Source organism: Hirundo rustica, chromosome 9 (genome assembly GCF_015227805.2).
Source record: "Hirundo rustica isolate bHirRus1 chromosome 9, bHirRus1.pri.v3, whole genome shotgun sequence".
Taxonomy (NCBI): domain Eukaryota; kingdom Metazoa; phylum Chordata; class Aves; order Passeriformes; family Hirundinidae; genus Hirundo; species Hirundo rustica.
Window position 1 is genome coordinate 27,137,902 of NC_053458.1, and position 124,853 is coordinate 27,262,754.

A 124,853-nucleotide genomic window follows, 5' to 3' on the forward strand; every position below is an offset into this window, starting at 1 on the left:
AAATTGTAGTCCCAAGGAGTTAATGCAGCAGATAAAGTCTCACAGCTAAAGCAGCTCCTGTGTTCGTGAGGGACGAGGTTTCCTCTCCCAGAACGTCGGCTCCTGCAGGGCACAGGCAGCAAAGGCGCTCCCTGACCTCCTACCAGGGCTGCAGGACCTCCAGGGGAGCCAAAGAGGGACTCTCCATCAGGGTCTCTAGGCATAGGATAAGGAGTAAAGGGCTCAAACTGAACCAGGAAAAATTTAGGTGAAACAGAGGGAAAAAAGTCTTGGCTGTGGGGGTGGTGAGGCACTCGAAAACATTGCCCCGGGAAGCTGTGGATGTCCCATCCCTGGAAGTGTTCAAGGACAGGTTGGACAGGACTTGGAGCAACCTGGGATGGTGAAAGGCGGGTTGGAATGAGATGATCTTTCAGGCCCTATTTCAAGACACTGCCTGGGAGCCGCCCCACAGCCACCCAGGGCACCCAGTGGTAGTTCTGGGGGGAATTAGTCCATATCCAGTTCCTCCTGAGGGTCCTGGCAGGCCAAGAGGGAAGATGAAAGGTGCCCAGTGTTCAGGGTGCAATCCTGCTGCTGGCCCCATATGCAGCCTGCCCCTCTCCCAGTGCAGCCCTGCCGTGCCTTTGGCACAGGGGGCGGTTGCAGTGGTGCTGTGAAAGACGGCGTGTCACTCTCTGCAGCCCATAATCACCTTCCCTCCCTTTTTCTCACGTTCTCACTCAGCAACACCGTACGAGCATCTTTGTCAGCTGCATATTAGCAACCATTCGTCATAAAAAATTAAGGGCTATGAAAACAGAGTGACCTCTCTGAGGGCTTCAATTGCACTGTAAGGTAATTGTGTCTTCCTCAGGCCTCCATCGGGGTGTTTGGGAGTCTTCAGGAACAATTTATGTATTTATTACAGTTTAAGTATCCTTAGCCCTCAGCTCTTCCCAGTAATGAAAATATATAGTGCAGAACCCAGCAAATACAGGCTGAGCCATGTGTAAAATACGTAGGCAATGGCCTTGGCCATGGAGAGAAGTGGCTGGAACCCCCACCACCCCCACAGACCTCACAGCTGCTCCCATAACACCTCCACAGGGCACAAATGGGCACCAGGACAAGAGGAGTCACAGCAAAGTGTCGGGGGCTGAAACCATCCAGTCTGGCACTGGTACCAGGGTAAGGCAGAAAGCCTTTCCCAGGGGAGAAAATACAGATTCCTTATTGTTCTTGGCGCTAAAGGTTGCTTGGAATTGGAACAGAAAGGCAAAGCAGGCTTCATTTTATTGTGGGTTGGTTTGGTTTCTTTCTGCAGAGCCTTTTTTTTTGCAGGGAAGGGGCAGGGAACAGCTCATAGCACACCAGGAGCAGGGCTGGGGCTGGGGCTCTTTCTGCCTGGGGGTTTCTCTGAAGCAGAGTCAGGACAGCGAGAGGCTTCACCTCACCTCTGAGGTGCCACAGATGGGGTGCAGGTGACCCCTGCAGCCGTGCCCCGGTGCTGACCCGATCCCACGGGAGCTGGTGGGTCTGGCACCACGGCTCCCTCCCAGCCTGGGACAGACTCCACCAAAGGAGAGGAGCTGCTGTGAAAAACAAGGTGATTTAGGTCCTCCCCTGCCAATTCCTGGCCTTGAAGGGAGCTGAGCGTATTGGCAGCAGAAGTCATCTGAAGGGCCAAGGCTTTCTCTCCCCTTCAGCTCTGAAGAGCAGGTCTCCCTGGACCTGCACAGCCAAATCTGTGCTGAAGATGCAACAGAAAAACAAAAACAAAAAACAAAAACTCAAAAAAAAAACAAACCCCAAAACCCACAAAAAAACCCCCACAAAAACACACAAACAAACAAACAAAAAAAAACCAAACAAAAACCAAAAACAAACCCAACAACAACAACACAACCAAAAGACCCTTCCAAGATACCGCTGGAAGAAGCAAGACAAAAAGCGAAATTTTCTGGTTTTTTTCTTGTCAGAAAGACACCGAGTCCTACACGTTGGGTGAGGAAGAGGCGATTTAACAAGAAAAAGATGTCACTAAATCCCCAGGCTATAAATCATTCTTCTTACAGTCTTGCAGCAGAAACACTTTAACAGGCCTTCTGTGCAACCCGAGCGCAGGGAGCCATGTGGGGGATTGCCTCTGATCCAGGATAAAGGGGCAAACGGGCCCAGCCACTTGTTTTATGCTTGTAGGAGAATTATGCAGCACCTGGGAAATATTTCCCGCTCCTGCTGAGTTGCAGGGTAATGTCACGAAGACGATGCAGTGGGCAATAGATGTCCCTGGAAGATTCAAGGCCTGCGGACTGGGAGTCGGGTGTTGCAATAAAAACCTTTTGATCACTCATGCAGGTGGCTTCAGCTGGTAATTTGCAGTTCATTTAATTTTTTTTGGCAAGCGAAAAGAGAGGAGGAAAAAAAGTCCGCCGCAGTAAAGCAGGAATTGGTTCCAGCAGCCTCCCACCCGCAGGGTCCGGGTTGGAATGTTGTGGGGGAAACTCCACTGGAGATGTGTGTGACCAGGGTGAGTGGCAGGAGAATTTCCAGGGGGTTTAGATGGACAAATCCTGGTACAGAAACCGTTAAGCCAGATGCAAGAGGATGTTCTACTGCTGCATCGATTTAATTGCTAAAGAAGAGGTAATTGCTTGGGGAGTAGTGCCCGTGATCCGATTATAGTCGGTATGAGCTGAGGGCAGCCCCAGCCAGCAATAGAGCCTCTCACTGCTTCAAAAATGCTGAAATAAATCAGGGGAAATTACCACCAAAACTGACTGGGTGGAAAAAAAAAAACAAAAACCCTAAATGGCTGTGAATGGAAAGTGAAAGAGCTCTTTAAGAAGTGTTGTAGAAACAGGGAAGGGAACAATTTAGCCAGAAGTTAGCCTGAGAGCTGCTGGAAATCAGAAAACAATAGCTGGGAAACGGGAAAGGGAAAGGGGTCATGAGAAGCACAGGGAACTGGGATGAGAAGCAAAATCTTCCCTGTTGGTGTAGATGCCACTGTTCCAAGGAGAAGAATTTAAACAGGGTGAGGAAAGAGACAGAGTATCCTCCTGTGGGCAGGAGAGGCTGGCAGTGTGGAAGAGGCAGGCAGGTGTGATTGAAAGAAGGAGGGCATGCATTTATACCAGCTGAAGGTGATGGATGCTCTCTCTTCTATTTTCACCAAAGAGGCATATTTAAAATTGGCTGACCTACCTAGCTGCCTCTCTGGAGCCTGCAGCACTGTCCAGGTCACTGCTGCCCCAGGTTTAGTTGCTGAACCAGGCTGGAGCTGCTTTCCCCTGCCTGGAGGAGACATGGAAACGGATGGAAACTGTGGGGATGGGGACACCATCAGCGGTGGATGGCAGTGAGTATTGTGCCTGAGCCACGGTGATGCCACCCTCCTCCTGCTCCCCACGTGTCCTTTGCAGGGCTGATGGCCCAAGGTGGTGATGAGGGGCACCAGTGCCCACCGGTGCCCATGAACTGGGTCAGAGAGGGCCAAGAGCAGCTGGGAGCTGAGAAGATCCCACCAGGCTCTTGGGTGCCAGCTCTGGTCCTGGTATGACTCGCTGGAACTGGGCTCTACCTCTGCTTCAAGTCCACATGAAGGCAGCTTTCAGGTCCTGGTGGCAGTGGGCAACATCTCCCTGGGGAAAGCCCAGCTGGTTTGGCTGAGGAGCCACATCCCTGTGGATGGCTGTTTCGGGAGCACCTCTGCTCTCCCACTCTTCTCCCCCCAGTCTTGCTCATTTGAGGGAGCAAATTAGGAACCACTGTTGTGGTAAGTGACTGCTCAGTGTCCCACTGCCCTTTCTGTCTGGCAAGAAAGCACCACAGACCTCTCTGCCCTGATATCCAGGTTCTCATAACCCCCAATCAGCTGCCTATCCCACGTGCATTTGGGGAACTGTTGGCACGGCTGAGGACATCCCCTTGGCTCTCAATCAGCCTGCTCTCCTGTTGGACCAGAACAACTTCATCCTGGTTTTACTTCTGGTTCAAATCTTTCCGCTGTGCTCCCAAGGACAACAGCCATCAGTTTATGAGGGGGTCTTTGTTTTCCTGAACTCTGAATGTGCCACAGCAGTAAAGGTGTAATTATTGAGAGCTGGACATTAACCTCCATATGAGCCTGGTCTCGCTGCCTTTCATCCCTTTGCTTTTATCGATCCTCTTCTCTTAACTTGTTCTTGCTTCCTCTTTTTAAAAGACTTAGACATTAATGGGCAGCTCAGAGGAAGCACTGCTGCTGTAATGAAAACAGATAGCAGTTCAGTGCTCTAACTTTCTGCCTGCTCTCTGGGGCTCTCGTTACGTTTGATTCCATCTCAACACCATTTCCGCACAACGGCTCCAAACAATATTGCGTTAGCCTTAATTCTGACCTGGCTGCAATTTCTACCAGAAAGTCGTTTCAGCTCGGAAATGGGCAGATTTGTTCTTCAGGCCAACGAAAACAAGTCTGCAAGGTTGAAAAGGAAATGTCAAAATCAGGCACTATAGATCACTTAAAATGATAACAGTTGTACTGGAAGCAAAAAAAATTATACACAAAGCTTTCATCCAGCAATTTTCATCCTCAGACAGCAAAGTGCTTTACAACAGGGTTCACTGTCAGCAGCCCTGGTTGTAAAGGTGAGCAGAAGTGTGGCTTTTGCTTTCTTTGCTGTGTTTCTCTACCCCAAACCAGCTTGTTAACCAGACTCAAAGGCTTTCCTGCTCCCCCAGGATGTGTCAGCGCCCACCTTGTTGAGCAAAGACATTCCCAATGATTGCACCACAGCGTCTGGCACCGGGGCCAAGGAAAGGTTTGCCCTTGCCTGATTGTCTGAATCCTCCTTTTTCCTTTTGTCTTCCCACGGAACAGAGCGAGTTGGATTTAATTTGAGAGGGGGTAACACAGCTGCTAGGTTCCTGGGCCCTGTTGGCTCGTCCTTGTTCTGCAGAGGTAGCTGGAGCCACCAAATCATGTCCTGTATCCCCAGGTCCTCAGCTGTGTGGCTATCAGACCCTTTCCCCCTGCTTCTGAGCTGAACTTTGTGCTCATTTTAGTGGAGAAGGTTCCCTGAGCCGCTGGAAGTGGGTGGATTCTTCCCAGGCTGCCCGATGGCACCCTGACACCTGCCCACTGGCTTTCCTCAGACCTCCTTACTTCTGCAGAGTACCTGGTGCACCAGAAACGCTGCTGAAACAGCTGCAGAGGGGTTTTTACTTAACCCTGAGAGCTGGCCAAGTGGTGGGAGGCTGCACCTTTGGCTGGGCTCGTGCTGGGCTGCCCCTCTTCACCTCCTCCGCTGGAGAAATGCTGGCAGCACAGAGTTTGCTGCCGAGTAAAGCTCAGCGAGGAAATCGTTCCTGCAGGAAGTTTAATTGCAGCCATTAAGCCTTTAATCTAACTGCGCTGTGCATCTCTAAATGGTGATGCCACCCCTGAAATACAGCACACAGCCACATTCCTGCTCACCGCTTCCTCAGCGTCATGTCTGCAGCTATTTTTAGTGCCCCAGAAGCAGGTAGCTCCACACTTGGCCAGAAAATTAATTTTTTAAAGAAATAAATAAGACCCACACAGACACATAAGCAAATCCATTTATCCTTGGAAAATATCCTCCCCAGCTGGCAGTGCCAAGGACCCTGAGCGAAGGAAAAGCCCAGGAGATCCCAGCAGAGCCCTTTGGAGGTGTGTGGCTGGAATGGAGCTCGCCCACCAAGAAGAGTGGCTGAGACACCACAGCTTCCAGAGTTCAGGGCTCTCCTCTGCGAGGCACAAAAAGCTTTGATTTTTATCCAGCCACACCGGAATGAGCTGTCCTCACATGAGAAAAGAGACGCTGAGAACTTACAGACAAACATGGACAAAGTGGGATACCCCCCAAAAGGCTGCTTTAAATAGAGATTTCATTTCATCTGGATGTCTTATTGCAGTAAAATCTTATCTGCAAGTTTCAGGGCTGCCTGGGAAATATTGCTGCCTCGCCAGGGAAAAGGATATTTAAAAAGGATTAAATCTGACAGTCTAATACTAAAAGTGAATTTTTAAGACATAAGCGAAGACTCGAGATGGAAAGGTTAGTGGGCTGTTGAAAATGCATCTGCATTTAAGCTAATAAAACCTAATTTCTAGTTGGTTATTAACAGACTGGGTGCGATGAGCCGTGCTGGTTGCTGGGCCCAGGTGCTGATGGAGGCAGGCAGGTGCTGTGGCAGCGATGGGAAGAGAGGGGATCAGAACCCCCCTTTCAGCATAGACTCCCCCCAGGCTCCCCAGATGCTGCTGAGGTCCCAGGTGGGCAGAAGCACATCACAGAGCAGCAACAGCAGGCACTGAGGAAGTGTTGGTTGGTAGATGGAGACCCCACCAGCAAGAGAAGTTTTGACCCAAATCTGAAAGATATGAGACACCAAAGAACCCCCTTCTCCTTCCAGGTAGGAGGTCTCACCCCCCTTCCCCTCATCCCACAGCAGAACCCGTGCTTCGATTAGCGCTTGGCTCGCCCTACAGCTATGAAGTAACTCAAATCCATCAAACATATCCTCTCCTTGGCAATTAAGGCTTGCTCCAATTAGCTCCAGCTTTAAAACAGAGCGAGTAGGATATAAATTCTACTTCACAAAGCTCCCACCTATATTTCTCTCCAAATGTTGAAATTACATTTCTGCCCACTGAAAACAGGACCTTGGAAAAGAGTCTCTGGAAAGTTCATTCGCTGGAAAATAGAATTGACAGCCCAATTAATCTCACAGCCTGTGACTTTTAATCCAGGGCTGTCGGTGTAGGTGCTCTGAGATGAGAACAGGAGAGGCTGGATAAATACCACAGCATGCTGCTGTCCTGGAGATCTCCAGCCTCTCCCTGGTGCCTGGCACCCTGCCTGCTCTGCCCCGTGGGCTGGCCGGAGCTCAGACCTGGATCTGTCCCTTTGTGCATGGCTGACGGGACTGGGACCATAGTCCCCGACCCAAATCAGCACCAAACCTGCTGAGCCAATTGTGCTGCACCATGGAGGCACCACAGAGGCACCAAATCCATCAGCCAAAGATACTGTCTCTCTCAGGGGACCCAGAGCCCGGCACAGAAAGAGCCCCAAAGACAAAATGCTTTGCCTCCCATTTTTCTTTACACTACTGCTCCCCCCGAGCTGCTGACCCAGGGCTCTGTCAGCTGCAGACACAAACACCCTTGGTGAATATTTGGGCACGTGCCTGGGGAAGGGCTCCCACTGCCACATGGCTCAGCCTCACCAAACGTGTCCACCAAGCTGCTGCCCACGGCAGCTCCAGTTCTCCAGGGCCAGGGATCATCCCAGGTCTGCGTCCCAGTGTGGATTTTGGGGCGCAGCTGACACCACTGCCACCACATCAGCAGCACTTTAGGGATGTGGGTACAGGAAGGCAGTGATGGCTTTGAGGCAGCAGGATGTTGCTGGGACCTTCCCTTCAACTCCCACACAAGCTCTGGGAGTCCATTTAGAGCATTAAGTGCCTGTTTCCTTGTGTTGCTTTTGTTATCCTTATTACTATTTATTGTTATTATAATCATCTTCCTCTTCTCTACAGGTATAGGAAGGAACACCTCAGGCCATCAAGTTCTGTTGTGGCTGCAGCTCAAGTCCTCTCTGACTCCTGCATGGAATCCTTTGCCATAATAAAAAAGGCATCTTCGGGTGCCACTTTCCTCAGCTCTATCCCTGTGTGCCGGAGGAAACGGCAGCACTTCCCTGCTCCTTTGTTCTTGCTGCTATCTCCTGATCTGCAGATTGAATACATCACACTGTCCTCTCCCAGCCTCCATCCCGAGGCAAGATCAAATCCCAGCTTTCCTTATAACCTTTCTTCCAAGAGCTGACTGGAATAACACATTGGGATGTCCCTCAGTACCCCCTGCTGCACCCCAGCAGCCACAGCTGTGCCCTTGCATCCCTGCCTGGCAGCAGTTTCCAGGCTGGAAGTTGGCTCAGGAGGACAGGACGGTCCAAAACCCGACAGCACAAATCCAGCTGAGGTACGGCTGTTGTCACCATGGTGCCACTGAGAGCCTGGAAACTACTGGGAGGTGCCTCTTGTCCCCTGTCCCTGCCCCTTTCTAAACTCGCTCATGTCAATGCAGGCTGAAAATTCTCAGTGTGGTCCCCACCCCAAAGGAGCGAGCCCTCTGCTCTGCCCCCAGCACAAGGGAAAACTGCATTTCAGCCCTGCATGAGCAAAGAGCAGCCGTGCATCGCTCACCACTGCTGAGTTCCTCGACAAAAACACGGGTTTGCTCAGCTCTGATTGCTCCAAATGAAGCAGTTGCATTATGCTCCCTCCCAGCCCTTGTACCTGCACCGGCTCACCAGGTCTGCCCCCAGCACAGATTAGACCTGAGTGCTCAGGAGGTGGGAAAGTGTTTGCCCTGTCTGTCACACCCTGCTGGCAAGGATGAGTGCAAAAGGCTCTCCCAGGTTTCCCAAGCTCCTGATGCAGGCTGGAGGGGAGGGCCAGGAGCCAACCAGGCTGGGAAGAGATCCTCACCCAGCCTCACCGAAGGGTGAATTCAGGGAAGAGAGAGTGCTATAGCTCTTAGGGAAAGGAGCAGAATAAGTGTTCGCACAGAGCTGGCATGCTAAAATATGACACCAGTTAGGCCATAACTCACCTGATCATGCATTTCACATAATCTCTAGTGACATTTGTCATTAATAAATACCCTGCCACGTCCCTCTGCTCCAGGGCTGCTGCTCCAGAGCACAGGGTGTCCCTCCTCCAGGCATTTACCCTGGGGAGATGTTCCCTCCTGCCATGGTTTCCCATTCAGCAGCCCTGAATGGGACAAAGGACCAAAGGGACTGGAAGCCCAGCGCTTTGGGATGACTGGGAAAGGTCTGGGCCGTGCCTCGGGGCTGGCTGTTCCCTGCACACCCGTGCCCCAGCCCCCTGCACACACACACACACACACACACACACACACACACACGCTCCTGTCTGCTCGGGAATCTGCCCATTGCCATGGAAACGGTGCTGACATCAAGCGCTGCTAACGTTAATCCAATGACTAATTGCTTTATCAACGGTGAGCCAAATTACTGGAACAATTTCCAGGCCCCAGAGATCTTATTTAACAGCCAGGCACATGCCAAAATGTGTCCCTCACCTGCAGGGATGCTGGGCAGGGCTGTGGGAGGACAGCTAGGGATCCTTGCCCAGGCTTGGATGTGTGGCACAGAAGGGCTGTTAAATCCTAATTTTCTGTGCTTCTTGAGAGCTGTTTTGTACCTATTTAAGCTGCCTGGGTAGTGCCTAGACTCCGGTTCAGGGGGTACTCCTGTTTTCCCAGCTCATGGGGATCTGTGGTACTTGCTGCTGCTGACAGCAGTCTGCCTGGCCTTTTTTCTCTCTTGTTTTTCTCCTTTTTTCCTTCTCTGTGGCCCTCTTGAGTCCAAGGCTCGTAGGATGAGGATCCTATCATCCCAGAAAGCGCAGCTTTCCAGCACACTGCTTCGTGCTGCCCCTGTGGCCATTTCTGTCCCTGGCTACACCATCCGAAGCCGCACACATGGCGAGTGCCTCCTTGTCCCTGTCCTTCACAGGAACTGCTTCTTTGCTCCTACTCCAGAGCCCTTCCCACCTTCCACACTCACTGCTGTGCCCAGAACCCCTTTAGGCAAGGCAGCTGTGGCTGTGCAGCTCAGAAGGGGAACAACAACCCCCCAGAGCACCCCGGGGCTCGCATCCACAATGGCTAACCTCAAAGAGGAAGAAGAAACAGCTCAGTTTCAATGGCAAGATTGAAAGCTGATGCATCCCTTGCCTGCCCACTGCTGATGCTCAAGGATGGTGTGAGAACCACTGCTGCCTCTGACAGGATCAGAGAATGCTGTCAGGGACACCTTTCACTGAACCAGGTTGCTGAAAACCCCACCCAGCCTGGCCTGGAGCACTCCCAGGCATCCAGGGGCATCCACAGCTTCTCTGGGCGACCTGTGCCAGGGCCTCAGCACCCTCATAGGGAAAAATTTCTGCCTAACATCTAATCCAACCCTGCTCTCTTTCAGTGTGAAGCCATTCCTTCCCCAACTGTCCCTCTCCCTCTTTTTTATAAGTACTGGAGAGGTGCTGTAAGTTTCAGGGCCCGGGAAGATGCTATCAGCCCCAACAACCTCCAGTGAAGGCAGCTGGTGTGTGGGGCGCTGCTTATCCCAGCAGCACATCATCTCAGAGCACTCAGCAGGCTTCAGAAGGAGGCTGAACTCCAGGAAGAAAGTGCTCTGCCACCAGAGCTGACGTGAGGGGCACTCAGGGGGGTTGGCCCTTTGCTTTGAAATAACAAACACCGTAAAGAGACCCCAGTCAAAGACAGCTCACAGGACAGGACAGTGAAGCTGCCGCTCTCGGCAGGCTGCTGTGGGGGCAGGGCTCGCAGCCTGTGGGCTGCTTTCCTCTGGATCTCTTGGATCCTGGAGCCAATCTGATTGGGAAAAAAAAAAAAATAAAAGACGAGGCCAGCTCTGTATGTTCATTCACTTAAATATTTTAAATCCCTTCCTTAAGGATATGTGATAGCTTATTGCACCAGCAATTTATAACCCCTGCTTCCCCACAGCATCCTAACTGTTTATTGTTCTCTGTTATTTACTGCCTGACAACGAAATAAGAAACATTATGGACATTTGTTGACTTATTCGGGTACCCCAGAGGCAGGAGGGAGGCGCTGTCACAGCTGTGGTACATGGCAGCTCGGTGCCCAGCCTGCAGCATCCCTGCATCCATCCCTGCATCGTCCTCCGAGCCCTCCGGGACGCCGGAGCAGGCGCTGGCTGAGCATCATCGCCTTCATGAGCGGCAGACGCTGGTTGCACGCCCCGTGCCGCTCCGGGAAGCGTTAATTACGTTAATTACATCAGGCTGAGGCTGAGCCGTTCGTCGCTGTGCCTGAGCCCTGGGCGACACCGAGCAGACAGCGCTGGGGAATTATCCCGGTCCGTCCTCTCGGGACTCCACGGCTGCATTTAGCACAGCAGCCCCGCTCGGAGATGCCCGTACAGCACCAAATCTCTCCTACAGAGATAAGTTAAGAACAGACCGGCGCTTTTATTCTCTCACTGTCAGACAGAAAATAGTAGGGTTTGGTTTTTTAGGTATTTTTTTTGTTGAGGTTTTGGGTTGGGTTTTTTTTTTTCGTTTCTTTCCCTCTAGACACAAAAGTGCACTTTCCCGTGCCGGACAGACACACGGCTTTCCCCGCGGGCTGCCGGGGCTCCGGCGGAGCTCTCGCTCATTAATAGGCTCATTAATAGGCTCATTTAGGCAGCCGTCCCCCGCAGCGCCCATTAACACACACGAGAGAGTGCCCGGAGGTGAGCGCTTCGCTAATCAAATGTGCTATTAAGATCCTAATCCATTTCATTAGCCCATTTCATTTGACACTCAGTGAGGCTCGGAGATGCTCTGTGTACCGGGGCTGAAGGCGCGCGGCCCGTCCTGTGAAAAATAATCCTTTTTATTAGACCCGTAATTCCTTTTTTATCTTGCCTTAGTTTGTTCCTCGAGCTGAAGGGCGCCGGGGATGTGCAGCTCCGGATGTGCAGAGACGCCAGGGATTTTCCCTTCATGTGTGAACGTGTCATCACACAGAGCGTGAGAATCGGAGGGATCAGGGCAGCAGCAAGAGCCAAAAAATAAAATAAAATAAAATAAAATAAAATAAAATAAAATAAAATAAAATAAAATAAAATAAAATCCCCAACAACCAAAAAAAAAAAAAAAAAACCAAACCACCAAAACCCCCCCCCAAAAAAAAAAACACCAACCAAAAAACCCAAGCCAAAACAAAACAAAACAAAAAAAAAAAAAAAAAAAAAAAAAAAAAAAAAAAAAAAAACCAACACCAACCCACAACTGAAAACCAGGCTTACCTGATTATTTGATTACACATTACTGGACTGTATTTTTGGGATGTTGTCTAGATGACCCTCCACTGAACATTGTGGAGACTGAAATGATTTAAAAACTTCAGATTCATCTGAAGTATTTCCTAATTTCTCTCTTGCTTTGAATGCCAGCCACGTCAGGTCTCGGAGAGAGGCGCAGAGAGGCAGGATGAGGAGTGAAATAAATACAGATTGTTAAATACAGATTGTTAAATACAGATTGATAAATACAGATTGATAAATAGAGATTGATAAATACAGATTGATAAATACAGATTGTTCAGGAGGCTGGTGAAGCAGCGAGCTGAACCTGCACTGGTGTGTCAGGCAGAGAGGCTGACCCTGACTAACTCTCTCTTCAAAACAAATGAACATGAACACGATGCTGAGTGATTCTGCCCAGGAGCTCTGCACGACCCTGGGGATTCTGTGTGTCGGGAAAGGTCCTGAGTTATCAGATGAGCAGGTCTTCATTATCAAATAAGCAACTCCAAATGTATGTACTTCCCACACAAAACCACTCTTGAAACTGCATTAAAACTTCGTGCCATTAAAGAAATGTTTTATGAAACAATAGCTTTGTGGATATAATATATAATATTCAGCTTGAGGAGCAGGTTGTGGCAGTTCTTCAGAAACAGGTGAGGAAAATGCCTACATGTCACTGAAATGATCCCACTGAGCAAAGCTGAAATGTTCCAACTGCAGGATAAGGAAGCTCCCACCTGAATGTAGCCCTCTGCCTGAAGTTCCAAGGGTTCCTTGGGAGAAGCCCTGTGTGCCAGCAAGCCTTCCAGGCCATGCACTGGCACCAGAACCTCCCTGAGCTCACCCCAGATCACTGCCTCTGCTCCCTGGCAGGGGAGAGGAAATGCAGATGGCATCCAGGCTGGGTGGCAGCTTCTCCTGGCTGGCTGGGCACGAAGCAGGTTAATGCACCCCTGGAGCACCCTGTGCCACCCTCCCCAGCAGCACACAGCTCAGTTCCCACCCCCAGGAACGTGGGAGAGGACAGGAGGTACAGCCTGGTGACATCCCCTCGCTTTTCCTTGCAGGGGGTGCTCCTGAGGTGGGTGAACAGGGACAGGCGCTGTCCCCACAGCCAGAGGTGGCAATGGAAGGGAGGAGTGGCAGTCACAGCATCTCTCACAGCAGGGCTCTTAGGGGGTCACAGCCCCTTTTGATAATTTATTAGCACACAGAGTCACTGCAGCCAAAACAGCAAAATCCTTGTTCCTTGCTCTGCTCTAACCCACTTTTTCAAGAAAATTTCTGAACATTTGATGGAAAAAAAAAACCCAAAAACCAAAAAAAAAAAAAAAAAAAAAAAAAAAAAAACCACAAAAACCAAACCAAACCAAACCAAACCAAAACTTTAAAAAGCATCTTTACCCTTAGAAATTCAATGCCATCTGCTCCCTCAGCATTGCCCAGGGCATTTGCCTCCCCCTGAGCAGCCAGTGGATGGAAGCTGGCTCCCACCTGTGCCCATCTCCAGGCTACCACAGGCACTGCTCTGCTCTGTAGGGTCCCTGGCAGAAAAAACCAAAGAACTCAGAGCCTGGTGCCACATTCCTGTGCTGGAGAAAATGGTGTTGAGAGAGAGGGAATGTGCCTGGCACTGCTGGTGGGCAGGGCAGGGAGCTGCCAGGGGCTCCAGACCCAGCAGTGCTGCCCTTGGCGGTGCAGCCAGGGCCAAGTGCAGATCCAGTCAGGGCTCCTGTGTGAGAGCAGCAGCAGCAGCACAGGACGTGGGCAGCAGTGGTGGGCTGCAGCTGGCACAGGGGAGAATGTCCTCACAAGCTCTCAGGGCGGGTTCAGTATTTAATGCCTGCATTAAATACAGCTTGACTGTGTCGAGCGCTGCCAGGGGAGCACCGGGAAACTTCCCCGGGTTCTCTCCTGAAGGTGATGGGAAACGGCTGTTTGTGTAAAAAGCACCATCATCTCCGAACAAAACGAAGCACAGGTGAGTGAGAAATCCCTGCTGTGGGGCCATAAATCCCTGCCACCCCTGTCCCCATAGTGGAGGGGTGGAGCACAGCCGTGGCTGGTGGAGAGCAGTGTGTTCTTGCACAAAGTGTGTTCTCCAACCCCTTTGGGGCTGGGATCTCCTCCCCAGCCTGGGGAGCCTGTCCCTGTCCCCATCACGGGCCCCAGGGGAGCAGCAGGGCAGTGCGTCCCCAGCTGGCTGTCCCTTACGGGGATGGCACCTTGGGGTGACACTGTCCATCCCCACTGCCCTCCCCATCCTGCAGTCTCCCTTTCCCCACAGCACTTACAGTCCAAACCGTGGAATTTGCCTTTCCACCGGGACACAAGCCTGTGTTCATCCTGTGCCCAGCCTGGGAGCTGGAGACCCCAAGCATGTCAATGAAACGCTCTTCTTGACTTAGCACTATGAATTACAGATGATATAAAGGCCTATTAAAGGCTGATTTCTAGAACAAATGCTGCCCCCGTGGCTAATCAGCAGAATATTTCCTTCATTGAGAGACAAAATTAATATTGCTGTTTGGCAGACGCAATGATGCCGAGCAAATAACTCGCAGTCGAGCTTTATTGTTATTATGCCTTTGGTTGCTGGCCTTGGCCTCAAGAGGGTAGCAACAAAAATGGGGGAATACAAATGGAAACCTCTACAAGCCTGAAATAAATGCATGCCCTGAAACTGCAGGGAACCAGGGTTTAATAGGAGACATCAGCGTGCGCAGCACAGGCTAGGCACGCTGCCCTGTCCCCTGCAGTGGCACCCAGCAGACAAGAAGACAGGCACACAGCCTTGGCCAGGACATCTGCCCCAGCCTCCAGGCAGCCTGGACCCCTCACTGGGTGCTTTACAGCGTGTTTTCATTTTTAGAGGGGGTTTGGGAAGGGAGAAGGCACTGTGTCAACAGCGCCATGAAAGCTGGCATTAATCAAGGGTGATAGCACAGTCTCCTTGCCAGCGGTTAGCATTAAAAAATACATATTAGCATTTTTAATATTAATCAGTATAAACAAGAAAGACATTTCTATAAAAATTAATTAGAAAGCTCCTTTACTTAGAGGACACTAATACATTCATATCACATCTCAGAGCTGCGAAGCATTCATGCAGAGAGAACCTCCTCAGGCTGGTGGCTTGCCCACACCTCACACCACGAGTCAAGGCTCATTCACTCGGCTCAGGGGCTAATCCTGCCCCAGGAGTCACAGGCCACCTTGTGACAGCCACAGGATGAACTGTGCTTCAGAGCCCAGGGTCAGGCTAAGGCTTCTTCCTGCTCCCTGCTGAGCCCGTGGCAGGAGTGGTCTTTCCATGGCATTAATGGTGCAGCCTGGATAAACCAAGTCATGCCAGGGCCTGAGGCTGCTGAGGGGGCTGACCCAGAGCAAGAGGCAGTGGTTGCTGTGCTTACAGCAAACACTTACAGGCTTCCACCTGCCTTTTATCCCTCCCTGCCGACAGCAGCAGGAGCTTGGGGGCTGGGGACACACCAGCTCCCTCACCACACTCCAGGGCCAATCTGGCTCAACAAGGAGCCTTCATGTAATAGTACCCCAAGAAAACCCCTGCCCCCTGCCTTTCCATGGGCTGTGTCCTCCCGGGACCTGGCTGTCAATACAGCCCTGGCACCCGTTGGCTCATGGCCCAGGAAAGCTGCAAGTGCCACGTGCAGGACAAGAGGTTGGTGGAATTAAACAGAGTCCTCTACTTGGCCCCGCTAAGTGCTGGAGATTTTGCCAGCTGAGCAGTTGGAATGGGGGAAAATACCAGCTTTTTATCTCAGATTTGTGTTTGTAACATAAAGGGTGTTTGGTGCAGGACGAGCCCCAGGGCAGGCACAGCTCAGCTGTGCCAGCTCATCCCCCAGAGCCCACTCCCCGCTGGTGCTCCACTGAGCCATGTGGGCTTTCCAGAGGATTCGCAGCTCCGTTCCCTCCAGAGCAGCTGGGGGCTGCTGCAAGGCAGAGGAGGCCTCTTGTGAAACAATCAGGCTGATTTAATAAGGTCAGATGGGAGAAGAAGAGCCTTAGCAGGGCCTGAGAGCCTGCTTTGACTCTACCCCAGTAAATCCCTTGCTTGCTGGTCTCTGATGCAAGAGATACTTCTTCGCTGTACTTGATGCTAAATGAAAGCAGGAGCCACCAAGAGAGCTTGGCTTCTTCCCAGCCCCAGGCTGGCTGGGGAGCCATGCCTGTCCCCCTCCTCCTGCTGACCCTGCCAGTGCCCAGGGAACCACAGGCGGTGGCTTTTCCCTGCTGCTTGCATTCCCTTCAGTGTCTAGATGGGCCTGCAGGAGGGGTATTCCTGGGCACGTAAAGGGCTCTCCAGCCCTTCAAAAGGAAGCAAACCAGCGGGACCAGATGCAGACCCTAAGATTCATGGGACAGGGACAGGAACAGGGATCTGGCCATGGCCTGGCAGCTGGGACACAGGGTGGGTATGGAGGGGCTGCAAGGACAAGGATCTTCTCAGCGTGGAGGTGAGACACAGACAACTAGGGCTTGGGCTGTGAGCTGAGGAGCAGCAGCACTGTCAAACTGCTCCATATGAGCTGTTGGCTCCAAGAGGCGAAGCGTGAGGGTGAAAGACCTGAGGCTCTCGCTGGAAGAGGCTGAGGGTCAGAGGAGAGAGAGCTGAACCACCCAGGCATGTGTTGATTACTGCTGAGCTGCACCACGCCACACACACACACACACCCACCCACACCACATGCTAGCAGCTCATCCTCCAGCAGGAGCCGGTGGAGGAATCCCACAGGGAGCCCAAAACACTCCAGGCTGGAAATCACTGTTCGCAGCAGCTCTTCTTTTTAAACATAGGTTGCAGCCCTTATTCACCAGCAGGCGCCAGGTTGTCAGGAGCGGCGACTGCGGACGCTTGCCTTTCTCCTGTTTTGACTGCAAGCGAAACGATGCTCAGTTATTTGGGGAGGAACACCTCCAGCTACACATTGTGAGCCAGAGTCGTCAGCTAATTAAGTATTTATGGCCAATTCCATTTTCCTAGCGAGATGCTTGGAAAGCAAGCACCCGTTACATCAGAGCAATGGGTTAAAGGGCGCTCTCCTACAAACACCTCCATGCTGGCCCACCAGAGCCTGCACACACAAACAAGTCCTGTAAAAACTTCTCTTGAAGCTCTGCTGGAAAGCAATCCATCAGCAGAGTGTGGTTTAAACGCTGCAGCAGTATCTCAGCCTGTCTGCAGTGAAGCACCAACAGAGCATGAAACAAAAGGCCAGGAGCTCCCAGCCCCACAAGAAGGGTTCGCTGTGACAGGGGCTTCACATGGACAGGCTTTGCTGTCAGCTGTCACCAGGTGATCATCTGGGACAGCTCTTCCCTGCCTGACTCTCACCAGGGGTATCTGACAATCATGTGCAGCATCTCTGCCAGGTGCTGATTTAACCCTGGTTCCCTGCTTTTCCAGCATAGGCTCCTCTCTTTCCCAGCTGGGTACAAACCCAAACTACAACCTTCAGGATGCACCAGCAAGGAGAACTGCTTCAAACAAAGCAGAAAGCAAACCAAACCCTGCTGCCCACCCAAAATGTTTGGACAGCATCACCACCAGCCTTCCCCCAGCACCTGAGTTCAACGACCACCTGTACACAGTGTGACACTCGTACAGCCTCCCCAGCCAATACCCACCCACTCTTCTCTGCTCAACTCCACCAACACCTTTAGGGCAGATCCCTGCTTTCACAGGGAAATGTACAACCAGCACGGTGGTATGGCAGAGGGCAAACCTCTCAACAGCTTCTGTCTTTGTTTTTAGCCTGTAGTGGGTTGTTCACAACACTCTCCAATTTCTGTGAAGTAATGCTTAACAATTCAGTTAAGCATTACTTGAGTGACCCTCCTCCTGTCACAGCATCTGTCACAGAACAGCCAGGCACATGGATGCTGGTTGTCACACTCCCCCAGGGCAGCCATTCCCCCTTCTGCAGCATCCCCGGCTGCTGACAGAGGCCCCAGTGATCAAAAGGAAAATACCACAAATGCCATGGTAACGGTGTGAGGTGACAAACATCTATTTGTTCCCAGGTTATTCCCCATTAAGTGTAACTGTGGCCACTCAGTTCACTTTCCTGCCCTCACTGCTGCTGGTGTTAATCCAGGGATATTTTCTTAGGCTTTTGAGAGGTGTTTATCCTTCATCATCTCTCAGCAGTAGTGGAGAGACAGCTGATGGCTCACCAAGCTCCTGAGGACTGGAGAGCTGTGTTCCAGATGCACTGATATGCCTCAAAAGTTGTGACCAGTCACCAAAGCATGACAAGAGCTCAGCCCATGTGTGTCCAGTTCCTGGGAAGGTGCTGTGAAATTTAAAAGGAAAAATGATCCTCTAAAACTCAGTATGGGAGAGCACCAAGCCCTTATAGCACCTCCTGCTTCCTGCACTCTATGCTGAGAAGAGAGGCAAAGGAAAGAGGAGGCTGCAATATTTTATTTAAAACCACTGCCAGCTCAGGAGAGACTGCTGACCTTCAGCAGGGCCCACAGAGTAGCTATTCTGGTTTAAGCTCATTGGTACCTGAAACAAAAGGCAGGGCAAGATCAGTTCCAGAGACAAAAATGGCATCGCCCGTGCTCACAGCACAAGGGGTCTGACTCCAGCACAGCACCTGTAATGGGTTTAATTTAATAACACTGGGCAGAAACACCAATTACTGTAGGGGTCTTAGCATTAACTTTTTGTGGGAGGGATAGATTAGGAGAAAAACAAACAAAGCAGGCTTAAGCCTAAAAAAAATGAACAAAAATAGTTTTATTAACATATATTAAAAGAATGAGGAGAAAAAAAAAGATAAAAAGAAAACAAACTAAAACAGAATGATACTTTAAAACACGCTTCTTTCCTCTTACAAACTATTAACTTTCTTATTGAACAACATAGAAAGACATAACTTAGGATTTTCAGTCAGTTTCACTATTTAGACATAACCACTCATTACTTTAGGAGAAGAGTCTTTCTAAGATTTTTTATGAAGACGTTTGCTACAAGACAAAATAGTCCAGTGTTCCCAATGTCACACATCTGCTGCCGCCCGAGGTTTTCACAGACTGTGATGTTCTATCAGCAGAGCTTCTCAGTGTACTGGGGTACTATTTTCGAATACTTCTTCTAGTCTAAAATCATCTTTACCTCAAAGGCTGAGACCTCCCTTTAACCCAGGAGTGGGGGCTTTAAAGTTCCTAAATAAATCTCAATTACATCAGTCCTTAATTTTGATTAGAATAGCATTCTACCCAAATAATACTAAGATGCTGCAAAGAACTGTTCATTTCTTCATAATTTACCTTAGAAAAGTTAAAAATGTCCACTTCTTCAATCCTATTCCAATATTACTAGCTCTTTCACTTCTCATCTAACTGACTTCATGCGGTGTCTGTTCTATGTACCCTGTGTTTTTACTTTCTTCTTTCTCTCAAGGAAGAATTGTGCTTTCAAAGTTCCATGTTGCTAGAAAAAGGGTTAAATCTGTTCAGGCTGGCAAAAACTACACGAGGCTTCAGGAGCTTAAGAAAATGCAAGGCTGTGCTGATGGAGGAAGCTGGTAGATGTCCTTTTTTCCACCCCTCGGTCTCATCCAGGGCGGTCCAGCTCGGAGCTACCACAAAGCTGTAACAGGGCTTCACCCGGGCTGCTCCCATGCGGGCAGCAGCTCTCGGAGGCTCGGCCGGGCCCGGCTCAGCCACCCAGAGGGCAGCGGGGCCTGACCCGGGCTTCTCCCGCTCTGCATGTGGGCAGCAGCTCTCAGAGGCCTGGCTGAGCCTGACCCAGCCGGCAATGGGGGGCCTGACCCGGGCTTCTCCCGCTCTAAATGCGGGCAGCAGCTCTCAGAGACCTGGCTGAGCCTGACCCAGCCTGACCCAGCCAGCAATGGGGGGCCTGACCCGGGTTTCTCCCGCTCTGCATGTGGGCAGCAGCTCTCAGAGGCCTGGCTGAGCCTGACCCAGCCGGCAATGGGGGGGCCTGACCCGGGCTTCTCCTGCTCTAAATGTGGGCAGCAGCTCTCAGAGGCCTGGCTGAGCCTGACCCAGCCGGCAATGGGGGGCCTGACCCGGGCTTCCCCTGCTCTAAATGTGGGCAGCAGCTCTCAGAGGCCTGGCTGAGCCTGACCCAGCCTGACCCAGCCTGACCCAGCCGGCAATGGGGGGCCTGACCCAGGCTTCCCCTGCTCTAAATGTGGGCAGCAGCTCTCAGAGGCCTGACCCAGCCTGACCCAGCCTGACCCAGCCGGCAATGGGGGGCCTGATCCGGGCTTCTCCTGCTCTAAATGTGGGCAGCAGCTCTCAGAGGCCTGGCTGAGCCTGACCCAGCCGGCAATGGGGGGCCTGACCCGGGCTTCTCCCGCTCTGCATGTGGGCAGCAGCTCTCAGAGGCCTGGCTGAGCCTGACCCAGCCGGCAATGGGGGGCCTGACCCAGGCTTCCCCTGCTCTAAATGTGGGCAGCAGCTCTCAGAGGCCTGGCTGAGCCTGACCCAGCCCGACCCAGCCGGCAATGGGGGGCCTGACCCGGGCTTCTCCCGCTCTGCATGCGGGCAGCAGCTCTCAGAGGCCTGACCCAGCCTGACCCAGCCGGCAATGGGGGGCCTGACCCGGGCTTCTCCCACTCTGCATGCGGGCAGCAGCTCTCAGAGGCCTGACCCAGCCTGACCCAGCCGGCAATGGGGGGCCCGACCTGGGTTCCCCCCGCTCTCCATGCAGGCAGCAGCTTCTGAGGGCCTGGCTGGGCCTGGCCCAGCCACCCAGAGGGGCAGCAGAGCCTGAGCCGGGCCCGGCCCAACCACGATGTTACCTCATGGCAGATCTCCGAAGAAAGAGAGAGACTGATCTCCTGCAGTTAGTTTTTAAATGTCCCCTCCAAAGTCGCATCGACATTTCCTATTGGTTAACTTATTGTTAACTTATTGGTTAACTTAGCCAATATCTTGGCTAGCTTTTTGATAGGTCCTTGTTCTCCACCCCAAACCACTCCACGGTTAGGCCAGGGAAAAAATATCTCGCATTTTTCTATGACTAGGGAACAAAGTCGTGCCAACCCATGATAGCACCCCAGGTGGAAAGGTGAATTTTCAGCTGCCGCAGCTGCAGCCCCTCTTGATGGACACTCCAGGATAAGCAGCTCCAGCTCCAGCCCACTGGCTCTGCTAACAGCTCCCGCGGCAGGGTGCTGCCAGTTGCAGTCCCTGCTGAAGGGGGCCCTTGGCTGGACACTGAAGCACGGGTGCTGAGTGTGCGTGGTGACAAAGGGCTGATCCCAGGATTTCAGCCATCCCCCAGGTGACTCCCGTCAGCCTAAGCGCACATCAGGATAATAAATGCTGGCATCCAGCACTAAGCCAACCCTGAGAAGCCACAGCGGGGCATGAGCTGGAGCCGCACTTGAATCTGAGGGCTCTCGCCGTGCTCAAAAATACTTGCCCACTCTTCCCTGCCGAATATCCCAGGAGAAGAAAAGATCTTTTGAGGGCAACATTTTAAACCTAAATGTGATGCAGTATGAAAATTTCCTTGTATAAAAGCTAAAGGAGGATACAAAATACTCAAAAGAGAGAGAGACCGGTGCTGCCGCTCTTGTTAGTACTGGGATATACTGCTTTGCTCCCATTCATGAATAATTTTCTGTGAAACCTGTGTCTGAATGAGTCCTCTCATGCATTAAATGTCAGCAGTCCTGCAGCCAGCACCTGCCCAAAGCTGTACCAGCCTGAAACAGGTACCCTGCACCTCCAGGGATGGTTTGGAAAGCAGAGTGGTGTGGATTGGCTTTTGAAAGTCGTGGAGATTCTTCCAGGAGCAGGAGCTTGGGGCCACCTACCCCAGACATGGATCTTGCCAGTCCCACGGGGATTTTCTGCTCCAGGACTGTGTCACTCCCAGGGCCAGCAGGAACACTGGTTGTGACTGACAGCCTTGCACAACACACACAAACACCCAGCTCCCAGGGGCTGCTTCCTCAGACAAAAGAAATCTCACAGCAATTCACAAATGAAAAGCAGACCAGTTTCTTTAAATATTATTTATTCATCAAAGTGTACAACTAGAACATAAAAATATTCCTTAGTGAAAGCAGACCAGAAAAGGGTAGGAAATTAAGGCCAAAAGAAAAGCATTTCACTGTTCCAAGGAAGGAAGCCTTCAGGGACAGAGCTTGGAGACTCCTCAAGCTTGCAAGTTAAGGTCTTTCTGTATTTCTGTATCACAGAAACTTCCTACAGCAGGCCCATAAGTTATCCATCTCATTGTGACCTGATGGAATGGGTTTCTAGTTTGTTCTCTTTGAGAACCCAATTACTTCAAGTGCATCACACCAGTAAATGAAATCAGTGCAGTGCTTTATTTATTATTAGGCATTTGTTTTTCTTTATTGTGACTGCATTAGAGCAGCCACAAATACTCCAAGCAGCTGAATTAAAACAACACACTTTCTTGAATATTTCCAATCTCTCAAAGCCTTGGTATTCTTCATGTTCTCCAATACCTGGATTTTTCTGACTAATGAACCCTTCCAATTGCTGGAAAATATCGAGTGCAATTAGTACTTCAATGCAGAGCCTCAATGTATGCCGCGCCTAGCAGCTGAGCGCTGTAAAAGAGCCCAGTGCTTGGCAGAAGAACTAGAAATCCAGAAGATAAAAGGGAGATTTATGCACACTCCCACCAAGGCCTAATGCAGAATTTAATTGGCAAGGTTAGCAATAAAGAGGCTGCAGAGAGAGCACCGAGGTTGTGGCCCCAGTACAACTCACAAAGCAGTGACAAGTTATGATTCCCAGGCTGAGGAATTAGAAATTACATTTGGTTCCTCAGCTCACACTCCCCCCTACCAAGCTGCACAACGTGACCAAGCCACCCTATTCCTTTGCTTCTCTCAGCCCAGGTGTCTCTCCTCAATGGGAGATACAAATCACTCCCTCCAAGCCTCCTGCGATTTCATCCAGCCGGTGCCGGCACTCCTGCCGCAGCTGCTCCAGCTCTCTCTGCAGGCTGGCCTCTCTCACCTGCAGCTCTCTGATCACCTCTGCAGCACTGACAGCTGAAACAGCCTCCTTGGACACACACCCACCCAAGCCCATTTTGCTGGCAGGGTGTTTGTTCCTCAGCACCAGCCTGCACAAACCGTGCGTTTCATTTTTCTTTGGAGCGCAAAGGGACGTGAGACTTCTCAGTTTCAGTTCAACACTTTCCTGTATCTTTCTAGCAGTGGCAGAGAACCTCTCCTTCTGTAGTTCTTCTCTTGCTGCCACCTGTAGAGGGAAGAAAAAGAACAGGAAGGGAAGAGCACATTGAATACATTGTTGTGGAAGAAATCCTCCCCCCAGGAAACCACACGAAACGTCACATCTGGACTAGGACGTACCAAAACGAAGAACCAGCTGCAAGTGTAAACTGAAGTGTGTGGCAGTGCACACTGAATTAAGCTAACGTGTGCTTTCAGCCTCAGTGCCCAGACAGCTGCCTGTAGCCATTTGTTTGCAGACACCAGGCCCAGCAGCCCCTCCAGTGATGATTTACACACAAGGCCTCTCAACACTTCCCTCATACTGGGGAGTGGGTGGATTGGCTCCAGAGCAAAGCACACGCAGCAGAAAGGGAGACCCAGCAGAGTGACCTTCATCCCTGTTGTGCTTCAAGCCACCAGGTTGTCGTAACAGATTAATTGCCTCGTGAACGACAGCATTATTTCGGTTTGTAAATGCTTTCTGCACTTGGCACTGCTGAAAAGTAGGGGTGACGACTGTCAGCAAGCGATCCCTTCATTCTCAGCTCTCATTATGGGATAACAATTAGGAAAAGGAGAATAATGGAGCAGAGACAAGTAGAGGCAAAGACCAAAATGAGTACCAGGCAGGACACTTTCACTGAAGACAGGCCCCAGTAAAATAAAAGCTTTTCTTGTGACAGCATCACAGTCTGGATTATAAAAGCAATTGTATATACTGGGATTCTTCCAAAGCATTTGATTTAATGTTCTCTAACAATTTGATCTGAAGAACTTGCAAGCTGGTAATTGCCTTGCCAATTTTACTAGTGGATTAAATATGAATTTGGTGACTCATCCACTTGTCAGTGGGGAAACATCTGTAAAAGAGGCACCCTCCTAAGGCCTTCAGGGAAATGGTTCTTGGCCCAATGGGATTTTCTGTTTCTGCTATGGCAAAAAGCTGCCAAATCAACTCAGTCAAAAAGCAGCAAAGTTTCCCAAAAGCGATGCTGCCTCTGCGACCTGCATGAACCCTAGAGCTCTCCTGAGACTTGTGCGCAGCTCTGGAGTTCGTGCCTCAAAAAACCACAGGGAAACACAGAGCAGGATTCACAGGCAGGTCATCCTGTGACCCACAGCCCAGAAAACAAACCTTAGAATATGAAACTTAGAGAGTTCCAAAATATTCCGTTCATGTAGACGGATACATAATTTGGTTTACTTCCTAAAAGGAAGTGGGGAAAAAGGTGGTAAAGATCAGACTTTACTGACAAAGCCATAAGAAGATCAAATGGATGAAAATTCGAGTTAAGATATTCAGCTTCAGAGTAAGACATTGTTTCCTGCTGTGAGAATAATGAACCGTGAAATGCTTCACTGCAGCTCCAGGATGAATCCTTTGGCCAAAGCTCAGCTTAGGTCAAGCTCAGTGCTAATGATACCCCTTCCAGCCTTGAAATTGCTCTGCAACCCCTCCCTCTCCTGCCCATGGGTGAAGCTGAACGACTCCTTGGGGTTTTAAATCTGCTGATCTGCATTAAGATATAGGTACCTCAGACATCACAGCTTTGACAAGTTCCCTGTAAAGTCAGGGATATTTTGGCAGCTCTCTGAAGCACCAGAGATCAGGCAGAGCCCAAAGCAGCCCCAGCTGCAAGAACAAGAGCCCTAAGGTGGCAAAGCACCTGCAGCATTTCCCACTGTCAAGCTACAGCTGCTCAGGGTCAGACCAGCTGCTGTCTCTGAGGAAAAAAAAAGGATTTTTATCTCCCCAGATCAGGGCAGGAGGTTTTATTGCTGAAACAAGTCCAGAAGGGTATGGCACACAGGGCACCAGCCTGCACTCTCTGACAGTGGAACACTGCAGGTGTGACAGCTGCAGTCAAATTCCTCCACTGACCCAACTTCACCAGGGCTTCACTCACTCATCCCACATCTCCCTTCAGAATTTCTTCATGAGTTTTGCGGCCAAGTAATTAATCCTCTCCATAGTCTTCTGATGAGTTATTCTCACCCCTGAGCCTCCGCTTAAAGAAGATTAAGGAAATCAATCAAATCAGAAAAGGAGTAAATTTCTCTGAATTTTTACTAACACATTAAAGGCTTTATCAATGCAGAACCATCTGTTAAAGGAGACCTCTGTTGATTAAGGCATTTGAACAGAGGATTGGAGCTAAGAGAAGTCTATCTTTGTCCTTGTCCAAGAACCAGGTGTCCCTCTTTATCATAATCCCCAAGGAATCCCAGGGACATCTCTTGCTATCGGCTGTAAGAATAACTGAGGTGCAATTCTCTAACACCACTTCAGAAGGAACAAAACTGAAAAAATAAATTCAGTGTTATCTGGTCTCCCCACAGCCAATGAATAAATGGAAAATGATGTTTGCACAAACTGGATTTAACACTGGAATCCAGGATGGGAAAAATTTCCTGTCAGTTACAAACAACAACATCACTCAGCAAACAGAGCCCACAAGATGTTATTTATTTTTCACATTAAACTCAAGCAGAAGCACAGTAAGGCTGTATAAAAGCATTCTTAATGAAACATAGGTTTTCATGCTCTCCACCAGTCAAAACTGGAAAATTTTATTATCCACTAAGCAAGGCACATGACAGAGGAGCAACATGCTCCTCTCAGCACTGAGTGCATCGAGTTCTAACCCACAGCAACAGCAGGGATGGGAGCTACCACAGGGAAGCACGAGCAGTTGGAAGGACAAGGACAACAGCCCTGCAGCCAGGAAAACAGAAGAGTAACAGAACCTACACCTGAGTATCAGGAGGATGCTGCACATGCTATCTTCTATAAAGAGGACTAGTAGTTCCTGGGATAGCATTAGATAAACTTAAGAGGGGAAATTTTAAAAATCATCTATATTATGTAAGATAACAAGTTCAACAAAGCACTATTTATTTCCTATCAGCACAATCTGGAATTGGAAAGCCAACTCCAGTTCTGTTCTTCTTGGAAGGCTCTGCAAACATATGTATGGCCACAAATACTCTTGTTGCAGTTTATAGACTTCAATTGCTAAAAATCTCCGAGGGTTACCTTCAAGCAATATCCTTTACTCTTCACATCCTTAAAGCTTGTGAAAATACTCAATAATCTCCTCCTGTATGGTTAATTGATGCTCTTTAACAGCTTGCTGTCTCCCATTAGTCAGCACACAACGATTATTCTACTCTGCAAAACAATCTCAATAGACCACTTTGTATTAAACAAACATATTGGAAAAGATTAGGAGTCTCAGCATTTTGTGCCTGCCCGTTTCTATCCCACAGCTCTGCCTTTCAGCCTCAATCTACCAGCTGGAATTTGAATTCCCAATTAGGTGCATAGTGCTGTCTGGAAACTGCTGCACATCCTCTCCAAATAAATACAACAGCACGATAATCATCTTTCCCACTTGTACAGAACCATCCTCATCCCAAAGGGACCCGGTGCACTTTGAGAAATTCCACTCCAAACTGCGGAAAATCAGCTGACAAAGAATCAGCATCTTCAAACTGACACATACCCTGCTCTCTCCCTTCCCAGCTCTTAATTTCACGGCTGCTTTTTGGGACAGGACAGTGGCCAAACTGCTCTGAGTGCGTCCAGATGTTCTCCTTTAGACAACTTCAGTCTTCAAAAGGTATTAGGAGCTAAAAGCTATGGGGGGAAACTCTAATAACTTCAATGTTCTAAGAGGAAGCCAACAAGCCAGTGGAGGTGCAGGGAGCAGTACTGCATCTGGGATCAGACTGAAAAGGGACCGAAGGGACAGCCAGCCTGGGCACGGGGCAAAGGGCTGCAAGTGTGCACGGGCACAGCTCCTGCTGGCATATCCACAGGCAGGAATGTGCAAAGAAACAAGCCCTAGAATAAAACAGACCCCTTCAACACTGGCTGCAGGGTGGGCAGAGACAGGTGGCCTCTGGTCCCTGGCGTGGTGGAACCAAGCCAGGCAGGACATCCATCAGGCATTGAAAGGATTTATCATCTCCCTGGGACATCACTGGGATGCTGCCTTTACAAAACCGTTCAGGCTGGCATCTGACTGAGGACAATGGCCAAGCCAAAGCAGAGGAGGGTAGGCCCAGTACAGAGCTGGAAAAGGGAACATCCAAAGGGGAGGAACATTCAAACGCCAGGCTGAGCAGGCAGCTCGGTTAATCCACCCTGGTGGATTTGAACTCTTGCACCAATGCACAGAAGAGGCTTTGAGCCTGCAAAAACCTACACACACGATTAATTTTCCCAGCACCTCCTCAGCCCAACCTTCTCTGAAATGTCTTCTACCCAAAGGTAGCTGTCTGAATGAAAAGAATACCCAGTACTCTCTCACTGATTTTCAGTCCTGGGAACTCTCTGGCTTGGAATAAATCTTGTAACAATGACTTCAGTGGGTAAATCATGGCAAAGGTAACACTGCATATTTTGAGCAAGCTGCCTTCCAGTTTCTTTGCATGTTCCACAGCTTTCAGGCCAGAACAGTGTTACCCACATTGACCTCCCCTGACCACGTGGCAATTTGCCATGTGCCATGTGCCCCAGTCTCTCTGCTTCCATCAACTGCTTGGATGACCCACACACTCAGCTCCCTTGATCCCTCCTCAAAATGAGACCTTCCAGCCCTTCAGCTCCTTCACATTTGCCTGCACCTTTCTGGAAATGAACTTTCCTCAGAGCTCTGTGTTTCACTCCATAGGGCTTGGAATCATCCCAGAGAGGCTGATCTCTCTCTCCCGTTTTAAATAACTCACTAATAAAACGTGCAGTAAAAATTACACACAAATTAGTTGTTTTTCTGTTGAAAAGCAAGCTGAATGTGAATTTATTTGGAGAGAACATAACCAACACGCAAGACATCCCAAAGAGATGCTAAGAGATGTAGATAACCACATCACGTTACTTAAATAACTTCCAGTAAAGGCCTAGCTAAAGTGACAATCTTCCAAATGCTGGAAGTCAACGTTTCAGCTTGTTAAAACTTCCCATGGCAACCTGAAAGCCTCGCAGCTGCATCCTTGAAGGAAGCCACTAGCCAGGGATGAAGGTTTAAAAAGCAGCAGCAAGGAAAGGTCCAAACATCTGCATCCAGGAAGAGGAGGGGGAATCACAGGACCATTTCTATTTTATGATTGTATTGCTGCCAGCTTCAAAGAGGGAACAGCAAACAAATGGTTGGAATTTCTTTTGAAGTGGATGATAAAGACCAGAATCATGTCATTACTTTTAAATCACAATATCTTCATATTATTCTATGAGTTTTGCAGAGACAGCTACAACAGTATTGTTCTGAAGAACACACTGCACAAGCCTCCTGTCCTATCTGTCCACTCCTCCTCTCATATTTCCCTTATGAACAGGAAGAAGACCCCATATGCATAGAGGATGAAAGACAAATTATCCTTGCCAAACTGTACAGACACTACAAACTGTGATGACTGTCTTTGCCAGAAAACACAATGAGGCTGGGAGCTTCCTCTGTGCTCCCAGACATGAGGAACAAACAGAAAAATCTCAGATCTTGTCTTTTGGGGTTGGGGAGTGAAAGGAAATTAGGAAATATAAACAGACACAATATCCAAGCCACCAAGTCATGCTCCCTTGCCATCAGGGCATAATAACCCAACACATTTCATAAACTCTGAAAACACTAAACAGCATCTGACTTGCAGAATTTTGTATTCCTAAAGGACGCTCATTTCCAAGTTTTATTTTAAATCCATTGTGTCTAAGAAGGCCCCTGTGCCTGGGGAGTTGAAAGAGAAATATTCCATGCTTGGCAATATAAGATTAATGAAGGGTCAGACTGCAGGAACAGAAGAGACCTGCCAGGCCAGTCAGTGCACTCACCGCCCTGACTCCAAACAGCTCCCACAACATCACAACATCTCTACCAGGGGGTTCACCAGCCTGGAGAAGCTGCCCAGAGCTCTCAGCCTCCATGTAAACTGAGCAGACTCTAATTCAACCGACAAGCATCAATTTTAGATAAAGATCTGTAAGTGAAAAATGAGGACGCAGATGTCACTGGGGTGGATACTGTGCAGAAATCCTGACAACTGGGCACTGGAAACCAGGAATGGCGAATTAACACTGCTTTAGGAGCTCTCCATTTCCAGAGTGGAATCCAAATCAGTCCAGGGGCTGAAACTTACAAGCACCTGTCTTTAATCAGTACAAACACTTTATAAAAGATCATTATTTAAACCTTACTGTTAAGTGGTTTTTCCACTACCCACCCCCCCAAGAAACGCCTTGCAGAGCTGCAATCCCAGCTGACAGTCTGTCTGGGATACAGAAAACACGATGCAGAAAAACGGATAAACAAGGATTTGCAGACTTTTAAGAAAGTCCTCCTCATCAGCACTGAAAAAAAACCCAGCACCAAGTACAAAAGAAATGAGCAAAAGGAAATAATAAGCAGAAGTACCAATAACATAGTAGGGGGAAGAGCAGAGTGCACTCTAAATACAGGAGAAATACCTGTAAATATTAAAAGATAGTAGAGTATAACCAAAACAGGCAGAGGGATCCCACGATTCCCAGCCACAAGCCCTTTGTGTTCCTCAGTGCTCCTCAGGATTTCCTCAGTGTTCAACAGGCATTCTGTACCTTGCTGCACATGGAGTAACCATGAAAAGCAGCACCCAAAGAGGATGCCCAAGCAGAGTTTGTCTCAAGTATCATCAGAGATAGCAGGGCCTGAACGTGCCAGCACCGCTTCTCTTTGTGCAGAACAAAAATCAATAACCCAGGAGGCCTGCATGACCCCAAAGGCATAAAAACAAAGCTTTTTTTCACACATAAATAGGGTGAGGGCTTTAACCTTCTTTAACAATAAACAACAATTTGGCTGGGGCACCAGTTTCTTGTAACAAAAATGTTTGCTTTTTATTTCTTTATTAACAATGACGGTTGAGGGTATGACAAATGCTTTGCTTCCTTAGCTGTAGACAGTGACCCATTCTGCCTCAGAGGAGCAGAGAAAGGCACTATTTCAAGGGATGCTGTGAATGCATAATTGACACAAAATCAAATCCTGCAGCTCCTACTGCCAGGAAAAATTGTAGAGCAGAGGGGACAGGACCCTGCAGAGCCCATGAAGTTCAAACATTTCCTGAGAAGGAAAATCAGGCCCCCAACCTTCAGAAAATAATCTAAAGGCATTTGCTGCTTATATACAAAAGTCCACAAGCTAGAGCAAGAGCAATATCTGAAATCAGCTGTTCTGGAAACACTGTAACACTGAGTAAGCAGGTGTTTCACTATGAAAAACACCTTACCCTAATTTCAAATTCATGTCTTATAGTAACTTGCCCAAATGTAATTTCAAGCCTCCAAGAAAGTTACAGAGTTAGTACTGCAGCTCTATAAACCTTGTCTCATTGAATCAAGCTTCTCCACTGTCAGCTTTCAAGGGTTTTAATTTTCTGCTGCAATTTCTACACACTCATGGCTAACCAGTTTAAAAAGCTAGAAACCATCACTTTCTATTTTAATAGCTGAAGACTTCCCACACTGTCCTGCCTAAATGAGGTTTCTTTCTTCTCGTGAGATCATTGATTGTACACAAAGAGACTTGAAATAGCCCACTTAATGCCAGTTTTCATGCATTTGAGGATTAAAGCTGTAATGAACTTTTTGAATAGCCTAATCTATCACAAACCACAGGCTACAGTCTCACACCTGGTAATTTCTGCAATGTTCTGCTACATTTTGGTAACCTAGAAACATATAGTTTTGGGTTTCTAAACACAGACTCCAGCAGATCAAAATACTACCCTATCACTGCACCACCCCAGCAGTGAAATGCAATTATGGTTCAAAACATGCCCCTTTTCAGCAAGCTCCACCTCAGCTGCTGGGTCTGCTCATACCACCTTTCATCCAAAGTCTAACACCCTCAAAATTCCACTTCTGCCTAGGGATTTGCAGATCGTGGTCCAGCTATGAACTCTGCCTTGGTTAAATTACACTTTTCTCGCTTCTCAAAAAGCCGGACCGAATTAATTCCTTTATTACCCTCCCGTTCATCCTTCCCAACCTTTCAACCGTTTCCCACCTGTGATGGTGGTATAAGCGGTGCCAACACATTTCATTAAACTCTGAATTGTGATCTATATCTGATCTGTCCTTCCATGACCAGTGGCAGAGAGCAACATTTAGGTGCCAATAGCCTAACAACCCATTACCCTCCATTTCCAAAGGCCATAAAATGGAAAAGTTTGCATATAACCAAAATCAAACTGACCTGAGCTACAGGAATTGGTACTTCTTACTCAACCCAACCCCAGCAACAGGAAGAAACTTAAAATGATGTCTTTTGGCTTAACAATAATTACAGTACCTAAAGCAAAATGTCACCTTAATACAATCATTAATTTTTAACAGCTGTTATTAGTGCAGCATGAGGAAAAATCTCAGTCCTTTGGAACTGGAGGTGAATAAATGAAAGGGGTGATCCCAAAGTAACATTAACGGGGGCATTATTTGTCCCAGAAACTATGATGATATTTTTGAAGGGCTGTAAAGCTGAGCTTCAGCAGCTGAGAGAAGATGTAATTATACAAGCTGCTGCATTCCAAATTTTGCCGGGATCTGCAATTTCCTGCAATTAGGGAGGAATGTATGCACCTCCAACCTTATGCATTTTAAAGCAAGACATTCACCATCAGAATGCTGGCTCTCTGCACTATTGTCACTCCAAAACAAACTGACAGGGAAGCCAGGGAGAAGCTGTCTTATCTGGGAACAGATCTGATAACTAAAAATACAGTTTTAATACCCGGAATACCCTTAGCTGCATCTGAGGAGAAGAGCTGGCACTGCTGCTCCCCGCTTCAGTTAAATATCAGATACTGCAGAGCACTTCCCAAGCCTTCAGATCAGCATCCACACTGTTCTCTCCAACAGAAAGATGGTGAGGCAGCACAGCAATGGAAAGCTAGATGCTAATTAAAGCTTTTGACTCAGATCATTTCACAACGAGGAGTGACCTGATCTTGTCAGAATGGATAACATATTTTCTTGGGGTTTGCCTGGTTTGTTTTGGGAGCTTTTCACTTTGGTTTTTCTTTAAGATAATCCAATGGCTCTGTACTTAAGACTCATGTCTTTAAATTCATCGATGGGACTCAGAAAAGTCAATTTAGCTCAAGATAAAGGAAAAGGATACAGGATTAAGAAAAGAGAACAACATTAATATTTTCAAGGTCTTTACCAGAAGAATACAAATACCCCTGCAAATATCGATACAAAGGCACACAACTGATAAAAGCACTGCCTGTGTGCTGAGCCTACAAAGAACTAGGACAGAGGCAAAGCCAAGGGGAAATGAATCCCTGTAGGCCTGAGGGCAACTGAACTCTGAGAGCTGCAGAGTGTGACAGAGCTGCTGGGGCAGGACTGCCCCCAGCTCCTCTGCGATGGATCTGCACTACCTCCCACCCCTGACGAGATGCAGAGACAGCTCCTCCAGAGACAGCCCTGGGGATGGATCCCTAAGGGACAGACCTGAGGCAAACAGCAGAACTGAGCTATGCTGAGAGCCTCATGAGATCCATCCCTCCTCCACAGAGCTATAAAAAAAGGTATCCTGGCTCAGGGGAGACCTTACCACTCTCTAAAACTCCCCAAAAGGAGGTTGTAGCCCGGTGGGGATCAGCCAAGAGAAAACGGCCTCAGGCTGTGCTGGGGGTGGTCTAGGTTGGATATCAGGAAAAATTTCTTCGCTAAAAAGGTTGTAAAACACTGGAACAGGCTGCCCAGGGAAGTGGCTGAGTCACCATCCCCAAGGAATTTAAAAGACATGTAGATGTGGCAATAAGTGACATAGTTTAGTGTTGGATTTGTCAGTGCTGGCTTTGACTCCATGATCTCAGCAGTTTTTTTCCCAATCTACATGATTCTATGCTTCCATGATTCTGTTCCACAGTATCTTCTGTACTCTGTTTCAGATTTTTTGGCATTTGTTTCCCAGTGGTTAACTTTTGAGGAGAACAACTGAAACCAAATTAAAAGAAACAAACAAATAGGAGTCAAAAATGCAATTCTACTACTGCAGCAACTCTGCAGATGCAGACAAGGACAGGTCTTAAAATAACAAATGGTTTTCAGAGAAATTTCTGCACCACCTCTGCTCACCTGAAGAGGATACCAGCACAAAAAGAGCAGACACAGAACTTTGGCAAGAGCATCCAAGCTGAGTGGAATCCCTGTGCTCTGGGGGCAGGAGCTCACCTAAACCTCTTCAGCTCCTTCCCAAGATATGCAAGCCTGCCCCTCAGGACAGGCTCTGCCCTGAGAAGTGGGACAGCTCCAAGCAGGATCAGCAAACTTGCAGACTCTTTACCAGCAACTGCAAGGAGACACAGTCCATATGTGTCCCATATGCCACACAATTCTGAATGCACGCCACAGGAAATAAGAGAGCAAAAAACAAAACAAAATTAAACACAAACACACAACCCCTCCCAAAAAAACCCAAAAAACAAAACAAAAAACCAAAAAACAAACAAACAAAAACAAACAAACAAAAAAACCCCCAACCAACCAACCAACCAAAAAACCACCAACCAAAAACCCCCATACCACCTATTTTCTTCTCTGAATTAGAAATCTTGAGCATTTGATAGTAATTTCAAAAGTTCCATTCTACCATTCCAGACTTCCATAATGCATTTCTTTTTAACAAGAGTTTTATCTCTAGGCTTTCCCAAATCCTTGTATTCAATTAGAAGCTCACAGAAATTAAAACAGAATAGGCACACACTGAAAATATACAATATGAAAACCAGAATATGTCAGTGTAACTAATTTAGACACTTGCAAAAAGGCTGCGGTGCTACACTGAAAAAGACCCTGACAACTACAAATTACAAAGGAAGGCAACAGACAAGTATTGCTCTGGATAATAAATTGCTCACTTACTTTTCAATTTGTTCTACCAAACTTTTATCTTGGGCAGCAGAGACAAACACTGATGATAGATCATCTCAGATCTAAGTGGCCTGCAAAGGCTTGGAGGGTCCCACTTTGCTTTCAGAATACTTTTATCACTGCACAACATGAAAGCAGTCACTTCAGAAAGAGTGCTGCTTGTGCCTTGCACTTCTCTGTATCATCTTGCTTCGAGAGAACAGGATGTGAAACCTGAAATTCAAGCAATGGGGTCCTTGTACAGACAGCCAACCAGAACAGTGTTGACAGAACCACTCCTAAGATACAGAGATGAGAGGAAGGTATCACCACCTAGTCATATAAATTTTCAGAAAAGGGTTTTTCTTACCCGAAAATTACAAATAAAAAGAAAGCCCCCCAAAGCACCATGACTCATAGGGAATTTCTTCACCCCCAAACTGGTTTTGTTTCCAGTTAGAAAATACTCCCTTGAACCTTCCATGACCACTGCAGAACCTCCCCTGGGATAGAAAAGGTCATTCCAGCAACACAGCCTATCCGCAGCTGTGGCACAAGGAAAATGAACTTTAACTCCCAGGTGGAGATTTTCTACAGAAAACATTTTCAAAGGTTCAGTGCAGACGTTTTCTAAAGCCACTACTCTCACAATGCATTCAGCAGTGTCTATTATCTCACAGTCTGAGCGTGAGTAGCAGCTGTAGGTGGATATGAGGCTGCTTGGATGGCCCCTGTGACTCTTACAATCCAACAGCTCTCAGGGCTTAGAGAGAGCCAGTAAAAATGAAGAAAATTGGTGAGTTTGGAGCTCAGAAGAGTACCGAGGCTTTATTTAGTTGCATTTCTGGCTGGAGAGAAGATATGTGACAACCCTAAATTACAGATGGACTTTTACATCAGCTCTCCCACGAGCACAAGGGACAAAGACAGAAACAAGGTGGATACTTTGTTCTCTTATGATCAAGCACCCTTGATTTCAGGCAGGCAACTGAGAGAATAAGGCCAAGGTTTCATGAAAACAGGAAATTAAGTAAAGCTTTGAATGCCCTGACGCAAAAAATCCTTCTAAAAGCACCTCTGTCAACTCACCAAAAGCAAAAACAAAAAAACCCAAGCAGTGTTGCAAGGCATTCGGTGACCCCAGCTCCTGCTGGCAGAGGAGGAACCCATCCCTGCACTCTGCCAGGAGCTGCAAAGCCAGCCAGGTACCTCCTGAAAGTTCATGTCCCCAAAACCCACCCTGAAAGGTGCAGCAAAACGCACTAATAGTGTTTCACGTAGAGCTATCTAAAACACAGCCTCTGTCAGCCAGAACCAGCTGTGACCCCAAGGTACTGTCCTTGTGGAGGATGTGTGCTGTTGTGGCTCAGCACCTGCAAAACAAAATCCAGCAACTCTGTGGTTTCTGCTACTTCATATCCCACCCATCAGCCTCGAAGCTTTTCAAAAAATAGTGGTGCTGGGAGCTGTGCTACCACACCTTGTGCATCTGAGCCCTGCAGACATTCCTAGCCTTCATCCTTGTTTTATTGTGTGCTTTAACTGTGAGAGCCTAAGTGCCACACTTATTTCTTAAAAATGCACTAAAACATTTACAGTGCCTACAAAACACATCCTCTCATTGCAATGGGGTTTTTTTACACTTTATCATTAAATAAAGCTCATCTGAAATTTATTGGGGTATAATTCTCCAGCTGCATTTATTACATGTTTCATTGCCTCGGTCAGTATCCAACATCTTTGTAAATAATGCAGGTAAAATATTAACACTGGTTATTTATTGTACTTTAACTGATCCTGTCACCTGAGCAAACATTCTGCACTTTGGCAAAGGAAGGGAAAGCAGCATCTTCTGGGAAGCAAGAAAAACTTTCACCCACGCTCCCTTCAAACCCCAGAGCTCTGCACACAGAACAGGAGACAGCACTCGAGTTTTTAATGTTCCTCTCCTCCCTAAGGAGCTGCAGTCTTTTAGCCTAGATAAGCCCCATGAAAAATGTCAGGCTAGGTAATTTATTTCCAGTTACGGTTTTTGTGTGCGTTTGAAATCAGTTTGCTGATTTAGCCAATGCTACTCAGAGTGCCTCTGTGTCTCACACAGCTCGTCGCTCTTTCGGCAATCTGCACAAAAAGTTGCATCTGCAAACGAAGAATAAACTCTTATCTTTCCAACCCTTTGTATGCTGCAAGTTTAACATTGACTATTCAAGCCTGGCCAGCCTACACAGAGCTCTCAGAAGCAAGCAAGAGTCCTTCAAACAATCTTCCAGCTCTGCTTACGGACAGTAACTTTTCACACGCACACCAGCCCTAAACCAGGCTGGCCTGGGACTTCAGGTCTAAAGGGGATTTTAGATCCTGCTGCTGTCAAAAGGAAAGCCGGGTGCACAGACGTTGATTCCTTTCCTCCTTCCACCACAAGAGAGAGCATACTGCCTTCCCTCAACAATCACCTGGATCTCTACAGGCACTTACCAGAAACAATCTCCTGCTAGGAATGCTGACAAGTGAGAAATAAACCAATGCAAGAAAATCCAAGAGCAAAGAGTGAATATAAAGATCAGCATTTACTTTCTACTGTTTACAGCAGCTTTGTGTTTTCTAACAGCCTAAACCTACTAGAGCAGATTTAGCAGCAATTCCACCAGCAGCAAATTTAATCCCACATTTAACAATTAAGTTCTTACTTAAATTAGGTAAGGACCACACATTAGAGCCAGTAGACTTGTCCCTCCTTGCCATCCTGTCTGTGTCCTCCACCGCTCCCTTTGATGGATGTTTTTGTTCACCTCTGTGGGTTTCTCCCCTCTACCCAGGCATCTGGGCCCAGCCAACCATGCACTTCCAAAAGCTGCTCTTGTGGTCTTGCTAGTTCTTCAATTTCTTTTCGCATGAGGAGCTCCACTGACAGCTGCTCAGTGCTCCAGATGGAGGTTTGCAAATACAAAGGGGAACACAGAAGCGTTCTGGGACCAGGAAAGGGAACGTGCTGACTGAGGAAATACACCAGCACTGAACCATTCCCCACCACTCCTCCACCCCAGACAGCACGGGTAATTAACTGCTCGCTACACTAACATCCTCATATTAGCAAAAAACCCAGGGAACCAGAATGAACAGCAGCAACAGCAAAGATGAAATGGGAGCAGTGCGCTCACAAAAAAAAAAAAAAGAAAACAGAGAAAAAAAAAAAAAAAAGGTGTTTTTGACAAGTCTCAGAGAGTTCTTCAGTGAGAGCTCAGCTGCAGCTTTGCCACAAATCCCGGGTTTAAGGCATAGGAAACACAGCCCAGCCCTGCACCGGTGCAGAAGGAGCTCAGACCACCGGGAGCCAGTCCAGCCCCGTCCGTGCCCCTCACCATTCCCAGGCTGCAGAACGCAACAAGACCTAATCTTTTCCTAGCAGTGGCTACTGGGGACCCACAGGTCCTCACCCCCCTCTCCAATCATAACGAGGCACAAAGAAAAACTTGGGAAGTGCATTTTTCTGAGAAGATAAAATTCAACTCAAGTTTTGGTAAGAGAAACAAAAAAACCCGACCACAAACAGAATGATGTAGGACCATGTTCCAGCATCAGCTTCTGGAGCTGCTTCCCTACTCCAAATATTGAAGCCTTAAATCAAAATGAATCAAAAACCATTTAGTCTTTTATAAATGTAAGAATCTTAGAAGAAAGTTCTCTCTTTGTGGACTCTACGAGGTCTCTGGTAGTGTGCTGTGATGAGCCGGCAACGGCAAAATGTTTATGTGAACCAGAGAACTCTTGGGGTGGAGTGAAAGCGCCTCTGTTGTTTCAGACCCCACCACCTTCACCTGACTGGGTGCCCCAGGCTGTTCCTACCACCCCTGCATCCCACCCTGTCCCCAGGAAGAGAAAACAAAACATCCCTGTCCTTCACAGCCCCTCCCCAGTTCAAAGGGCCCTGCATCCTTCCATCCCTGTCCAGGAGATAGTTTAAAAGGTTTGGGAAGGTTGGAGATTACTGAATGGAGGAGAGGAGATGGATCAGGAGAAAGATACAGAAACAAAGACGAAGTGCAGGTTTCAGTGGTCTCCCACTGTGATTATGGAGTTCTGGTGCGGGTCGAGGACTGCAGTCCCACCTGGGTACTCAGACACACCAGCAGCCAAGCACACACAGCCACCAGAATTCCTGGGTGGAAAGAGCCTGTCCTAGCTCAGATTAACGGCTCTAAGCCTGCCTGGTCTGTGCATGAGCAAGCTCCATCCCAACCACACCACCCTCTCTAAGGAGTCTGGCTTCCATCTAAATGCAAAGAGATCACCCAAGGTCCCAGGATACAACATCCCAAGTTTCAACAGAAGCTGGGAATGTTACAAGCATTTACAGGATGAAAGCTGAAACAATTATCCTTTGGAGTCAAACATTCTGCATTCCAGCTTGAGGATGCCAAAAGTGTTAACACAGACTGAAGTCAAATACTTCCCTCTAATAGAGGAGCAGGTAACAGAATATTCAGAAAGGAAAAAAGCAAACAAACAAGTTCTCTTTTGGGATTAGGAGATTTCATCTTTTACAGTTAAGTTTGTTTCTGAGAGGAGAAAGGTTCTTAAAGCTTAACCATTTCCCTCTCCTTTTTGATCATTTCCAGATCCCCAAAATGTCACCAAAGAAATGATTATTTGCCCAGTACTGCACAGAAAAGAGCAAAGCTAACAGAAAGAAAGCCCCATCTTCAGATCACACCTCTGTCAAATGCCTTCTCTCTTCCAAGATACTGAACATATTCCTGCCTAGAGATGGGTATCAGTTAAAATGTCCTGTTAATCAGGGTTTCACAGATCACCCAAATCCCATGGCAGCATTCAAATGTCTTCTGGTGAATGTCCCTGAAAGGTTAAACCATTTCAGAGCCATTCCAAGCACATAACCAAAGAAACAGCTGGGGGTAGGCAGAAACAAACAAAAGAAAACATGGAAATGAAAAATGAAACAAAAGAAAATAAGTAAAATATTTTCCTTAATTTTAAAAGAATTAAGACTGATTGTTTTAACTACCAGAATCACAGTGTGCAAATGATCAAACTTGCAACAAGTAGATTCATTGCCCTTGAAACCACATTCTGAATAGTAAGAAATTATGTTCAGTGGTGCAAACCAGGCATTGTGGCATAGCAATGACTTTAACACATATGAAATGTCCCCAACACAGTGCAAAATAAATAGATCAATCAACTGCAGGCTTTCCTAAATGAAAGACACTTTAACAGGTTTTCAAGCCCAATCCACAGTCTTAGAGCAGGTTCAGTAATTTCCTCTAGGTTAACCCATCATGAAAACCAAGGAGCATCAGAAGAACGTAAAAAAATGCTTCCTCCTGCTCCACTGTGATTCCCCTCTCCATTCTCTCATCTTCTTATGCAAGGAGCCCAGTAAGTTTCCTCAGAGAAACCCTTTCACAGCTTGGGTCATCACTGCATCCCCACCCTGCTCTTTTCCAGCTCAAACATCTCTTTTTTTTTTTTTTTTTTTTTTTTTTTTTTTTTTTTAATTTAGGAATGGGACTAGCAGTGCACATCCCATTCCAGAAACAGATGGGAATATTTTAAGTTTTGCTTTTTTTCACTTCCCTGACAGTTTTAGAATCCAGATTACTGTTTCTGACTGCCGACCTTTCCACAGAGCTCACTCACATGCCATGACAATCCGAAGAAACACGTGTAAAATTACGATGCTCCCGCCAGATGTGCTAGCCTGGGTTTATCCCCATGCAGTTTTTCTCATATTTCACCACTTCCCTGCTCGGCACAAGGACCCTCAATAATTCTCTGCTGTTGTTTTTAGGGATCCAGTGTCCTCTCTCCACGCGGCCACCTCACCATGCTGCCCTGTATTGGTTTGGCCTGGCCTGGTTTTTGGCTCCACCAGGGACCACCTCCACAAACCCATCCCAGCCACCTCCTCGCAGCTTCCTGCTGCTGTTTGCTCAAGGGGGAGAGGGAAGACAGCCAGGTGGGCGGTTTATTTTTGCTCACAATCTTCTCAGGGCCGTCATCGAGTGCCATTTGCAAACGCGATCAGGCGGCACCAACGCGGCCCCGCACGCTCGCTGGTCCCTGCAGGGAGCTCCAGCAGATTCCAGTCAGGGCTCCTCTCTGCAGGAACTGTGCTCTCTCTCCCCCAGTGCATCATGTCTAACCCTCAATTCTGCTGCTCAGAACAGTTTCTACCCGGTTGCCTGGCACAGACACCAGGCCTTACTGGCAACAACAGGCACAACCACTCTGCGGACTATCAGGGTCTTTGTCAAGCACAAGGCGGTGGACGTAAGAGCTGTAATAAACTGTGCTGTCCCTCAGCTGGGCATGCCTGCAAGAGCCAAGATCATTTCCAGATGTCTGAGTACTGCAAGATACAAAGTTAGCGATAATGGCTTCAGCTACCGCTGCATCTTCTCTTTGTTTGATTAAAAAAATAATATAGAAGGAAAGATTTGATAAGCTTTTTCCTCCAGGGAAAAGAAGGGGTCAGAAACATACAACTGATAGAGGAGCCTGCATTCAGCAAGCAATCCTGGCTGTGGGAAAAAAGGACAGACCACAGGAAGAAAGCATCACGCAAGCAGCAACGCTATGCAAAGCAAGGTTTGATATAAAGAGGATTGATGGAGAGTCATCTGACCCCAAGCATTCCAAAAAGTGCTGTCATGTAGCATTACGAAACAATTCTGTTTCAGGGCATATGTAGAAGGGAAGGCATTTGTGGTAAACCAGCCTTTTAACAACACACTTTAGATGCACTCCATTTATCACAGTCACAAACTCATATGATGTCCAGAGAATCCTGGAAACACTGGAACATGACCAACCATATTCAAATCCAATCAGTGCATCTATTTCAAAGAAGAAATCATCAGTTCAATCTTTCTGGTGTTAAACCCTGAATTTAAGTATTAAAAAGGAAAAAAAAAAAAAAATCAGTGTGATATTATGTAATACCTAACATCATATTTAACAGCATATATATTGTTACGTATAAGAGAAGTCAGAGCGTATCTTGCTTTAGAAATCACGCACTGAAAACTTTATTTTTAGAATTCGAGGTCTGAGTTGTCCCACAACAGTCATGTCCATTTTGCCCAGGAACAACCAAATGTGATGATTCTAGAGATCTGCCTAGTCCAGTACCCCACCACTGACAGTGAGTGACAGTAAGTGCCCAGAGAAGGCTCGAAGACAAATGTAAATACATGGATAGACTTCCTCAGAATATTCCCCCAGCCTGCAATGATTTGCTCTCCCACTAATTCATAAGGTTGCAATTTTTATCTGTGTATTTCACAGTCTTTGATGGATTTCAGCTTCCGAGAATGTGTACAGAACATTTTAAATCCATGTACACTGCTTATACCCACAGTGCCCTGTGGGAAGAAGTTTTGTACCCTGTGTGAAGCAGCGGCTCCTTCTGCCTTCCTTATCCAACTGATCCTAATTAGTGCGTTATGCTTAAGGTGGAAGAGAGCAATTAGCTCTCCACACACTTTTTCCATACCAGATGCTTTTTGAACTCTTGGGCAAATACCTTTTGATCTGACAACCTGCCCTTTTCCATTCGGTCAGCTGATCTGCAATTCTGTGTACCAACATCCCAATTAAAACCACACACTCCCCTCCATCCTGAAAAGAAAAAAAAAATCAAATACTCTGGGCTTAAAAAAACCCTCTCCTGAATTAAGACACAAAGTGGTGATACAGCAATTTCATTACTGCTCTGTCTGTCCCAACTGTTTCTTTCACTTTTCTCCATCCACAGGTACTGTAGATTCCCTGGTAGCCTTCTCTCCACTTGCTGCCTGGAAAGAATCGCTATTTTTTTTATGCCTGCATCTTCACTGTTCTCCTTGTGCCAGTATGCTGATACTCAGATTCACCTTCCACATCTACATTCCCTAAATCTCCTTTATTTATGCCCCATCAGCTGCTCCAGGTGCTTCCCAGTGTCTCCCCATCCTTACACGGCGAATCCCATGAGCACTTCCTTCATCTCACCTGCTTTCCTCCACAGCCAGCCTCCCACTGCCAGTCTGTTCTGCCATCAAATCCTGTGCTCAGTCTCTTCCCTCACTTCACAGGTTTCAAAGTCCTCTTATTCCTTCCCCCATCAGACATTTCAAAGACTCCTGATTCAATGAAAGATGACAAGCTCTGGCCTCTTCCCCTGTAAATGCTTTATTTTCTCACAGTAACCATTACCGCTGCTTTCAGCCTGCTGCATCCAGCCCCTCTGGGGGATGCTGCCATGATTTCCTCCTCTTCTCTTTCTCTTCTCTCCTCTGCAGTGTCTTTGAAGCCTTTCCTTCCAAGGGAACACTTGTTTCAGCACTGCTTTGTGTTTGAAAGAGCACTGGGCGTGCTGTGGGCACAAACACCCAAGGAGCTGAAGCTCTGACACCGTGACTGCAGCAAGGGTGGCACGGAGCAGCCACAGGGACCCGCCCTAGGCTGGGCCATGGGCAGAGAGCTGACAAATGCAGGATGCTAAAAACCTCCAGGGGTCACAAACAGCACCAAAGCCTTACCTTCTCCCACCACAGAGCCTTCCGCTGAGCTACGAGCTGATGCAGCTGCTCTTGGAGAGCCATTAGGTCTCTGGATAATCTGTCCATTTGCCCAGTCAGCTTGTCAGCCCAGGGGCAGCAGGAGTTCACCTCTGGCAGCCTCTTTTTCTCCACATGAGCACCCTGGGACTCACACATATTTCCTTCCTCAGCCATATTATCCAACACCGTTTCCTAAAACAAAAAAACATAAAAGTTACTTTTCAGCAGGAGCTAAAATGGCTCTCCCCATCCTCCTGGTAATTCACTGCTAGGAATTCACTGCTGCCATCTCAATATACAGTTGCTCCACAATTTCAGAGTTATTTTAAGAGAGAACCCCCTCAGTTCACTGTAACATATTTCCAAGTTAACAGAAAACTTATGTTGCTAACCTAGCTTATTTTAGAAAGCACTGCACAGTCAGCTACTCTCCACTGCACTAAAGCATAAAGTATCACTCCTGAGATGGAGGTGATCAGCACTGCAGCAGCTCTAGATATGCCCTTCCTCTCAAATTCTGAGTTTGGATGCACTTCTTGGGCTTTTTGTAACAAAGTGATGACCAGGGAGGTACATGCTTACACTGTTCAGGAGAGCCCCACCTGCTCCAACCTCAGGATCACTTGAGCCCATGGAAAACTCCACAAGATGAGAAACACGCAGAGACCCCCGCTCCAGAGTGGTCAGGAGCTGGCAGCTCTGCTTGACCATGACCATCTAGCTGGTTTGATGATTAACTGTGCAGCTGCCCTCCAAGGTAGCAACTGCTATTTCAAATACTCAAGAAAAGAAACAAAAAACAAAACCAAAAGCATTTAAACAAAACATTCAAAGCCCATCTATACAAAGCCCTGATGCACAGGCTGTGCAGAAACACACATTTTTCAAGCCATAATAGCACAGTATAACGAAGGGACACAGGCCCCACTCATGGAGTATTAAATATTTATTTCCATACTGTTATCAAGAAGACATTCAAGAGGAGAGGTCATAATCTCTTTTAAGGACAAAATTTGTATTCAAAATTATCTTTAGCAATTGAAGAAGCAATTTAGAAACATTGGCAAGAAGTTCAGCAGTTGAGCAGCGTGGCCTATACATGAGCAAGGAAGAACCAAGTGCATAATTACTGGCACAGCAGCAGCACTGCTGGAGGAGACGTCAGAAGTCACCAATGTCACACTGCTAAAGTCAAAGCACTGTGTCACAAAGTATAAACACAAGTCTCAGTGACAGAAGAGAGCTGACTGCAAGGCTGACATACAGGTGAGGCGCTTGAAGTTAAACACAGACAAAAGGGGGGGCAAAGTCCCAGATGAAAGCAGGAACAAACATCAAAAGCTTGAATGAATGGCCTACAAGCACACATAAAGACATCAAAACTACTTTTGCTCAGCCTAGAAACAGGGGCTGGGAAGGCAGTGACATGCTAACAGCCTTCACTTATATAAAGATTGCTATAAAGAGGATGGGAAATTTTATTTTTTCTCCTCTTTCTCTCTTTTCTCAGAAGGTAGGTTAAAAACTCTGGCTTAATTCACAGCAAGAGATTCTTAGACTCATGCAAGAAAAAGCCTCATAAGACAGCTAAGAATGGCACAGGACACCCTGCAAAAGCTCCATTCTAGGCAAGCACTGGTGCTGGGAATCGGCACCGATTGGAACAAGCAGCGTGGCAGGGACATGGACAGGATAACGAACTGCAGGGAAATAAAGCAAAAGGCTTTGCTGTTTGGGGGTTTGGGAGTCCTTCCATTTATGCCTTATTTTGAAATTGATTAAATGACAGAATTGTGAAGTAACATGAACATTTAGACAATGTTCTCAGACACGTGGTGGGATTTTTGGGCTGTCTTGTGCAGGGCCAGGAGCTGGACTCAATGATCCTTGTGGATCCCTTCCAGCTGAGGGTATTCTGTGATTACTGCAGTCATTCCAGTTCCTGCAGTGATGTCATGCTCTGTTGTCTTCCTGCCCACCACCAGCAGGAAGAGCTGGCAGCAGCTATGCCAGAACCACCCCATCCATCAGATCAGCAATGCAAAACACAAGTCTGGTAGAAAGAGAAAACTACTGTCCTTTCAAAGCACATCTCGTTCCCATGCATCCTACTGCATCCAGGAACAACCACCATCATCAGTGAAACAAAAGAAAAAGGCAAATTCACCATCCAGCATACTGAATAGTTTAAAACGATGCTGCCAGTCAGTTTTCAAGTATTTATTTAGAACTTAACTCCAGAAAGCAGGCTAACACTCTTCAGTGTGTCAAAGGCAAATGTTTTGGCGGATACACAGAAATGATTGCAGTTATATTTTATCTGTTGGGAGCCAGTCCTGCACAAATGTTGATGCTTTCCAAAAAACCGTAAGATGGTAAACATGTAAAGCAAAAACCATTAGAGAACTAATGGAAATTGGAAGCACCCTTCAAGACAGGTGAGATGATTTCACACTGCCCTTTGCCTTGCTTTTAGTGTAGAAAAAGGCACGTGGGCAATTAGCAGTCAGCTCACTGATTCTCAAAATTCTGTAAGCTCATACAGCTAATGTGGTGTGCTAAAGAATTATTTCAGCAACACTGAATGGGCAAAAGTCATAGAGAGAAGTGAGATGGATGGCATCGTTTACACTCACTTGAGAAATCCTAAGATGCACAGAGAAAGGGTTATTGATTTTCTTATGATCATTCAACACAGTTCAAGGGGAAATCAGCAATGTCAACACACTATTTGGCTGGGAAAAAATGAAGTTGTTTTCAATATCAGCTGCCTACAAATTTAGTTGTTCTCAAGACTGCAATAAAGCTTAGAGGCCCTCTTCTGAAAAGCCATTCAATTTTACAAAAATGTGCAACTACTATGTTTAATAACTATTAAAAAAGATGAAGATCAGACCTTTTCATTTGTGTTAACTGTAGGATATTCTGTCATTCTGCCCTGCAATTCCTCAGCTTAGCTGGGTGAGTCCTACTGAAGAAAACAGGAATTGAAAGAGAACTATGAACACATTCCTTACTTTACCGAGCCTTTTTTTTTTTTCCTTCTTCTCAAGTGCTGTTGAACAGATGGTTTGCAACATTTAATTTTGTGGGACTTAAAGGCCTTTGGAAGTAGCCAGCTACGTTAAAGCTAAGAAAGATGCACCCCTCAAAATCAGTTTGAATCATTACCATCCACTGCCAGTAAATTGGCTCCAGTTGCTTCCATTCCAGAAAGGCTTCCAGCTGCATGGTCTCAGACTCCAGGAGCTGTAACAGCTGCAGGAAAGGAGACAAAGGAAAGGCAATCAGGTAACGTTGGTCACTTGAGAACTACGTGAAATGCATGCTTGGCCTGAGGTATAAAAATAGTGTGGGTGGTACATGGGACAATACCAGGTGGCTTTACAAGAACACTGTAAAAACAGATGGGAAAACGTGACGTAAAACACTTTTCCCATTATCACTGACTTATCCCTCATCCCAAATGTACCAACTTCATCAGCTTTTCCACCCATAAATGTGAGTTCCTATATTGTTTTGAGGGGAAAAAAGAGACACAGTTCTGATATACATGCTTAGTGAATGACCAGCTACAAATCTTCTGTGCCTCTGGACTACCAAAATAAGCCGTTTCTCCAAGAGAATTTATCCCCTTCCATCTCTTCACTCTGAAACAGCATGGAAGAACTGCCTCTAAAATGTTATATATTTTATAAACTGCATGATCTGCTGCATGAGGAATCCCTCCCTTTCCCTTTGAGAGCACTCAAAGGAGAGATGCTGCATTATAGCAATGCAAATGATAATTTTTTCACAATTACTGCATTATACACATGTATGCACACACATACATGGTGAAGGAGACATTCCAAGACTAAATATTTATATATCAGTAAAAAAAAAAAAAAAAAGGCTCTTGTAAAGAAAGATAAGATGAACAGATTTGCTATAAATCAGAGCTGACCAGCTTTAACAATTTTGTTTCCGACCACACCTTTGAAATGAACAATTTTAACACCAATCTGACACTAAAGGCAACTTCTGACCACCAAGAGTGTAGGGCCTTGAGGAGAATGATAAGGACCAGACCAGTGCCAGCCAAATCCATTTTATACAGACAACTATCTTCTGCTAGCTTTGTTTGCTTTAGTTACTTAGCACATAACATAATTTAAGTAAGCGCAAAGCATGAGTTGACTTTGCAATTTTATTACGCAGGTATTACTTGAAGATAAAGGAACCAAAGAAAGGAAACCACTTTGCAAGAGTAACTGCCGGAAATTATACGCAGTTTGCTCTAAAACACTGCTGGATCCAAAATACAATTATTACACATTTGCTCACAGGCCAGACACTTGGCATTACGCTTAATGACTCTGCTAGTTTCAAGCTCAGCTGGGATACAAAAAGTAGAAGAACGCCTTTCTGTGTCCCTTTTTATTTTCTCCTTTTTTTTTTTCTCCATAGGTACACCTACAGCACAAATGGCTTACATTATGGAATCTGAGGCCTGCAATAAAACCCAGCCAAAAAGTTGATTAAATATTCAGGCAACAGCAAAGTTACTTGACTTTAAAGTAGCTTTGTAATGTGGTCACGAGCTGTGTGTGATTGCAGTATGAATATCTTATTACAGCTAAAGAGGGCTGAAGGTTGGGATGGGGTTTTTTCATTCTTAGCCTTCAAAAACAGAGTGATCTTACTAAAAACACAGTCATCATCTTTATTCTCTCTAGGATATTAGAAATGCCATATGCCGCTTGCTTTCAGAGCACAACTAAAAGGATATGGCTCTGAAACTTCACCAAACCTCTACAGGATCTGCTGCAGTTAACTCACCTTAACAACCATCTAGGCTTCCTGAGTAGTCTCCTAATCTCAAACCCTTTGGGATGTTTTGCATTTGGGTGCTTCTGTTCCCTTTTTTTTTAAAAAAAAAAACTCCTTCATTAGTTATACAAAACTCGAACAGCTTGTGTGAAAGTATTTGTCTGACACCTACTCACAGCATCCTCACCTTTCACTAAGTTATTAACACCCTCAGAAACAGCAGGACTGGACTGCTTCAGCCATGAATCAGTAATGGGATGACTCCAACCGTCGTAGGAGGACAGTTTCCAGCAGAGCTGGAATATACCATGGCAGCCTCAGGCAGGCCTGCAATAGCCAACATTTGAGTTTCCACCATGAGGGACTTTAGGCACTGCTCCTGAATGCCAATATCCTCTGCCATCCTTTTTTTACAGGTCTTGCAAGGCTTTGATGTTATTGCAGCATGGAGAATAAAGCAGAACGCAATAAAAAAATAATGTGCTACAAATATCCTTGAGATACCTTAGCAAAAATCATAAAAACAAATAAATGTTCAAGGTTGGGAAGGGACAATGGATTGTATGTCCGTGTGCCCTGAATTTGGTTGCAAGGACAGTGTCTACATGCCCCAGGGGTGACAGATTTTCACCAAGACAAGCCTACACTTAGGAATGAACATTTCTGTCAGGCAGCTTCCTTCCTCCAGCCTCATCCTTTGCACGAGCTTCTCACAAGCATTTCGTACTCCTTAGCAAACTCTGCTTTTTGTCACTTTGAAGCCGCAATGGTGTACATTTTCTTAGGTCACACATCACAGAGCTGGTATTTCAGAAACCAAAGGTCAAACTGGACCTCTGCTTTCCCCCCCAAACACAGCACCACTTCTTGTTCACTTACTACCAACAAGAGTTCATGCACGTGCCACGAGCAGTTCCACCTCTGATGCCACATGAACCTCTCAAAATGTAAAATGAATTCCCAAGCCGTAACTAAAGCTGCCTGCCCATTTGCAGTGAACTAAGGACCCGATGTCACACCTCCTCGTGGAATTTAAAGACTGAAGTCCGTAGAAGAGCATCAATTTTGTTTCGTGAAAAAAGCGAAGCGGCAGTCAGAAAAGTGCCTCACATGGGTATCTAAGTGATGCTTAAGGATAATGCGTGAAAATTGTGTTTCCCTCTACACAAAATTAAGGCAACCAAATCCATTTCCTTCATTCTTCTGGAGGAAGTTACTGCTCTAAAATATTTACACTGACTGAAAAAGTAACAACAAATTCAAATTGCTAATCTCTGTGGAGAGGCAATTCCATAATGAATGCTGAGAGCAGATGCTTTGCAGGAACGACTTCTTCAAGCCATTGTAAAGAAACCACCCCTGGTGCAAGCAGCAGCTTTGCTACCGAGGGTGAACTTTGCCTAGCTGGGCTTCCTCAGAGCAGGCTGCCAGGGAACCCCAGTGTGATACAGAAGGATTGCAGCTCTGTCAAGAGCACGACTTGCTCCCTCCAACGCGCGGTTGTGACCTCCAAAGCCAAACGTGCAGCACCCAGTGCACATCACAGACTTCAGGAAACAGTGGGAGCTTCAGCAGCAGAAGTCCAAGGTAACAAGATGACCTAGGTGGTTTTGGACACTTTTCCTGGAGATATTCAAAAGCCACCTGGACACAGCCCTGAGTAACGTGCTTCCTGCTCGAGCGGGGAGGTTGGACCAGGTGGCCTCCAGTGGTCCTTTCCAACCCTGCCCAACCACTGATACTCAATAAGAGGCCAAAGTTGAATCTTCCTCAGCATCCACAAGTGTGACTAGTATGTTGTTTAAACATATTTGCAATTACTTTTTTCTATAGAGATATTAATCTCTTTCATATTATTTACCACCACATTAGAAAAATCATTAGTGCCTGTAGACTGTTGCAGAGATCAATATTTAATAAATTTGCAGCATAATGCACCCTTTTCACAGGCTCAGTTCCAGAGAGCTCCCTGCAACAAGTATTTAATCTCCGATGCCCACAGCTCATAATTCAACTACCGTAGCACTGGCAAAACTATTTTTAATCAAAACCTGCTCAGCCTAAATGTTCAGAAAACCATTTTATTGTTAGACAGAAAAAAAAAATGGTCTTTCAGCAATAAATTCTGTTTCTTGGCCCAGAGACAAAACACTGCTAATTCATCACAGTTCATATATGTCTGTAGACAGAAAACTTGCACTGGACTCCTGCGCCCTGCAAACCTCACCCAAATGACAACGTCTCTGGAGAATTACTCAAGGCTTGAGACAGGCTTGGCTTAGTAGGAAACCTAATATGGAGAATCTAGACTATTCAATTATTATTTAATAGGGAATGGCTTTAGTCAATGTGCATTTGTGTAATCTAAATTCTAGTTCTGAACATCACACAAGCACAGGAGAGAACCTAAGTGGAGAAGGTCATTCCAAAAACAATGCAAAGAAAAAGGGTAAACATTCATGAAAGTTTTATCATTTACGGTACCAGAAGTAAACCATAACTGGGATTAAGGCTTTAGAGACCTAACCAAGCATCAGATGAAACAAAAAGAATTCAACACATCTTTTCTTCTCCCAATACTAAACACCCTTAACTGAAAAAACCTGCAAACTTCAACGAATGAGAACCTCTCAGCAGGCAGGCTTTTTAGGTATAAATTTGCCTTAAAATGGGACACACAACCCAAACTGAACTTCGGCACAGCTACGTTTTGAAACCCCCTTCACCAAAAAAACCTGAGAAAAATCTCATATCACAGCCATCTCAGGCTGGGACAAACAAACAACACTGCAGGTGGACACACTCAGTGCTCCAAGTTTCAGTTCCACATTGTGATTTTTCCAGAAGCAAAGCTGGTTTAAGACATTGCCACATATCCCTTGAATGCTGAAACAAAAATAAATAGGCCTGAGAACTAGAACGTCACGCTAGAGTAGTGTGAAATACAGGCAGCTGAAGAGCAAAAAAACCTACAGAACAATAAGCAGCCTCTAGGCACAAGGCAAATAAAGACCTTCTCTAATTTCTCTGTGAAATATCACTGAGAGCTAAGACAGAGCAGGAGAGCACTGCAGCCCAACCATCATGAGGCAGTGGATCTGAAAGGCTCTTGGAGGACAGAAGGGATGAGAATTTCCTCCAGCTGTAGTTGTTGGCGGGGTTGTGCTGTAAGGGAAAGCAGGACTTGAATCTTTTGCAGGAGACACAATACATAAAATACAAAACACAGCAGTTTTGGGTGCAGGAATATCATTCCAGATGCCTGGAATGTGCAAAATCTCCAACACCTAAACCAAAATATGTGACTTTTCCACGTACCAATACCAGTTTTTTCGCCATCACAGCTCAAACTTCAATTGAGCTGTCTCAGTTTTACACTGCTGAGAGCAGGAAATCAAACCACTCGTTAAAAACTTAAATGACAAAGATCATCATTATAAAATGTAATTGCTATTCATGGAAGGATTCAGAAAACAACTGTTTAAAATGCAACTGAAAGAAAACGGTATTTAAAACAAACAGAATGAGGCATTTGGCAGATAAAAATTGTATTACAGCTTTCCCATTGATAAGGAGTGAACTGGGATGTATTAATGGCATTCATTTGCAGAGGAACGGGTCAATGAAGGGACGGCTTGGCATTTTCCCCACAGAAACATGGAAAAAATACCAGGAAAAAGAAGCCTGAAGTTTTATATTTCAACAGCCAAGATAAATATATGTAAGAATGAAAAAGGTACACATTTTCTTCCCCTAAAGGTACCGATGATTTTGGGTGTCTAACCTGGCATCCCTGAAGAGCCACATTTCAGGCAGTACCAAGTACCTTTAGCTCAGTTAAAGTACATCAAGTAGATACCAAAAATCACAATTTACTTTAGAGAAATCTCAGCTAGAGGATTTCAAAGAAAAGCATCAAATTGTATCACAGTAGTGCCTGACAGCTGTTATTATTGTACTGCCAACCAAAACCCTCATGCAGCTGATGTCAAAAAAAAGACCATTATTCTTCTGTTTTTATTCAGACTGTTTCTGTACACAGAACAAAGTATGATCCATGCTAATTCTCTTCCTTTCCTCTCCCCCATACACTTGCCCATTTCCCTGTATTTTTAACAGGCCACAGACAATTAATTTAAAAACATATTCAATATGTGGATTAGTCTAAGACTGCGACTTGATAAGAGTACCGTTTCTCCCAGCCTAGCTCTTTGACAAGTCATCACAGACTATTTGTGCATGCAGGTATTTTCACACATTTCAAAATGTGTTACTGACTGGAGAAACTACTAATTTAAAGTCTGCTATAGTTCCTCATGTCAATTAATTTTTCTTGCTAGTCTTTTTCACACTCCTTTAAATTAAGTAACAAAACTTTAAAAAGAACCACAAATCCAAAATCTCTTGCAAAACATGAGTAACAGCTGATTTTATAACTCTATTTCCTTGACTATTTAACAAAAAAAAAAAAAATACCTGCCAGTAGAGCTGAGTTAACATCATGGGCCAACTGCACACAAAGTTTAATTTTACAAGGCTATAAAAACAGCTCCGCCAGTCTCCTCACAATCTGAGCTGCATTCTCACATCCAGAAAAGCAGTACAGTTCAGTTCAGCTTTCCAGCAGCAGCTTAGTTGTGGCCAAAGCTATTGCAATATTATGAATTTAACGGTGGTCTGCTTCTTTAACGAGCAGTGAGGCTGAAGAACGCAGTGGTCCTGTCTGCTTGACTTCCTGGATGGGTTAAGCGTGTTTTTGATTCAGAGGTGGACGCAGGACAACACAAGGCCCCCAGTTAGGGATCACAAGATCATCATAGTTCTGGGGCACGTCAGGATCAGCCTTCATCAATAGCTTTGCTTTGGCACAAAAGAAGAGTGAGAAGCCTCTTTTCGGACAGAAGCTGATAACTCATTTCTCTTTGGCATGAAAACGACAACAGTGTAGACTCCACAAGCAGCTCTGCACTTTCTAGTGGCTATTGTTAGCGTCAAGGTACAATTTAAGAGATGAGTCAGGAGTTTTAAAGCTCCTCACCCAAACCCTTTTTTCCCTGATATTTAATTTGTTCCTTCAGGGTCCAATACCCAAATAAGATCCACTAGGCTGCACCAGCAAGACCCTTTCTGACTCCATCCCCAAAAACTATCAGCAAGTAAGGCACTCTCACTCTGAAATCTCCTCTGACAGAAAGTTAAGAGGCAGCACAGCATGACCAGGGGATTTGGGTGTGGATATAAGACACATCTCTCACCACACCGGCCTCAGCTGGTCAGTGGCAATTCCATCTTCAGCTTACAGGCATCAGATACGATGCTGGTGCAACTTCTGCTGCAGCACTGGACGGCACCTCAGTGCCTGCCTGTCCTCCCTGCACTAACCCAAAGTATCACCTGAGCTGGGCAGCTTGCTCCCCTCACTGGCTTTGCTAGCATTCCCACCAGGGAAAAAAAAAAAAAAAAATCGAGCGCCAACTGATGACAAAATACCTCAGCCTTGTCTCTCCATCTTATTAATTCCAGCTGCATTGTCTCAGGTGGAATTATATTCTAGTATATCACTGTCACAGCATTCAAATTATGTTAAGTATGGCATAAAACAAGCAAAAGCGCAAAAGCAGCAGCGAAGCTCAGTATCATTCCATCAGCTCTGCTGCTGGCAATCACAACCACGTGCTCCCATCAGCACAGCGTGTATATTCCGTGTTTCAGAGACACCTTCCTTTCTCGTGGTGGAGGAGTCTAACATATTGCTGCTATATAGTCCAACAATTTATGGAGTCCATGATAAACCACTGCATCATTTTTCAAGGTCCAAGAACTCTATAAGCTTGGTCAGTAAAATGTACTTAAGCAATAACTCATCCCCAAAAAAATGGTGATGGCAACTACAGAACTGCAGCTCTGTTAAGTCCTTTTTTTTTTTTTTTTTTTTTTTTTGTATGGATAAGTTTAGCTGAAAGCAATATTAGTGACAAATTGCAGCCAGGGGAAATTTTCAGATCAAGGTAAAAATGCTATGAGGTAGAATGATTTGCTTTAGCGTTGCTATATAATGCTGCCAGTTCCCTCCAACTGGACGCTAACTGCAGCCAGAGGCCACCTTGCTTAAAAAAATATCTAAAGAAATATTTTAGCACTAAACCTGTCTGAAGTAATAAAAAAAACCCAAACAAACAAACAAAAAAAAAACCCCAGAGCATCCTTCCCAAGAAAGGGCACTGGGAAAGTGAAATTGGGTAAAAAGTTCAACAGCTAAATGATTCATGGCTGATGACAAGCCAGCGCCTGCGAGCTGAAGGAGCTGGTCTCCTGCTAACACTGCTGAACCACATAGGTGGGAAGGAACCTCTGGAGGTGTCTAATCCAATCTCCTGCTCAAAGCAGGGTGCTCAGGGCTCTGCCCAGCAAATCCTGAACACCAACACCACAGACGTCCCCTTCTCCAGGATCTGGTTCCAGAGTCTGATCAATTCATGGCGATTTTTTCCTGTTTTACCCAGCCAGAATTTCTCATGTTCCAACTAGTGCCTGCTGTCCCTTCTCCTGTCCCGGGGCACCTCTGAGAAGGGCTTGGTCCATGCTGCAGCTCTGACCAGCACAGTGGTGTCACTGGGTTTGCCCCCGGTCCTTGTGCTGGGTCAGGGACACCGAGCGCTCCGGCTCGATTCCTGCAGGATTCCTGCCCTCGCCCTCACAGCATTCCAGCTGATTCCCTTGCTGCCTGGGCACACTGCTGACTCCTGGGCAACCCTGTGCCCACCCGAGCCCCCAGCTATTGTTAAAGGGAACTGCACCACCAGCTGACCCCAGAGGGACACTGCTAACAGCCGGACACCAGTTTGAGCTCCGTAGCCCAAACCATTTCCCAGTGGTGCCACCGCTCCCTTCTGCAACCCACCGGTAACCACTCTGGCCGCGAGGCCGTCAGGATTTTCCTTCAGTGACACACAAACAGGCACATCCTCTGCGCCTACCTGCCTTTCTCAAAGCTCCTTAATGACATGTCTCTGCCTCCTCCTGGGAAGGGATACTCCACACTGCTTTGAAAGAGAACCAGCAGCAGGATCTGAGGGGACTGCAGAGGTGGAAAGTGCCTGTCCCAGAGCGGGTGGAACTGAACCAGCTGGGAACAGCAGGCATCAGAGGAGCAGAAACCATCTGATGCCACAGCCAGTTGCAGGGAAAGAGAATTGTTTTGATCGTATTCACCTTTTGAGATTTAAAGCAGTTCAGCTCCTGCAGAAGCTTCTTTCTCTCTACAGCACGAGGAAGAGTCATTCACACATTTCTAGCCTCTCCATACTGCCTCAATTAACTCTCCTTTCTCCTGTCTAGCCTAAACTTCCACTCTGACCTGGAAGGTGCTTGTCAATCTTCCAGACAGGATCTGGAAGCCAAGCCCCCCTGCTTCTGGAGGGTGAGTGAAACCACCAGCAGCACCAGCAGCACAGGGATGAACAGGGAAGTTTAGGAGAGGAATTCCTCACCCAAGACAACACAAAGTATTCAAAAGCAAGTCATTTATATTAAACTTTTTTTTCAGCCTTCCCTTCTAAAATCGACTTGAGTCTGCCTTAGAAACTCACAATGCACATTATCTCACACAAGCTGACTGCTCTTGCTTCTGCAAGTGCACAGCAGGCAGAGATTTCCAAGATTTTCCTTTCTTAAGAAGCATCATGAACTTGTCTAAAAGCAGCTTTGATGCCATTTGACCTCTGTAATTCTTTCTGATTTTACACGGATGACAAGGGTTGAATCTGTTCTGCCTCATTTTTGCAGATGAGTACCTGGATCCACTGTTTCCAAGAGGTTTTAATAACCTCTACAGCAAACCACGTTTTATGTGAAAAAATGTCAAGAAACAAACTGAAAACCATTTGCCTACAGCATTTTGGAAGGAAAATGACATGGCAGCCTACCCTCTCCTGTAAGTGAATCATTAAAAAAAGCAGGAATAATATTCTTTGTTCCTGCCATGTAGCACAGGGTGGGCAGCACATGCTGTCACTGACAGCTCCTTGGCTTTCTTAGCACTTACTCTTGCCGTGCAATGAAATGTGAGGAAGAAAATTTATATCCAAATCACCCAGCGTTCTTTGGATTTCTGTTTTAAATTGTTTTCTCAGTAGCCACTCTCCTATTCTACAGGAAATACAAAATAATCACTAAATCACCCCGTTTGTACGATGTTTGCTGCTCCAGGAGGTTTGGGGAGGGGTTCCCATGCACACAGGCAGAAGGAACAAAATCCACCAGAGCTTTTTCCAGTCCTAAGAACCCTCAGTGTACCAAGCTTCAAACCAACAGAGCCTTCTCACAGGAAAGCAAAGAGTAATAACTATTCCAAATTTTAAAGGTGATCAAGACAGTCCCACTAAGAAAACACAACACTTAAAGGGATTCTGGTGAGCATCTTCACACATATGTAAATGTGGATTTCCAACAGAGCTTATCCTCCCTGGGGACTCTGAAACTCCACCCATCCCAGCACCACAGCAGCCACTCTGCTCCTGACATTACACCACCAAAACACCAGAGACAGCTAGAGAAAGAATAAACCTTTCAACCAACATAATCCATGGAGGTTTAAAGGTGGTTCTTGCTCCACCATTCATCTGGAGTGATGCCAGGGCACCAAGGAGAAAGCAGCAGTCCAGGAGTCTCTGCCAGGGTCAGAAGGTGAGCTCAGAAAAGGGCTGCCTACACTCCTGACTCTGCTCATCACAGAGCAGCATCAAGGGTGTATTTCATTTTAACCTGCAGGTGACCTTCATATTAAACCCATCATTGCAACCTCCTTTGAACAACCACCATCACAATTCCAGCGCTCTAGATCATTCAGTGCCCTCAAGATTTCTTGTGTGAGCCTCCAGGCCTCCAGCATTTAGGTGCTGGAGCCCCATATATAATGCAATACATCATCAGATCTGCTCTCCCCTGCAATATTAATGCCAGCTCCCATGTTATTTCTCACCAATGTGACTACCGTGCATGTAAAATGTCTAAAGTAACTGTGGTTGGAAGAGCAACACAAAACATTTAGTCATTTAACAGGGGGGGAAAAAGCCTTGCCTTTCACTGGCAGCGCTGTTCAGAGCACATGGCAGTAAGCGTGTTTTACACCTCTAATGCACAACCCAGCAGGATAAATGCTAAAGTTGGAACTGCAGCATTCAAAGTTAAAAAGTGCCAGAATTCAAGCTGCTTGAACAACACTAATTTGACCCTCCCACGTGTATAAGGTCTAGAATTATGCAACCAAAATGTTTCCCTTCATAATCTGTCTCACCAAGGGCACAGATTGGCTGGTGCTCACTCCACATGCTCTCCCTTTTCCTTTCAAATGGCATATTATTGTTTGCTCTTCAGAGGGAAGCCATAGCCCTATTTGTCACACATCATTCAAATCCCATTCTAAAGGCAGAATTTTTATCTTGAAGATAAACAAGTTATCTTCCCTAATGACCCATGTGAGACAAGATAATAGCACTGCTGCTGTGCTGCAAATGGGAAATGAAAACAAGGAGATGTAAGTAAAATGCTTCCATTGCTTTTGGATGTCTTAACTGAGACTTCCAAGACAGGATTTTCAGGAAATTTAGGAGTTACTATAAAGCACATCATGGATACATCTACCCAGCACAGCTCAACAACTTGCAACTCTGTGCACAGCCCACCACGGGAAGTTTCGTTTAAGCAATTTACTGAGGGTAACTCGAGAATCCCAAGGCACGGAAGTCTCCAGGACAAAGGACAACTGCCTCAGCTGCTAAGGCTTCCTTCCTCTCCCAATGCTTCTCCCACCCTTCTTCACCCTCCTCAGCCACTTTCTTCAGCACAGCTGTGATCCACAAACAAGGCACCCTGCCCTCTGAATGACACCATGGCTCCTAAGAAACACACCTTACACTCCAAAACCGTGCTCCCCTTCAGATCAAACTGTGCTCCCCTTCAGATCACGGGTAACTTGGATGTTCTTAGAAAGACACTTTTGAAAACTCCTCCTGCAGCATCAGGAGGTTGTCCACTCAGATTATCATTGGAGAAGGATGACATTTCCTGCGAGAGGGTGACTTCTCAGACTCTCACAAGGACAACGATTCAAGTCTTTAGACAGACCTTCCCCACTCACAGCTCTGTCCTAATTTTCCTCTCCAATCTTGGTCTTCCTGTTCATGTTCAACCCCTTATGCCTCACTTGGTTTCTTTTCACCCCTGTAATCTGAATTCTTTCACATCAGAACTACCCTGCTTCCACAATGCCCTCATCATTCAGGCTTCTTGTCCATGTGCCTCTCCCAGCTCCTGACTTCACTGGACAAGAGCCAGAGCAAAAAGGTTCTTCACTATCCATCCTCTCCCTTCCCAGAGTCCTGCTTCAGCTCTCAACACAGTCCACATTCCCTGTGCTCTTCATTGAATGATGTTGGAATGGCTTAGTAAAAGCAAGTTAATGACAGGAAGAGAGGAAAATACTTCAAAAGGACAAAGCATTTGCTATTTTTATTCCAAGTGCCGTGGTGAGCATAATTATGCAAATTCAAAAAACTTGTCATAACTGACCTTTTCAAAACATGTGTGTCCATGGGCCTAACATACAATTCTTTGGTGAACCTTGAAATTTATTAAAGGTCAGCAGCTCTAAAACTTAATCTCATTTAATCATTGAAGAACTTTTTTAACATGCAGCCATCACCAATCATCAAGGAAAAACAAACTTGCTTAAAAACCGGTGAAAACTTTGATGCATTGGACCACAGCAAAACCTGTTGCTTTAAAAAGCTGTAAAAGAAAACAATAAAATAAAATGTTCTTGCTACAGAACCTAGCAGTTTAGTTGTTGTTCTAAAGATTTAACAATGCCAAAATCCAAGGGTTCAGGTCCATCTGAAGCCCTGGAAGCAGATCTGGTCAAAGGGTCAGAAGTCACCGCTGATTCAAACTAAATTAATTCCAGTAGTGTGTAGAGTAAGTCTAAAATATCATTGTGTTTACATTCTCCAGGGCTTGGCTGTCTCCTCTGAGCTACTGCTCCCAGAACTTTGTGCTCCTTTGGGGAAAATTGTTCTCCACTTTTAATCTCATTTGCAGCAACACAGTCTGCCCACCTTGAAAACTTAGTTCTTTCTATGAAAAGCTCACACAGACCCTGGCACGACTCCTAGTAAAATGCAACTTCATGAACATTTCTCTGACAGCAGGACTGGCCAAGGAAGGATTTTGGACAGAACAGGCGCAAAAAGAAAACCAAAATAGGAAAACCCTACATTTTCACAAACACTCACAAGCCCCAGTGCAGCTACTCTTATGCTATATTATTTTTTATGCAGGAACCATTTGAGAAATTTCAAGTTGTTTTTTTTTTCCTTCCAGAAAAGTAAAACATGATGACAAATAGGCAAAGCTGCCTCAGTTAGAACAAGAGCTACAACAAAAAACACTGATCCCATCCCAGGACAGAAATGACAGAACTGTGGCTTTTACCAAGGGAATGAAACAATAAACACAAACAGCTGAGGGCCAGGCCAAACAGAATTAACTGCCAGAGCACCACAGAAGATCATGAATCTATGACAATTTATACCAATGAAGGCAGTTTGTCCTTGAAGCTCAAGGTCATTTTTTCACTTAACACCAAATCGTTTTTCTGGGATTCATATGCAGTACAAGCCTTCGTTTCCTGACTTAAATCTTCTCCCCACCCCCAGCAGCATCACGGTCTATAGGATGAACGTCATTTTTTTCCATTGCTATCTACACTCTGAGAAATGTGTTGCTTGAACTGCTTCTTGTACAACAGATGGAAGGACATTATAAAATATCAGATGGCTCCCTAACAGGCTCTTTGAAATTCAAATAAGGTTACATATCCTTCACCTCACCATACAAGACCACAACAGCGTTGATTACAGAAATACTGGCACAGGTCTGTGTCAAATCAATAATGTGACATGGTGTCAAGCTTATCAGAGGGGGTTAACTGTTTATTTTCATTCAGCGCCTGTCACCGCCGGGAACATTCCAGGAAGTCCCAAACAGCCAACACAAGGACACCAAATATAGCCTGGGACACAGCATCTAGAACTGTCCTGCCACACTCATTCCATTTTCATCCACCCAACAGGGTGAACGACCTGGGATCCATTTCTGGGGATAGTGCAACAGCACAGTAATTATTCGGCGGCCAGACAAATAACTTGTGTTAGCTGACAGACCTTACTTTTGCAGCTCTGCTCGCACACACGTTCCAGGAGTGGTGCTGTCCCTTGGATGCACTGAAATCGTTGGTTTCTCTTTAAGATAAAAGTTTTCTCTAGAAGATAAAAACTTCAGCAGATACAGGGCGCTTTATGCAAGTGCATGAGCCCATGACACCAGCTGAAGACTCAACTTTCCTGAAAAAGTAACTGTTAAATGCACATTCAACATTTCTGAGAATTCCAAGACTATCAGCTCCTAATGCATCCAATCTGAATGCACTTGTTCTGGAAAGAACAGCAGCTCTTTAATGCTTTGCATGAATTCAAACCACGGGCTGTTACTCAGAGAATAAACCTGTCGTGTCACCCATCTGTAACAGCCATCTGGGACAGATGTTTTAAATGGAAACTGCCACAAGATTTAGGGTTCACTACCAACCTACCTCACATCTTGATCAGTTACCCCTCAAATGACCCAGTAAGAAATTATGGATCCCACCTGAGTAAAGGAAGCCATGCAGATATTTCACACTGGTGTCCCTTCCTGATAAATCAACAGTCCAGAAAGCAGATCAGTGCTACACCTGTACCATCCCATCCCACCCAATCCCTGCTGCTTGGAGAGCTAAAGCTCACTTGAATCTTTTATGGGCATGGAACTGACCATATATTATGCATGCAAAGTCAGACAGACAATTTGCTCCCATGTACTTGCTACCAAGAACCTTAGTTTCTTAAGCCAAATAAATCACCTTTAAAACATGTTAATGATCAACAAACATAAACATTCTTCATAAAATTCTGAAACAAAATTATTAGCTATTCACATCCAAGTCCTATAAATTTCACTGCATGTCCATCTGGCAGACAGCTGCATTATTTATTTGCTGTCACACTCAGTAAATTGATTTACTGGCATTTAAAGGTGCCATCTTCACTCATTACAATTTCAGTGCTCACTCCAGCACTGCCAACATTGCACCGATGACCTGAGTTTCAACTTTTAATCTCTCCTAAGATTGAATTCCACATACAAAGCAGTATATGAAGAGACAGAAGAAACTGAAGGACTAAGGTGCTTTGATTTAAAGTTCAGCGATCTCTATACAGTAACAACTCAGTGAGAAAGTTAATTTAATAACTTAAGTACAACATACACTTTTTGAGCCCAAGGTAAACTTCAGAACTGGCAACGCTGCTTTACAGAATTCAGATGAGTGGACTTAATAGACAAGAAAGAGGAATGAGGCCACATCCTTGGAAATGATTACTGCCCTGGGAAGTTTGGGGCAGATGTGGTTGACCCTGAATGCTCTCCCAGGTGTGCTTCCCAGCTGTATTAGCTGCAGTGCCAGAGACAGAACTCCAGTCCTGCCCTGAGATATTTCAGGCTGGCAAACAGCAGCAGCCTCCCACCTTACCCCAGCTGCTTTTAAAAACAAGCAGTACCCATCAGCTTGGAAAATGCATCAGAACACAAGAGACTCGAGGTACTCTGGACTATATTTCAGGACACTAAGTGTTAAGTGCAAGAGATTTTCAAGAAAAGATGCAGTGAGCCCCCCAAAGCTCCTCAATTTGCGTGCTCCAGCAAACAGCTTTAGAACCATCCCCACCGATCGAGGCACTTCTGTGCCTCCACTGGAAACTGCAGTGCAGCTGAAATAACAGCACCTCCCCTGCACCGAGAGCCCCAGGCAGCACAGGAACCAAGCAAAGCAGTGGCCTGCAGTTCACAGCCACACACATACACACAACCACAGCCAAACCACAGCAAAAGCTGGAGCTCTGATGATGCCTCGCTAGAGAAAAACGTAATTAAAACCATTAGGTTTGGAAAACTTCCAGCCTTATGAATCTGACAAAGACATTTATGATGATAGAGGAATAATAATGTCCAGTAAAATCCCTGGACATGAAAGCACTAAAAGTGTTTTACAGTCAAAAATTCGAGGAAAGAACATTTTAAGTAAGTTAATATGCGTCTTCTGTAGAAAAGGAGCAGCGTGACTTTTACACTTCATAAAGTGAAGCTTGACTTCACAGCTATCTGTATCCTATCACACTTTTCCTGTCAGACTAAACATCTCTTGTTTTGATGCAAACAGAGCAACTCCTCTCGCAGGGCATTTTTGATGAAAATGAACTCGAGGCTTAAAAAAGAAAAGCCCGAGTACCTTCTGTTATGGCGAATTTCTGACGCTTCGATCCACTTTGCATTGCTAGGCTTTGAAGGATGCCCAAGATGAGAAGGAATTCATGACACCATCCACCAAGAGGGGTGCATTACAGTGAAGCATATTGACATGCTCGCTCTTTTTATTGATCCATGCAGCAGGTTCTTACTTGAGGCAACATTAAGAGAAATGCTTCATTTACTTGAAAAGAAAAAAAATAAATTCACAGTTTTTGGAAAAAAACATTTGGCAGAGTGCTGCCATCTGCACCAATATTTGAAAACCAAGCCATTCAAATACTCATAATTTACTTAATCTTAGCAAGATATTTGAAAATTAGAGGCTTTTTATTAAATTTTCCAAAGCAGCATTACTTTGCATACTGAGTATCAGATCCATCTGGAAAAGTGACACTCAAAACAACAATGCCTTTTTCCAGCCCATACCACTTCACTGTACCAGGCTCTTCATACACACTGAGCATATTACTTCCAGAAGCTGCTTTTGGGAAATAAACGTAAGGGGAGACAAAATCTACAAAGAATGTTCAAATGGTGACCATAACAATTATAAGGCTCTCAAAAACATCTATACTCAAGTGTTGTGATGACTTCCTGCAATTTCTCCTGTTTGTTTTAGAATTAGGCACAAGAGAGCAGCTTAGAACTCCTTTCTTGAATAGGTTTGAGAGCTTTAAGAGGTTAAGAAGTTTCACAGCTGATTATACTGACAAATAATTCCAATTATAATCAGTTTCACAGCTGGTTATACTGACAAATAATTCCAATTTTGGACCAGTCCAAGCAGTAAGTGACACAAGAAAGGAATTTGCAACACACATGCACTGGAGCTGGAGCCTGTTTGGGATTGCACCTGACAGAGCCCAGAAACTGGAGATAGACTGTGGCCACTTGTAGTTTATTTAAAGAAAACATCTTCTGTCACCCTGCCCCTCAGTCATCACCCTGGTTTTTTTTCATCCATTCGCTGTTTAAGCCTGGGAAAGGTGGAATGAAGAGTTTAGTTGATTTTAACTAAACAACAACAGCTGCCCACTAAACCTCCTTGACTCTACCTACCCACAATGCTCACAATACAGAAAAACTCCTTCCATTTTATCCTGAGCCTCCCCTGAACAGAACACCTGGAGCAGGCACCCAGGAAAGGGAGCAGAACGCAAGAAAAAAACTCCCGGAATGATTCATTACCAAAGCAGTCAAAACCAAATACCAAGAGTATCATTAAGCTTTACTGCAACAGATCAGTGACATACTTAAAGTAAGGCTTTGGGAAAAAAAGGTCGCTGCAAAGTCCCTCTACACAGCCTGGAAGTTTCTAATAGCAGCCTGCCACACCTCTGCAGGCATTTGCTAAGGTCTGGAAGACCACAGAATCCAGAGCAAGGTGCTGCTGTGTGTTCTGAGCTGCTGAGCCAACCACCACAGGAGGGGCACTGCAAAGCACCAGTGAAAAAGAAATCTCAAGTTGACTGAAGGCCATTTGCTCCAGAAAAACAATAGTTTTCCAGGAAAAATGGTCTAAATAGATGGATCTTACCAAGAGACTGGATATGAACTGTTCATCCAAGAAATTCTCGGCAATGAAAGAATAATGTGCACTTTACTTTAGGGGCTTTGAACATAAAACTATCCTCTCACCTTCAAATCTACTTTCCTGAATTTCTTTGTGCAGAATATTTACAATGCCCACTTTCATTCTTAAGCAAACAGCAGAAAGAATATCTTCTTTGAGCAAACAGGTCTGGACAGACTGCAGAAATTTGCCAAATATTGATTTTGTTAGGAATGAGCTTGAAATTTCCATCTTGTTTCAGTTTCACACTGAATGAACTTTTAGAAAGTGATTTTTTAAAACAAATGTATTATACTGCATTAAAAGATGTGAATTAAACTATTTCAGATAATGAACTGAAACACCTACGATAACTAAGCAATTGAGAGCAGTAGGAATTTATCCTTCAGGGTAAAACAGTACACTGGGAAAAATTATGTTGTCCTTAGAGTTTCTGTCTTGCTCAGGCAGGGCCACAGGCAGACACTGTGCCTGACTGGCCCAGATGTGGTTACTGGCAGGATACAACAGCAAGTCTTATCTAGAGTGTTTTATTCTACAAGCCTTTTCTCCAGTGGCACTTTCAGTCAGGTCTCTTCCCACTCCTTGTCTCCCAGTTTTATAAAACTTACCCTGATACCTTTGGGCATATGTTCCATCAAACCAGATTTGGTGAATACAAATAAGTGAAGAAACTGAAAATTCAATATATAAGCCCTTATTTCTGCAGCAAACTAAGTTTAAAAAAAAAATGTTACAAGGAATGCAGTCTTCACAATGTTTGTGTAAAGCATACTGAGCATCCAAGAATTACCAAGGAGAAGCATTACCTGCTTGTAGTTCTCTGGTTGTCTAATGAGATCTGTTTCTGTGACAGAAAAATGTCCGAGGTTCTGGTCCATGTGGGAGCCACTTGTGAATAAGTGGATCTGGAACAGATCAATTTAAAAGATACTTGTCAGAGCAAGGAGCAGATCATTAACATCATTAACTACCACCCAACAGCTGCGTGGGTTGGCAGGGTGATGTGATCAGTGCTTACAAACCTTTTCCCAACGGATACAACCAAGTGTGAGTACTACCACCAATGCAACAGCCAGAATGGAAAGGATGAACGTGCACCACAACCACACAAAATGGTTCATCTGGCAGCACTGCCACAGCCACGTGCAGGAATCGCAACCACTGCCGCCACAGTAAAACTGAAGGCTTCTCTCTTCATCCTGTCTTCAAGTCTTTTTCCTTACACATGGTCTGGTGCATGGCATGAAAGAAGAAACCACTTACAGACAGCGGCAGTCTTAACTGAGCTAATGTATACTCTCAGAATAATTTTTACTTCTTTCTTTCAAGAAGAAAATGCTACCTAGTTACAGTAAAGTTCTCTTTTGCTGCTCTACGCTATTGGCTTTTGCTTACCAAGACCTTGTCCCAGCTGCACTGGTGATAGTATCATCAATTACTCGATGAAGAAGCTTCCCAAGTTAGTCAAGGGAACAATAAAAAGCAATTCCTCCTATTCAGAGCTGATCCCCTTGTTACTGTAATAACTGCAGCTGCCAAACAAGATAGCAGCGCACATTTGTCAGACAATCACTCATATTTCATTAATATTTCTGCCAGAAGACAGAGAATGTTTCCTGCTTCCCTTCCTTTATTCTAATACGAACTTTATCGCACACTTGGGTATTGACAACTATTTTAAAGTTGACAGGCACTGGGTAATTATCAACCCTTCTGTGAAACTTCAGAATATTTTAGCGTTCCTCTCCCCAAACTCACTGCTGGTGACAACCATCTGTCACATGTGCAGAGCTAGGCGAGTTTAAAAATAAAAGAGCGCCTCCCCACACAATGTTCTTGCCTTCCACTTGCCACTCCTCTCCCTGCTGCATTCTTGTGTAACTCTGCCTGCCAAACCTTTGGGCCCCCGGCACTAGCAGTGGATTTCAGCCCCTGCTCCAAGGGAGGTGGCAGCAGCGTCCCTGGGTAAAGCCCAAAACAAATCAAGCTGTAACAACAGAGGAGTAAGGTGTTCCCCTGAGACCAGACTAGATGGATACTGAAACAAGCCAGTATTTGTGGTTTTGCTATCTCTTCCTGATAACTAACAGAAGATAAACAAAGCTTAAAGAGGGAAAGAGCACCACAGCAGGAGTGGCAGGTGAGAGGGTGAGAGGCAGAACACACACAGCTGCTGCTCCTTGGTACTGCAATATCCAAGGTGGAGGCAGGTCTGATTTAATCTCACGCTAACCTGTGCAAGAGAGCACAGGCACAGCCCCCCACACCCAGCACCACTTCTAGGGAGCTTCCAGCACCAATTCCTAAATGCCCTTGAGGCCAGACAAGCTGCTCTTCCTGCAGGGTGCCTAATTCACCTAGAGAAGATGAAAAGGGGGATTGCTCGTGGTTCACACACATTTGCATGAGGGGAAAACATTCTACTGCATTAAAGAATGTGTTCCTGAGCTCTAATGGCAAATTCACCTCAGGGGAAATAAGCGAAGATTTTCAAACCAAATAGACAAAAAATATATAAATAAAGTAGCGAGCCCCAGAGTAACATGGTAGATTTTTCACGTCAAGATACAGATGCATCTAACAATTGCAGTTTAGCTCACTCATAAATTACTGCCAATGAGGTAATTACCCAGCACCAGTCCCTGCCCTCTGTTATTCAGAGATCAAGACTTTGCCCTTGTCCCTTTACTCTTACTACCTCAGAAATACAGATACAACCCATCCAATCCACTGCACTACAACACACTGCTACATCTTATTTTATATTGTTGATCTTAGAGGGGGCACAAGAAACCACTCCATTCATAGGTGGTAATTCCCAGTGCTGCTCTGCATTCTTACTGACAATACAACCCTTGCTCTTCGTTTCCAAGCATATTAAAACCATTATTGTTGCTTTACCATGATCTGATAATTCCGATTATGTTAAACTCTTCTTCTATCACTGAGAATTCCATTTAATATTGTTTTATTCTTACTAATCCATAAGTACAGCTCATAATCAGAGTTTCACCTGCTTAAAAAAAAGAAAAAAAAATAATTCATCTCCGAACCTGATGTAACCCTCCACTACTTCAGGATGGAAGATAGCTGAAAATACCCCCAGGAAATCCATCAGTTTTGCAGAAACTCACCTGTTCCTCTGTTTTTACAACAGGCTGATTGTGGCACAGTGCATTTAACACAGCCCCCAAAAATGAAAGTCTTAAACTACATAGGTTCCCGTTTTGCTGAAGCCATGCAAGGCTTCTCACTCATGGTTTTTAAGGTGAAGCGGTTACTCAAAGACTAAATAAAAACAATTGCTCTCTCCTATGAATTCAAGAGGGATCAAAACCTGGGCAGATGGATATTCTTCTGGCATTTGACAGAAAGAAAAAGAAAGAGAATAGAAAGAAGCAAGAGACGTGCCTTAGCACAGTAATTTATTCTCCACATTCCCATGTATGTGAAGGCATACCAGGTAAATATGCACCACTGAGAATTTCGGGGGAATTAGAATGCTATTACTACATCGTACTTTCAAAGCCAGCCAACCTGCCCATGTCAAGAAGTCATTAAAATGTTACTCAACAGCTCATAGCCTCAGGCTGCAAAATTCCTCACAAACAGAGAGGTTAAAGATTTCCCTCAGGAAGTCTTCCTCCTACAGCAGGACATGTGTGCTTCTGTAGCTTCAACACGCCTTCGGGGAGCTGAAGACACTGCAAAGACGCTCATCAGATCAGCCAGCAAAGAGGAACAGCCAGGCAGGCCCCCTAACGAGCAATTCCCAGCACAGGACCTGCTGCAGCTCCAGGGAGGCTTCCCTCTCTTGGGGACTGCAGAAATTCATCCCATCAACCTCAGGTGGCTGCAGGCAGGACAGAGTAGATAGAGGACACAGCAATATTCATACAAAAAACACAGAGTGGAAGGAAGAGCAGTCATCTTCTGAGTAAGAACGTATTTTCCAACTGCGTTGGGTTCTTCTCAGAAAGGCCCAAATAGAGAAAATGGCATTTCAGGGCTTGTGTGAGTCACAGAATGAAATCTACAGAAGTGTCACCACTAGCTGACAAAAATTATAGCTCCTGGTCAGTAGTAAATAATATTGTTCCACAGCTGAGGCACATAACCTGGTACATTATCAAACAGACTGAGTAAAAGCCGTAATTATCATTCAGTAGAGAAAGCCCTCTGCAAATCTGTCAGCATAATTAAAAAACATAACACTCATTAGCCTTTTGCATACAGTGTTTGTGGTTTATTAGAGGAAAGCAGCAACTCATATAGAGGTCATACTGGATCAGTTCAGCCTTTTAACACACAGAATAGTTTAAAAGTTTTGAAATTAATGCGGTAGTAAAAGCAATTTCTCTAGAAAGAGCCAGGAAATATCAATTATTGTTTATGCAGCTGTTAAAATTGTGTAAGTATGTTATATTTTGTGTTACCATAAATGCTAACATTAACATTGCACTGTAATGAAGTCCTTCCAAAGTCCCATTCACCTTTCTATACTCCTGCTTTTAATTCACACTGAAACTTAAATCAGAGCACTGCACTTCATTACAGCTCAGAACAGAACTCCCACAGCTGCACACATAATATCCGTGTGGGTTCACATGTGGAGGAGTTGGGCTCAGTTCCATCCTCCTTTGTGCACCCCCACGGTGGCAGCCCTGACAGTGACAATCATCACCATGCCTTCAGTTCAGGCCAGCAAAGGCTGCTGGAGAAGGCAGTAATGACAGCTCTGGGAAACTGGATGAACAGAAACACAATTCTCCCTCCTGCTTATTCCTCCAGATTCTGCAAATCCTGGTCCAGGGACCTGCAGCATAACAACCTGTCTCTCGCAGTTGTCTGACTGCCCTAACTTTAGCACACATTTTGCCTTAGTTAGCCACAAAGGGGTAAAGGAAAGTCCAGGTTTATCTCAAAGTACGACTTCCACGGGAGGGTCATCATTCTCTCATCTCCCCTGACAACGAGTTTAGCATGTTGCCCCATCAGCACATCTCTTCATTACCTCAGTGCCTCATCTGGACCGTTGAGAATCTCTCTGTTTGTACTTGAGCTCCCAGGTTTGACCTGCTTTTAATTCTTCCTCGGCCTCATTAACTGCAAGCTGAGGCACTGGAGCTGACTAATGATTTGTTACTGTCAAGTCTCACATAAATCAGAGCGCTGATGATGAGTTATGGAGGCATCTGCCTCACCTACTAGAAAAACCAGCATACTTTAAACAGAGGCAGTTTATCAGGGGGAGAAGATGCCAATCATTTCATTTGAGATTCATCCCTCCCAACCCCTTCACCATCTTGTGATCACAGTGCAAAAAGTCAAGGACTGCACGGGCACTTAGAGGGAATTGCCACCTTTGTTCCCAGGTCAGGGAAGCACATCAGCAGTGGTCACTGAGAAACAAAAGGTTATTTTAGATGCTGCACACACAGCACCTGATCCCTCTTCCCTAGGGCTGTCAATCAGACATCTGCCCTAGCAATCAGTGCACGGAAAGAACAAAATGTAACCTCATTACGGTTTTTAGCACTGCTCTGTCAGACACAGGATTTAAAACCAGGAAGGCATCTTCATTCAAAGGCGAAGATGATTCTGACAACTTTTTGATGTGTACTTTGGGAAGAAATTTCCCCAAACCATTTTTTGTCTCAAAAAAAGGTTTTCTGTGAAGGTTTTGAGTACAGTAATAGCTGGCTCCATTTAAGTCATCTAAAGAAATATAAATGGAGAAAGGGAACCTAGGGAAAGCAATACTTAATGACTTTTAGGACTATCTTAAGAACCGTATTTTTTAATTTGCTCCAGAAGTCACCATCACTGTCGACTTTGGGACTGAAGGGTGGTTCCATCCTAAACAGACATAATGCTCCCAGATGCCTGTGATTAGACAGGCATCTAAACATTCAAATGGGAAGAGAACTGGAACCTCAGCAGTGTAGAGACTATTACTGATCCCTAATTTAAAAGCAGGTAAATTTTGGGTTCTGCTGAGATGTGCCCTAGTTCTTTGGAAAGAGATTTTGCATTTCTTTTGCTATTATTTTCAATACTTATGCTTAACATTTCGAATCCATATTTCCAGTGAACTTAGAGTTCTGCATCGCTACTTCTTGTCTGGGGAACCAGAATGCTCTGTCTTGCTTCTACCGGGCATTTTCTGTGAAAAACAGCAGCCTGTGGGTGCAGAAGTGACTAATGTGCCAACCTGCAAAAGAGACTTTTATACAACTACAACCTTACAAACACTGAACATACTACATTTTCTCATGGTTCTGCCACATTGGGCAAAGACAGAGGTGTTAATATTCAGAGTAATTCGCTCTTATCTACAGAAAATGCAGAACTAGCAGACAAGAATAATTTGTACGTTTAGCTCCAGCTGACAAGGCTTTTAAATAATAAACTGTGCCATAGTGAGTTAGAAGAATCATTTACCTTGTGCAAAAGTTTGCATTGCTCTTGGTGCTGAGCGTGCAAACTGCACCACTGCAACCTCAGCCTCCCGTTTAACCATTGCAGGTATCGAACATCCACTCTGTCTTCAGGCCCTGCTTCAGCTGTATCTTCCTGGATGCTGGGCAGCTCATCTTCACACTGAAAGCAGGAAAGAACACCAGACTGGTTTCAACATTTTCAAGTCATTCCGTAGTGAACATACTAAATATGTAGGCCAGGGAGGAAGAAAATCGCCCTAAAATGAAGTCAGCTCCAGCAGTACAGAGAAATTAGAATACAGGACTGGGAACAGCCTAAACAAGTAGAGAAGTGTGGAATAAATACCAGCTTCTCAGCTGTGATGTGGTGAGCTGTTTCCCCTCCCATCTTTCATTTTTCCGTACCCAGGAAGACACAGTGTTCCTGAGACAGCAAGCATGTTCTTTACCCAGATGGGAAGAAATGTATTTTGACTAGATTCTAATATGTCAAAGAACACAAAAACCAGATTTAGCTCGTGCAGCGTCTTCCTGAGAACCTGTTTTGTAAATCAATAACTTACATAGGGACAAAAACCGTGGGGCTGTGCTTGCCCAGCTATTTTCTTTTCTCCATCCAGCATTTCCCATCTGGCAGGACTGAGGAAAAGAAAAAATCATGCAGCTGGCAGAGGCCAGGACTCCACAGAAGCACTCCCAGCTACAGTTGTATCATCAGTCTCGCTTGTTTTGCCTTTTTCTAGAGTAATTTGGAAGGGAGAGAAGCAAAGAGTTTCCATTTGTTCATCTTGTCCCACTTTCCTCCTGCTGCAGAATAAAAAACTAACAACAACCAACACCTTCCTCTTCTGCACGAAATTTCTGCAGCACGTTTCTGTGGTATCTCTTTCCCAAGGAACACGGGGGAATTCCACCTCCCCCGGCCCCTTGCACAAAGAGATCATTCACATGTAGAAACAGATCTCTCTGTTTTCAGCTAAGATTCCTGCAGACTGCAAATTAAAAGGGGAAGAAGACATGGGTAGCTTTACCTCTGATGCCAGTAACACCATTTAAAGTGAAGCTGTCCGTTTCCTGCATTCTATAGGAATCACACACAACAAACACAACCCATCATTCCAAACACTTTCACTACAACATGTTATAAGAAGTAGGAATAACACAGAACTGCAAAGACCTGGTTATTCAGAACAGATGTTTGCCATTCTGAAAGGAAGTGTCCCCCAGTTCTTAGACTCTCAAGACATTGCTTTTAAGTGGAAATTCAAAAAGCCTACTTGAAACATGGCTGTTTTCAAGAAAACGCTAAGGCAGATATTTGGACCCATAGATCTTGATAGTATTTAAACATATGTGCTTCCCTGCTTCACAGATTTCCACGTTCAGTAAAATCTTGAAAAGATCCAGTTGGCAGGCAAAGCTCGAATACAGTTCCAATTTGGATCCTAAACTAACAATGCAAACTGCAAAAAGGAAGAGATTTTATCTTGCCTTAAATGCAGATTTCAGCAGAAGTGTGTCTAGAACCATGATCAAATAACCCCCTAACACTTGTTTTAACCTAAACATCTCCAGCTGACAGGGCCTCTATTACAAATGAGTGTTCCTATTTACAAGCACATACCAAACTGGTTTGTTCCCTTTTGCTCTGTGGCTCAGATAAACACATGTTATAAATCGAAGAGGAGCTGGACTGGTAGAGGGCTTCTCCCTTAAAGGCACAGATTCATCTTTTTCAAAAAAAAAAATTAAGAAAAAAAAAGTTTTAAAAAACATAGAAAGGAGTTTGTGCCAACTCCAATGTCCCTCTTTTTCCTCTGTTCCTTTGTCTCCAGGCTGCTAAAAAGGCACTGTGTCCTAGGACACTGCAGTCCGAGCCAAGTCCAGTTTTTTGGGGAAAACCCTATTTTGCCCCAAACAGGATGGTTTCTGGACCAGGAAACCATACAGATATATTTAACAAGGTATCCATTAGCATGATAAGCCAAGCAGCTGGATATTAGTCACAGCAGCAGAGAAAACCCATGTGTAAAGAACGTTAAAACGCCTCACATAAGCAGCTAGAAAGCCACAAGGCTAAACTTGGGAATCCCAGATTAAAATCTGCATTGTCCATAATTTACAGTTCTCCTCCCATTTCCCTGGTTAGAGGTTTCAGAACAGCACAAATACTGCTCTCCTGGGGATTTATTTCAGGGAGGAATGGCATTAGACTCGATTGCTTTGGCAGTACAGTGACAAACACCATGCAGAGCTAATTTTATTGTAGCAACCTGCCTTATTAATATTAAAATAAAGAAGCCAGCCAATGCATTTTTAACAGGACTTCTCCATTATTTATTTCACAAACTGCACAAAAAAAATTACTTTTGCTATGAAATACTTAGCCCGGCATAAAGTAAACAAGGTAGGAAAAAAAAAGGTCTTCATATTATACTGTGACCTCAATTTCCAGTGCCATCTTTACAATCTAAGACTAATTACTGCTCTCCCAGTGGGTGAAAAATCCCTAAAACGGCAGCCCAAGCTACAGGCTTTGCTTCGAGTATCACTGGGAATTTATCTAATCTATGCAGCAATCCAGGGACACACTACATTCACTCCGAGATAAAGAAGTGCACATTTTTTAGTCCAGTTCATAAAGAGAGCAGGTAAGGCAACTACCCCAGAGACCTCAATGGCCTTCCCACACCTGGAATGCTCCACACCACTTTTGGAAGAGATCATTCCAAAGCCACTTCCCAGAGAAGCATTTTGCTCGCAAACTGTTTGCTGCAATTAATGCTTCTCTTTGGTTCCATTTCAGAGGAGGGATGTGCTTGGATCAGCTACAGGAATTGGTGCCACGGTCTTGCAGTACAAAAGTCACATGAACAAATATCAATGCCCTCATGACCATGTTGAGGTGGTTTTTTTCCCCCATTACTGGTGATACCTGAGTTGTTCTGGTCAAACTGGGTGATGTGGACCTGCCAGAGCCCCCCTGATCAGTGTAACTTAGGAAAATTAATCAAGCAGAAGATAGAATGAAACTCATCCTTTCCACTCCCACCACAACTCACCCCGAAGGAGCTTTCTATCCTAAGAGTTCCAAGTGCTGCTGTTAAAACTTTTCAGTATCCATTCAGCAAGACCTCAGAAAAGCAAGCACAAGCCTGATCAAAGTGACAAGCACACTGACACGAGCTCTCTCCAAGCCAGTTTCTGAACTGTCACCCTGCCCACACTTCAGCTCTCCTGTGGTAAAAGATCCAGGAGAAATAAACAGCTAAGCCCCAGAACAAACACACATTCCAAGACACCACCCATCACCATCCCAGTTAAGGTAGCTCACAAACTACAAAACCCGCCCCAGGCTCACAAATACACCTCTGGCTTAGTCAGACCTAAACATGGTTTATTGTCCCAAAAGCATATATTTAACAATTTTTGTAAGGCAGCCTAGAATTCAGACTTTAACACACAAGTTTTGCCCCTAACATTCCATCCCAAGCTATTCCAAGTCAAATCATTAAAAAAAAAGGTGTCAGATCATTCCCAAATGTATGAATAGGCTTATGGTTAGACAGTGCAGCAAGTGCATAAAAAAACCCCCAACACTGCCAAAGTCCTCCTGGCAGAATTGTTCTGAGCAGACAAGTCAGAGTCATGAAATACAGTGAACTGAAAAAAGCCATCAGATATGAAAGTACTCAGAGGAAAAGAATAAGGGGCGGGAGAAAGGAGGGTGTGAAAAAGACATGGTGCTATATCAATTTTCAGCCACATTCCATATATCTGAAGAACCAACTTGCATGCAATGTGCTTAGAGAAAAATTAAAGATCAAGAAGTTTCAACTCAAATAGCAGAAATGAAGCTGTTCCTTTTGGTTTGAAATACAAAGCAATCCCAAGTTATTAGAAATCAGAGAGCAACAATCAGAGAGCGTACCAACAGTGGATGGAGATAAATTAAACGAGTACTTCATCATATAAATCCTTTATCAAAGAACAACACAGGCACCAGTGTGTTTGCAGACATGTGAGAAGGGAGCATTTTTTCGACTACTTGCTCTATTTGCGGATTTTAATGACTTGGTACAGAGCAGATCTTGCTCTGTTCATACCCTTTGAATTACACAAACTCCAGAAACTGATCTAATGCAAAATTCCTTGCAGATCCAGCGATATGCCATAAGCAGGACTGCAGAGGAAACACTGCTGTGCAAGTTCATCTAGACTTCCTATACTATTCCTACTGATAGAGGAATATTTAGGGGCTATAAATCCTTACCTTAATAAATTCACTGTGCCCTGTTGCAGGCAATGGAAAAGAAAAGGCCGTGCTGCCTGCACTGCTGTAAAACACAGCGATGGCAGGGCTGCCTCTCCAGAGATGCTCTTTTCTGACTGTGAGCTGCCACCTGTCGGCCCAGGACGGACCCCAGCTCACCCCCACCAAGCTGTGGCTTTCCCAGGCATCTTCCAAATCCCTCCAGCTCTCTGCCTCCACATCTGGAAAACCAGCAAACAATGTGCTGCTCATGGAGAGACAAGCCTGCTGGAACACGGATAAGGTGTTTAACCCGTGGATAGATGCACTAGGTCAACTCCCTGACGCTAATCCTTGAGCAGAGCAACACAAAGCCAGCTGAGCCCTCCAATGCACATTCCCAGCCCGCTGCTCACCTGCACTGGGCTTACTCTGAAAATATTGACTCAGTTACCACTCAGATCTTAACTGCACTAAGCACACAGCCTGGTATCACAGAGGTGGGTAGAAGCCTGTTTCGATCCTCACTGCGGGGCTCAGAAAAGGCAAGGCAATCACATAAATCAAGCCAATAAAGCGCTTCTGCAGCTTTTACTGAGCGCTCGTTCCGAACCGCTCGTAATTCAGACAACGGTTTTGATGTGACATAACATATGTTAACTTCTGTAATTACACATCTTTAAACAGAACATAATTTATTTTTCTTTAATTAAACACCATAGCCAGAAATAACAGTATCAGACATGCTTTTCAGACATGCTTTCTTAATTAATATAGCCATATATCTATCTGCAGGAGGGGAAAATGTAAAAAGGAACAATCTGAACAGATGAATGCGAAACGGACAGCACTCTTTTCATTAACAGCATCATAAACAACACCAATTGGATTTCCTCCTAGACAAGGCAGGATCCAGATTAGATTTATGCAGGGGAAGATAGATGGTGTAAAAACCCATTCCCACACGGTGCACATACCAATTAAATCTCCAGGTATTTGCACAGAAGAGTAAGTTTGCCACAAGCGTAAGTGCTCACAACATCGAAGTTGTGTTCATATTGCATTCAGCAATTAAAATAAAAAAAGTGAAGTCCTGTTTCCGCAAGGCCTTTTAGCTTTTAAATTTCTCTGCCTTTTGTAAGAATTACTACTCACAACAGCACTCCCAAGAGCTCACTCTTGGCAAAGAGTGAAAAAGAGAAGGTGCTGAGGGAAGACACAAAATGTGAACACAGCTCTTACCCAAGCCTGCCTTGTTCAAACAAGCCTCTCTGGCAGTAGCCACAGGCCTGAGGCACTAGAGCACGTCAGTCCTTTATCCCATCCCTCCCCACTCATTTGGGAGGTTATTTAAGAGCTCTGCAATACAGCAAAAGCACCATGCCTTTAAAAGAGCTCAGGAGCACTGCCTAATCTTTGGAGCCGCAAGGTTTTAAAAGAACATCAAATCCCAATGCTCACTGCATTACATATTCAGACAAAACACGGAAACTAAATATCCTAAGACCAACACTTGGCAGGGTAGACCTTAACTGGGAGAGCGCTCTGCAGGGCTCATGAAATGCAACACACAGACAATGCCTTGCACTGTTTTTTCTCCCCTGCCTGCAGCTGTAGTCCCCCTTGCCCATGGGCATTTGCTCCACTGGGGCAAGAGGGGCAGCCCCTGGAGACAGAAAGATGCAGCTCCCTGCAGCAACAGCACACCTGGAGCTGGAGGAACACAGGGGAACAACCCCTGCTCTGCAGGAGAGAGGAGGCAGAGCTCTGCTGTGGGTAGGAGCCTACCATGCCCCGCTCCACAGCTTCCTTAAGGAAAAGTCCTCCTCAGGGAAAAGGGCTTTATTTCAAAGGATCCTCTCAAGTGAGTTAAACCCAGGTTGCTCACAGAGAGACACCAAAAACAGATGTTCATATTTAACTCAAAAGGCTGCAAAGATCAGAAGGTACAAAAGGTACTGGCTGCTCCCTGGCACTGGAGGGCAGGAGAGGCACTGAAACATCTCCAAATCCCTCTTGTTTCCCCAGCCATCAAGCAAGGAGCTCCCCGTGCTGGATTTCAGCAGAGCACCAGTATGACCATGGTAAACCTTCCTGCTAGCATGCCAGTCCTCATCATCTTCTCCTCACACAGCTCAAGTGCCTGTTGCTGAACCCCATCCAGAACACATCAGCTGTAATGTCGAGGTCAAGAAATTCTGCAATTCAGACATTACCACAGATACAGCAGATTCAATAAATTATAAGCCTTTGTGATCAGTTCAGACTTGTCTTTTACAGTGTTTTACTTTGACATGCTCTCTGTAAGAAAAAAAAAAAAAACAACAACCCAAAACTTCTTAATTGCGCATTCACTGTGTCAAGAAAATACAAACGTTGGGAACTGCACATCTTCCAGTGTAGCACAGGAAGAAGGTACCATGACAAGTTCAAAGCATGCCACAACAGACTTGTCAGCCACCTTGAGGTGAGGAAAATTCTGCAGGAGATCCTGCAGAATTCAGGGATCCTGAGCCCTCTGCTCGTGTTTCACAGATGGCTTTTAAAAAAAGAATGTTCCTTAGCAGCTACTGAATCCAGCAACAGTAACAGCAGGAAAAGGGCAAAAACATAAATGGTGAGAGTTACTAGGAAGACAGGAGGACAAAGAGAACAGAAGTGTAAGCTGAGGGAACAAGGGAGGAAAACCAAAAAATGAAAGCTGACAGACTAATATAGCCCATAAAGATCTGGAAAGTAATTACGCTTCTGAGTCAGAATCAATAAGGTTAATAAAATTCCCTCCTCTATCCTCACTGGAATTGATGAAGATGCGGAAAAAAAATGCAGAAAACTACTTTTCACTGAAACCAGTGCCTGAGGTTTCCTGGTTTTCTGCTGGGGGGAACATCGAGATTGGCTGCTTCTTTAACACTTTCTCTAACAACATGGTTTATGGAACAGCAGTGACTGTCAAGTTTTCTGTAAAAGAAAGGCATTTCAACCAGATTAGAAGAAGCATAAGGCTTACATTATACTGGAAATAGCCAGTGAGCAAAACTAGACCATGACAAACAAAAGATTAATCAAATTGCAAACCTAAGGGTCAGAAAGCATGTGCATCTTCATTTTTGCCCCCCAGAAGTAATTAAACCCAGTTCACTTTGGCATGTTAGAGACACATGCATGAATTCCAAGCACAAGAGATATAATAGCCCTATTTGTTGATTACTACAAATTCACAAAAGGGGAAGGGCATCCAGTTTCACCCAGAGGGCCGGAAGCAGACAGAGGGAATTAGTGGAAACAAGAACCAGTGTTTGTACAACATCTCCTGATGATCATGAGGGATATAACATCACTACGCCCATTTAACAAGCTCAACAGCCTCCCTGCATAATTAAATTACAGGGCACACAGATTAATTTCAGCTGTAGAAATAAAAGCAGTACAGGCAGTATTCCTCCCTGGAAACAGAAAGAATACATGCTCACAGAGTACTGCTATTACCTGCCCAAACCATCACAGATTTGGAGAAAGCTGGGATGGTATCACTGAGATTTAAAAGCGAGGTAAATACGAGTTTGTCAAATACTGAATGTGCTAAAAAGGCAAGTTTCTATCAACTATACGCTTCTCAGAGAGAATGAGAGCTCCCCACATGTGACTCACAAGTTCAGTGAAGGAGACAGCTTCAGCTACAGGCTTTCAGCTGTGCCTTGTACACTAGGATTTGTTATGTGTGAATAGGAATCAATGAATGGCACTTGAGAATAACCGCCTGTACACGATCACCAAAGCAACAGAAGACACTGAGACAGCCATCACAATGGCGCATATCCGAGATGGAAACCCACAGGGGGTGTCAAAAGCCCTTGAAAACCATGTCCATCAATTACTGGCCCAGTGCTTTACTGCAATTAACAGGCCAGTATTCCCAAGCAGACACTTCAGTACATCAGTGGGAGCCTCCAACATAGATTGTAACTGAGTCTTTATAGATCTAACAGAGCTAGTGATTACTTCTTCTAAACACTTGGCCCATGCAAGGTTTGAACTTTCACTTACTGCCTCTGGAGTCACCAACCTGCTGACAGATGAGCACTGTAAATTCAGAGAACTTGAACTGCTGCAGCCCAGCTCTAAAGTTTATCATGGATTATGGATCCCCTTCTGCTTCTCCTCCTGCACAGCAACACAGTTTGCTCCTTTAACTGTTTCCCCCACCCAGTTTATAAACTTCACATGCTAGAAGAGAGCACCGCTAGGGAAAGGTCCTTCAGTCCTGCTCACTGGGGCAACCTGCCACAGGCACCAGGGCTCTGGCTCAGGAGAGACTGCAGCACTACCCTGCCAGAAACAGGAGCTGCAGTGCCCTGAAGGAATCTCTTACCTAACACACCAAGGCAGTCAACCCCCAGAACCACCCCAAGCAACCAACCACAACTACCTCAGAGTGAGTTCTGACTGCATTAGCACTACCTCTTACCAACTCTTTCATCATCTTTGAGTTTATCATTTCAGGAACCACTTAACTTTTGATTCTGAGGATGTAAGTGCACAAGTCAGCTTGTGGAAGCCTTTCCTAGCTCAGGATCAAAAGATTAAGAATTCCATGCAGAGCTTGAGCTCCTCGTCCAGCATGTGTCATGAATACCCTTGTACCTCTCTAAAAATCCTTTAGAGCTGATGGAAGAGTTCAATGCGCAGGGAAAGAAAACTGTGTTGCTAAGGAACTGCAAAGGGAAAAAAGGCCAGAGTGTGGTAGTCCGAAATGAAATTATTTAAATTAATCGGTCCTTTATATGTTGGGTATTTGGCACATTATCAGCAATTCAGCAGGCTTTGTTTTAAACTTAGGCTGAAAGAATAGTCAGAACATGATTGCACACTTAATTTAAGGATTAGCTCCATTCTCTCATCTCATACAACATACCCTGTTCATCTTTGTGGATTTCAGACAAAATTTTAAAAGCAAACCACACGAATTTCAGTTTGAACTAAAGCTATGCCTACAGTTATTGAGACTCCTCTCCTTTTAAATGAAGACAAAGGGTAAGGATTCTCTCCAAATTTGTTCCCACTGGTAGACCAACAGATGTACTTTTCCAGAAAGTACTGGCTTGCACACTTTGCCCATTCTGGCAGAGATCTCAGCAGTGCACAGAACCAAATGTATTTCACGGATTTTTGTTCTGCAACATTTCCACTTCAGGAAAATATTTTCAATTGTTTGTAATCATTAAAGATTCCATTCAGTGAAAGATTTTTCAAGTTCTCAACTGAGAATTTAATTTCAGCTGTTTCAAAGAGCACTTCCTTTTCTTTCTTCTGTTTTTTGAGACAGTCTTTTCCTGAGTGAAGGTTTTTTCCTCTTCTTTTACCTTTTCCCTTCCCTTTACTGAAATAGAAGAGAGTTAAGACTGCAGAGACTACACCTCTGGTGTGTTAACTTAAAAGATGTCAGGTGACAAAGTGACAGCCTCACCTTCCTCCCTTCTCTTACTGAGATTTTGGTGTTTTATTGATGAACACTGGCTGATGAGCAGGCTTTGCCACATGGTTATCCCACAAAATAACAACAGCCAGCAAATAACAATATCTAACAACAACAAAGCCTAAAACTTTTATGAAACAAACAAACAACAGGCTTTCATGAGCGGTTTGCAAGGAGCGGATTCACTGACCAAAATGAGTTGTGTGACCCACCCATCTCCTCCTCACCCACCATTGCCTCCTTCCATCCTTGCCAGTGCATTCCTAGATTTTAATCTGGATGGCTCCTAAAGGCTGAATGTATTGGTTTTGCAATGACTAGTTGATCAAATAAAAGATAAGACCTCTCCCTCAAAATTACATTTGTTTTAACTTTGTTGTGATGGAGAATCACAAAAGCCACTAGTTATGCTTTACGTACTTGATTTTTCTTTCCCTGTAAATATCTGTTTTTATTGGAGCATGAAAACTGCTGGATTAACACCATACAAGAAATGTTCCCATTAATACAATGAGCTTTATATGCACAAGCTAACTCCAACTTCCAGCCTATACAATTTTTGTATGGTCTATTCAAAAAAAAAAAAAAAAAAATTCACACTCTTAAGCCTTTCCAAATACTGTTTTGGGCAGTTATTGAGTAAAAACATTTAACATGCACCCTATGCTTTTTGAGAAATACAAGTAGAGCAGGTGAGAACTGCAGTGAAAGACACACCAGTATGTGCGGCTGTAAGAGATAACATTGTATTACCATAGTTCTTTCATCCCTTTTTGGGAAATGCAAAACTTAAAGCCTTCAGAGAAAATAACACAGGTGCTGCCCCATTCCCTGAATTCATGTCACATTTCACTTGTCACTCTTTTGTAACAGAAATTAAGGACACAAAAAAAAACCCCTGCTACCACAGATGCAAAACAAGGAAAAGGTAAAAAAGAAGTTTAAAGTAAAACGTTCTCCAGCAGTGTGTTTTTTCTGAAATCTCAAGGCACCCTTCACGTAAGTGGATAGCACTGCCACTCACAGCTCAGCCTCTTGTGCCTCCTCTTCGGTGCAGCAAATAATTGTAGTGCAGCAAGAGTGGTCCCTTCCCTCAAAATACTTCTTGTAATGCTGTTACAAAGAGGATTCTTTCCTTTGAACTATATTCCATTTGTATAAGTGTTTTCCTTCTGAAGGTACTGTTTTTATACTGCAGCTTTCCAAACTTTCACTTTCCTGCTCTGCTACCCCCTAAAAAGGCTCTAGAAAACCAGGGAAAAAACCATATATGGGTTCATGAAAGACCACAGACCTTAGACACCAAAATATTATCAGCAGGTAGGGTTTCCAACCTACAATGTCCTTTGCCAAAAAAAAAAAAAAGAAATTCTGTGAGCCTGTCATTTTGAAGCAGACTGAACAGTAATTAGTGTCTGACTAGATGATGGTTACTTCAGAACAGACTTTCTATGTACCAACAACTTTTATTAATGGAAAAAACAACATATTCCACTGTGTTCTCAAAGAAGTTACAAGGTCATGAGCTACCCCAAGAGCAGGAGCTGCCATTTGAAACCTTGTTGTTTGCAAAAAGTATTATTTGCCTTACCCTTAGGTGCTCTACCCAACAGTGCCAACACACCCAGAATTCATCGCTAACCTGTTTGCCTGCCCATGGCTCAGTCCGGGAGCCCAAAACCCAGAGGCAGAGAGATTCACTTACTTGCACTCCTCCACAGTGGTCTTACCTACACTGGAAATAGAAATCAGGGAATTCAGGCAGGGGTGGGAGTGTGATAAAGAGAAAGAGCCCAGATGACCTGGATGCAGAAAGCTCAGAGGAGGGAAAGAAAATCGATGCCGGCCTTTTTTCAAGCTGAAGTCACTCATCTGCCGAGGCAGCACAACACCATCCACCACGCACCGGTGGTAAGACAGCTGCTGGCAGGTAGGACTCATGGACAGCGTAGGGTGGAGGACGCAGCCACGCTCACCGTGCACACGGAGGCCTCATCCCCAGTCTGCAGTCTGTTCCGAGCCAGGAGCTGCTCCAGGAGGCCCAGCCTGTGCAGCAGCCAGGAGAAGGCCAGCAGCAGCTCCCGACTGCCCGCGGAGCCGTCAGCGGGGAGCCGCTGGAGCTGAGGCCGTCCGTAGCCGTGGAACCACAGCGCCGACTTCACAAACCTCACCTGGGCACCTGCAAGAACGAAACCACCGAGAGTAATGCCAACGCGCCCGGCCACGCAGCTCCAGCGCTGCGGCCTCCTCCGAGGGCAGCTGTGAAGGACAGGAGGGAAAGGTTAAAAGCCTTCTTTATACTGCCCCATTCTGATTACAGGAGCTGCTGCTCAGGGGAAAGAAGAAATTCAAAGTTGGGATCGAGACCAGTAATGGCCTCTTGGAAATTAACGCAGGGAACTAGCCACCCCCACTAGGATGGGACTCCAATTCACCAATTCGTTTTTTATGAGTCACCGAGCACGCTGTGAATTAGTAAACACTTTGAATCACTTCACTCCTGAACTAAACTGGAATTTAGAGATAGGAGCTTCACAGCCTGCTGCAAATCTCTGAGCACCAGAGAGCAGAGATAATGCAGCACACTACATGGGCTGTTAAATTCTCAGAAATGCTCTGATCCATATTCCTTCACACCAGCAAATGTTACCTGACAGCTACAAGACAGGCACTGCAGGACTGTAAAATACTGAGGAAACATAGAGAAAGGCATTATTAAAAAAGGTTCCGCCCAGTAAGCCTTGGCTCTGTACTAGGTCAAAAACAGAATAAAGAACATAATTAGGGGGGACAATGAAAACAACTCACACTGGCTAAGAACCAACAGTTGTAAAAGGAAGACGTGCTCAAATGGTTTCTGGAGTTCTCCAAGGGCAACAAGAAGCAAGTGATTAAGGAAGATTCAACCAATGCAAGGCATTTAGGCTTCCCACTGGGGTTCAGCTTGCACAAAGAAACCGAGGCACTGCGGTGGAGGGAGAGGAAAAGCCCGTGAATCAATGACAAGTGCCCAGCAGACAAGAACCAGAGGGCAGAAACAAATAGAAAGGGCAGTTTCATGTGAGGACTCTGTGCTAAACAGCTGCTGTTCAAACAACTCAAAATGACACTTAGACAATGTGACAGTGACAGAAAACTCGGTGCTGATGTGATATCAGCAGTAAAGAATGCAGGCAGATCATGAAGGACTGCAGAACCTTGAGCCCAAGCTTTAAAAAGTCAGATAAAAGTATTTTTAGAAAAAAAAAAGAAAAATTACATGCACAAAGAAAGAAATGCTCCTAACTTTACTGACTTACAACATAAGACTGGGCCTGGAACTGCTCAGTGGGCTCAGGAACAACCTCAGATGATAAAGTTTTTAATGACAGTATCACAATTGATTCTGACAGGCATCCAAAGCCAAACTCAGTGTGAGAAACCTAGCAAGGACACTAAACAGAACACAAATGCGCACCGTGACCCTTATTTCCTCTTTCTCATAAAGGCTACAGAAGATTGGGAAAGAAGTGAAGAGAAAGGACAAGTATTACCAAAAGTACAGAACAGCTGCACTGTAAGAAGCGATGAAGGAGGCCAAGAAGATGAGCAAGAATGGATATGACAAAACTCTTCAAAATCCTGAGTACTGTGCAATGGGTGAAGAGTGGATGATTTGTTTGCACAACACTCAGCACAAGAACTGTGAGGAACCAAAGCTAGCAGGCATGTGAGTCACAACATGATAAAAGAGACGCTCTTCACACAGGTAGCAAAACTCTGAAATTGCTACTGTGGGACACTATGGACTCTCTAAGAGTCACTCAGGCAGGAACTGGATTTAGAGAACAGCAGCTCATGGAAACCTATGAAACACAAACATATCCTCTCTGGACTGGAAAGTCTGAGATGTAAACTGCTAGAGGCTGAAGAAATATTCCCCCATGTCGTGAAAGCATCCTTACAGATCTGCTCTTTTCCTTCCCTTGGGCATTCACTTTGACAGCTGTCACAGCTGGGTGGAGCTAGAGGAATCTACAGTTTCGTGCAGTTTAGGCATTCTTACAAAGCAGAACACCTTGATCACTCCATTTGCTTTTTCCACAGAACCTGTGAATGAAACAAGCAGCTTTCCTTGCCCATGTCAGGGTGGCAGTAATGCCAATGGCTTACTAAAAAATCTTGCTGCAGATGTGTACCCCAATCCCTCCAGCACAAGAGGAGCATGGAGATATTACAGATTTAATTTTGATTGCTCGTGAACACTCTTACATGAGCAGGGTTTTCATGTCATCCTTTCCTTTTTTGTGTACATTTGTCAAGAAAGGTGCTGCCACAACAGGTAAAGGCAGAAATACTCCGAAAGGAAGGATGATCAGTACGTGCTTTCCTCCTTTTTCAAAGCAAATAACCATCACATGCTGCCATCTGCAGTTCAAGGAGCTCCTCAAAAAATCACATATCAAAGTGGAGGAAAGGAGAGCAAGTCAGGTGTTTTTTTTTTCTTTTATCACCATTTCCCTGCTCTGATATATCACTCAGGCCAGATCCACCAAGGCAATTCACCACCTGAATTTCTTTGTTGTTCTGGTCCTTTATGTGCCTCTTTCGTAGCTCCCTCTGCAACACGCTGCCCTCACAGGAGAGGGTACAGCTGGTGTACCAGGCAGGAATTGGGAGTGAGCAGCCAAGGCATGAATCTGGAATGGGGGCTCAAAGAGCCTTCCTGTGACCTCTGAGAAGTCCCTTAGTTTTCCTCATCTCTAGAATGCCCAAGTTAAAAGGCTAAAGTATAAATGGCAGCACAGGTTATCTGAGTACTGCGGACCAAGATGGATTCTCCTGTAACGTGCAACCAAGAGAGAGGAAAAGACATCACTCAGATAGAAGATAACACCAGACAACTCTTTGACATCTTCTAGGATTAGGAAACTTATACAGAAAGACCTTCCCAAGGCTTCCAACTAATCCCCTTCCCCACAGATATTATTTATGAAAGTATATTCAGGAAGTAAGACCAAGCTGGGGATGAACCTCAGAGTTCAGCTCACTTAAAACTACACTCAAGCTGTGCACTTCCACTGTGAGTCCTGACAAGCATTTTCAGTGATTTACAAGATGATATTCAAATAAGGGCTCTGCACTAGCCTGGCAGGCTGAAATGGAAAGAAACTACAAACCAAGTACAAGCACAGACACAGATACATTATGCACTCAGACAAGAAACACCTGCATAGGCAGTGGTATTATAGGAAACTGCTGCTTCAGGACAACATTTTTCTGCTACATTTGTCAAACAAACAAAAATCTACTGCAGCTCCAGACCTCTTTCCCATGCTAAAAAAAAAAAACAAACAAACAAAAAAAAAACTGAACAGCAGTTCCAGAAAAGAAATGTTTCTTCCAACTATCCAAACGCATATTGCACTGCTATCTGGTGTGGCTGTTAACAAAGTTCCTGAGCCTCTGTGAAGCACAAAATGAAACTGTTAATCATGATTTCATGAACAAGGTTACATCCAGAGCATTTATACAGCTTACTGTCTAGTGACCCACTGCTGTGACATGTTTAAGGGCCTGGATTTTAGTCAGTTTACACCAAAGTTTACAGTTAAGTGCTTTTCCCTGTGTGAAGAAGAAATTCCCACAGAACAAGAAACCAGGAGCCAGCTGCAGAATTTTAGAACCACTGACTGGCAGGCTTCAGTGGGGATTCCTGAACCAGACAAATATCAGCCTTTTCTTTTGAAAAATACATGACACAAGATCACTGGAGAATGGTTTCGCTTTTCCAGAAAGCTGTTTCTATGCACACAGTAACCTCTACACCAAAGGAGTCTTCACAGCCTTCCTCTGGGATCTGGCAACTGCTGCTCCCCTTGTTTTAAGCAAGGTAATTAAGAGGTTGTACAAAAAGAGCAAGGAAAAGGAAAGCTTGATCTGTGGACTAAGGCACAAGACTTGGATTAGAGGAATCTGTTTCAATTCTCTACTGTGTAAAAGGATCCTACACAAACCTGAGAAAGTTATTTAGTGCCTATGCCCAAGACTTATTTCATTTGCATTGAATACACAAGAGACCAGAGCTGGGGCAGAAAAGAAAAGCAGTAAAATATTGATTGTGTTCACAGCAAACAACTCATTCACTTGCCAAGCAAAAGTAATTAGTGTCATTTGAAAAAAAGTACAGCTCTCCAGCCTGAATTTCAGCTTTAATCACCAAGCTGAGACTAAAAAGGTTTCTCAGAAATCAACTGAGCAGTTCTCAGCAGAACCACACATTGTCACCTCACAATATACCAGTGGAGGCTGTGCTTGCTCTCTCTAGAGCCAGGAACCTGCCACATGCACTTGGAAACTCTGTCCCCAAATGCTACAGCCAATTAGTATGGCAGCAGCCAGGATCCAATAAGGTTGCACATGTGCAGGACCACATCCATAATGCTGTGGGAGACAGTCAATAAACCAACATGCCATACACAGCAGATTGTGGATGACTGGAAAAATAAAACCAGCCAAATGAAAAATAGCAGTCCTGCGAGTAACAGGACTTCCTGCTGAGCTACCAGCAAAACTATGCTCGTTTTGCTCTGCATTCCACAATGCTTAACCTTTCTTAATTCCATTTGCAGAGCCACCAGACTCACAGCTATTCAGAGGCTTATACAGTGTTGTTTAGGGTGTTTTGCTTTCAAGAGCAAAAGTGAATATTAAATGGATTTGGTATGAGGAGACCTTGACTCATCACAATACAATTCGCATACAATGAAAAGGCCTTAGATAGACATGCTTTGAGCGAGAAGATGGGGAGTAGTGTTGTACTTGGAATAACACATATTTAAGAAGTAAATAGTCTTCTGCTATCTTGAGAAGCCAACATGCATTCAGCTCCTCGCTGGAGCAGTGGCCCTGTCCATAAAAACATTATTCACAGTTCCCCTTAAACTCATCACACACAGCCTATTTCTTGCTTTGTCTCAAACTTCCATCCAAAACACTGCCTTTATGGTTCTCAGGTCAAAACTCCTGGCTCTGACACAGCACTGGATAGAAAAGTACCAACAGAATCACGGGAATGGGAAAAGAAGGAACCAAAGGAAAACCGAATCTACTTCTGCCTTTGCAGATACTGAGAATGAGTAACACCACTGCAGAGATTTACCTGCAATAAAATGTCACAGGGATCCAAGTTTCCAGGACAAAGCACATCAAAAAGCAGCAAACCTGCCTCACGATACATTTTCTCCTCAGTAAACCTGACACCTAGTACCTTGGTGGCACAGGTGTTCAAAACTGAGCACTCGTGACAGGGAGCAAGGAGCCAAAGGTGCTACAAAACCAGTCCCAGTCCTTCCCCAGGATAGATGGAAACTGCAGTCAGCCAGAATGGTGTTACCTATGGCATCAGACTCCGTCCACCCGCCCCCGTGGATCTGCTTCAGAAGCACATACAGCAACCTCCAGAAGTCCAGGCTCTGCAAAAGAGAGGGTGGAAGGGGAGATCAGCAGGAAAAAAATACCTGCTATATTGTTTAATCTTAATTAGGCAATTAAGCCCATATCTGAACATCACACATGGAACAGCACACCTGCTGATTCAGCCAACGCCATCTGATCAGGCAGGATCATGTATCACCTGCCTCATGAACAGAGAACCTACAGAAAGGAGCACCCAGAAAGAAAAGGGCTAACGCTGGCTGTAGAGCAACACCCGGCACTTCTACCTTGAGACTCATGTAGAGAAGCATTCCAAAATCTGCTCTGATACAACCACATATGGCACAGCTCACCCGTAGTCGAACAAGCACTTGAACACACTGGTAAGAACTGCCCACGACAGCGCCAGAAACTCACAAACAAGAGGCACCACAAAATGAGCTGGAACTGGGAATCATTTCTTGGCCGCACAAAGACAGCATGCTGACAAACTCAAATAGTGATTCTTACGGCTGGAATTTCAGTCAACACTCGTAAAATCCTTAAAATAGCCGACGAAGGGAGGTACCCTGTGTGCGAGCTGGAAGCCTCGGAGACAAAGCAGCACGACCCAAGCTGAGACACGGTAAAGGGCAGGAAACCCCAGGTGACACTGACAAGGTGTCGCAGCCCAGGGTGAAATACCAAGCCTTAAGTTACAACCACGGTAAGACACGGCCCTTCCCAGAGCAGCGAGTTTGCCGAGAGGTCCGTAACACGTGTCAGCCGGGCACACACCGAAGTGGGACCACACAGAGCTGGCACCGCAGCCCCGCACGCAGTGCCTGCGCAAGGCTCAGTGCCCGTCGCGCTGCCATCCTGACCCTGTCCCCGGACCCAGCCGCACTCGGGTGTCCCGGCGGTCCCCGCTGCCCTGTGCCCGTGCCCCGCAGCGTCTCCGCGCGGAGCGGCCGGCGCTCACCGCCTGCGGCCGGTCGAACCTGGCGCGGCGCAGGGTGTCGGGGGCGGGCCGGGCGCGGGGCGGAAGGGCCCGGCACAGCGCCCCGACGGCGGCGGGCAGCGCCGGGGCCTGCTGCCGGTGCTGCTGCCGCTGCCGCCCGCCCATCGCGCCGCTCCCGCCGCGCCCGGCCCCAGCGGGAGCGCCCTTCCGGCCCGCCCGCCCGCTGCAGCGCCCCCTGTCGTTGTGGATGTCCCTGTATCGCCCTGCATCCCCCCGCCTGTCGCCCCGCATCTCCCCGCACCTCCCGGACTACCGATGGTCCCCACGCTTATGCCTGCGCGTGGCTCGGGGCACAGAACGCTTCTGGCCTTCCTTGGGCAGTGACCTTCACATGTCACCTCCCTGAGCCATGGACGCGGCTCCTGCCCCGACAAAGAAACACCCGGGGAAGCCCTGCGAGCTTCCCCCGCCCTTCCTGGTGGGCAGAGCTGTTGCAAAAGTCGGCTTCGGCTCTTGCACAAACACAGCCCTGCTGCAGTCAGAACGGCTCCCGGGACGATGGGAGAGCAGGGTTTGGCAGCCGCAGGTCTGCGGATATTCCTGCCTGCCTTTTGCTCGGCGGGGCGTGATGCGGCCAGCTCGGGTCCCCAGGCACATAACCCCCGCAATGAAGCAATCCCAGGGATTAATCCTTGGCGGGGCCGTGGGGGAAGAGAAACGGAGCTGCTGTCTGGGAGAAGCCTGAGCTCCTGGGAGAAGTCTACCCATGACCAGGATTTACAGAACCAAAAGCTGGCACAGAGATGGATTCCTGCTGTGGGTTTACAGAGGGAACACAGCTGGTCTGTGCCAGGGACACAGATCTGCTCCACCAGCGCTGCGGGGATCCTGCCTGTGCCTGGACATGAGACCTGCTGGAAGCCCCCACTGATGGTTTCTTGGCCAGTTCACCAGTTCATAGCCCATTTAATGTGCTCACTGTGGATCTAGCACGATGCCTTTACTTTTTATTCCACCAGTTATCTGAACAACGTGAAACAACAATGTGAAATACCTTCCCACTACGGACCAGGCTCTTGCAGCCAAATGGCTGCTTGCAATGAGGAGAGAAATCTCAGTGATCCAAAGAAACCTCCAGCCAACCTGAATTGTGTTTTGCACTCTGGTTGCTCCTCTCCTGCCTCTCACCCCTGTGCTGGGGAGCGCAGCCCTTTCCAGGGCTGAGCGCTGCTTTAGAGCTCTCCCAGTCTTGTGGATCCTGGCTCCTGCTGCAGCCAGGCCTGAAAGGACCCCTGGGTGTGAGTTATCCAGGCTTAAGGAATTTTTAAATATCTTCTCTAGCAGCTGTTGTCTCACATCCTCCTTTCCTAATGGCCTGGAAAGCATTTTCCTTATCCCTCGTCCAGTTTTAGCTCAGCAATCTGTATCCACTTCTTTGCTCTCCTTCCTAACAGGCTTGGCATTTCCACACGGTTCCTTGCCTTTGGTTTCCAACAGCCCATAAAGTCCTTTTTTACTGCCCGGAGCCTTATCAAACTGGGACAATCCTCTGCTGTCTTTGGCATCCTTTTTGGCTTTCCATGCCTTGCTGCTATCGGGCGCTGTCTGGTCCCTCCATGACACATCGCTTGTCTATTTTCCCGTCCCTCCTGCAGTCTCCAGGCAGGAGGACCTTCAGCTGCAGCCAATTTCCTGTGTTTTCTTGACCACTCCATAAACCCAGCTCAAAGCTATCCCTGTCCCCACACACATTCCTCTGTCTAGGCCTTTCCTCCCCAGGGCAGCTGCCGAGACAAGGGCTCTCCTGCACGGCCCAGCGCACGCACAGTGAGTGCTTCTGTCCATTTCCCCTCCTCTGAGCTCAACACACCAGGCCAGCAAACATCACCACTCAGCAGCTGGGATTCACAGTACCTCAGCACACCAAGAGCTCCTGTGCCACCTCTCCACCCTGCTGGCCAAACCAGTCCTGTGGCACCCCAGCACAGGGCTTCCTGCCCTGCTGGCCGGTGTCCCCGGTCCCTGTGGCACCCCAGCACAGGGCTTCCTGCCCTGCTGGCCGGTGTCCCTGGTCCCTGTGGCACCCCAGCACAGGGCTGGCTGCCCTGCTGGCCGGTGTGCCCTGGTCCCCATGGCTCCCAGGGCACGCGGCCCCATGGGCAAAGCTAACACAGGACGCCTGGCACTGTGCAGGGCTGGCACTTGGCCATGGGTGAGCTGGGGGCCAGGCAGATCATTCCAGGCTCTCTGGCACAGCACAGCAGAGCACAACACAGCGGGTGCTCGGTGCCGGCCTGCGACGCCTCGCTTATCTGCTCTGCCTGGGCGGTGTTCCCAGGGCGGGAGAAGCCGATGGTTTCCTGCTGCAGAGGTGGACCCTTGTGCTATGGACAGATGGAGGAGGTGATGGTGTGACAGCCCCCAGCGTGCTGAACCAGCGGGGATGGCGATGGCACCCTGCTGGCAGCAGAGCCCAGCAGCACCCAGGCCACCCTCAGCTCCCCTCTCCCAAGCAATAGTATCCTGGCAGGCGGAAACCAGCAACGGCTGGCCGACATCAGCACACAAGCCTGATGTCATGGCAGAGATTGGAAGCTTCCAGGACCCTCTCTGTAGAAAGGAAACAGGACAGAGCTGGCTATCAGCTGTTCCTCTGGTTCCCAGGCACTGAGGCAGATTCGGGGCGAGCATGGCAGCGGGGACCACAACGGGAAAGGAAACTCCGGGCACATACTGAGGGGCCAGGGATGCTTTAGCTGGGAGAGGCCGCTGGACTTTGCCCTCTCTGGGTTCCCGGGCCTGTGTGGTGCCACACAGCCGCCCATTTTTGGCACGATGCGTCAGCTGCGGTCATTTCCGTGCCGGGTGACTCAGCGGGGCCAAGGGCGCCTGTTTGCACCCGTGCCATGGCAACTCGCCACCACACGCGGCCCTGCTGCGTGTGCAGGGTTGCCAGGGATGATGATGGCGGCCCTGTCCCATTGCCTCATGCCGATTGTATGCGACAGCAGCCAGGCCTGCCTGCTCCAGCGGCAGCACAGCTTCCTGATGTCACCTCAGCCCCGCTCTGCCAAGGGGAAGGTGTGAGCTCTCCTCCTGCAAAAAAACAACTCCTTCGGTCTTCGGGGTTTTTTTCTTAATGCTTGTATCCCCGTGAAGGCGTGGGTGGGAGCCAGCCTGTCTCCTGGCCAGGCCCCCGAGCCAGGCATCAGCGCTTCCCACGCTCCAGCGCCAGCTCCGGCGGCCAGACTTCTGCATTTCTCTCCTTGCCCTCTCCTTTCCCTCTCCTTCTTGCAGTGTGGTATCTGCTGAGCAGCCGTCAGAGCAGAGCACAGCTTCCCTCCTTGCCTGCTCAAGGGAGGCCTTGAGTGGCTGGAGCGTTTCACCCCCTGAGCAGTCAGGCAGGCCACACCACTTTCCTCTGCAAACATTTCCAGCTCCTTCCCTGGCCCTCCTGGCCCTTTTATACACGCTTGCTCTACCATCACCAGGACATCAGGTTAGGCAGAGTGGGAAAAGCCATGACCTGGCAGTACGGCCATGATGCTGGCAGAAAGGAGCTAAGCAAGCACAGGGCTGTGAACATGGTTTGCCTGTGTAGATGGACTGCAGCAAAGCTGTCATGACCCCACAAAGGCTCTAGTGGAGGTTTTGCTGGACACAGGCAGTTAGTCAGCAGCAGACCTATGTGTGGGCTGTAGCGCCAAAATTCAAGGTCAGCTCCCAGCAGTTGTCTGCTTAAGAAAGGTGTTGGTGTTTCAGGCTGATTGATGCAGGGCTTTCAGTATGATAAGTGAATTGTGAAGGATTAGAAAAGAGGTCTGAGGTCTCAGCAACTCTCTTCTCAGGAGTTTCACCCTTTTTGCTTTAATAGCCAAGTTCCTCTGCACAGAGGGAAGCTCCCTCTGACCTCTTACCCTCGAGCCTTTAACACAAGACTCACCAAAAGAAGACAGAAGCTTCAATGGGAAGTCCTTGCACCCTTCCCTCTTGGAAACTCTCCCTGTTTAGTTGAAAATAACACAAGAGATTTCACAATTTATGTGAAAATAAAATTCAGCTCTAGGTGCCTGACGTCAACTTTTCTGCTGCCACTCCTTGCTTGGGCAAGCCACTCAGGACCTAGCAATCATCCCAGAGGGGGATCACCAGCAGCAGGAAGGGGTGAGAGTAGAGCAGCCTATGCCCTCCTCTCCTTGCTCCCTAGCTAGACCTCAGTTTCCAGTACCTCAGTTCACAGTCCCATTCACTTCTCATTACACCCCTGGTTGCCATACCCAGAGTCCCTCTGCCTTCAGTATCTTCAGTGTTTGCTGGAGGTGTTGTTCCCCATCAGGAACAAGGTTTGACACCCCCCCCTTTCACCTCTGCAGAGCGGTTTCCGTTGCTGAGATGGGGGTTCCCCAAACCACTTCTTTGCAGAGCTGGACGGGAAGTCCCATCTCCCCACGCGATCTGGCAGAGCTCCTGCTGCCTGACATCAGCTGCACGGTCCCTCTTATCACATTGTCTGCATAAGAGGGCAGATTTCTGAGGCATCAGGACATGGGCAGACACTTTTTTGACCTAAAAGATATCAGAGCTCTTTGAGCTTAAAATAAATCAGCCTTAAAAATCTCCAAAGTGGTGGCATGCAAGGTACCACCCAGCTACAGCCTGGCTTCATCCCCATGAGCTCTGCACAGCAAAAAGCAGGAGCCCCCTGCAGCCACAGCCCCTGTGCCACTCTCCCCCAGCCAGAGGCTGCACAGATGAGACACAAAACCACCTCAAGGGAAGTGGTAGAACCACACATCAGTGTCCCCATCAGCGCTGGCAGGAGAGGGTGAGTGGCCCCGTTGGTGTCCCAAGGCAGCGTTTACCCGGGCACCCAACACGTGTTAGTCCAGATGTGACCTGAAGGCTGCCAGAGCACAGCCTTTTGCAGGGGCAGAGCCTGCTGCCTTCCTTAAGGGTGACCCTGAGGAGAACCCTGCTGCAGGGCTTCCAGCCTGAGCTCTCTCCCTTGCCAGCTGCAGGCACAGGGAAACATCTGTCTCCTGCTTCAGATTAAGGTCTGCCAATCTGTGCCAAGAAGAGGACGCAGGGTCGGATGGCCCTCCCTGGCCACTCCTGCCTGCACTGCGCCCCATGGGTGAAGGGCTCCCCAGCCCCCTTTCTGCTCCCCTCTCATTTTCTCTTGTGTAGAGAGAGTCACAAAGCCATGATGGGGAGCAGCAGCAGTTAAGTTTCTGTTTTCTGTCTTTGCCAAAATCTCTTCTGCTTCCCTACCCAGGGCGTTGGGGCTCGCCCACACCCAGCTGCCAGAGGAACTGTGATGTTGTTTGTTTTTTTGTCACAGTGATGAAGTGTTTATAGCAACTATCACTCCACAACCCACAGACTGATCTCAGCCCAAGCTTAGAAAATAATGGCAGAGGAAGCACAGCCCCTTACTTCAAGGTCACCGATGGTGGCATTTCGGGTCATCAAAGCAGGGAAGTTTTCTGCTGGGCATCACCATGCTGTAAATCACCCAACCACTTTTGCTGTCCCAGACGAGCAGAAAGCTAGGATTTGCCCTGAGCATCTTGTTCACCCTGCTGCAGGAGCAGCACAGCCAGGGCATTGCCGCACTGCCTGTCCTAAGCTCCTGCCACGGCTCAGAACCGAAAGCTTCACAGATGGGAGGCACTGGAAACCACACTGCTGCCTGTCTGTGCAGTCATACTCCAGGCCATGGAGATTTACTGCTCAAATGAAGAAAAGATTGTGTCTGCTGACAGCCCACCTCCCTGGCCTGCCGGCCACTGCCGAGCCTCACTGAGCATCCAGGGGAGGCCTGGCTGGGGTGTGGATTTCCTATCCAAATGAGATACAGCTGTTTCTGCTTCCTCTCCAAAGACCAAAACAAGTTTAAAAAAAAAACAATCTATCATATATTTTCTTCGACCAAGGCTCCTTGCAGGTGTGACCTGGGTGTGAACTGCCCAGCCTCACAGCACCAAGGCTGGATCAGGCAGAGAGCCTGGCTTGTACAAGCGCAGCTCTTGGAGTGGAATATCCCAGCAGAAAGTCCTGAGGCTAAAAGCCATCTCAGTGGGAGCTCTTACTTTGGGGCAAGCAGGAAAACAGGATTCTAAGAAGGAGATTTTGGCAATCAATATTAAGGGGCTTAACCCCAGCCCATGCTTGGGGGGACCCCTGTTTTTTAAGGCATACATTCCCCTCTGCAGCACAGAGTGAGGCACCTGCAGGATCAGGCTTAGCTGCAGCTGCACAAGCCTGGCATAGCTCAGTTCCTACATCCCTGCACGCATGCAGGACAGGAGAGATGTCCCCAGCCACCACAAGTACACCAAGCAAATCCATGGCCAGGGACCATGGAAGCAAAAGAGAGCCGTGGGCAGCACACACAGCAAACAGCAGCATACAGCAAACAGCAGAACACTGCCTCCAGCCCCAGCTGCAGCCACTGCCAGTGAAAAGGGCTGGCATTTCAAAGGACTGGACCACCCCAACCTACCACTGTGCAGCCCCTGCTCTTCCACACCTCTCACTGATTCCTTCCTCATCCCTGCTGACCTTGTACTTGGAATGAGCTGCTTCTGAAATTTTAGTGTGGGGCCCTGCTGGGAAGGACCCTGAGCCCAATCAACTGGTCCCTTTCCCAGCTGGACACACTTATGCAAATCCCAAGGATGACAAGGCTTGTGTTTTCCATTACTTTAAACGCCCGAGGGAAAACACTATCTCAGCGGCACCGAGGCTGCTGAGATTATATCAGTAGTTTATTTTGAAGCTCAGCTGGCAGGGGAAAGCCATGTCCCAGTGCCCCAGAGGCAGGCTGCCAGAGAGGGATGGGGTATGGATGGCCAGAAGCCACGGGTCCATGGGTGCTGGCACCCCTGGGAGGCTGCTGGCAAAGGCAGAAGTGGGAGCAGGAGGTCCCCACAAGCCCTGGATGGCTGGGAAGTCTAATGACAGCCGAGCAGCAATTGCCAGGGTTTGCCTTTGACACAGACGCCTGTGTTTGTTGTGCTAACGGGGTGGGAGGTGAGGCAGCGCCTTGCAGCATCAAGCAAGTTTTAATTGGAAGTTTTAAGATGCTTATCAGATCGGGCTGCTTCTGACACCGAGGATTTTGACACCGGACATGTGTCTCTGACCCCTGAGGGTTTTGGCCAAGTCCCAGGAAAGCTGATGTGACAGTAAAATGCAGAACAGCCTCTAAGGAAATGCATGCATAAACTGTAGACAAAAATATACCAGTGGGTGATGAGATATCTCTGAATATGTAAATGGAGTTGTTCAGGTTAGGGAGAGACATGGTTAAGAAACCATTTTAGAAACACTCTCCAAGCTGAGATCTTTGACATCTGTCAGAGCCATTTTTCCAGTAGGGTAGAAACCTTGAAACATGAAAGAGCAAAGCTCTTGTGAGCCAGCTCTTGCTTTCCAACACCACAGCTCTGCTGTCCCTGACGAGGGAGGCTGCCTCTGCCTTGGCAGTAGCCTCTCGTTTCCCTTTGCCTTTTCGTGTGGCCCCTCAGATCAAAAGCAGCAAATACCAGGTTGTCCTGATGTAACAGTCAATCCCCTCCCAGAAAGACACCTCTCTGCCCCAGCTGAGGGCACGTGGGGCCATCACGCAGTGTGGGGCTCAATCCAAAGGCCACAGGGGCATCAAGCAAGTGGCAATTCACAAACAAGTCCCGTGGGACTCCTGTTACAGAGAGCACAGCTGCTACAGGAGGGAAGCATCTCTTCATTTATTAAAGACTGAGGATACAACTGTGGGCCCGGCCACAAGAGCTGGATGCCTGAAGCAGAGCTAGGTTTTGGCTGGAAGGGCGTGGTCTCCTCTTCAGGCAGCCTTCAGCAAAATCAGCCAAATTTCCTACCCGGCAGGGCAACCCAACATCCCCACCCTGGCAGCACTCCATCTGGAGCAGAGCCTCTCTCCACACCAGCCCAGCCTTGGTTACTTATTGCTTTGAACGTGCTAGTCTAGTACAGGGTGAATTAAAAACAAAAATGCATGTCTGTTGCGGTGTGTTTGTGCTGTCTTCAGGTTGTGCTGGGAATCCTGGACATCAGACCTGGAGAGGGATGGAAGAGAGGAGTGCATGAAGTCAGGCTGGGCTGGGAGCAGAGATATCACAGGGACAACAGTGCTCCAGGACAGATCCCATCCTTGCCAATGGGCCACAAAGCGATAGCTTTTGGCATCCGCTGCTGGAGCCAAGAAGGTGCTGACAGTCAGCTGGGGCTGGTAGGGAGAAGCAGCTGGCACCCGGCTCCTGAGCCCTACTGTAAGGGCTGGGAGCCAGCCCAGAGAGATGCTGTGGCAGGCCTGCCTTCCTCACTGGCCTGAGGGAAGACAGCCACAGCCAGCCCATGGAGCCAGAAACAGGAGGGGAAACCGAGGGAAGGACCAACCTGAAGTTTATTTGAATGTGTGGCTCTCAGCTCCTCCCCGGCCAAACCCTGGAAGAGATGGAGCGGGGTCAGTACTGCCATGGGATGGTGAGCACACTGAGGGCTGGAGCTCGCCAAGACACAGGAGCCCCGAGCCCCCTCACTCCCTCCACAACCCTGCCACAGGCACCCACCTTTGGGCCCGAACAAGGCAGCGTAGCAGGGGTGGTTGCAGTAGGGTTTGCCATCGTGCTGCAGGGAGAGAGAAAGAGCATCAGCCCCACCTCTGCTTGTCCCAGCCCTCAGCTGTAGGGGACAGGGACCTCCTGGGCAGCAAACCTCACCTCTGCATGGCCTCCAGATGTCAGGGTCTTGTTACACTTCTCACATCTCAAGCAGGGCCGGTGCCAGTCCTTCCCTAGAGAAGTCACCTTCTCAGCTGTCAGGGAAAGGAGGTGGATTAGCTGAGGCACTGAACAGGCACAAGTTAGTTTTGGCAGATTGGTTGCATTGCCGTCGATCCTAGGGAGGATATTTTTGGGCATTTTCTCAAGTCTGTCTGTCCAGGACAGAGGGCACGGTGTTCAAACCCAATGCATTGCCATTGGTGTGCAATGCCATGCACATCCAGGAGCACGGCTCTGCAGCGGCGGTGCCATGCCCAGGGTGAGCGTGGCTGCATCTATGAGGATGGACTGACTTGTACCCCACCTTCCAAAGACCTGAGGATCCCTCTCCTCCCAACATCAGCCTGCAAGGGGATTCATTTCTCCCCAGGGAGCTGGAGCCCAAGAAATCACTAGAGTTGGCAGGGGTGAAAGGGGATGCTGGCAAGGACTGAGAAGGCAGAGCCACTGCCACACCCTGCCAACACAAACCAGTCCCCTCCAGCTTGGATTCTGCTGGCACCACGGCGAACCAGAGCAGAGCTGGAGCTTGGCAGGGCTTCAGGCACCGTGGGAGGCACAACATCCTGGAGCCAGGCCGTGCTTATGGAGAGAGGGGGGAGCACGTGTGCCTTTTACTTGGAGCACAGCAGGGGAGAAGGGTATTTTCTGCAGGCATGTGTGCTCTTCATATTGGCAGCTGAGCTCCTGGGAATTTATTAAGTGATTAAACAGAGCTGTCCACAGGAATCGTGTCAAAGCCAGGTCTGAACACTGTCCCTATGCCTGCAGAAGGGACCAAGCCAGGGTGGGTAATGGATGCCCTAGGGGGCCCTGGGCAGCACCTCTTTGCAGTTCAAATATGCCCACAACAGCCTGTATAAGGAGCAAGCTGGTGGCTGCAGGGGTGGGAGCGGGGGCAGTGCCCAAATGTCACAAGGCAGCCTTGCTGCTATTCCCTGATGGCACAAAGGGCCTCCTGTGCCTGCAGCCTGGCAGGAGCAACAGTGTCCTCCCCCGGGTGTCCCTAGGAGCCTGAGCCCCTCCTATCACGGGGTTTCTGGGAGGGGCACAGCCTCCCCACCTCTTGCATACGCATTTGCACCAACGCTTGGGCCGGAGCTCTGCTGAGGCTCATTACAGCACTCAGGCACAAATTCCTGCAAACCCCATCCTCTCAGTGTCATCTCCTCCCCACCCCTGCTCTCTAGAGACATGATTTAGCCCAGAGCAGCCTGAGGCACACCCAAGCAGTCAGGCTCCGAAAGCCTCAGGGAGCCCCAGCACCAGGCTTGCTCTGCCACCTCTGCCAGCAGTCTGAATAATCTGCAGGCACAGAAATCAGGCATCTAGCTTGGTCCTCCAACAGCTTTTGAACCCTCCTCAGCCTCTGCATCAACAGAGACATTTTGTAGTAAGTACAAGCGTGGTAAGTGAAGGTCAAACCCCTCCTTGGTCAAACGGTGCCGTCCCAGCTCCTCCACGGCCACACCTGCGGGCACGGCAAACCCAGCTCACCCTGACCGGGACTGACACAGACCCACAGGGAAAGGCACACACTGCCACCAGCACCCTGGTGGCTCCTGATATCAAGCCACACAGGTAAATGAAGCACGTCAGGATCCTGAGTCGCAGGAGGGAGCCACAAAGCCAAAGCCCCGTCCCAAAGCCTGGCAGCAAGCAGTGAGTTCAAGGCAAAGCAGCGTTCCCCAGCTGCAGGAAGTACAGCCCCAGCAGCCAGCACCCATGCCAGCCCCAGCACAGCTACACAGTGTGGACATCACAGGCAGGCACAGAGAGCAGCTCCTGGGTTTGAACCTCCAGCTCCTCAGCTGAGCACAAATAGTTGGGGCACAGGCACAAACAGAGTCGAAATAAAGCAGAGAAAGAAGTCTGTGATGGCACCTGGGTTCCAGGTCCCTCATCTCGCGTAAATTAGAAAGCAGGGAGTATCTCTAAGCTGCTCCCGGCAAACCCCCTCGAGTTCAGCTATGCCAGGCAAGAGGAGAGCTCTGGCAGAGGAACCTGCCTGTTCCAAAAGCTGATTGCTAAGTGAGAAGCTCAAACCCCACAAACACCCTTAGAGAGAGCAGCGGGTCCATGGCCCCAGAAGGGGCAGGAGCTCTGGGGTCCCATTTTGGAGGGAAGACACCTGTGGGAAGCAGACAGCAGCCCGACAAGGCTCACACCTTCCCTGCAACAGCAGCTTAAAAATAATACCCCAGAGGTGTCATCCTGCTGTGCTAAACCACACAGAACAACGTGTGGGCTGTGCTGAACCACACAGAACAACGTGTGGGCGACCCACTGACCCAGGCACTTGCCCCAGGGCAGGATTTGCCATTGAGAAGGCGCTTGCTTCACCTGCCCAGGCTTCTAGAGCAGCGAGCTTTACCAGCAGGACCTTTGGGCTCCAAACTGGCTGCGGGCTGTGCTGGGGAAGGAAGTGGGGCTGGGCTCCCGTGCTGCCGTGGAAGCACCAGCGCAGCCCGCGCTCTGCAGCCAGCCATCGCCTTGGGGGTGCATCAGTAGCATCGGCCACCCGGGGCACCCCGGGGACCCACGGCGCAGGGCTGAGCGACTTTGGGATACCCCAGGGATTGGCAGAGGTGGGCTGCGCAGTACGGGGGCCAGAAGCCGGGGTGCCCAGAGGACGCACAGCCCGACAGGTCCCCCGAGGTGGGGGCGGCTGGGAAGGGACAGGAAGCCCTTACCGAAGTAGACCTCCTTCTGGCAGCGGGGACACTTGGGCATGGTGTCGGCTCGGCTGGGCTCGGGACTCCGCTCGCACGGGCTGTGGGATGCTCCACGCCGACCCCGCCGAAGTCACTGCCCGCCCGCCCCGCCCCGCCCCGCCCCGCCCCGCCCAGATGTGCGCTCCGCCCCACCCAGATGTGCACCCCGCCCGCAGCTGGAGGAGACCGCCCCGGGCACGGCCCCTCCAGGGCTGCCGAGACGGGGTCCTGCACCCCTTCCAGCCCTACACCTCCTGCACCCCTTGCCCCTTGCAATCCCTCCACCTGCACGCCTTGCGCCCTTTGCGGTCCGCAGCCGCGCAGCCCTTGCGGCCCGACCTCCACTGCCCCCACACACAGCCCTGTCCCCTCTGCAGCCCGGCCCCCCGCACCCCTGTGCCGTGCGGGTGGGCGAGAGCCGGAGCTGTGATTGGCATCTGTCGATTAACCACACCCCCAGATAAAGGTTGATGGGGTGCTGTCCACCTGGGCTCACCCCCTCCAAGCACAAATACGTTTTTCTCCCAAGGGAGTGTAAAAGTCAACCCTCAGGCAGGGTCTCCTGCCCGTGAGGAATTTTGGGGTGCGGGATGAAGCGGGCGGGAGCTTCAGGACTGTAACCCCGCTCTCGCAGGACACTGGGAATGGCGTGGGTGCGGCACACGGCTCCGCTCACTGTGGAGAGCCAGCCCATCTGTGTCACTGACTTTGTCATTTTATTAGGAGGGAGGACTTGTTGTTCCATTGTGCTTGGCTGTGAAGGAAATGAAAAGCCTATCCAAAGGTCTGTTTTGTATGAAACAATCCTCCCCAGGGCACGTTGCTGTGCTGGAAAGGTCATGAGGGCTTGTGAAAGCCAGCGCCAGGACGCCTAGTGACTGCCTCCCGAAATGCGAGGCATCCCTTGCCGACACAAACAGGGCCCTGCTGACACCGGATCCCACCCGTGGGTGCAGGAGCAGAGGCGTCACGCTGTGCCCAGAGGCGAAGTTCGCGTTCAGCTGGGGCTGCTTTACGACCAGCAGCCTTCCCTTCCCGGCACAATCCCCCTGCTGATGCTTCCTGCTGCTGCCGGTGGTCCCGCTCTTTCATCCCCCAGCTGGCAGCCCCACTGGCAGGCTGGGGAGCACCATCCTGCTCCAAAGGCAGCGTTGGGCTCAGCAGGGTGGGCAGCACCCACACTGGCAGGATGTCACCGGGAGCAGCTCCCGGCTGAGGCGTGAGTCACGCTGAGACGCTGAGACAGTGTCTTGCAGTATGGGAGGGGAGGCAGACGTGTCCTGCAAAGGCCTCCTCCCTGCTTCCTCCCCTTTCTTCCTGCCCTGAGGCACCAGTGCCTGCAGGCACCCATATTTCAGCCACATCACATCCCCCTGTAGGCAGACACAGCACTCGGTGAGCACCCAGCTGGGTTACCCAGGCCAGGACCCCTTCCCTACACCACGAGAGTGCAGCTGGCACTCTGGTGAAATACAGGGACAAGGCATGTCCTCTCCCCACTCTGGTGGCCCTGCTCCCCCCCTACACAGTACCAGGCTACTTTGGGGCCACTGACCGGCCCAGACGGACGCCTTCAGCTGCACTCCCTTTTAAGGCAGGCTTTGTGCCGGCCAGCAGCTGAAAACTGCCCTCCTGCAAGTCTCCTCCAGCTGGCCAGCCCCGTGCCCAGTCCCCGTGGACCGCTCAGCTCAGCTCCTCCTGTGGCAGGAATGCTCCCACCCCAGCTGAGGCAGCAGGTGCCTCTGCATGGCACTGCACACTGAGTGACCCGGCTGAAGCAGAGCCTGGCTGTCCCCTCCTCTCCGTGTCCACATGGGTTTTCTGGTCTGTTCATCCAAGAGAGCAGGCACCACCAAGCCACGTGATGCTCTCTGCCAACCCTCTCTGCCTGCATGGGGCTGTGTACCTGCTGGCCCTTCGTGGCTCCTCGCTTGTCCTGACTGGCCCTGCTGGGGACCTTGGGCTGTGCCCAGCCTGCTTCACAAGGACTCAGCCAAAACATGGTGGTGTTGTGCCCTGCAAATCTACGTGAATCCCAGCCAGCCAGTCTCAGGGGGAAGGCTGCTGTGGGACACAGCCCTGGATCCTGCACACCATGGGAGCTGTGACTGCACCCTGCTTGTGGCTGGGACCCTGCTCCTGTCCCCCTGATCAGCAGGCATGCACAGGGCTGGGGCGGTGCAGCAAAACTTTCTGGCAGAGGGCCCCAGAAGGGAGGGATGAAAGGCTACAGGTGCTCCTGGAGCATGGCAGCATCTCGGTAGCCCATGGGATGCTTGCTCATTTTACAGGGAGCAAGTCCATAAACACTTGGAATGCCAGTGTGCGAAACCCATCGGCACTCTGCGATGGAGCAGTACACTGAGGCTCCACTGTGCTGGAGGGAGCTGGCTGGAAACACTGCAGCAGGCTGACATTTGGGGCCACTGCTCCTTCTGCCATCCAGGGTCCCCCCCACAAAACTGAATTTCAACTGTGTGGGAGCCTTCTTGGAGTGGCAGTGTGCAGCAGCCAGCTCATCCCTCTTCACTGGGGTGCTGCCCATGGTGCTGTGCCCACGCATACAGACAAGGTCATCCAGTGGGCAGCTCCAGTGCTGGGCAGAAACAGCACCGGGGAGCAGCAGGAGAAGGGCTGGGGTGATATTTTCAGCAAACCCAGGTCCCACCCAAAGCATCATTTCAAATCAAGGTTCATAGCCTGACAGGGAAACAACCCAGCCAGCGCCAACGGAGAGCAGCCTCTTCAGCAAAGCACAGCTTAATCTTATCTGCAGACCTTGTTCCAGCTAATTTAACCATTAGACGGAGCATGCCTCAGCTGACAATGCCCTCTGATAGGAATCTGTGGGTGAGGCTCTATCCTGAAGCATCAGGCGCCAGCGCTCCCCGATGGCATGGCAACAGCCCTTGGAGAACCTGGGCTGTCTCGTTTGTTTGGGTGGTGTTGTTATGGCCAGGGCTATCCCCTCCCTTGGCACGAGCCAGCACCAGCTCCCCAGCTCCATGTGTCACATTTTCTGCAAGGTCCTCCAGCCCCCAAGAGTTTCTTGAGCTCTTGGGGCAGAGGTTTTGAGTCAAGAGCTCCTGGGTGTGCCGAGCTGCCTACCCAAGTATCTCCCTCAAACATCTTGGCCACTGGTCAATACTGCAGTAACAACTGGAAAAGCCACTGGCATTTTTGCATGCAGGGCGGTGACATAATCCGATTTGGGTTTGTTTTGCTAACGCAGCAAGAAAAAACAGCTATTTCCATGCAGCAGACCAGCCCATCTGCCTGGGGCAGCAGCTCCAGACTCCCCCTCCTGCCTTGCTGGAGTGGGGTAGGGGCTTCCAGAGTTCTTACAGCCCCCCAGCACCCTTGCACAGAGGGGAGAGGATGCACCAGTGAGGGCATGACCTAGGGGCCAGTGACAACCTGGTCCAGCATTGACCCAAGCAACTGCACAATCCTGCAGAATCTCCCTCCCTGGCCATTTTTCAGCCCACACTTGTGCAAGTCAAAGGCCCTCCCAGCCAAGACTGTCATAAAATATGCACTACATGACCCAGCATGGAACTCTAATTTGACAAGAAAATTATAGGATGGCTTAAAATGAGCCTGGAAGAAGTTGGGGGTAGCTGCCAGGCACGTGATCCCATCGAAAGAGCTGCTCGGTGTGCCCTGCAAGAGGGGCTGGTGGGCTCTGCCTGTGCTCCCCCTCCACCACCTCAGGATGTGCACGTGGCTAATCCCATTAGCAGACAGACAGGAAAACAACGGCATGAAAGTGGCTGTCAGGGCAAATTACACCCCAAGGAAAACCTCTGGGATACGTCTTCATAAAGCTGACAGACAACCGCTGGCTGCGAGTGATTGTGAGTGAGACAGAAGCAGGAAAGACCTTCCAGGAGTAGGGGGCTCAGGGAAGGGGCTCGGAAAGGGGCGCTCTGGTTTGTGGCACTGCCACTGGCGCTGTAAAGCCCCGAACGGTTCGAGCCCGTGAAATGCCCTCACTGCCACATCAAAATCTGTGCTCAGTGCCCTTGGGGACACAGTGCAGAGCCGTCCTGCCGCGAGCACGGGCAATCACGTGTCTCCTCCAGCTGAAGTTGTAAAAATGCTTCCAGGCCATTTGAGGCAGCTGGCTGACCCCATAGCCCCTTGTGGGGTCAGCTCTCACCCTCAGAGGCAGCGTGTGAATTATCAGCACGGGGTTAATGTTACACTGCACCAGCAATAACAAACACAGAGCGGCGGCCGGCTCCCAGCTCAGCACTGATGGAGCACGCAGGGCTGCCCACATGGGGACACGACAGGGACACGGCTGTGACTTCCATCCTTGGGACAAGAGGGCGTGGCAGGCCTTGTCCGCCTTTCCAACCCACCAAGATGTGGAAAATCTCCTCCAATTTCACCCAGGCTCCCCCAGTCTCCCTGAGTACAGTCTGGCCAAAGTCTCCACTGCCATCTGCTCTTTTCTGCAAGCTTTCCATTAGTGGCAGCCCAAGGAAACCTCCTGGCTAAATCCTGCCGTGGGAGGATTTGGTAGATTTTCCTGGCATGGCCTGGCTGTTTCTATTGTGGCTGTCGAATGGAGCCAGGATTGTCAGGGGAAGCAAAGTCTGCTGCTTTGGAAAGCTGCCCAGTGTCCAGGAGGCATTGCCTCTGCCTGCCAGGGAGATGCACATGGGTGCTGGGGGCTGGCAGGGACTGTGGACGCTACTCAGGGGCTACTCACAGGGGATCTGTGCCAGGGATCACCTCCCCAGGCTCCCTGGCAGCACCGCTTGCCCTGGGCTGGCTCCAGGCTGTTGACGCCACACCTTTTCTTCCTGGTTAAAAATTCACTGGAGGTGAGGAAAAGGTGTGCAGAAGTGTTTGCTCTCTCTGTGAACACACTGCTCAGCGTGGTAATGCCGTGGCACTGGAGCAGGAAGGTGAAAAGGAGTGACAGTGTGCTCTGAGTGACTACTGTGCTCTGACATTCCCAGGCACGTCAGAGGGCCAGGGCAGAGCAGGAGAGAGGAGGAGAGCAGGAGGAGTCACACATTTGGACGGCCAGTAGCAGCCTGCACACCTCCATCCGTCGGCACAGGTATTCCTCCCCCAGCACTCTACCCCAGGGCACTCCAGGAGCCCCTTGAGCTCCCCCATTGTTCCCAGCTCCTGGATGGTTTCCCAGCTGCTCACCCTACCTGAAAACCTATAGGCTGATGCAGAGCTCCACCTGCATCCTGGCGTGTTCCCTCGTGGGTGCGCCCAGGCAGCAACACCGGTGAGGGGGAGCCAGCACCACCCTCAGCAGTGTCACAGCCACCAGCAGTTCTCCCTGCGTGACACTCCAGGGCACGGCACTGGCAGAGGGATTTACAGCCCAAATCCTCCTCCTATGCTTGCTTTTGTGCCATCCCTTCTTCTCCATCCCTGCCTGCTCTCTGACACCCTCTCCAGTAGTTACACCCAGTTCCTTAATCTCCCACTGGGACCAAGCCAAAGCTCAGCCAGGCCAGGAAAAGCCCCTCTGCTGACTCCAAGGAGTAGCTTAGCCAGCTCTTGGCCCTTGTGGAAACAAGCTGTGCTTACTGGGTCACTTTTAATATCCCATCTTAAATCACATCTTCCAGCACTTCATCCCTTTTGGCTCCTGTTTATTGACTTCCCAGCAAATGCTTTAAATCTGTCTGCTTCCCTGCCCAGCTGTGCTTGCATCCTGTCCTGCCATTTACCTGCATTTCAGGACCGCTCCACACCACGTTGGCTGCATCTCCCCTCCCTGCACCAGCTGGCTCAGACATACCCAGGGCTGCCCTCACCATTCCTACCCGTATCAGCTCCTTTCCTGGGGTTTTCCCTGCATGCAGCATGCTGTGCCTCTCTAGGAGCAGCCTTTGTGCGCTCTCCATGCCTTTTCTGGGTTGTGAAGGATGGCACAAGCTGTGCAGCCCCATTTCTGGGGGCACGGATGCCCTCAGCCTCATGCTGAGAAGCACCCCTAGGTGACAATCCTGCTCCTCCTGCAGCCTGGGGACACCCAGGCTGGTACCCATCACCCAGACTGCCCTCAGAATAGTTTGACCCGATGGTGAGTTCTCTGCTGAGCTGTGATGGCTCCCATGAAACCGAGGAGCCAGCAAGTGAAATGGCCCAGGACAAATTCACAGGGCTTGGGGGATTTCCAAGCAAAGCTGCATCCACTTTGTTCTCTATTTTCATCTGTACCCTGGAAAACATGCCTGTAATCACCAGGGCCCTCCGACTTTTTTAGCCCACTAGCAAGTCCAAACTGAAAAAAAAAATTAAAGTATTTGACATCCCTGAGGGGAAGGATGTTTTCCAAGCCTCAAGTAAAGGAGTACTTTCAGCTCACATAGGCCTCCCAAAAATAAATACAAAAATGCACCAAGGATTAGAGGCCGGAGCTGCCTTCCCTGCTTGAGCAAAGTGCCACTGCTGTGTCTGTGCCCTGGTCCCCATGAGCACAGGGACAGCCCCAACCCCTCAGCACAGAGAGATAATCCCATATAGGACCCCAAAACCTTCTTAGAGCCTTCAGGTTCCTGCTCTTAACGCCCACCCTGTGGGTACCTGCTGTACCTGGGGGACACTTTGTGTCACAAGAGGTGCCCAGTCCTTCCACCCACCTGAGGGTGGGGGGGACATTGCTCACCCAGAGCACGAGCAGCCAGGCTGTGCCCACAGGCGTAGCAGGATGCTGTGATATTTGTGGCCTTCCCAGCACTCCCTCATGCAGCAGAGCTGAATTCTGTCTATTTTTAATTTCATTGCATTCTTTCAGCAAAAACCCTCGTGGGGAAAAGAAAATGTAAGGATTAAAAAAAAAAAAAAAAAAAAAAAAAAAAAAAAAAGGACGACAAATGAATTGAGGGGAAAGCCAGCCCATGTTGGGATCCTGCTGGTACTGCTGAGTCTGGCTGGTGCACAGTATGGGGCCAAGTAGGTGCTGGAGAGGAAAATCAGCATGGGCAGGCCATCAGGGAAGCACCCTGCTGCAGAGGACTGCCACAGGCTAGCAGAGAGGCTGGCATATTAAGCTCGTTAATTAACGATGGGAAGTAAGAGTTGCAAGGGGAGGTGGACTCGTGTCGAGGGCGTTGCTGGCAGCTACGCTGGGCCCCAGATAAGCGATGGGACCACCCCCCCCGCCCACCTCAGCACTGCTGCTGCTGCACGGGGCAAACTTGGCACATTTTGGCTGTGAGAGCCCAGCTGTGGGTCAGGGGAGGAGCCGGCGGAGCGACGCTCCTCTGATTCACTGCGCAGCCTTGTCCCGAAAGCATCCGCGGGGTCAGGTCTCTATGGAAACCCCGCCGAAACACAACACACTGAGCCCATTCCTCGACCCAGGAGCCGCGCTGCCGAGCCCTCGGTGCCTGGGAAAAGGCTTCGTGCCGCTGGGATTGCCGCCAGGAGGGAAAAACCTCTGCTCTGCGGGCTGCCTGCGCCGGGAAGGCCGCCGCGGCCGCAGGCTCCCTGCGGTCCCTGTCCTGCCGCTGCATTTCCCAGCTGTGCCCGGCCAGGAGCGAGGCCAGGGGCTGCGCCTGGCACCCAGCCCCTTCTCCTGCAGGGCAGCCGAGCAGCTCCGGGGCTGCGGCTGGCTCCAGCGCAGCACGGGGGCCACCAGGTCTCGGTTTTCCCCAGCAGACGGGGCCAGCGGATGCCTGGGTCCCCAGGGGGGCGCGGCCAGCGGGCAGCCCAACGGGGATCGTGCAGGAACGTGCCGGAAGGGACGAGCCCCAGCAGCAGTTCCCAGAACCGCTGTTTGCCTTGGCAGCCCAAAGCCCCGTGCCTCACTCTCCAGACACCCAGCTCCGAGGGGAATAGCTGGATGTCTAAAACCTGGCCTGGCAGCAGGGCCCGTGTCTGGATGGGGACAGGGCAGCTCCCAGGAGCTGGCCAGTGCCCCCGCGCTGCACTCCTGCCCTGCTGCTGCCAGGCTGAGCTTGCCCAGGGACAGCCCCACTCAGGCACTGGGGCTGCCCAGCGAGCCCAGGCTGGGGGGAACAATGGCACCTGCTCTTTAACTTCACTTCACTAGTTTCCCACTCCTCAAAACTGGGAAGGACCCATCCCATCTGCAGGGCCAGCACAGCTTCCTACAAGCCTTTGGGGGTGCTGGCAGTGCAGGGAACAGCTCCTCAGGAGGAGCTGGAGCTCAGCTGGAGCTGCTCAGTCAGGAAAGGACCAAGAGCAGCAGGGTCCCACCTTGTCACGGGATACTGAGGGATACTGCGTGGTGTGCACAGGTCCCCCCACCTCCACCCGGAGCTGAGCTGCACAGCACATCTCTCAAAACCTTTATTGTCAGCCAGTAACAAAAATCAGCCCTGCAGCAGCACAGGGAGCCTGAAGAGAGCAGGGTGCTGGCACCCAGGGCTCGTTGCCCCGGTGGGTGCCCTTCCCCAGCCCCTTCCCCGTTCTCTTGGGCAGCAGCAGGGCTGGGCGTGCACGGGGGGAGGGGTGACATGGGGGGGACGTGTCATTCTCCAAAGCAAGGAGCACATTTACAACTGCTTATAAATAAACAACAATGATGAGAAACTCCGGCTCTGGGAAGCAGGGGGAGGTCCTGCTGCCCAGGCCACCAGCCCAATGCGCTCTGTCCTCCAGGGGTGGGGAGAGGAGAGCCCCTTCCACCAGGGCTGCAGCTGCCAGGTGCCCCCTGGCACGGGCTGTGCCTCCAGGGGGATCAGGCTGGGGGGCACCAACCTAAACCAGCCCGCAGAGCAGGCTGGGCCACCTGCCTGGGTGCACCTACAGGGATTCAAAGATGGGATGTAGGGAGGTGCCAGACCTAGCAGAGGACAGGGCTGGCTGTGGGACCCAGGGACAGCGAGAGCCACGGCATGGAGCCTGGGAAGGGCCAGGAAAAGGGCAGTGCTGCCAGATGTCACACATCTCCAGCAGCTGGTGAGGAAGGGGGCTGGGCACCCTCAGCCCAACCCCAAGCACTGAGGGAAAGCATGGAGCACCCTCCCTGGTGGGACTCCTGCCACCACCTTCCCCCATCCTCAGCCCTTTGCCACCCACCATCCCCTGCACATGGGGACATCCTCACACCTTCCCTGCTGCCCCCCACACTCGAGGGGGCTGGTGGGAGGGCAGAGCACATTGGGGACCACCAGAGATACCTTCTACCTTTGCCTTAAAACACTGAAGCTTATATTAGAGACTATGATAAGAACCCAGGGGCAGGGCTGTCCTGCCCGGAGTAGAGACAGCAGAGAGGGCACAGCTCTGTGGCCAGCCTGGTGAGGGTCTGCTCCGGCTGGGAACAGGAGGTTAGTACAGGAGGGGCACAGAGCGTGCGGGCGGGCGGGCAGGGACGCTGCCTAGGGCTGGTTCTTCGCCTCAGGGTCTTTGTCGTAGATGTAGCTTCCCACAGCTCCGGTGTTGACACCTGCGAAGGGCGAAAAACAGGAGGGTGAGGACACAGGCATGCTCCAGGGAGATGTCCCTTCTGTGTGGTGGCAGGAGTGCTGAGAGTGGCAGCCCTTGCAGGGCACATGCCCCGGGACTGTGTGCCCACCCTGTGTGCCCCCAGACACTCACCCTTTGGCCCAAAGAGGATCCCGTAGCAGGGCTTGTGGCAATAGGGCTGTCCATCATGCTGTGCGGGGCAGAGAGAAAAAGCTGTCACCTGGGCTGGGGGCCAGGGAAAACCCAGCACCCAGGACATGTCCTCCTGGCTGGGCACCTCTCTGGACACCCCAAGAACCCCAGCAGTTGCCCAGGCTGAGGGGCTGCTCCTCCCATCCCTGCCCTCCTGTGAAGGCAGTGGGTGCCGTCAGGACAGCCTGGGACATCTCAGCCGTGCCCCACTGGCATCCCCAGGTGTGCAGGCCAGGCTTCTGAGGCTGGCACAGCCTTACCTCCGCGTGGCCCCCCGGGGTCAGTGTCTTGCTGCAGCGCTCACAGCGTAGGCAGGGACGGTGCCAGTCCTTCCCCAGCGAAGTCACCTTCTCAGCTGGAGCGGGACAAGGAGGGAGGGTCACAGCAGCTGTCTAAAACGTGCTGAGGGGGAGCATTCCCCATGGGGATATCACAATATCCCAGCAGAGCCCTCAGGAGCTCCAGCCTCCCACTTGCCTCCCACCCCTCTGGTGCCTCAGAGGTGACACACGATGGCTGAGGACAGCTCTTACCACGTGGGAGGTGACAGCAGGGGACACAACGCAGATAAAGCCCTGCAGCCAGGAGTGTACCCAAGAGGACCATCCTCTGAAGGCCCCTCTGTACTCACAACCCCCTCTCTGACACAAACCCCGCTCCCAACTGCTCTGCATGCCCCAGGCACAGAGCCCAGCCCCACGGGGCCATGCCACCCTGTGGGGCTGTGCCACCCCGCGGGGCCGTGCCACCTCGAGGTCAGCACATGCTGCCCACTCGCCACCTTACCAAAGTAGACTCTCTTGCCACAGCGCGGGCACATGTTGGGCTCCCCGGTGAAGGTAGTGACACTGGAGGCTGGAAGAAAAGAGGACATGTGCCTGGGAAGTGGGGGGACATCTCAGCCAGGGCACACCAGGGTGGGGTGGGGCCCACACACATCGTCACCAAACACGGTGGCTCTGCACTGGCTTGCCCAGCATGGCAAAGGACCAGGCTGCCCGTCCTGCCCTGCCCCTCACCTTTGCTGGGTCCCTTGGGAGGTGCAGCATTCACCTTCCTCTCCTCCACCTTCACCGGGTGCTCGATGGGTCCCGGAGCAGTCTGCCCCTCGATCTGCGGCTTGTCGTAGATGTAGGACCCGGCACCACCGATGTTCACCCCTGCAGAGGGGCACAGAGAGGCTGCGGTGGCCTGGGGTCTCCTTCATCCCCCCAGCCCCCTGTCCCACCTCCCGCAGCCCTGCTGAGCCAGGGGCCACCGCTGCACTTCAGCCCCGGCTTGCTTTCTCCTGAGCCAGGCTTTGTCCAGCCACATCTGGGATAGGAGAGTAACTCCACCTTCTGTCTGAATGGGAATTTGGTTTTTTGAATATTAAAAAAAAAAAAAAAAAGGGCAGCTGTCAGAATAGCTTCCTCCCTCCCTCCCTCCTTCCTTCCCTCCAGCAGCACTTCTGTCCCTCTGCACAAGCAGACAGCAGGCCTGGGACTGCAGTTTGCTGGTTTGACCCATGCTAGCCTGGCATCTGGGGTGTTGCTGAGGCCACCAGTGGGGATGAGGGGACCTGGCCCCTCCTGCAGCCCCGAGCGCGGCACCACGGGCAGGGGGAACACGGACGTACCTTTGGGGCCGAACAGTGTGGCGTAACAGGGCTTGTGGCAGAAGGGCTTCCCATCGTGCTGGGGAGAGAGGGCAGCATTAGGATGCTGAGCGGTGACCACGGTTCCCAGGGAGCAACTTCATCCTCTGGTGTTCAGGGACCACCGTGGCCATGCCTACACCCTGAAATGCACCCACGCTGGGGTCTGCAGCATCAGCCTAACCCGGGGGTTTCGCCTGCATCCACCACTCAAGCTGTTGTGCCCTGGGGCTGGAGCACCAGCGGCTGCTCCGTGCCCCGGCCTGGCCATGTGGCACCGGGCCCAGGGAGGCACGGCCTCGCCCCCTCAGCATCCTGTACACAGCCAGGCCACTCTCAGCTGCTCAGGGCATCGTGGAAGCTCCGAGCTTCGCCTTTCCCTCGCCTTGGCCCGAGATCAGAGGCCCCACACGGGCGCTGGTCCCAGCCCAGCTGCTATCGACCCCACTATCGTCTGGGGCCGTTATCACAGGAAGGCATGAGGCAGGCGATAAGCCCCGGAACTCCCCACAGCAGTTTCTCATGGGCCAGCTGGAACCCAGTCCAAGAGAAAAGAAAGAGGCTTTGTGGCTGGAGCAGGGGGCCAGCAGGAGTGCCACGCATACTGCCCTGGGTAGAAAACCCTCTGGGAGCCCGTGCTCAGGCAGGATCCCACCCTATCGCCTGCTCGGCCCCACTCAGCATCTCAGCCCTGCTTCTGCTCCATTCTCCCGCCTTCCTTCCGTCCTTCTGCTGCAGGGCAAGGGCTCCTTCCCCACCAAGGGCAGGGTGGCAGCTGGGCAGAGGTGCCGTGCCAAAGGCAAGGACCGGGACAGTCGGGGGTGAGGCTGGGGGAGCGAGAAGGCTGTGAGCTGCCCAAATGCAGCTGCCAAATATTACGAGGCATAAATACGAGCGTGCTCACAGCGTTACCGTGCCAGAGGGGAGGGTAAACATTTAACTGGTCTCCCCGCGACACCTTTCCAACCTAGCCTCCTCAAAAGGAGGGAGAAAAAGCAGGGAAGGGCCAAATCTGCTCTCGACACAGTCAGTGGGGCTTGGCTGCCATCCCCTATGGGAACAGAATCCAACCTTATATGGAGAAGCAGCAAATCTTCTGGGCTCAACCCGACCTGGAGCACAGATCCACCTCGCTGGCAGGACAGGCCCTGCTTCCCCCGTGGGCTGGGGCTACCAGCGTGGCTGTCCCTGCTGCCCCCGGCTGCGCTGCCTGCTAGAGCCAAGCTAAGGAGCTGGTGACACTGCGGAATGACAGGTGCTGTGCAGACCCGGGCACTGCGTGTCACGCAGGGACACTGCACAGGAAAAATACAGTTGCTCCTAAGCCTGAGCAGCTGCAAGCACCAGCATGGCGCCTTCACACTCCCAAGTGCCGGGGAGTGGCAGTGGCATCACGCTCCAGCACAAGCTCCGGGGCACGGAGAGCGCCAGTGCCGACTTCTCGTTGCCGTGGCAACCCAGGCATTCCCAATTCTTGGTGGTTTTAAGCCCAGGTCAGTGCAGGCTCTCAGCACACACGCCTCTCCAAAGCCTGTGCAATGCCCAAACAAGTCTGCCCAGTGCATGGAGCTTCAAGCGCTTCCTGGGGCATGCCAAGCCCCGCCACAGCTGCCTGGGAACCCGGGGTGACAGAGCAGGGACACCACACGTGGTGCCAGCACCACTCTGTGGCACGCCCAGGGCTGTGCACAAAAGCACCCAGAGACACAGCTGCAGCAGCAGCTTTTGAAGCCACGTTGTGTTCCGCTGGGCTCGCATGCCGCAGGGACAGCACCTCCACATGGCACCAGATACCTGCCCCAGCCCCGTTCTTGGGATTCCCATCCCACCAGGCCCCCCTGGGTGCCAGCACAGCTCCCACCCTACCCGCCCTGGCAGCTCTTACCTCAGCGTGCCCACCCGGGGTCAGGGTCTTGTTGCAGCGCTCACACTTGAGGCAGAACTTGTGCCAGTCCTTGCCCAGGGAGGACACCTTCTCGGCTGCAGGGGACACGAGAGAGGGGTGAGCCACTGCCTTACACCCGCCGAAGCCCCTGGGGAAGGCAGGCTATGGGAACCACGGGGGGCTGCCCTCGAGAGCAGCCCCGTGGGACATGGGCACAAACCCCTCGGTCCCTGACCAGTCACAGCTGTTAAGAAGATTAACTCTATCCCAGCTGGAAGCAGGACACCACCCAGCTGTCACCCCACAGCCGCTCTTTCCCACGCACCAGTCCAGCAACGGTAGCATTTTCTTTCCTACTCCCCATGCCTATTTTTACCCGCCACGTTACCCGGAGTGACTTCACTCCCATTCAAATATTTGGCGTTTCCATGCCCACCCCGCCCGTGCAGTCACACTCCCCCACGCACACCCTGCCTCAGCCACAGCTCCAGAGATGCTCCCGGGAGGAGGGGACGACAGCCGGCCTCCACTGTCACCCAGGATGGACATTGGGCCCTGGAGAACACCTGTCGCACTCGCCCCCGGCCCGGGAATGGGCACGACGTGCGGATGGGGTGCACAGCCACCGTCTTTGCGTGGCCACAAACCTGCTGAGCTGCCGGCACTGAAAACAGTGTCAAAGCATCCGCGGGCAAATTCAGGGGAGGCAAATGCTTTGAGACTGCTTGTATGAATACAGATACAATCCTCCTGTCTGGCCCTGAGCTGTAGGTCTCCGGGAGACCCTGGGAGGCAGCACAGGCTGCCAGTGCTCCTCTTGCACCCCCAGCCTTGCACCATCCCTTCTCCCTCCTGGCTCCTGGGCGGCTGCAGGCTGCCTTGAGCCCCCCACGGATTCCTGCTGGCCCACCCTCTGTCCTGCACATGTGCAGAGACAGCTGGAAAACAGCGTGAGCCCGTTAAAGCCACCGTAAAACTAAATCAGGAGAGCCAAATAAAATATTTAACAAGCAAATAAAAGCGCAACCGGAGCCGGCCCCACTCCATGAGAAGACCTCCTCCGTGATGTCGGGTTTCTCCCCACAAGGACCACAGCAAATGTCACCTGTCTGCATCCAGTCAAGGGGAGGGTCAAGAGCTCCCCAAAGGGCAGGTCCTGGCTCCTAGAGCCTCCCTCCTCCCAAGGCAAACAGCTGCATCCGGGGCATGCCACAAGGCCGAGATAAGCTGAAAGGATGGCATCACCACCCAAAAATTCCATCCCAGTGCAAAGCAGGGTGGCCGGTGGCGGGAGGGGCAGCGTGACGGGGCAGAGCCATTGCACCAGGGTGCGCAGGACACTCCTGAGAGTATCCCTAAGCAAGAACGTGGAAGATGGACTTTGGGGACGCACATCAGTCGGAAGACAGTCCAAATCCACCTCCTGCTGATGGCACACAGGCTGTTGAGCCAAACCCAGGCAGGAGCGAACAGCAGGGATGCCCCACCACAGCCAGGGGTCTGCGCCTGCCCACCCGAAGTTGCCAGGGCTAATCCCTGCTGGCTCCAGGGGCTCAGGAGGGCTCATGTCTCCCCAGCCCCCCACAGAAAGTAGCACACAAGGAAGGGGCCGGGGCCGGGGCCAGAGCTGCCCTCCTTTTACTCTGCAGCCCTCATCTGTCTCTGGGAGCAGAGAACCGGCCGCAGGGTGAACAGCCCCCAGGCTCTCAGACCCCAGGGATTCCCCAAAAGCAAGGGGAATTCGGAGGTCCCAGCACCCCACTGCCCTTGGGCCATTGCGGGAGCCCAGCATCCTCCTGGCCCTCCCGGCAGGAACGGGTTCCTCCCCGGGGTGACCACGGAGGGAAGCGGAGCGTGATGGGCTGAAAGCCGAGCCAGGGGCTCGGGGCCAAAGAACCGCTCGGCTTTGTCACAGTGGATGCACACACAGCCAGGCCAGGCTGCGCTCCAGCTGCGTCACCCCCAGCTCCCCCCTGCCCCGACCCAGCGCCGTCACGGCCACGGGTCCAGAGCGAGGAGGAAGCTCCCGGCGGATGTTTTCCAGAGGCCGTGGCAATGATAGCCGGCCACAGCCCCCGCCAGCTCCTTCCTGCTCCCGCCATACAAAACGCTCCCCCAACGACCCCCCCCTTTAATAATATCTCAGCAGATGGAAATCCTTGCTCCTCCCTGACGGATGCACCTCCCTGCCAATGCATTCCCGAGCAACGCAGAGCAAGAGGGATCTCAGTGGCACGCAGGACCCCTGGCAGGCGCCGGGGCAGGAGGGAGGAGGCGGCACCCGGAGCGCCCGGAGCGCTCGGAGCGCAGGGACAGCCCGGGAACCACCGGGGCTGCCCTCGCCTCCAGATGGAAATGCCGCCCAGAGGCTGCTCCGGCATCCTCTGGCTGTAAACAAGGATTCCCGGGGGATGCATCCGGGACCGGCGCAACCGGGATGGCTTTCCAAAAGGCATTGTTTGCACCGAGCAGAGGAAGCGGCTTGGAGCCACCCCAGCCCATTTCCAGGGCAGCCGCCTGCGGCCACACCATCCCATAAATCACTGCGGAGGGAAAGGACCAGCGCCCAGATTTCCTGTCACTCGGCCGCAGCTGCTCCGCTGTTGCATCAGCTCCAGAGGAAAAGGCTCTGGCCACGTCCTCCTGCTGCAGGGGAGCCCCGCTCCTCGCCCCAGCATCCCCGGGGATCAGCCAACATCGGCACCGCGGGAGTAGCCGGGGCTGTGCCCGGCCCTGAGCGGGGAGCAGGGGGTGGCGCAGGGCAGACGTGTCACCGCTCCCGGCCACCAAAGGCCGTGCCCCGTGCTCTCAGGGCACACCGAGCGCACGCACATCCCGCTCTGCCCCCTGAATCCCACCCTGCGCGCCCAGCCCTGGAGCCAGCCGGATTTAACCCCTGGAAGGGCAGGGTGAGGGGTGCTCCACTGCAGGAATTTGGCCTCTGCCACGCGTGTGTGTGACTCGGGGGGTTGCCAGCCCTGTGTTACCCACACTGCCGTGGGTGGGGGTGGGCACGGGGATGGCAAACCTCTCCGCAGGGAAAACATCCCCAAGGAGAGGTGGAGGCACAGCCGGGTACGTGTTAGCTGTGGGGTGGATTTGCTCTCTGCAGGGGATGCAGCCCGCACTGCCGAGGGACACCGGAGGCCAGAAGCAGGCAAAAAGCCGGCGGAGCTGTCAAGGCAGACTGATCTCATGGCTCCGGAGCAGCCCCGCCCCAGAGAAAAGGCGGCTCAGCCCTTAATCACCCGCCGAGCCCAGCAAAGCAGCTGGCACAGGCCAGAGGTGGGCGCATTTTCTCAGGATGGCAAGAGAGCATCTCTCCTCCCAGTTTCTGTGCCGCTGGCCGCGCCGAGCCAGCCCCGGGCCCTCGCACAGGTATTTCCACAGCCTGACGTCAGTGCTGCTCCCAGGCGGAGGTTTGTTCAGCAGAAGGAACCGTGGCTGCAGCTGCGTCTCTGCAAAGGGCTGGGCTGTGCCCCATCCATCCTACCGCAGCCCTGGGAGGGCACGGGGAAGGGCTGACGAGGCCCAGTCTGGCAGTAAGGATGCCAGATCCCCACAGGGATCCAGTGGCAGGCATCCCTGGCAGAGAGGGATGCTGTCAGATGGGCTGTAGATGCGCTTCAAAGCAGCTGCAGACACAAAGGAATGAAGAAAGAAAAGTGCAGGGAAAGGAGCCTGGTAAACGGCTGGAAACAAAGCCAAGAGCCATGAGCCAGCAGCCCCATCCCTTCCCCAGTTCCTCACACAGTGGCCAGGAGATGGAAAAGGACAGGTTGAGGATTTCCTGCCCTTGCCATGCTGAGCTGTATCCCAGCCATTCTGCCCTGCCCAGTGCCTACACTGCCTGCCTGTGCCCTTCTCCCCATCCCCACCCCTGCCGGGCAGCTCCTCTCCCCCGTCCCACAGACGGTTACACCGCACCCTGATTTGTGGCCAAAGATATATATTTAGCTTCCCTGCAGCAAGGCAAGGCAGCCCTCCAGCCTGCTGGGCTGTCTCCAATTGTGCAACAGAGCCAGCTCAGTGCAGCCTTGCCGTGGAGCACGGCCGGGAGGGAGCCTCCAGCCGAGGGGAGAGACAAGGACTTCCCCGGGATCCGAGCCCCTGCATAGCCGAGCCCCTCGGGTGCAAGAGAAGGTTGTTTGATTTCCAGGCACAGCCCCGATGCGCAGCACTGCTCCCATCCACCCTGCTGCTCCCTGCCTCTCTGACACAGACTCACCTACTCCTGGCCAGGAGCCTCCAATCTCCCGCTCTGGTTTGCAGGGCCAGCGCAGCCTCCAGCAAGTCCCTCGCCACTTCCCACAGGGCTTTGTCAAGCAGCACCTGAATGGGAGGCGTTTGAGGTTGGGCAGCGTGGCTGTGGCTGTGCTGGGAGAGGATCAGCAGTGCTTCCAGCCAGGGCTGAGCCCAAGGAATCAGCTGCTTTCCAGCTGCATAGCAGCCCTGCATGTGGGGCATGCACACCCAGGGGGTGCAGGGGATGCAGCCCACGCTGCCAGGGGACACCACCAGAAAAGTCAGAGGCCCACCTGCAGCCATCCCTGGGCTGCAGAGCAGCCAGTGAGAGCTGGGCACAGGGAGGCACACAAGCAGACCAGTCCCTGGGTAGTTGCTGGATCAGAGTGCCCTGTTCCTTCCCTCTGCACACTGAGACGTCATCTCTGGCAGGCAGTGATGGGAGAACAAGACTGTTTCCTGGCCCGCTTCAGCAAGAGCAGGATTCTGGGATGTGCTGGAGCAGCCAAGCTTGTCAAAGCCACCCTCCTGCCCCATGGCTCCTCACCTCTCCCACCCTGCTGCCCCCCCACCCCCACCCCCCAGCTCCAAGCAGGGTTTGTTCCAGGGCTGAGGATGCTCAGGGTCTCCCTTGGGGCCGCAGCATTGGTGCTCCCCACCAGCAAGTGCCCAGCAGGATGGTGGGACAGCTCTCCCCACCCTTATGCCAGGTGCCTGTCTCCCACCATCACCGGCCCCTGGCAGCCTTGGGAAGGGAACCCAGGGCTTTGGGATGGGACACAAATGGCATCACGGCTCATGCTCCAGGCTCTGCATTTGATTGCAACACTGCAGTGACAGATTTTCCATTACTTCTTTCTTGGGTGTTCCTGCCCCGCCTTTCCTTGCCTTTCCTTTCCACTCCCATCACCTCACCTCTCCCCATCCCTGTGCTCCTGCCAGGGACTGCTAAGGGAGGATGGGAACACGAGGCTCTCCATCTGCCTAGAAGCTGGGGCATGGGTGCAGGGCTCTATAATCCAGACACCAAAGCGAGTCACACAGGACTGCCCTGGGTTTTCAGAGAGCTGCCTGCTCCAGCACCCACAGGCCCAGGAGCAGCACCACACTGTCAGGGGCCCCAGCAAAGCCCAAGGACACGAGAGCAAGGGGACCCAGCCCTCACACCGCCCTGCTCCACGCTCCTACGGACGATTTCCGTGCTTTTTTCCTGAGGGAAGAACTGATGCTAATCAGCAGTTCTTCAGCTTCCCACAGAGGCATCCCTCCCCCCGGCAGGGCTCTGCACGGGGAGCAGGGAAGTGGAGCATCCTTAGTTACCATTCTGCAAGGTCCACTCACGCTCCCAGACCTGGGAGGCGGCAGCTCCCCAAGGAGCCCAGCCCGTTCCGTGCTGGAGGGCCAGGGCTGTGCCGACGCTGCACCGGCTGCACTTGAAGAGCCACTTCCTTTGTTAGGGACGGCTGTAATGGAAATCAAGCCCTCCTGCCTCTCCTGCCCCACCGTCTCCCTGCCTGAAGCCAAGGACAGCAGTTACTTATTAATTGCAGGGTGGCTTCTGCAGCTTGAGTTTCGCCGGGCTGACCCGGCGGTGCCGTGCTCTGCAAAGGAGAGCACCCCGCACCCGGCTGCACCCCCTGATCTGCTGCACCCCCTGATCTGCTGCACCCCAGCGTGACCACGGGGTCAGGCATCTGCTGCAGGCCCCTGGCAGCACGCTGGGCTTGAGCCCTCCTCGCCTCTCTGCTGGATGTGTCCCTGTTCTCGGTCCCGCTCTGGAATTCCACCGGCAAACCAACCCTGAAGAGCAGCTTTAAGCCTGGGGGGGCTACTGAGTGACTGCCAGCTGCGTTCATGATGCCCCTTTCCAAACAAGCAGAGCCACCCAACAGCCCTCACCCTCCCCAAAAGCCAGACTCGCCGCACGGGTGCTTGCTGCGTCCCTGGGGCTTGTGCCTGCCCCGAGCTCAGGATGGGAAAACAGGAAACCCCCCGCTGCCACAATCCCCCGCTGTTCTGGGAAGAAAGGATGGGAGGCGGAAAGGCTTGGCCAGGGCTCCTCCCGGTGACCCTGCAAAACTCATTTAAGGCTTAGCAATGCGAAAGGGAGCTGGGGAAATGTGTGGCTGTTTAGCTGCAGGAGACTCTGGTCCCTCTGGAGCTTCCTGCCAGAAGTGATAACCTAAAGCCAAGCCCGAGCCCAGCCCGCTGCCACCTGCCAGCGTGGGATGGGAGCTGGCCCTGCACCCACCGGCTGCTCCTCCAGTTAAACATTCACTTCATCCAGCCAACCTCCTGAAGCAGGAAAAGTTAGCCCCAGCCGTTCCTGGAAACAATGTCACAGACCTCAACCTCCTTTAAAAAAAAAAAAAAAAAAAAAAAAAGAAGACCAGCCAAAAAACTATTTTTATATTTCCCTGTGCTTTTTAAAGGGGGAAAAAAAGCTCATTCTGTAGCTCAGGAAACGCCCACATCCTCCTGACTGCGCAGGGAGGAGCCCGCTGGATTTTTCCAGGGAGCATGAAGCAACAGGCACGCTGGAAATGAGTTTTCCATCGGTACCCAGGAGTACCGGCGCTGGGCAGCCGCTCCGCGCTGCGCGGGGAGCCGGCGGCGCTTCTCACCCGTGACCCGCGGCTGCAATCCCAGGCATTTGGGCAGCCCGAGCTGCCAGCGCTCATTCAGCTCGGCACGGGCTGCGAGGCTCCCGAACAAGCGGGCCTTTATGAATCACCTCCCCGCTAGGCTTCGGGCCGGCCCAGGAATTCGGGAGCGACATCAAATCCCGGACGCGGAGCTCCCGTCGCCTTCCCACCGAACCACGCGGCCCACCGGGAGGAAAACCCGGGATCCGCATCCCGGAAAGAAGGCTCAGGATTCGCATGAAGCTTTCATGCGCCGAGTAAACGGACTCAGGTTTATTCTTCCAGAGCCTGGGCGGTTCCTCAAGGGAAAGCTCAAGGCACCAACAGGGACACGCTCCAGCCTAGCTCAACTCTAAGCACAGAGAAGTTTTTGGGCTCGCTCGCGTTTCAGCTCACCAGCACCTCTCTCCCCAAGTCTCTGTCAGGGGCAGCATTCCCTGCGGGAAGGTGTGGGATGGGGGCTGGCACTGCCCCCCGCCAGGCACCTGCCTCCTCCCCGCCGATAAGGGCCGGGTCTCTCCGCACGGGGCAGGGACGGGGAGCCACGGAGCACCCCAGCGTGGGACAGGGACCTCTGCAGCCGCAGAAACCCTCCGGGGGAGAGAGCGGCACGCAGCTGCGGCCGGGGTACAGCCCTGTTCCCCCCCAGAGCACATCCTCAGGAGACCCACAGGGACATGGGGAGAGAAAAACAGCACGGACACTGCCGGGGGCTGGTTCTTCTCCTCCCAGCACAGCCTGGCCTCCTCCTCCGGCAAGGCGGGGGTCCCTGAGCCCAGCCCCGACCCCCCCACGCAGGGCAGGCTCATTCCTGGAGCCAGAGGAGCAACTCTGCCCCCGGGTCAGTGCCCAGCTGGATGGGCAGGCACTATTTTCTGCTTAAAAAGGAAAAGATTCGCACAAAGAAAGACATCCAAGGGGCCAAGCCCTTCCCACCCACACACAAATAGGTTTATTTAAAGGAGGAAGACAGCAAATTCCTATTTCCCTGTGTTTACTTGGAGATGGCCGGAAAAGAATGAAAGCACCAATGCCTCCAGTGCTCAAACATCACCAGAACCATTTGGTATTTCTCCACCAAACAAACACACTGAGGCAACAAGGGTTGGACCCCGGAGCAGCGGGGGGAGATGGGCAGGGAGGGCTGCAGGGAGGCAGGTCCCCGGAGGCAGCTCGGGCTGCAGTTCTGGATCCATCCCAGAGCCACCCTGAGTTGCAAGGGTGCTCACCCAGGGGTTCAGGTCGCTGTCGGGGAGACTCCGGGCTGGGGCAGCGCCTCGGGGAGCGTCTCCGGGGCACCAAGACCAAGGATCCGCCGCTGCTCCCACCCCCCTGCGAGCGGCGCTCAGGCCGCGCTGCCTGACAGGAGACACGCTAGTGCCGGTTCCCAGAGATCCTGACCAGCCACAGCCCCGAGCAGGGCCCTCGGAGACCTGCAGGGACTCGCTGCTGCCCTAACCCAGCCCGGGCGCGCTGAGATGGACCTGCGAGCGCAGGAGCTGCCTTTGAAAAAGTCCCGTAGAACCCCAAAGCCTTCATCAGCTCGCCCAGCTGGGAACAGGGGGCTGGGAGACAGGGAGAGGGGAATGGCACACCTGGGGCCAGGTTTGCGGGGAGCCAAAGAAACCGGCTGGGAGAAGGGTTTGTTTGCACCTGCCGCTGCCAACTTCCCCGCCCCGAGAGATCCTACGGATCTCGGGAGCCCCCATCCCAGGCTGGGTTCCCCTGACCCGAGCCAGCAGGTACCTGGGGACAGGAGCCACGCCGGGGCTCCTCACCGCCTGCTTCCCCTCCTGAGCCCGGCGAGCCCAGGGTCACCCACAGCCTCCTGGGGCGTCCCCTGCCCCAGGGCCAGCGGCAGCAGCCCTCAGCACAGCCCGGGGATGCGGGGCAGGGCACGGGGGCCGCGAGGGACCAGGAGCTGCTGCCGAGCAGGTCTCCGGGTGAGCCCCGCGGCGTTACAGCCCAGTGGGGGAAAAGGGCAGGCGGGGACGCACCGGGGCTCAGGGAAGGGGAAGGCGGGCATGAGCGCCGGCTCTGGGCCGGGGGAGCGGTTCGAGGTGCCGGGGATGCGTCTCGGCGCGGGGAAGGGGATGCGGGGCCGGGCCCCGGGGACGCGCTCACCGAAGTACACGGTCTTGTCGCACTTGGGGCACTTGGATGCCATGGCGGGAGAGCGGAGCCGAACCGAGCCGTGCCGTGCCGAGCCGTGCTGTGATGTGCCGCGCCGTGCTCCCCGCTCCGCCCGGCCCCCGCCCACCGCCGCCCGGGGGGAGCCGGGGCGGGGCTGCCCGCCCAGCGATCGCCCGGCTCGGTATGGCCCGGATCAAGCCCGGCGCAGCAGGTGCCCGGTCCCGGCGGCGGAGAGAACACCCCCCTGCCCTGTCTCCCGTCCCCGAAGACCAAAGTCGGGATGCGAGTGCTCCCGACTTCCCTTGCCTGGGAAAAAAGAAAAAAACAACACCTCCATAATAAACAGGTTGTAGTTGAGCGACGCGACTTGCGGGCTTTTACCGGCCCCAAAGGCACCGGCCGGGAGCCTCCCCGGCTGAGTCCGGCCAGCAGCCGCCCCCGGGACATGAGTGGGCTCGGGCATCTCCCATCCCCCGCAGACCGTCCCCGCCCCAGCCCCGCTCGCTGCCCGGCTCCAGCGCTCGCATCCTCCGGCTCCCGGCGCCATTCCACTCCGTTGCCATGGAAACTCCCATCTCAAAAACCCCTCCGGCAGCAAAGGGATGCTCAGGGAGCCGTGAAGGCACGGCGAGGACAGGCGAGGAGCCGCGATGCCACGGCGAGGCAAGGGAACGCCTCCGTGCCCGGATCGTGCTGTGGTGGGCGCAGGGCAGAGGGAGACAGCGGTGGTGACAGGGGGGTGACAGCGGGACGGGGCCCGCGGCTGCGGCCCTGCGCCGCCGTGTTGGTAAACAGGACATCTGCCGCTCCGCAAGAGCGGCTTTGCATTATTCATCAGCCGGCAGCCTGGCTCTGCTCCGCCGCCATTGTCACCGAATTCTTTCTCTGCCGGCAGCTGGTGCAGCTGCCAAGCGCCCGCCCGGCCCCCAGCAGCCTTGGAAAGGGAACCCGGGACTCCAGGATGGGACAGCGTGACCCTGCCGGCGAGTTCTGGGGCCGGAGGGGCCTGGGATGCCCCACAGAGGCTTTCTCCATCGCCGGGCACCCTGCTGGGTCAGAAGGCCCAGGCATCCCTGTCACTCCCCGGCCAGCTGCTGTCACAACAATGCGTGGCTTTGTGGCCGGCGGGGTCCCTGCGCGGGGGCCGGTGGCAGCGGTGCCTCCAGGGCGCCGCACGGCCCCCGGCTGGGGCTCAACCCCACCGTGGAGCTGGTGTGTATCCCAGCCCAGGCCTGCGACCACTGGGACAGGGCAGGAGCTGGGGATTTGTGGAGCTTTTGATGCCCCACAGCATTCCTGCGTGTCCCTCTGTGGCACCCGGCGTGGCTGCAGCCCTAAAGCCCGCCCTGGCAGCAGGGCTGTGCCTGCAGCAGATCCCTGCGCTGAGGGGACATCCTGAGAAGAATCTCCTGTCTAAATCTTCCACATCCCACATTCTGAGGCAGCCTCTGCTAGTGTTCCAGCCCTGCAGGCTGAGGGGTGCGAGAGATGGAGGGATAAGGCTGCATTCACCCAGGAGAAAGCCTGGGCTCTGCCACGCTGCAGAACCAGCGCCCAGGAGGTCCCGGCCAAGGGCTTTTCACACAAAGAGGCTGGGGGGAATTAAGACAAATCACCTAAAGGTGTGAATCCCTGCCTGCAAATGCGCTAAATCCCAAGCGGATATGCTAGTTCAGGAGCCAAGTGGCTTTAGCTGGTCGTGTGTTAATCTTGCCCGATTTAGGCTCGGCATGCTCCTGCACGGAGGGCAGGGATGTGCTGGCACCTCGGGGACAGCTGACTTGAGGCTGGGCAGGAAGGGATGGCCGAGCTTCGGTGGGGACAGCCTGCTGCCGAGAGGGGACACAGGACGCGGGCAGGAGGGTGGTGGAACGTGAGGAACACCCCTGACCCCGCTGTGCCTCTCCCCAGAGAGCACACTAAGAATTTTCGCCAAAGGATGCGTTTTCCGTCAGAAATTTGAGGGCCCCGTCCCTGCCCGAGGGCTGAGCTGGAGTTTCCCTGGCAGCGGGTGACAAAGCCGCCTTTCAGCGGCCGGGGAGGTCTCTGGCATGGGCCATGCCCCCCGCAGCAGTGCCCGGGGGTGTCCCAAGCCAGCTCGGCCCCGGGATTTCCTGAGCTGCCGAGGGCAGCTGGCCTCCCGGCCGGCGCACGGCCCTGGGGACCCCGCCGTGCTTCGGCCGTGCCCGCCATCACGGCCCCGGGCTGGAGCTGGGGCTGAAGCCAGCCTGCATCCTAAAGCCGCTGCCCGGAGCCCTTCCCCGGACAGCAGCGGTGTTTTGCCGAGCGCGCCGGGCTGGCCCCGGCCCCGGAGCAGGGATTGCCTCCACCGGGAGCCCGCAGAAGGTGCGAGGCTGGGACCTCTGCCTAGGGCAGGTCAACCAGAGAGCTTTGCACAGAGATGAAGGGAAAGTGAGGAATAAAAAAGGAATAACTCCCTGCAGGCTGCTTCTCCTTTGGCTCACCTCTCTCCCCCATCCCCGTGCTGATTCCCCTCAGCTCTTTTTTCTTCATTCAGATACAAAATACCACAAAAACTCATGGACCCAGACGGAGCTGCTCCTAAAGGGGAGCTGGGGCTGGAAAGCCTTCCTCTGCTCGCATGTTTTCTGGCACCTAGGATCCCTTGGATTTGTTACAGGGCAAGAAGAGGCTGGGGTGGGGAAAAATAAAAAAGGTTATGGAAAAAAACCCTCCTGTTGGCTTGGTGCGCCCAAAAAAATCGGTGATCCCTGTGCGGCCTGCAGACCCTTGGCTGGTGCACCGTGTGCAGCCACACACCCAGGGCTCTCTGTCCCTCATGACAAGGTCACCCCAGGGTGACACGCTGCAGCTTTCTCCTTTTCTCACCCCTGAAACTCCTGTGTCCCAGACACAGCCCACAGTCACTGCTGCTGGTTAAGGATGGCTGCTGCCCATGGCAAGTACCAGCCACTGTCCACGGGCCACCCCAGCTACAACCAGCTTTGCTTCAGATCCTTGCATTAGGCAGGAGTTCCATGAAAAAAGTGATTGGGCTTCCCTTCATGGCCTGGGAGCATTTCCCTGTGATGGGCTGCAACAGAAAGAGCCTTTCACAAAACCTGGCAAAACAATTTAATCCTTATTTCATTCATTCTCCACAACCGTCCTGGATGTGCAATGCCTGCCAGTGCGGATGTGGCCGTCCCTACACGGCGAGCAGGGCAGCTCCCTGCCTGGAACAGGGGAAATCTGTCCCCAGCACGAGGAGCCCGGGGCTGGCTGGCGTGGGGAGGCAGCCCCACGGACAGGGGACAGCCCTCACACGC

At 49.8% G+C, this 124,853-nt stretch overlaps 3 protein-coding genes across 3 annotated transcripts; all 3 read right to left on the bottom strand.

The window, feature by feature from the left end:
- Window positions 1-21,889: 21,889 nt before the first annotated feature.
- TEDC1 (tubulin epsilon and delta complex 1) lies at window positions 21,890-88,051 on the bottom strand. Its single transcript, XM_040073137.2, has 8 exons — window positions 87,908-88,051; window positions 86,906-86,984; window positions 81,507-81,709; window positions 69,804-69,962; window positions 64,166-64,264; window positions 45,740-45,826; window positions 42,548-42,760; window positions 21,890-23,132 (listed from the first exon to the last, which is right to left on the bottom strand). The coding sequence occupies exons 1-8, from the start codon at window positions 88,049-88,051 to the stop codon at window positions 22,776-22,778; spliced, it is 1,341 nt and encodes a 446-aa protein (XP_039929071.1). The 3' UTR covers window positions 21,890-22,775.
- A 7,570-nt stretch (window positions 88,052-95,621) lies between these two features.
- On the bottom strand, window positions 95,622-99,508 carry CRIP1 (cysteine rich protein 1). Its single transcript, XM_040072999.2, has 5 exons — window positions 99,387-99,508; window positions 96,631-96,725; window positions 96,481-96,538; window positions 96,308-96,355; window positions 95,622-95,967 (listed from the first exon to the last, which is right to left on the bottom strand). Exons 1-4 carry the CDS (start codon window positions 99,424-99,426, stop codon window positions 96,315-96,317), a joined length of 234 nt encoding a protein of 77 aa, XP_039928933.1. The 5' UTR covers window positions 99,427-99,508; the 3' UTR covers window positions 95,622-95,967; window positions 96,308-96,314.
- Window positions 99,509-107,692: 8,184 nt separating this feature from the next.
- CRIP2 (cysteine rich protein 2) lies at window positions 107,693-121,678 on the bottom strand. Its single transcript, XM_040073281.2, has 8 exons — window positions 121,555-121,678; window positions 112,541-112,635; window positions 110,638-110,695; window positions 110,039-110,179; window positions 109,806-109,874; window positions 109,280-109,374; window positions 108,960-109,017; window positions 107,693-108,807 (listed from the first exon to the last, which is right to left on the bottom strand). Exons 1-8 carry the CDS (start codon window positions 121,595-121,597, stop codon window positions 108,740-108,742), a joined length of 627 nt encoding a protein of 208 aa, XP_039929215.1. The 5' UTR covers window positions 121,598-121,678; the 3' UTR covers window positions 107,693-108,739.
- Between the last annotated feature and the right edge of the window lie 3,175 nt (window positions 121,679-124,853).

Excerpts from the sequence above, each read along its gene's own strand:
- TEDC1 (XM_040073137.2), bottom strand. The coding sequence starts at position 88,051 with ATGGGCGGGCGGCAGCGGCAGCAGCACCGGCAGCAGGCCCCGGCGCTG. Across the intron at positions 86,985-87,907 it reads GGTTCGACCGGCCGCAGGCG|AGCCTGGACTTCTGGAGGTT; the intron begins GTGAGCGCCGGC and ends TCTCTTTTGCAG. Across the intron at positions 81,710-86,905 it reads GACGGAGTCTGATGCCATAG|GTGCCCAGGTGAGGTTTGTG; the intron begins GTAACACCATTC and ends TCGTTCTTGCAG.
- CRIP1 (XM_040072999.2), bottom strand. The coding sequence starts at position 99,426 with ATGCCCAAGTGTCCCCGCTGCCAGAAGGAGGTCTACTTCG. Across the intron at positions 96,539-96,630 it reads CATCTGGAGGCCATGCAGAG|CACGATGGCAAACCCTACTG; the intron begins GTGAGGTTTGCT and ends CTCTCCCTGCAG. Across the intron at positions 96,356-96,480 it reads TGCCTTGTTCGGGCCCAAAG|GGTTTGGCCGGGGAGGAGCT; the intron begins GTGGGTGCCTGT and ends CATCTCTTCCAG.
- CRIP2 (XM_040073281.2), bottom strand. The coding sequence starts at position 121,597 with ATGGCATCCAAGTGCCCCAAGTGCGACAAGACCGTGTACTTCG. Across the intron at positions 110,696-112,540 it reads CCCCGGGTGGGCACGCTGAG|CACGATGGGAAGCCCTTCTG; the intron begins GTAAGAGCTGCC and ends CTCTCTCCCCAG. Across the intron at positions 110,180-110,637 it reads CACACTGTTCGGCCCCAAAG|GGGTGAACATCGGTGGTGCC; the intron begins GTACGTCCGTGT and ends GCCCCTCTGCAG.